This window comes from Rattus norvegicus, chromosome 1, assembly GCF_036323735.1.
Source record: "Rattus norvegicus strain BN/NHsdMcwi chromosome 1, GRCr8, whole genome shotgun sequence".
Taxonomy (NCBI): domain Eukaryota; kingdom Metazoa; phylum Chordata; class Mammalia; order Rodentia; family Muridae; genus Rattus; species Rattus norvegicus.
Window position 1 is genome coordinate 78001103 of NC_086019.1, and position 137608 is coordinate 78138710.

General features: G+C 47.6%; 10 protein-coding genes, 1 long non-coding RNA gene and 1 pseudogene across 29 annotated transcripts; 7 read left to right on the plus strand and 5 right to left on the minus strand.

Annotated features, from left to right (window-relative positions):
- Window positions 1-632: 632 nt before the first annotated feature.
- On the plus strand, window positions 633-21463 carry Isoc2b (isochorismatase domain containing 2b). 8 transcript variants are annotated; one of them, XM_063266267.1, is made up of 7 exons: window positions 641-792; window positions 1508-8986; window positions 13525-13665; window positions 13825-14034; window positions 14238-14308; window positions 14805-14865; window positions 15387-15503. In XM_063266267.1, the coding sequence occupies exons 2-6, from the start codon at window positions 8984-8986 to the stop codon at window positions 14842-14844; spliced, it is 465 nt and encodes a 154-aa protein (XP_063122337.1). In that variant the 5' UTR covers window positions 641-792; window positions 1508-8983; the 3' UTR covers window positions 14845-14865; window positions 15387-15503. The 8 variants fall into 8 exon arrangements, 7 of the variants coding, with proteins under 7 accessions (XP_063122339.1, XP_063122353.1, XP_063122338.1 ...); XR_010054069.1 differs by having other exon boundaries at window positions 642-792; window positions 14149-14308; window positions 15387-15510; XM_063266264.1 differs by lacking the exon at window positions 14805-14865 and adding an exon at window positions 21057-21463 and having other exon boundaries at window positions 644-792; window positions 15387-15504.
- Window positions 21464-21577: 114 nt separating this feature from the next.
- Shisa7 (shisa family member 7) lies at window positions 21578-40646 on the plus strand. Of its 8 annotated transcripts, none has more exons than XM_063274859.1 (6): window positions 21578-21819; window positions 29299-30134; window positions 31731-31864; window positions 34183-34233; window positions 35227-35376; window positions 35841-40646. In XM_063274859.1, exons 2-6 carry the CDS (start codon window positions 29455-29457, stop codon window positions 36479-36481), a joined length of 1656 nt encoding a protein of 551 aa, XP_063130929.1. In that variant the 5' UTR covers window positions 21578-21819; window positions 29299-29454; the 3' UTR covers window positions 36482-40646. The 8 variants fall into 8 exon arrangements, with proteins under 8 accessions (XP_063130929.1, XP_017445242.1, XP_038947493.1 ...); XM_017589753.3 differs by having other exon boundaries at window positions 21582-21819; window positions 29434-30134; window positions 31710-31864; NM_001145175.1 differs by having other exon boundaries at window positions 21729-21819; window positions 31710-31864.
- A 3102-nt stretch (window positions 40647-43748) lies between these two features.
- LOC134482885 (uncharacterized) lies at window positions 43749-56410 on the minus strand. 2 transcript variants are annotated; one of them, XR_010059564.1, is made up of 2 exons: window positions 56122-56259; window positions 43749-44086 (listed from the first exon to the last, which is right to left on the minus strand). It is a non-coding gene; the product is annotated as an uncharacterized LOC134482885 (long non-coding RNA). The 2 variants fall into 2 exon arrangements; XR_010059565.1 differs by lacking the exon at window positions 43749-44086 and adding an exon at window positions 53912-54571 and having other exon boundaries at window positions 56122-56410.
- Window positions 56411-56556: 146 nt separating this feature from the next.
- On the plus strand, window positions 56557-60617 carry Ube2s (ubiquitin-conjugating enzyme E2S). Its single transcript, NM_001106224.2, is given in 4 exon segments — window positions 56557-56691; window positions 57291-57438; window positions 58264-58454; window positions 60144-60617. Coding segments are annotated over 4 exon segments (672 nt in total). The 5' UTR covers window positions 56557-56688; the 3' UTR covers window positions 60474-60617.
- A 19225-nt stretch (window positions 60618-79842) lies between these two features.
- Window positions 79843-82430, minus strand: Rpl28 (ribosomal protein L28). The gene is made up of 5 exons (NM_022697.3): window positions 82395-82430; window positions 81990-82078; window positions 81784-81907; window positions 81248-81366; window positions 79843-81039 (listed from the first exon to the last, which is right to left on the minus strand). The coding sequence occupies exons 2-5, from the start codon at window positions 82068-82070 to the stop codon at window positions 80950-80952; spliced, it is 414 nt and encodes a 137-aa protein (NP_073188.2). The 5' UTR covers window positions 82071-82078; window positions 82395-82430; the 3' UTR covers window positions 79843-80949.
- Window positions 82431-84777: 2347 nt separating this feature from the next.
- Window positions 84778-90170, plus strand: Tmem238 (transmembrane protein 238). The gene is made up of 2 exons (NM_001400949.1): window positions 84778-85800; window positions 90060-90170. The coding sequence occupies exon 1, from the start codon at window positions 85266-85268 to the stop codon at window positions 85791-85793; it is 528 nt and encodes a 175-aa protein (NP_001387878.1). The 5' UTR covers window positions 84778-85265; the 3' UTR covers window positions 85794-85800; window positions 90060-90170.
- A 233-nt stretch (window positions 90171-90403) lies between these two features.
- On the minus strand, window positions 90404-92634 carry Tmem190 (transmembrane protein 190). The gene is made up of 6 exons (XM_039100631.2): window positions 92496-92634; window positions 92343-92378; window positions 91526-91651; window positions 91355-91439; window positions 91038-91270; window positions 90404-90679 (listed from the first exon to the last, which is right to left on the minus strand). Exons 1-5 carry the CDS (start codon window positions 92551-92553, stop codon window positions 91039-91041), a joined length of 537 nt encoding a protein of 178 aa, XP_038956559.1. The 5' UTR covers window positions 92554-92634; the 3' UTR covers window positions 90404-90679; window position 91038.
- Window positions 92635-97519: 4885 nt separating this feature from the next.
- On the plus strand, window positions 97520-103813 carry Il11 (interleukin 11). Of its 3 annotated transcripts, none has more exon segments than NM_133519.5 (5): window positions 97520-97640; window positions 99151-99323; window positions 99432-99518; window positions 99628-99789; window positions 102683-103813. In NM_133519.5, coding segments are annotated over 5 exon segments (600 nt in total). In that variant the 5' UTR covers window positions 97520-97633; the 3' UTR covers window positions 102854-103813.
- A 126-nt stretch (window positions 103814-103939) lies between these two features.
- Window positions 103940-121561, plus strand: Garin5b (golgi associated RAB2 interactor family member 5B). Of its 2 annotated transcripts, NM_001145401.1 has the most exons (12): window positions 104891-105211; window positions 105428-105582; window positions 105664-105928; window positions 115613-115637; window positions 115833-115924; window positions 116268-116377; window positions 116459-116511; window positions 116605-116663; window positions 116904-118293; window positions 118564-118826; window positions 121184-121263; window positions 121351-121561. In NM_001145401.1, exons 1-11 carry the CDS (start codon window positions 105062-105064, stop codon window positions 121205-121207), a joined length of 2586 nt encoding a protein of 861 aa, NP_001138873.1. In that variant the 5' UTR covers window positions 104891-105061; the 3' UTR covers window positions 121208-121263; window positions 121351-121561. The 2 variants fall into 2 exon arrangements, with proteins under 2 accessions (XP_038967001.1, NP_001138873.1); XM_039111073.2 differs by lacking the exons at window positions 118564-118826; window positions 121184-121263; window positions 121351-121561 and having other exon boundaries at window positions 103940-105211; window positions 116904-117057; window positions 118151-118292.
- A 207-nt stretch (window positions 121562-121768) lies between these two features.
- Window positions 121769-122994, plus strand: Cox6b2 (cytochrome c oxidase subunit 6B2). Its single transcript, NM_001039085.1, has 4 exons — window positions 121769-121834; window positions 121938-122063; window positions 122630-122730; window positions 122816-122994. The coding sequence occupies exons 2-4, from the start codon at window positions 121952-121954 to the stop codon at window positions 122867-122869; spliced, it is 267 nt and encodes an 88-aa protein (NP_001034174.1). The 5' UTR covers window positions 121769-121834; window positions 121938-121951; the 3' UTR covers window positions 122870-122994.
- A 4228-nt stretch (window positions 122995-127222) lies between these two features.
- Window positions 127223-134829, minus strand: Kmt5c (lysine methyltransferase 5C). The gene is made up of 10 exons (NM_001107475.1): window positions 134675-134829; window positions 134104-134202; window positions 132908-133117; window positions 132596-132761; window positions 132147-132256; window positions 131742-131905; window positions 131588-131607; window positions 128807-128943; window positions 128502-128686; window positions 127223-128387 (listed from the first exon to the last, which is right to left on the minus strand). The coding sequence occupies exons 3-10, from the start codon at window positions 133015-133017 to the stop codon at window positions 127867-127869; spliced, it is 1413 nt and encodes a 470-aa protein (NP_001100945.1). The 5' UTR covers window positions 133018-133117; window positions 134104-134202; window positions 134675-134829; the 3' UTR covers window positions 127223-127866.
- A 1474-nt stretch (window positions 134830-136303) lies between these two features.
- Window positions 136304-136362, minus strand: LOC120100203 (U6 spliceosomal RNA; annotated as a pseudogene).
- Between the last annotated feature and the right edge of the window lie 1246 nt (window positions 136363-137608).

Below are 137608 nucleotides of genomic sequence, written 5' to 3' on the forward strand. Positions count from 1 at the left end.
CATTTCTAAGCACAGTGCCAGTTTATTGCATAGACCGCCCAAGGAGACAAGTCCTGAACTCCTGGAGAAAGAACTTACTAGCAAGCAGTGGGGCTAAATGTCCTTAGATGTCTTATGAGGCATGTTCTTTCTTTCCTTTGCTTGTTTTATGGGTTTTCGAAACAGGGTTTCTCTATGTAGTCCTGGATGTTCTGGAACTCACGTTGTAGACAAGACTGGTCTTGAACTCAAGAGTTCTGCCTGCCTGAGTGCTGGAACTAAACATCAGCGCCACAATGCCCGGGTGTTGATTTGGTTGACAGGCTCTCACCATGTAGTCCTGGCTCGTCTCGAACTGGAACTACTCGGGCTTCAGCCTTCCTAGAGCTAGGTTTACAAGAAAGCATCACTTCTGCCCTGTCGCCCCGGATCGAGTGGACGACGCCAGGCACCTTTCCCTTGCCAAGGTAGAGCCTCCTGTGATAGTTCTCCACCCTCCCTCCGGGTTAGAAGCTGAGCTCTCAGCCAACGCTCTCCTTTCGTGGATTTCCATTGGTCATATCCTCTGCCTCTCTGCCTTCTCGAGCTTCTACATTCCAATCGAGTTAACAGGGTGGAGTGGGAAAGAATGAGGCGAGCGCCGATTGGGTGGCTCGGCCTTGGAGGGCAGAACAGAGACCCGCGGCTCGGACTACGTGTCCGCAAAGGGCAAAAAGGAGACCCAGTAAAGAGTCCGGAGTCCGTGGGGATCCAGCGGAGAAAGGTCACGGGACTTCTTGAAAAGGGGCCCGGACTCGAACCTGGGACCTTAGAGTAAGTCCCATTCGCTACTTTTGCGTGCTGTTTGCAAACCCACCATCCCGCAGTTCAAACAGGGAAACGGAAGCCCGGCAGGGCGTCCAGGGGTTGGGGTGGCATTCCGGTTGGTCTCAGGATAGACCCAAGGGGACCTCTCTAGATCCAACTTTTGCATCAGCCCGGCGAGTGAACTAACCCTGGAGGGAAAAAAAGGCCCAGAGAGGAAGTGAAACTCACATAGGGTCACACAGCCTGGAATTCCTGGTTCCAGGATTAGGTTCTTGATCCCTGCTTCTCTCGCAATGATTTGCTCCTCTGTATCCCTCTCCCCAAAGCATCCTGAATCCTCTTCCAACTGTGTCTCTAGTCCATCTCGATCAGATCTGGAGAACTGAGCCTGAGTATCATGAATGCCAGGCAAATCAAGTGCCCTCTACCACTCAACTACAGCCCCCCTTTCTGTTTTTAAACATACATGCCACAGGTGGTGTAGAGTACTTCCTTCGCTCTGTGCCTCCTAGAAATGGGTTCCCAAGCTAAGAGTCCAGCCATTGGGATATAAGCCTTAAAAACACGAGGGAGATAGAGAAAGGGGGCCGATTGACATGGCTCAGCGGTCAAGAACTCTTAGTTTCTCTTTCAGAGGACCTGGGTTTGGTACCCAGCACCCAGATGGTGGTTTACAGTCATCTTTAACTCTAATTCCAAGGGGTCTGACTCCCTCTTCCAGCCTCCACAGACACTGCGTGATACGTGTGGCCATGCAGTCTCAGGTCAAACACTCATAAGAGAAGCACAGCCACGGCTGGAGAGATGGCTCAGGGGTTAAGAGTACTGGCTCCTCTTCCAGAAGTCCTGAGTTCAATTCTCCACCACATGGTGGCTCAGGACCATCTGCAATGGGATCTGATTCCCTCTTCTGGCATGTAGACAGAGCCTCATATACGGAAGAGATAAGTAAATCTTTTTTAAAAATAAAGATAAGGGGTTGGGGATTTGGCTCAGTAGTAGAGCACTTGCCTAGCAAGCGCAAGGCCCTGGGTTCGGTCCCCAGCTTCGAAAAAAAGAAAAAAAAATAAACACATTGGTGATCTTTGAAATCAGGAGGGAGATGACTCCCTCACTTGTCTCTGACCTCCACATGTGCACCATGGCATGGATACTAAATACATAAACTAAATAAGTAAAATTTGAAAGAAAAAAATAAGTTTACATTTGCTGTTCAGGGAGTGCTGATGGGTTTTTTTCCAAACCACACTTTCGCTTTCTGTTTTCCTTGCTGCACTTTTCGTCTGTGTTGGAGACCTCCCTTGCGGTTGCTTTTGTCTACAAAGAATCCATAGTGAGAACTTGGCCTGCTGCAGGTTTTGTAATCCCAGCTACTCCCTCCAAAAGCCTCAGCAGGAGAATTGCCAAACTGATTTTCAGGTCCCCTTGGACAGTTTAGCAAGATTCTGTCTCAAAGTAAACAGTGTTGAATCTGATCCCCAGTACTGCATGAATAACTTGTGTGTTTATAAATTCTTGTACTAGGTGTGGGGGCTGGAGGATGAGAAGTTCTAGGTTATCCCAAACCACAGAGTGGAAACTTAAAAAAAAAAAAAAAAGAAAGAAAGAAAAAGGAAGAAATGTATATAATCACCGCTGAGTGACTCCATGCCTATAATCGTAGGACTTAAACAGCTAAGACAGGAGGGTTGACGTGAGTCCCTGGCCAGCCTTGACTCCATGAGAAGCTATCTGCTATACATAAAGGTTGAGAGAGGCTATGGTGCCAGGGGTCATTATGCATTAGTCTCTAGTGTGTAAGGCATCATGGGTCACCAGGTGGCCAGGCCGCAAATGTCGGTAGTCTGTCTACATTTGGGGATGTCCATATTGGGAATGTGTGGCCCTTTCGTCACTAGAGCCCTGTCAAAGAGTCTCGTGATTAATAATAACCTGGTCCCTGTCAGATGAATACTTAGGGACAGATTTCTGGATCAGAGGGTTTGTATGTCTGTCATTTGGAGGATGGTGACCATGCAGTTCAGTGTCTAACACTTGTCAGGCTATGAGACATTCTGAGCCTCCGGTTTGGACCCTCTGGAGCTCCCCGCTGCCTTGGTCTTTGTGATCCTCTGTGTGTCTCTCCAGCTCATCCATCCCTTGAAAATGTCTTTGGTACGTGGGTGTCCCTTGTGCTCAGAACCAAAAGAGAGCCCTGGGAAAGAGAAGGAATCCTCTAGGCACCAGGTAAATTGCTCAATGGGCAAAGTATTTGCCACTCAAGTCTGAGGAGTCAAGTCTGGGTCCTCAGCGCCCACGTAAAGCTAGACACGTACCATGTAACTGTAATCCCAGTGGTCATAGTGGGACATGAGAAGTAGAAATGGGGACTCCAGAGAAGTTTCCTGGCCAGCTAGCTTGGCTTGTAAAGCATCAGAAAACAGGAAACTTTATCTCAGTGTGGAAGGTTACTGCCAACACCTGAGTCCAGGCTCAGATCTCCACATGTGCTTGCATGTATATGCACCCACTCACCCATACACACACCCATACACACACACACACACACACACACACACACACACACACACACACACACACACACACCACCGGGGTCGGGGGAGGAACACAGACACTCACTGGCCCTCCAGGAAATGCAGAGCAGGGGCCTTGAGGTGGGACGTGACTGGGCAGGGCTTGTATCTCAGTTTTCAGATCTGGGAGAAGACACTGGGTCAAAGGGGAGTGGCTGTCAGTTTTGAACCTTATCCCCACAGTCTCTTTTTTGCTAGCTGTTTACTTTATCGCAAAACTTGTATTTCTTCTTCACTGGAAAATCTGTTACACATTATGCAATCTTAAATTTCTTGTTGGTTAGCTTTTTTGAGGCAAGGTCACTATGCAGTCCTGCCCGGCCTCCAACTCTTGGCACACCACCCAGATAAGCCTCCAAAGTGCTGGGATTGTAAGCATACTCACCGTGCCCAACACATTTCTCCTAATTTTAGCGCTAGCTCGGTCGCTTGCTTTCTTTCTTTTGAGACAGTGTTTGTGTAAAAGTATCCCTGGCTGTCCTGGAACTGGCTTTATAGATCAGGCTGGCCTCAAACTCACAGAGATTCTCCTGCCTCTGCCTCCAAATTACTGGGATTAAGGCGTACCAGAACTCCCTGCTTCAGGTTTTTGAAAGAGGGAAGCTGGGTCCAGCACCCGCATGGTGGCTAATAGCTCTCTGTAAATCCAGCTCCAGGTAATTTGACACCCTCTTCTGGCCTCTCTCATCATGGCATTCTTGTGTCTCGAAGACACACATGCAGGTGTAACACCAGTACACATAAAGTAACAAAATAAATCTTAAAAATCAAAATCAGGGGTTGGGGATTTAGCTCAGTGGTAGGGCGCTTGCCTAGCAAGCACAAGGCCCTGGGTTCGGTCCCCACCTCTGAAAAAAAAGAAAAAAAAAATCAAAATCAAAGAATGTGCGGGGTGTGATGGTACACACGGTCGGTGTTTTGGGTTAAGCAGGACCATGAAGAAGGAGGAAATGTGGGATGAATTCAGGCTTCAGCCTCAGGGGGACCAGCCTCTCAAGGACCAAACCCTGAGCCACTTGGCAGAACCTCTTCAATGTTACACAAAGGACACCTTTAGCGAGTCAGTTTCTGCATGCCAAAACCTCTTACTGATCTAGGTACTGTCTGAAGGAACCATTACCTAAACTATTCCCAGCCATAAGAGACTTCCTGGTTTGCCAGGGAGGTCACTGGACTAAGTTGTGCAAAGGCTCTGAGAATCCTTCAGAAGAGTAACCCCTAACTTTCCAGATAACAACCTCTGACTGTTTACAAAAGGCTACTTCAAAGCCCAGGAGCCGTCACCCTGGAAATACAGAGATGCGGTGGCCCTGCTAACACCCACGGCACACCTTTAATCTGAGCACTCTGGGGGGCAGAGGCAGGTGGATCTTTGAGTTTGAGGCCAGACTAGTCTACAGAGGGAGGTCCAGGACCAGCGGCTAAACACAGCAAAGCAAACAAACAACAAAAAATTCTGTCTCAAAAACAAACAAACAAAAAAACAAACAAACAAAAAAACACAACTAGGGCTGGAGACATGGCTCAGTGGTTAAGAACACTGACTGCTCTTCCAGAGGTCCTGAGTCCAATTCCCAGCAACCACATGGTGGCTCATGACCATCTGTAATGGGATCTGATGCCCTCTTCTGGTGTGTCTGAAGACAGTGTACTTACATATAATTAATATAAATAAATGAATGCATACAAAACTAGTTAATCATAATATAACTAGCATCATAGGATGACTGAAGTGTAGCCCTGAGCCTTTCTCAGGATGAGCTTCTAAGCACAAAACCCAGGTTGGCAAGAACAGTTAGTCAGAAGCAGAACTACATAAACTAAAAGTAAAGGTTATTATGTTTAGAGACTTTCCCAGAGCTATGGTCTTCAATGGAGCAGGCCTTTGTTGTGGTTTTGGCTGGTGGGGTTTTCTGTGTGCTGAGTTTCACAGCCTGAATAGTACTTACATCATGGAGTCAGTTGTGCTGAGGTGTGGGGCCCTGTTACATTTCCCACTGGTCTTAGTGAGTGAGTCAAATCATGGACTCAACTTGTTTTAGTTTAAGATGCAAGGCCTCACTGCTGATGCAGTCAGAATGAGAACTAAAGGTCCGGCCTTTAGTTGACAGCAGGGTGGTTAACCAGGGAACCAAGAGAACAGAGACCAACCATGGCCAAAAAAAAAAAAAAAAAAAAAAAAAATTCTTTTAATTACTCCCAATCAATTAGCCTGGAAACAACAGGTTTCTTCTAAAGCCTTATATAGAAGTTTGTTGTTGTTTTATTTTGTGTTTATCATGAGAAGTCTAAGCCTTTCCAATTTTGTTGTACCATTTTTATAAGGGAATTTAACTTGTTTTAATTCAGAAACTGAAACTTTTAATATCTCCAAGTCTTGATCAGCCTATGTACTTAGTTTGAAAAACATTGTAAGGGGTTGGGGATTTAGCTCAGTGGTAGAGCGCTTGCCTAGCAAGCGCATGGTCCTGGGTTCGGTCCCCAGCTCCAAAAAAAAGAAAAGAAAAAAAAAAAAAGAAAAACATTGTAAGAGGCATATTTGGTCAAACCATTAGTACATGCCCACCCAGCAGTCTCAGAGGCCCAGTAATACTGTTGCTATCCATATGAATTAGTCCATAAGGCACAATAGCAGACATCAGATGTGCGTAGGTTAAAGGTTCAGTATATTAGACAAGTTTTAACCTTTATAAGTCCTCTGACATTAATTTAGGCATGCTTAGAAATGTAAACTCTGCATTCCTATCTTAAAAAATAACCCTCCACATCTTTCTCCAGTACAACAAGACATTTAAAGTGGACATCAGTGCACAAAGGCCAAGATGAATACGAGTTGCTGGTCTGTGTTCACATTAGCTAATACTTGCCTATATCTCCCTTTCTTAGTTTCTAGGTCCAGGCCTGAGGACCATAACCCCCATTCATACTAAACACAAGTTTCAGAAGGAGGTAGAGGGAGGGGATGGAAGGAACTAGGGCCCTACAAAACCTTAACCTCAGTCTGGAGACAGTCCATTTAGGGACAGCATCCGCAGCTTCTATGTCTCGACCTGGGTGTGGTGGATCGGTGCCTTAATGCCAGCTACCTTCATTGCCTCCCCATGGAGTGGAGAGATCACCTCCATGATACTTTGCAGGTTCGTTTCAGTGCCCCTTTGGCTATTCACTTGACCCAGATGGTCCATCCACCACTGGACTCCCCAACCCGGGGAAACTGGTGGTGGACAGAGATCAGCTGGGTCTCAGATAGTTCAGTTAACAGCCTGTATGGAGGACATAGTGACTTAAGAAAGCAATGGTTCGAGAGTTCTGCCAACTGCTGGTCTCTGAGCCTGGGAAGCAGTGGGGGAGGTCTTCCAAACATGACGTCTCCCAATATGGGGTACAGTGGGCCCAAAGCAAAGCGAAGCAAAGGAAGGAGATCTGTCCATCCTCCTCTGATCTCTAGTGAGAGTTTTGTTAAGTTTTTATTCTTTTTTTTTCTTATCTGTCATCTGTCCATCCATCCATCCACCTACCTATCTGCCCAGAACTCTGAGGTCTAAATGCACAATGAAGGTTTCAATCTATGTCTAAAGCTTTGGATTTGGTGAGAGATTTGGGCTATGAAACCCAGGTCATTGTCAGACCCTATTGCAAAGGGGAGGCCAAATCTGGAAGGGCATTTTAGCTCCTACTTGAGCAGGTTTCAGTCAGGTGGGGAAGGCTTCTATCTAGGCAGGAAAGATATCCTCCCCCAGCAGGATGGATCTTGGCAAAGTCAGTTCTCCCAGAGTCTGCCAAGGTGTTGGTCTCTCATTTGGACCCCTTCCTTGGTAAGAGCTCTCTGTTTTGGATTCATTTGAGCACAAACCTGGCGTCTGTCTGAGACATCCACCCTAGGCTATCCAGTCTAGTTATATACCCTGGTCTGAGCAGCTCAGAAGTGTTTGTGGATCCCAGGTGAGTAGCCTGGTGAAGATTAGTTCCTAACAGTCCTTCTGGTTGTTTCTGAATGAGCTTTTTCTCTGGTGTCCTCTATCAGCCTGTGGGTTTGAGCTGTCCATTTCTTCTTTACTGTGGAGTATAAGGCAGTACCAGGTCATTGCATCAGAATATCAACAGACCCCATTGGTCTGAGGCCTTTGTCAGACACCCAGGTGAGCAGCCTAGCAGTGGAAGGCAGCAATTTATAGGAGAAGCCAAACAGGCTAGAGGAAGGCCAGGTGTTTTTGTTCTGTTTTTTAGTATCCTCCCCTCCTACCTCCCAGTGGTGAGAAGCCCTCTTGTGCTATTGATCACGCTGTGGCATGCCCAGTATAGTAGAAAAGCACACTAACTGACGATCCACGTATATGGTGGTGGGTTTTTCTTGTTTTCCTATCTGAGAGCCTGGGTTAGTTCAATCAGCTCTGCTCTCTGCCTGGCATGGGCCCACATCACTTCAGTTAAAGTAACTCCTGCAGCTCTCACGAACCTGGTTTTTATCTTTCATCTCCTGATGGTCATGGACGAGCACCTGCATACAGGGTAGCCAAATCGATGACTCTGGGTTCCTCAAACCGGACTTGAGGATGGGCCAGGAGTGGGGCCTGGTACTGGGTCACAGTCATTAGACAACTAGCATTCTGGTGCTCCCAGGAGGAGACCCACAAACTGCCCTGGGTGCTGTGAATATAACATTTTAATCCAGAGTTAACCTGTTTGCTTTCTTTTATTAAGCAAGTAATGGCTGCCACAGCTCTGCTTATTTAAACTTGTATGTCACGGGGCATTTTCATGGCCCCAAAGTTTGAGTTAAAATCGCTTTTGTCTTTTATTTCATCTCAGTCAGGATTAGGGACTTAGTCCCCACCCCTCTGTGTGCTGGTGTATAAAGGGCTTGCTATTTCCACAAACTCTGGTAGCCAGAGTTACCAATACCCAGCTGCATCTAGAAACTCTTGAACCTGTCTCTCAGTCTTTGGAGTTAGGATCCAAAGGATGGTTGCAATCCTACTGTGAGACCAGCTCCTTTTGCCTCCCCTCAGCTGGTAGCCAAGATAAACAACCTCTGAAGTATAAAGTTGGACATTCTGTAGCCCAAGATATGTGACTCTGGTGCAGTCCCTCGGTGGCCCTTTCATATTCTATTTTTCTGGGAAACCCGTGGATGTAGTATCTTTAAGTTCTGGGGCAACCTGGTCCAGGAATATTGCCTGTTGTAACCTCCCACTGGGCCTGTCTATTGGAAAGAAAAATGGGTTGAGTCACCTCTGCCAGTGGGAGACTGAAGAAACACAGGTTTCTGGTCAAAGAGTATACAGCTGTTTCTTTGGAGGAGTCAGACTCAAAGAGAATCAAAGGTCCCAGGTTTCATCACAGGCAGGAGAGAAGTGTGCCAGGGTGACACATCAGAGAGAGGCTGTGACAGGACCCCAGGGTGCGATATGAACTGCACCTTCCCCTTTTGTTTCTAAGGTCATTGGGTATTGTTTTATCATGAAGGACGGAGCTGGACCAGTTGAACAATTAATTATAAGAGCTTGGGGTTGGACCAGTCTTGTCCATACCCCTGGGAGTCTTTGTTGCCAGCCTGAGAGATTTTCCAACTGTACCTTTTGTTTGGAGGCAGAACTTTCAGCAAGGAGCCATCCTTCTGACAGATGGTAAGAACTAAAATTTTGCTGGGTATCTGTAAATGTAATTGTGTCTCATCATCAGAGAAGGTGACAGTGGTGCTCAGTTTATGCAGAAGGTCTCATCCAAATCAGTTCTCTGTTGTTAAACACCTTTGAGGTACCTGCAGAAACTGAGATCTGCAGATATATATTACTTTTATAACCTTTTTTTAGTATCTGAGGCTAACTGGATGACGAAAGAAATTTTTTTAAAGACAGCTGTCTTTAACCTTTCTAAAAAGTACTTAGTGAAAATTGCTTAAAGTCTCCTTGGACCAAAGGGAAAATCTATTCTGTCCCAGCTGTGTTATCCAGCAGCAAGCCCCCAGCCCAGGGCAGTATTTTTATTTTGTTCAGAGAAAGGTGAGTTATACATTGTGAAAAAGAAATTTTCCTTCAGGCTCAGCCCAGGGGAACTTTCCACCTTCCCTGAGGCTGCTTAGAGCAGGCACAGAGTGGAAGGAATGGTAATCTGGGGGAAACTATTTCCCCCTCCCTGCTTAGATGTGGGGAGAGGGGCAGCTGGATGAGAGGCCTGGCCTCTCCCTGACTAAACACAGGGAGGACCTTGACTGTTAGCAGGAGCCAAGCAACAGGTCAGGCAAGCGCTCCTGCTCCTGGAGTGAGACCGGAAGAGGATTTTTTTTTCCTCCTCCTCCTCCTCCTCCTCCTCCTCCTTCCTCTTTTTCCTCCTCCTTCCTCCTTCTTTCTTCTTCCTCCTCCTCTTCCTCCTCCTCCTCCCCCTCCTCCTCCTCTTCCTCCTCTTCCTCCTCCTCCTCCTCCTCCTCCTCCTCCTCCTCCTCCTCCTCCTCCTCTTCTTCTTCTTCTTCTTCTTCTTCTTCTTCTTCTTCTTCTTCTTCTTCTTCTTCTTCTCCTCCTCCTCCTTCTTTTTCTTCCTCTTCCTCCTCCTCCTTCTTCCTCCTCCCTCCTCCTCCTTCCTCTGCCTCTTCCTCCTCCTCCTCCTTCTTTTGGTGGGGAGAGTGTCTCTGGGTGACCTGGCCAAGACAAAAGGATTTTGGTCCCCAAAAGGAAGGAGCACAGGCCTTAAATAGGGTAGAGGGAGGGTCTCATGCCAGAGGAAGCCACAGGTCAATACAGGGAAATAAAACAGATTGAAACACATAGAAAGACACAGAGAGAGAGCGAGACATACAGTAAAAACAACCAGGAGTGGCCACCATACAGTCACACAGCTTGAACAGACGGAGAGATCCATGCTGTCTCACACGGTTCCCAGACACTGGATCAGCAGCTGCATCTGACCTTTCCTGTGTGTCCAAACAGAAGTGTCTTAATCAGATTTACCTCAGGAGGTGACGGAGCAGGAGAATTTCTAATTTGTTTCCTTTTGGGGTGGAGGTATAAGACCCCTCTGAAGTGTTAGGCAGTGATTGATCAGAGTAAGTACTGGGGGCCTGGAACATCTCAGGTTGTGCACCCCCAGGGGCTCCTGACCACCACACTCTTATTTGGCAGTGAGTTTTGGCTACACCACTTTGTGCTCCCGGTGGATCACACATACCCACCCACCCAGGAGCTATCTTTGGATCCGAGAATGAAAGATACATACATGTAAATCATATTATAATATATAATTTCATCATAATTTATATATCATATGTAAAATGTGCATTCTATTATTCATTTATTCATATAATATAATTTATATATTATGTGTTATACATTTTAATATAGATATAAAATACAATATATTATTATGCAATGTGTATTATATATAGTATAATTATAATTTATATAAATTTACCCACTGGGGCTGGGGATTTAGCTCAGTGGTAGAGCACTTGCCTAGCAAGCGCAAGGCCCTGGGTTCGGTCCCCAGCTCCGAAAAAAAGAAAAAAAAGAAAAAAAGAAATTTACCCACTTAGGCTGGAGAAATGTCTCATTTAGTAAAATTCTAAAAATGTAGGTAAGAGGACCTGAGTTCCATGCTCAGTACCTGCATAGAAAGTCAGGGCTGAGTCTGTGACCATGCAACCTTACCACTGGGAAGGAGAAGGCAGGAGGGTCCCTAGGGCTCACTCTCCTGCCAGTCTAGCTGAATGTGGGAAGCCCGTTTTCCAAGGATAGACCCTGTCCCATAATACAGAGACAATGGCTTCTGAGCAATGACAACCATTTTTGACCTCTGTCTTACACACATGTATCAGGAAGCAGGGGGTGGAGAAGGAGATTACCTTTTAAAAAGTTAGTTTTGGAGGACTGATGAGATGGCTCAGTGGTTAAGAGCACTGGTTGCCCCTCGAGAGGACCTGGGTTCAATTTCCAGCACCCACATGGTTGCTTGCAACTGACTGCAACTCCATTTCCAAGGGATTTGATTCCCTTCTTCTGACCTCCATGGGCACACATGTGGACAAAACACACACATATAAAATAATCATAAAAAATGAAATAATGACCAGGCAGTGGTGGCACACACCTTTAATCCCAGCACTCGGGAGGCAGAGGCAGGTGGATCTCTGAGTTTGAGGCCAGCCTGATCTATAGAACAAATTCTAGGACAGCCAGGGCTACACAGAGAAACCCTGTCTCAAAACAACAACAATAACAAAACTTGGTTTCTGCAAGGAGAGTCTCATGTAGCCAAGGCTGGCCTTGAACTCAGCTGTGTTGCAGTAGGTGACCTTGGCACCTCCTGATCTGGGCTGGCTAGAATTCCACATCTGTGCCACCTCGGTGTTTTATGTGGTGCTGAGGCAGGCTCTCTACCAACTGAGCCACATTCCCAGTCCTCAGCTACTTCAGAATAAAGGTGACCTATAGCATGTCAGTGATGTGTGTATCCACCACTGTTAAGCTAGGTCCCAAACATTTTTATTCCCCCAAGTGGAAACCATTAACAGCCATGTAAATTCTCCCTTCTCCATCCCCTGGCCATTTGCATTCCTGGTATTGACTCTTCTGTACATATCTTGTTTTGTTTTATTGGTTTTGTTATTGTCATTATTTCTGGCTCTGTGTGTGTGTGTGTGTGTGTGTGTGTGTGTGTGTGTGTGCATGTGTGTGCGCACACGCGAGCGCTTTTTGTCTGAATGCCTGTGCACCACATGAATGTCTGGTGCCCAAGGAATTCAGAAAGGACATAGGATCCCCTGGAACTAGGGTGACAGACAGTTACAAGTCACCACGTGGGTTCTGAGAATCAAACCCTGGTCCTCTGCAAGAACAGCAAGTGCCCTTAACCGCTGGGCCATCCCACCAGCCCCATGTGTACTTATTTTATAAGTGGGGAGAAGGAGGGAGAGAGATGTGTGTCACATATGGAGGTCAGAGTTCACAACCTGTGGGAGTTGGTTCTCCCCTTTACTGAGTCCAGTCAGCCTCGATTCTTAGGCTTGCTGGCAGGCACTTTTACCCACTGAGACATCTGGCCAGATCTGTTTTAGCTTCTTGAGACTCGGCAGCCCAGGCTGATCTGGAACTCATGTAGCTCACGCCACCCTCGGAATCAGCAATTCTTGTTGTCCTGGGCTCTAGGATGACCGTGCAAGCCACCACACTTGGTGTATTCTGGTTGTCTGATGTGAATAGATCATGCACATGCATTGGTCTCTTTAACTAAATGGAACATTTCGAGGCTTCTACGATGTAGTACCTGTTGGGCTTTTGTTACTTTCTGTATCTAATGAATAGCCATCCTATGGGGACCACCCTTTGTTTTCAAGACCCAGAAAGAAGTTCAGCAACAGTGTTTTATACATGGGTAAGCCCAGGCTAGGGGCAAGTGTTGGCCAAGCTGGGTGTTAAAGGATCTCACCTGGCATGGTGGCACATGCTTGCGACCCCCGAACTCAGGAGGCTGAGGCGAGAAGATTGTAAGTTTCTGTGTAAGCCCAACCTGGGGTACATAGAAAATCCCTGTGGCACTTTTTCTTACAGTTTTTGGTCGTGATCCTAGCCTTTTACTGCTGAGCCATCTCTCCAGCCCCTTCCGTCCAGCCCCACCCCCAACCATGGCATTTTTTTGTCTCAGAGTCCAAGATCTGTGTGTCCCTGAGCAGGTCACCTTAGTGTTTAGACTCAGTTTCCCCAGGGGGCCGAGGCCTGAGTGGGCTCTATTAGGGACAGGTAGAAAGAGGTCACAGATTTACCGCCAGCAGTGTACAGACTTGGGGGAGGACAAAGGGGGAACAGTTTGAGGGGCTGACACGGGGGGAAAAATGGACACGTCAGAGAACGCTTTGGGGGAAAAGTAGCCTCACCTATGTGTGAGCTGTGCAGGAGGGAGGGAGGGGGAAGGAGAGGGAGGGAAGAAAAGAGGAGGAGGAGGGAGACGGAAGGGGACAAAAAGGAAGAGGAGGAGGGGGAGAAGGGGAGAGGAGAAGAAGGAAGGGAAGGAGGGAGGGAGATAGAAGGAGGAATTCCTGGCCAATAACTATGGGTGAAAAGGCCCAGAGGTATGAGAAGGAATACGCACAGGCCACAGAGCCAAGTGCACAGGCCATCGATGAGGGGTACTTTTCCCCCTACCTAACCCCTTCTACTGTCCCTCTGTCCACCCCCAGACAATGGCAGCAGCCAGGGCTAGCCTTGGCCGGATCTTTCCAGAGTCCTCCATCCTGTTCCTATGTGACATGCAGGAGAAACTTCGAGACAGAGTCCTCTACTTCCCTCAGATCGTATCAATGGCCGCTCGGATGCTTAAGGTATGAGACAGCCTTGCCTTCCCGAGCCCAAGGAGTGCAGATTGAAACCTTCCTCCCCTAAACACAGGATTCCAGGCCCATTCTCACCCCTCAGACTCAGGAATCTGGTCATCAGCACTCATCCTTGGGTCCCAGCACAATGCTTTCCCTCCCATACAGGTGGCCCGGATATTAGATGTCCCCGTCTTGCTGACAGAGCATTACCCACAAGGCCTGGGCCCCACAGTTCCTGAGCTGGGCGCTCAGGGCGTGAGAACCATGAGTAAAACGTCCTTCAGCATGGTGCCCCCACTTCAACAGGAACTGGACAAACTGCCCCAGCTGAAGTCTGTGCTACTTTGTGGCATTGAGACCCAAGTTTGCATCTTGGTGAGACTCCTTGTCCTCAGGGATATCTATCTAATCTTCCTGACCTCCCTTCTGGCTTTTCTTTTGTCCTGGGGCCCTAGCCTTGACCTGAGACTTCCTCATCTGCTATTTCAGTCTCCACATCTGGCCTAGGATCCTCACCTCCCCCCACGGGGCCCACAGTTCTGCTCTGAGTCTCACCTTGACCCCTCTCTACGCCTTAGAACACAGCTCTAGACCTCCTGGACCGAGGGCTACAGGTCCATGTAGCAGTGGATGCCTGCTCTTCTCAAAGGTGAGAAGGTCACCTTGTGGTGGGTGTATGTTGGAGACATCTGGGGAAGTGGTCCTGTGTGTCCTATTGTTTTGTTGTATGTCAGATGTTTCCTTAGGAATCCCAACACACAGACACCTACTTACCCTGGAAAGGGAATGGACTACAGACCAAAGTAACCATTGCACCTATGTCGAACTCAGTGAGCCAATGAGTTACTTTTTAATTTTTAAAAAAAAAATGTATTTAATGTACTTTGGTGTGAGGATGTCAGATTCCCCTGGGATCATGAGCTACCATGTAGGTGCTGGGGATTGAACCCTGGTCCTCTGGAAGAGCAACCTGTGCTCTTAACCACACTGGGCCAATGACGTGAGGGATGGACTCTGAAACAACTGCTTCACTGAAGGGCCCAATGGGACTCATGAAAACTGCAGGCCTGGAGTCCTCTGCACAGCTTGCAGACAGCTCGACTGTCTGAGAACCTCTCCTTACAGCTAAGTCTTTCTTTTCCCAGCTGCCCTGCAGCTAATCAGTGTCCTGACTGCTCCAGTTGATGTGCCCTTTTATAAAGCAGGGTAAGAGCCTTTGAGACTTTCCCAGGTTTCTTCTTTCCCGGGCATGAGGCCTTTTAGAATTTCACATTATGTGTATGAAGGTTTTGTTTACATGCATGCTTGCAGAAGTCAAAAGAGAGTCCCAGGGGTTGGGGATTTAGCTCAGTGGTAGAGCGTTTGCCTAGGAAGCACAAGGCCCTGGATTCGGTCCCCAGCTCCGAAAAAAAGAACCAAAAAAAAAAAAAAAAAAAAGAGAGAGTCCCCGATCCACTAGAACTAGAGTTATAGTTCATGGTCATGTTGTTCACTGCCATGTGGGTGCTGGGAATTGAACCCATGTCTTTTGCTAGAGCAACAGTGTTCTTAACCACTAAGCCGTCTCCGTAGCCCTACATGTGGCCTCTTGTTTATCTCCTGAGTCTCGTGAGCCTCTCCCTCTTATCTGGAAGGAAGGTTCCGTTTGGGAGAAAACTGTTCTATACAGCACCGACGTGGCGCAGCGTAGACACTCGCCTCTCTTCCTCCTGCTTTGTCCTCCGCAGTGAGATGAACCGGCTGGTGGCACTGGCCCGAATGCAGCACAGTGGTGTCTTCCTGTCCACTAGCGAAGCGCTGACTCTCCAACTTATAAAGGATGCTGCCCACCCACAGTTCAAGGAGGTAAAGGCCCTCCTCTGTCACCCAGGCAGAGAAGACATATTTCTCTTCCGCTTTCCTTTTTTTTTCTGACTTCGTTTTATTGTATGTTTTCCCTGTGTGTATGTCTGTGCGTCACTTGCGTGCCTGGCACCTGGGTGCCCTCAAAAGACCTGAAGTATTGGATTAGACCGAGGGTATGAGCTGAAGTTAGAGATAGTTGTAAGCCATAATGTGGGAACTGGGAGTCAAATCTGGGTCTTCTGGAAGAACAACCACTACTCTTAACTGCTGAGCAACTTCTCCAGCCCCATTTTGTTTTTTGAGACAAGGCCTCACGTAGCCCAGACTTACCTCAGACTCCTTCTGTATCTAAGGATGACTTTGCATGCTTCCGATCCTCCTACATCTGCCTTCTGTGTGCTGGAATTATAGCTAAATACCACCATGCCATATATATTTGAATCTATTTTTTTAATCTTATGTGTATATGTGTTTTACCTGCATGTATATGTGGGGGCAAAATTCACACAGTTCCTACAGAGGCCAGGAAAGGACATCAGATCTCAATGAAGCTGGAATCACATTCAGTTTTGAGCCACCATGTGCACGCTGGGAATCCAACCCAGGTTCTCTGGAAAATAGGCCAGTGTTCTTAACTGGAAAGCTATCCCCAGCCCCCACATCTTTTTCAAGATCTGTGTTTCTGTTTATGTGTATGCATGTATGTCCAGATATGCACCCCAGAAGACTGCGTCACACCACCTGGAGCTGGGGTTACAGGGGGATGTGAGGCACCTGACTGGTGCTGAGAACCATATCCTGGTCTTCTGTAAGAGCTGCAAGCATTCTTAACAACTGAACCATCTCTCTGGCCCCATTTTTTTTTTAAGATTTATTTCTTTATTTTATGCATGTGTGTAGCTGTCTTCAGACACTGTAGCTGTCTTCAGACATACCAGAAGACGGCATTGGATTCCGAGACAGATGGTTGTGAGCCACCATGTGGTTGCTGGGAATTGAGCTCAGGACCTCTGGAAGAGCAGTCAGAGTTCTTAACAGCGGAGCCATCTCTCCAGCTCTTTTTTTTTTTTTTTTTTTTGGTTCTTTTTTTCGGAGCTGGGGACCGAACCCAGGGCCTTGCGCTTCCTAGGCAAGCGCTCTACCACTGAGCTAAATCCCCAACCCCCTTTTTTTTTTTTAATATAGTGCTGGTGCCAGTCCCCCCGGCTCTATGCCTACTAGAGAAAACCCCTACTGACTTGAACTGTATCTCCAACCCTACTAAAAAAAATACGTGTGAGAGAGAGAAATACGTATGCGCGCATGTGCAAGTGTGAGATCAGAGAACAACTTTTGGGAGTCAGTTCTCTCCTACCTTATGAGCTCTGGGGAATTGAATTCAGGCAGCTGGGCTGGTATCGGAAGTACTTTAACCTGTTGAAGAATTTTGCTGAGCCTCCTCCTCTTCTTCCTCTTCCTCCTCCTCTTCTTTTTTTCTTTCTTTACTACTTTTTTGTTTTATTTTGTTTTGTTCTGGTTTAGTTTGGTTTGGTTGGTTGGTTTTATATTTTGAGACAGGGTCTCTCTATGTAACCCTGGCCATCCTGGAACTTGCTCTGTAGACCAGGCTGGCCTCAAACTCAGAGTACCGGGATTAAAGGCATGTGCCACCACTGCCTGGCTTTTACTAATTTTAACCAGGATCTTGATCTGTACCCTAGACTGACCTGAAACTCCTGATAATCCTCCTGACTTGGCTTTTTTTTCCTTATTTCTCCTTTCTAAGCTTGCTATACTTGTTTGAAATGCTCTTAATGAGACTTAAGCAAAGAACAAAGACTGTGATGGGCTTTCTGAGATTTCCTTTGTCAATGCAATTAGTATGAATCTCTTTACCTTAGCCTCAGGTAGACTCTTCAGACAAAGGCAAAGAAGCCACATTCTTCACCAAACTATCACAAGAACAGTCTTTTGGCCCCATATTAAAATCCTTCCATAGTTCAAATCACCCTTAACAACAAAGTCTTCCATATTCCTACTAGGATGGTCCACTAAGCCCTACCTAATGTTTTAACATTCCACTACTTTCCAAATCCAAAGTCCCAAAATTCATAGTCTTAAAAAAAAAAAAAAAAAAAAAAGGTTGGGGTTGGGGATTTAGCTCAGTGGTAGAGCGCTTGCCTAGCAAGCGCAAGGCCCTGGGTTCGGTCCCCAGCTCCGAAAAAAAAAAAAAAAAAAAAAAAGGTCAGGCCTGTTACAGCAATACCCCACTCCCAGTACCAACTTCTGTCTTAGTTAGGGTTTTGCTTCTGTGAACAGACACCATGACCAAGGCAACTCTTATAAAGAACATTTAATTGGAACTGGTTCAGTACAGTGTCATCAAGGTGGGAGCATGGCAGCATCTAGGCAGGCATGGTGCAGGAGAAGCTGAGAGTTCTACATCTTCATCTGAAGGCTGCTAGCAAAATATTGACTTCCCTGCAGCCAGGATAAGGGTCTTAAGCCCACACCCACAGTGACACACCTACTCCAACAGGGCCACACCTTCTAATAGTGCCAATCCCTGGACTGAGCATATACAAACTATCACAAATATGATCAAAATACATTGTATAAAGTCCTCAATTAATTTTTGTTTTGTTTGTTTTTTGAGACAGGATTTCTCCTTGTAGTCCTGAGTGTCTTGGAATTCACTATGTAGACTATGCAGGTCTCTAGTTCACAGAGATCGACCTGCCTCTGCCTCCTGAGTACTAGGTTTAAAGTGGTGCACCATTACATCTAGCCTTCAAAACAATATTAATCTTTTAAAAATCAAATCCAGCTGGAGAGATGATGGCTCAGTGGTTAAGAGCACTGACTGCTCTTCCAGAGGCCCTGAGTTCAGTTCCCAGCAACCACATGGAGGCTCACAACCATTTGTAATGGGATCCGATGTCCTCTTCTGGTGTGTCTGAACACAGTGACAGTGTACTCATATACATGAAATAAATAAATATTTAAAAAATAAATAAATAAAATAAAAATCAAATCCAAGGTTGCACATGGTGGTTCATGCCTTTAATCCTAGCACTTGGTAGGCAGAGACAGGCAGATCTCTGTGAGTTTGAGATCAGCCTAGTCTACAAAGTGAGTGCCAGGACAGCTAGGGAGTTATACAGATAAACCCTGTCACAAAAAGAAAAAAAAAAAAGCCAATCTGAGAGGTTCGGGGAGATGGCTCAGTTGGTAAAGTGCTTTCTATACCAGCATAAGGATCTGAATATAGATCTCCAGAATCTACATAAATGCTGGGTGTTGGCAGTGAGGAGACAGGAGGATCCCTAGTTCAAGGAGAGACTGCCCTAGGGTTTCATTGCTCTGGAGAGACAACATGACCACAGCAACTCTTACGTAGTGACAACTTTAGAATTTTGGTTTCTTTAAAAACACAGAAATATTACAAAAATGTGTTTTTGTTTTAATCCCAGGTGTGGGAATATGGGGCTGCTTCCGATTGTCCACAGCAGGTGACTATGATTTGCCTCGTGCTCTAGCAGAGGCATGGTTTTGCCAGCTGCAGATAGTTTCTACAATTGGAATTATAGTAACTTTTCAGAGGGTGTATAAATGCGAGGGCCCTGAAAGGTGTGGTCAGGATCATTGTTAGTCATTTAGGGAGGTTGGTTGTAGTTTGTTAGTAGCCACGGGCCAAGAAGAAACAAAGGAAAGAAATTAAATTCAGGGATTTTCCTAATTCCTCTCTCCCCTTTATCCTTGTTTCTCTTCTATCTATTGTTAGAACTTGGAACTGGATATGATAAAGGGTGGGAAAAGAAGAACCCGCAAAGTAGCAAAGACCAGCTACACTCTTATAAAGGAAACCATTTAATTGGAACTGGCTTATAGTTCAGGGTTTTAGTCCATTATTGTCATGGCAGGTAGCATGGCAGCCTGCAAGCAGACATGGTGCTGGAGAGGTAGCTGAGAGTTCTGCATCTTAATCTACAGGCAGCAGCAAGAGACTGTGTTACACAGGGCATAGCTTGAGCATAAGAGACCTCCAAGCCCACCCCAACAGTGACATATTTCTCCCAATAAGGCCACACCCTCTAGTAATGCCACTTCCTGTGGGCCAAGCAAAGACTTGAGTCTGTGCATTGGTCATTCCTGTTTAAACCACCATAAAAACCTTTCTCAAAAAAAAGAAGGTGAGCAGCGACACCTGACTTCATATTCTGAACATTAAAACAAAATAATTCTAATTCTGAGTATTAGGACAGGATGTCTGGAGTTTATTGTCTAGGAGATGGCTGGAGCAAAGGCCAAGACCTGAGGATGAGTTTCCCTTAGTCCAATAATTGTAACTGAGTGTGGCCAATACTGGCAGGTTAGGGAGGAAAGAAGGAGAGAGGAGAGGGAGACTGAGCCATGTCTTTGGAAAGATTTGGGGTTTGACAATAACCCAGCCATTGTCTCTCTCTCACATACACCCGCATCTAAATACCAACATAAACATGTGCACACACATGCACACCCACACCCACTTAAAGATGTACATACATACACTCATATACATCTACATCTACATATGCATATAAACACACACACACACACACACACACACACACACACACACACACACACGGCAGTCTGAAGACAGCTACTGCAGAGAAGTTGTCTAGCTTTGGTGAGGCCCTGGGTTCTATCCCAACCAAATCAACATCAACAAAAAAATAAAGAAAACCCATGTGGGGAAAGTGTTTTCCTCAGCCACAGACTCTGAGGGCACAGGTTAGGAGTCAACTCCCTTTTAGATAAGTCAACATCCATGCTTTGGTGTTTATCTTCTTACCCAGGAAATTCCAGAAGCTACTGGGGCTGCAAGCAAGAGAAAAACCACCTCTTTGTTCCTAAACTTTACTTTAAAATATCTTTAATAAACCTCAACTATGCCTCGTTGAGAAAGAGAACAGGAGCTGGCCACCATCAAATTGGTACCTCAGAATAGTCAAAAATAATTATGTTAGGAGACCTGGAACAGAAAAGAGAAACCAACTCTCACGAATCCATATATCACAAATCCTATAAAGAGTGGTGGGGTTTAACTGGGGAAGAGAAGTAGAGATGCAGGACTTGCATTTTTTTTGGTATAGATTTTTGGAGATAAACTTGGCTGGACTCTTTGATTGCCAGGAATGTAGCTGCTTACTCCTGTTCCAAGAGAGAGTTGTGTAAATTCGTTGAGTTCATGGGCACAGCTTGGTTCTGTGTGTGTGTAAACTGAGAGCTAAAGGAATGGCCCAGGAAAGATGAGATTAGTGAAGAAGGGGGACATGTCGGTAGGCAAGAGAACCCAAAGCAGAGACATCTACTCTTAGTGGTCAAGGCAAGAGCAAACCAAGATGGCGGGGATCAGCTCAACTAGGCAAGAGTGAGGGAGCGGTCACAGGAAAATAGGAAAAAACAAGTGGTTGACTGAAGAAGCCGTGCTGTCAGAATAATAAGGGAGATCAAGATGAAGAGGTGCTCCTCAGATTCTGTATCGTGGAGATAGAACTTTTTCACTTCCTCATCTCCTTTGCCTGCAGATTCAGAAGATCCTCAAGGAGCCAGTCCCAGAAATCGGACTGTTAGGTTTCTTCCAAGGCATGAACAACCCCCTGTTGCCCAACTCCAGGCCCTGACTTGAAGGAAGCACCCACCCTCCTTGTCACCCAGACGTTGATGGATGACTTTTCCTTCATCCCTGGATCCCAAGAGTGGTGCAGTCCTCCAGGAGAACCGCCCCCGTGGGAGAGGAGGCGTGGTTATGTCTTCCGATTGGGCAGCTGGCCCCGGAAATGCAAATGAAACTCCTTGAAGCTGGGTGGGAATTGGTTTAGAGAAAGGTGGAGGTGGGGCTGGGCCCCGGGCCACTTCACGAAGCGGGAAAAGGAGGGGGAACGAATGTCACAACTGGGACCCAGTCTCGAAGAATAAACATTGATGTGACTGAGGACCGAACCATTATTGGGTTTGGGGGGCATCACGGGGGCTACAGGGGTCTGTGGGAGGAAGAAAGTGGGGTCTTCTGCAAGTGGGGTGGGGGAGGCGCCTCTTCCAAGCTCCAAGCCGGCGCGAGACACAGGCGAGGGCTAGCGGCGGCCACATCTGCACTGGGTGCCGGTGCGCATCTGCACAAGAAAGAACTGCCGGCCAGGGTCCCCGCCACGCAGCCTGCCGCCCCCACCCCCATCAGCGCGCGCGCGCCCAGCCCCGCTGGCTGGCAGACACGCGCTCGCGCTGCCTACCCTGGCTGGCCCCCACGCTGCCACCCCCGATTCCCTGAAGGTCCCGCATCCGGAAAGTGAGGTGAGCGCATCCGTACCTGGTGAGGAGGGATAAACTGAGGCACGGGGGAAAAGAGGAATGGGGAGGAATGGACAAGTATGTAAATGGATGGACAGATGGGATGGATAGTTGCTGCTCCGTGGTCCTTACTCGCCCAAGACGCAGAATTCTGCAGCCCCTTGGAGATCAGAGTGTTCAAACTCTACCTACAGACGCCCCTCCGCCTCCACCGCGTCAAACCCTCACCCGAGATTCGCAGACTCCTTCCCCAGCCTTGGGGACCTTTGAAGGCATCCTGTGTCCGCCAGAGATGCAAGGACCAGTCCAACCCCATTGACAATCAAACTCACCCACTGCCGCCGCGGATCCTAGCAGCCCAGCCCCCTCCCAAAAGGCCTGGCACCAGTCACCTAGCCCAGTACACCCTCCCCGGGGACCTAGGAGTCCCAGCCATCCTCCGGAGCCCCTTGGGACACGGGCGTCGGAGCCCCGGCCCCCGCCTTCCGGATCCAGGTGTCCCCTCCGCACACCCAGCCCGAAGCCTGCGTCTCGAGGCCGCGCTCGCGTCGCCATGGCAACGGGAGTCTATTTTGCGCCGGGAACACACAGCTCCCTCCGCAGCGCCCCCCACCCACCCTGCTCAAGAGTGAGGGGCTCAAAGGGCGGGGGACAGTGCAGTGATGAGGATGAGACACTTAGAAGGGACCGAGTTCCTTGGACAAACATGCAGAGATTGAGAGAGCCCCTGACAGAGGAACTGGGTGTGGAAATTACAAGGAGGATACAGATCCAGGCGGGGGAGGTTGGGGATGGAGGGCCCAGAGAGATCGGGACAGAGTCCTAGACAGACGCAGAGATGCAGAGGATCAGACACAGGGACCCGACGGCAGAGCCAGGTTAGAAAGAGAAAAGCCGGCTGGACGTAGGCACGGGTCCTGAGAAGAAGGTGGACAGAGTCTTTAGGCAGGGACCCCTGACAGCCCAGACAAAGTACCGCTGCATGTGATATCCGCTCTACCCCTAGCAAGGATTTGGGGGATCTTTCCCCAGTGCTACCGTAGCCCGGACCCGCTCCTCTCCTCTCCCTTCTTCTACAGGTCCCCAATCTTGCCTGCTTTCCGCATTCCTACCTCAAGTCATCTTTCTAATCCCTGAGACTCCTAGGAACCCCTTCCACATGCTCCTAACCCCTTCCTTGATCTGCGCACCACCACCACCACCTCCGCAGCCGCCCCCTACAGACCCCACTCGGGCCATTTTAGAGGCTCAGGTCCTTTATTGGTTGTGCCCTCCCCATCTCTAGGTCTCACTTCTCTCACTCTCTTTTACTTCCCCTCCTAATCCCAAGGCCTCTGTTTCTCTCTGTGTGTCTCTCTGTGTGTCTCTCTGTCTCTGTCTCTCTCTGTCTGTCTTTGTCTACTTTTCATCACTACCCATCCTTCCGGTACCACCTTCTGTGGGTTTGTATCTCTTTCCTGGCTGATTATCTCTGTCTTCCTGTTTGCGTCTGCATTCCCCTTTTCCTGGATCCTGTTCCTCTGTCCCTTTCTCGCTTCTCCGCTTCTCCGGCACCCTCACCACGCCTCCCCCCACCTGCTGCTGTTCTCTGCAAGGACCCTCCGGAGGCATTCAGATCCACCCAGCCCAGCCCACTTCTGACATCCTAGCCAGCATTCTCCACCCCCAGCTGGCAGGAATGGGATAAGACTTGTTGGGGGCTTCCTTTTCCGAGCCTGGCTCCTTTTCTTTGTAACCACCTTGTGTCACTCAAGTCCTGAACTGGATTTGAGAACCAAGCAAGGTGCAACCAAAGGAAGAACCGGGGTTTTGGGCCTCCTTTCCCACCCACCCGCTCTGGCTGTGGAGGAGGACATTGCCTTGTGAGTGAGAACTAGAGGTCGGGGGCGGTGTAGGGATGGGGCGGAGTAGGGGATGGGGCGGGGATGGGGGCGGGGCAGGAGTTCTCACAAGCCAGTTGCAGATTCTGCGCAGCTGGGCCAGAGTGTGCTTGCACCTATATGGCTGCATGACAGAGCTAGGATGAACGTGGACGCCTGCTGCCCGCCAGCCCAGTGCAGGGAGCTGGTAGAGAGATACAATGTTTCTCGTGTGACTTAACATATAAGCCTTGGACAGTGATGTTTAAAATATGTACAAATGTTTGTATGTTCGTGTAGAGTGATATGTGTATGTGAGCACTCATGCACTCACACACATGCTCTGAAATGTGTATAGGCACATCACAAGGCTGACACTGAGTGTCCTTGCTTTGGGGCTGCAGCTTAGGCGCCCTGTGGTCTGTGGTCTGAGCAGTCTTGTTTGAGAGAAACAGAACGGGTCGCCTTGTCTCCAGTGTCTGCACTGGCTGCTACATCTGCAGATGGTTGTCCTCTGTCAACTCACAGCCTTTGAGCAAGGGAGACAGCTGCCTTCCGCCCCATCAGCACAGATGGCTTCCCACTGTACATGTCAGTACTCAAAGAATGAAGGGATCTATATGGCTATGCCTGCTACCCTCAGAAGAGCTGGCTCTCTAAGTGTCTCACCTCCCTTGTCACAACCTAGCCCAAGTTTGATCACCGTGGAGCATAGGACCCCTTAGAATTTTGTTCTCATCTGAGGGTTGGGCAGATATGAAAATCCACCTCTCGTATTTGCTTCAGCATTTTCCAAGATGTAAACGTTTTCCTGTGCGTTTACATGCATCACACGATGGTTCTGAGTGCCGTGGAGAGGCAGCAACGATGTAGCTCAAATCATTCGCCTCCATGCACATTCTAGTTCTAGTCTAAGCATTGAAAGGCACACAGCAAGACAGTGTGTGTGCATCCTGTGACAAACATACGAGAGCGTCAGAAGAAATGCAGCAGGGCAGGGAACCCCAACGGTCAGGGGCTGCTTTGTGGCTTGTCAAGATTATAGGTGATGAAGGAGGGGGTGGAGGACTGCCAAGCTGAAATCTGCCAAACAAGGCAGCAGCAATTGCCAAGGGAAGGAAAGAAGAGAGTTCTTGGGCATGACCTCAAAAAGGTTCCAAGGGATGGCTCTCAATCTGTGGGTCTCAAGTCTTTTGTGGGTCACCTAAGACAATTGGAAAGCGCAGACATGTTTACAACATTACAGTTAAAAAGCAGGGCTGGAGAGATGGCTCAGAGGTTGAGAGCACTGGCTGCTCTTTCAGAGGTCCTGAGTTTAAATCCTAGCAAACATTTATAATGAGATCTGATGCCTCTTCTGGTCTTTGAACATGCATATATAAATCTTTTTTCTAAAAAAGTGGCAATAGAAATAATTTTACTGTTGGGTGATGGGTCACCACAACATGAGGAACTTTTTTAAGTGTCCCAGCATAAGGAAGGCTGAAAACCACTGGCCTAGAGAAAAAGGAAAGAAAGAGTGGCACTCAACAGCATTCTGGGTAGAGCAAAGATTAGCGTTAGTGAGGCCAAGACATGGTCTGAACAGGGAAGCTGTGATGTCATCTGCCTACTTCTGTTTGCTGGTTTTGTTTTGTTCTGTTTTAAAGACAGGGTCTCTTGTCGTCAGGATTAAGCTTGTGCTTGCTATGTAGCTAAGAATGACTCTAAATGCTCGCCCCTCCTGCCTCTGCCTCCCAAATGCTGGGAGGAGAAGTGGGAGCCACTGAGACTGCCTCCGTTTTAAAAAGACCTGTGGTAAAGCATGGTTGGACTTGGTGGCCCACACCTTTAATCCCAGCACTTAGGAGGCAGAGGCAGGCAGATCTCTATAAGAGACTACAGAATAAGTTCCAGACCAGCCAAGGCTTCAGATAGTGTGACAGTGTCTCAAAAATAAAGTTTGAAAAATTCTGGTAAAACACAGATAAAATTTACACTTAGCCATTTTAGTGTCTGGCATCGTCCCTAGGTTGTGTCATGATATCTATCTAGTTCCAGAACATTCTTTTACTTTAAGAGTGTGTGTGTGTGTGTGTGTGTGTGTGTGTGTGTGTGTGTGTGTGTGTTGATGTGTTGGGTATGTTACTCAGGATGATTGATCAGAGAAAGTGAGATGGGGCAGGATGAATTTAGGCTTCTTAGCTGCCTAAGGTCCTTTTCAAGGACCAAACCCTGAACCATTTTGCAGGGTTTCTTTATTGTTACACAAAGGGCACCTTTAGCAAGTCAGTTTCTGCATGGCAAAACCACTTACTGATCTAGGTACTGTCTGAAGGAACCATTACCTAAGCTATTCCCAGCCATAAGAGACTTCCTGGTTTGCCAGGACTAAGTTATGCAAAGGCTCTGAGAACCCTTCAAAGGAACAACTCTCAGATAACAACCACTGACTATTTACAAAAGGTTACTTCAAAGCCTAAGAGCCATTGCTCCAAGTTAATGCCAGAAACAATGGCTTTGCTAAAATTCTGCTACCTGCATGCGTGCGTGCGTGCGTGCGTGCGTGCATGTGTGTATACATGCCATGGTTCACATACAAAGATGAGAAGACAAGTTTGGGGAATCAGTTTTTCAATATCTACCATCTGGAACCCAGGGAATCCGATAGAGCAAGCACCCTTACCCACTGAGCCATCTTGCCTGCTCTAGTTCTAGAACATTCTCGTCACTCTGAAACAAAGCCCTCTATGTATGAACCCATCACTTCCGTATTCTTCCAGCTACAAGATATTAATAATAAATAGGATTTCTGTCTTCATGGCTCTGATTCCTGCAGGTCTTTCATATAAGTGAGATCATATACTGTGTAGTGTTTATGTCTGGCTTCTTCCTCTTAGAACAATGTCCTTAAGCTTCACCCATGTTGTAGCCTTCATAGTATCAACGTGATTCCTCCTCAAGGCTGAGTCGTAGTTCGATGTGTGGATCACCACATTTGTTGACCTGTTCATCTGTTTACCAAAATCTGAACCATTTTCTGCTTTTAATCAATTATATATAGAGTTACTTTCGTTCATGCATTCTTGTGGTCATATGTATATAGATCTTTGGGAGTAAACACAAAGGAGTGGAATTGCTGGTTCCTATGGTAACAATTAATTTGTATGTGGTTCTGGAGATGAAACCCTCAGCCTCATGCATGCTATGCAAATGCTCTCCCACTGAGCTACATGTCTGGCTCTCTTTGTCAGTCAGTCTTTCTTGCTAAGCTGACTGGGCTGGCTTTGAACTCACTGTATACTTGGCTGGGTCTTGAGCTTGTGATCTTCCTGCCTCAGCATCTCAAGCAGACAAGGGTAACAAACCTATGCTACCGTATCTGATTTTAATTTTTTTGTGCACCATCAAAGTCTCCATGTGAGCCAAGCCCACTTCCAAGGTGTCCTTTAAATACCTGATGTGCAGGCTCCTAGTGAGCAGTGAAATAGCCTAAGCTGGAGTTCTCAGCAGGGGTCTAACCTAGGGCCAAAAGGGAAAGCTGAAGGCTAAGTGTGAATGTACACTCGGGAGGTAGAGACAGAGTTCAGTGCCAGTCTTAGTTACACAGTGAATTTGGTGCCAACATGGGTTCAATGGACTTTATTACAGTAAAGCCAAGCAAAAAGTAAAGAAAGGGGCATAGGAAGAGAGAGGGGGATGGAAGGAAGGGGGAAGGAAAAGACAGACAGAGGAGGGAAGAAAGGAGGAAGGGAGGAAGGGAGGAAGGGAGAGAGAGAGAGAGAGAGAGAGAGAGAGAGAGAGAGAGAGAGAATCCATACACCTGTAACTTGGGAAGCTGAAGCAGGAGATTCAATCACTCATCCATTTGAAACTAACCTGGGTTAAATAGTGAGTTACAGCCCAGTTACAGGATTACAGAATGAGACTCTGTTTTTTTTTTTTTAAAAAAAAAATGTTGAGATTCCATGTTTTAAGAGGTAGAGCCACATCTTGGGGAACCCCAGCATCCAAAAGCTATCTCCCTACTTCAGCTTTCTAGCACTTGGGTTGTCTCTCTCTCTCTCTCTCTCTCTCTCTCTCTCTCTCACACACACACACACACACGCACACACACACACACACACACACACACACACACACACACACACGTGTGCACAGTGGACAGAACAAATTATAAAATCACCTAAAAATATTTACTTGAATACATCCCAACCCCCCTCCCTCCTCCTCTGCTGTGTTAGATCCCTATGACTGTCACTACTCAATGTTTCTCCTCAGCAGTCTGAAACACATGTGACATTTTTGTCTAGCACCTCCGTCCTCTCCCTGGAAGGTCCACCTCAGACCCACAGGAATCTGTGGGTTTATTCAAGGCTGCATTCTTGATGTTCCTGACACCCCAAGGGTTGCTTCCAGAAGGAGTCTTGCCTTACACACTGGGCACAGCCTTTGCACCAAGCCTCTGAACAGCTGTCTCTCTGGGCCTTGTCAAGATGCCCTTTGAGAAGAGGGGGAGCCTCTGAGAGGAAACACCTTGAGTCTGCCTCTGCTTGTAAGACCCGGTTCAGAACGATTTATCCTTTGGGGAAGAGGAGGGTTCCGCTCTCCCGGGTCCCAGCCAGGCTGTCTGTCCACCCCCATATCTTCTCCTGCCCACACTGGCCTGTTCTTGACCTGCCTGGACAGTTGCCATGGAGACAGCTAGAAAGCCTGCCCTTCTGACCCACCTACCCAGTCCCATTTCTCATCTCATCACCCCCACATCAAATATGTTTCTTCCAAAACTGTGAACAGCAGTGACACTTTGTGTGTGTGTGTGTGTGTGTGTGTGTGTGTGTGTGTGTGTGTGTGTGTGTGTACAAGATAGGACACCTTTTGAGAATTGTAAACCAAACAGCTTTAAGCCTGTAGTTCTTAACTATACTGTATCCCCACCATCAAGAGAACTTTCCTGTCTGTTGCTCTCCCGATGTATCTTTGGCTGTCCTGGAATTCATTTATATGCCTCAAGTTGGCCTAAAACTTGAGACAATCCTCCTGCCTCCACCTTCACATGCTAGGATTACAGGCGTGTGTCACGGTGCCTGGCTTGTTGTTTTGTTGTTGCTGCTTCGTTTTGTGTGTGTGTGTGTGTGTGTGTGTGTGTGTGTGTGTGTGTGTGTGTGTTTTAGGCAGTACCGGGAGGCATCTTAGGTTGTCACACACAGGCATCATCTGCATGTCTGTCAGCTGCTCTACAGGTGCATAGGACAAAAATGTTTGATGATTCCCATGTCAGTATCAGTATCCCTGCACCTATGTTGACAGCAGGGCACGACCTTCATGGCTAGCTCTCAACTAATTCATATTCTCTCTCTCTCTCTCTCTCTCTCTCTCTCTCTCTCTCTCTCTCTCTCTCTCTCTCTCTCCCTCTCTCCTCCTCCTTCTCTTCTCTCCCTTCTTCTCCTGCCTCTCCTACTACACCCCACATCTTTCTTCCCTATCCCTCCTTTCTTCCTTCTTCCTCTTCCTCCCTTCCCTCCCTCCTCTTTCCCTCCTTCCTGGGCTCCTCGGGTCTCTGGCTGCGGCTCACCCCCCACACACACATCTTCCTCAATTCCCCTTTCCACCTTCTGCCTTAACACCTTCCTTCTCTGTCAAGTCCTCCCTTCGTAAAAACTTCTGTACGCCCCTCCTCCGTCCCCGCTAATTCTTTCTTTTCTCCTGCTGAGCCCTTCTCTCGTCGCTCCCTTTGCCCTCCCCTCCCACCGCTGCAATTCGGCTCCGGGATCCGCAGCCTGGCGTCCCGGTGTGCACCATGCCGGCCCTGCTGTTGATCGGGACCGTCGCGCTGCTAGCCTCCACCGCGGGCCCGGTGGGGGCGCGCCCATCCAACGACACAAGCGCCGTGGCCCCGGGCCCGCTGCCCGCGCTACTCGCGCACCTGCGGCGCCTGACCGGGGCTCTGGCGGGCGGCGGGAGCGCAGCGGGCGCCAACGCCAACGCCACCAAGACCAGCCCCGCGGGTGGCACGGGTGCAGCGGCACGGGCGCCCCCTCCGGCCGAGCTCTGCCATGGCTACTACGATGTCATGGGCCAGTACGACGCCACCTTCAACTGCAGCACCGGCTCCTACCGCTTCTGCTGTGGCACCTGCCACTACCGTTTCTGCTGCGAGCACCGCCACATGCGCCTGGCGCAGGCCTCCTGCTCCAACTACGACACACCACGCTGGGCCACCACGCCCCCGCCGCTGGCTGGAGGCGCCGGGGGCGCTGGGGGTGCGGGTGGGGGGCCAGGGCCAGGCCAGGCAGGGTGGCTGGAAGGGGGCAGGGCCGGGGGCGCTGGGGGTCGTGGGGGAGAGGGCCCAGGGGGCAGCACAGCCTACGTGGTGTGCGGAGTCATCAGTTTCGCTCTGGCGGTGGGCGTCGGTGCCAAAGTGGCCTTCAGCAAGGCGTCACGTGCGCCCAGGGCGCACCGGGAGATCAACGTGCCCAGGTAAGTGTGCGCTGGGACTGGAGGGACAAGAGGGAGCCTGGAGCTGGGCACTGGGAAACAGACAATCCGAAGGAGGCGGTTCCTTGATGCTGGGAGGTGGAGCAACTGATTAAGGGGCAGGGCTTACGTTGAGAGGTACGACTACTGGCTTTGGGGTGTGTTCTGGGCAATATGAGTGGCTTGGCGGGGGCGGGGCCTGCGCATTGGAACGTGGAGCCTGTTGGTGTGTGGCTACACGGATGGCTGAGGTCCAAGCGAGTGGTGGGAAATAACTGGAGCTCCATGACAGAAGCGGATAAAAGGACCTGGCTGTAGAAAAGAATTGGTATGGAGAGTTCATTCATTCGATCAGTATTTCTTAAGTACTTCTGTGGGCCAGGGGCTAGGGATACAGAATGGAACAAAAGTCCCGCCTTTCTGGATAAGCCTGTTTCCTAAGTCCAAGGATTCTGCCTGTGATCTGTGTGACGCTGAACACCTTTTTTTTTTTTTTTTTTTTTTTTCGGAGCTGGGGACCGAACCCAGGGCCTTGCGCTTGCTAGGCAAGCGCTCTACCACTGAGCCAAGTCCCCAACCCCGCTGGGCACCTTTCTTAACCTCTGTGCCTCTGCTTCCCTGCATAGACAGTAGGGCTAAGAATAGACCTCCGTTTATTTGAACTGTAAAGGAGATTAACTGAGCTGATTCATGTAGAGTCATAGCCGAATAAGTGGTCATTAAATATCTGTGGTAGCTCCAGCAAGCTTATATGTAGCATAACTCTAGATATTGATAAGTGCTGTGAAGAAAACAAACCAATGTAAAAAGTTATGAGAAGGAGTGTTGGTTCAGGGAGGGATTTAGCTGAAAGTTTAGTTGAGGGATTTAGTTGAAGATCAAAGTCTGTCTGAGCATGATCCTGGAGGAAATAAAAGGCAGAGCCATTCAGGTATCTGTCTGAGGGTCGTTCCAGGCACTCCAGGAAGAGGGAAACTGCAACATCAGGGAGACATCCTGTTCTGAGGAGGAGCAGGCAGGGCCTGCATTTTTTTTTTCCTGTGTGTTATGAAGAGCCACTAGAGATAGATATAACCCAGTGAGACGCCTGGGAGGCTGTGTATGAGGGCAGACAAGAGGTAAAGACTACAGCAGCAGACCAGGAGAGAGTGCCCGTGATTTCCAGGTGGGAAACGTGCTGAGCAGTGACCTGATCGGAGATGTATTCAGGAGGTCTGTTGTGAAAGATTGCAAGAAGGAAAAAGTTCAGAAAGGTCTGCCTAAGTGAACAAGTAGGGCATCTTTTAGTGTAACCAGAAAGGCTACCCAAGGAATAATAATGTCTTAGTTCACGGTGGGGCATGGCCACCCAGGCAGCTGTGGAAGGACCACAGGAGGGGTTCCTGAAGGAATTCATCAAGCAAGAAATGTGGCCTAGAAAGGTTGACATTAGAAGGTGCATAGTCAAAAGTGGACCGTGTCTCTACACTGTGGATGCCCTAAAGAAGAGGAGAGGGATAGACAAAGAGTCCTGGATCCTTACCCATCTCCCTCCCATCCCAGTCCTTGACTACCCACCCATCCATCTGCCGTTTTTAGAGCTCTGGTGGATATTCTCAGGCATCAAGCAGGACCTGCAACCCGCCCGGACCGGGCCAGAAGCAGTTCTCTGACCCCAGGGCTGGGAGGCCCAGAGAGCATGGCCCCTAGGACGCCCAAGAACCTTTACAACACCATGAAGCCCTCCAACCTTGGTGAGTGCAAGAGAAAGAGGGAACCTCATCTCTGGTCATGCCCTCATTCCTGTGGCTCTGTCCTACTCATGTGACACTCCCCAACCCTGATGCCTTGGCCCCACTCCAGTCTCCATTCATCAGCTGTGAATGTTTATTCTTTCAACATGCATCCTGCTCATCCTAAGAGAACTTCCCAAGGTCCTAGTAGACAGGAAAAGTTCTGGTCTTATTTGAGCCAGGAAATGGGGGAGTGGTGTGGGGGTGCTTTTCCCAGAGACAGGAGTAGCTTCAGCTGCAGGAACTCTGGATGGCTGAAGAAGAGCTCATGAGGCTCTCAGACCTGAGACCACAGACAGATTGGAGTTCTAAACTTCTTCAGGCTAAACTCAGGTTCTCCGTCCCGAAGTCAATGGGAAATCATTGAGGTGCTTTGAGCAGGGAGCAGACAGACATGAATAGAAGATAGATAGATGTTGACCCACACAGCTATAATCCCAAAATTCTGAATGAAGGCTGAGGTAGGAGGATCAAGAGTTGGAGACCAGCCTGAGTTAAATATCGAGATCCTGTCCCAGAAAACCAGGGATCCTGGGCAGTAGGAGCTCACAAGTTTAATTCCACCAGTCAGGAGGCAGAGGCAGGCAGATCTATGAGTTCAAGACCAGCCTGGTCTATAGAGCTCCAAGACAGCCAGGGCCACACAAAGAAACCCTGTCTCAAAAAAACAGGAGGAGGAGGAGGAGGAAGAGGAAGAGGAGAAAGAAGGAAGGAAGGAAGGAAGGAAGGAAGGAAGGAAGGAAGGAAGGAAGAAAAATCCAAGGGGTAGAGATGCAGTGCAGGGGTAAATTCACCCGTGAGGAGCTGGAGGTGGAGCTCGTGGGTCCACTTGCCTAGAATCCAACAGTAAGGGCCTTGAGGTGCAGTTTAATGTTAGGGTGCTTATCTAACATGCATAGAACCTGTGTTCTATCTCTAGCCTGGCAAAAGATAGGAAGGAAGCCTGGTGGCCTGTGTCCCTAACCCCCAGCACTCGAGTGGCAGAGGAAGGCAGATCTCTGTGAATTCCAGGCCAGCCAGTACACACCGAGGATCCAGAAACAAACAAACAAACAAACAAACAAAAAACACCACCATCAACAACAACAAGAAACAAAACAAAAAGCAAATAAACAAACAAAAATCCCATGTTCTAGAATCTACAAGCTATGTTAAGAAAGAGGTTCCTCCAAAAAAAAAAAAAAAGAAAAGAAAAGAAAGAAAGAAAGAAAGAAAGAAAGAAAGAAAGAAAGAAAGAAAAAAGAAAGAGGTTCCGGAGGCCCATGCAGTAATAGAAAAAGGCCTGAACTGGGTCAGGGGTGGATGGAGGAGCTGATTTTCAATGTCGATAATGAGGGGACATTCAAACTAGGTCTTTGTGAGATTTGGCTTGGTTTTTGGTTTTGTTTTCAGATAAGGTCTCGATAGTCCAAGCTGGCGCTTCAAACAGTGTAGCTGAGCTTGCAGTGCTGAACTCCTTCCTATATCTCTCCAGCACTAGAGATTACAGACATGTGCCACAGTGTCAGGCTTTAGTCTGTCTCTCTCTCTCTCTCTCTTTCTTTCTTTCCTTTCTTTCCAAGACAGAGTTTCTCTGTGTAGCCCTGGCTGTCCTGGAACTCACTTTGTAAACCAGGCTGGCCTGAAACTCAGAGATCCACCTGCCTCAGCCTCCCATGTGCAGGGGTTGCAGGCATGATTCACTGTGTGAAGCCTCAAGCTAGATCCTGAGGGAGATTTCATTCAAATAGGGAAAGGAAGAGATTCAAGGCATTGAGACCAGCATTGCAGAATGTGCAAAGGCCCTGTGGCAAGCCTCAGACACCACCTCCATGTTCCATTTTTTCCTGTACCCATGGAAGGCATCTTCTGAGTGTTGGGGGAGGAGCAACCACTGTGATTGGCTTCTCACCTTAATGTGGATTGGGAAGATAGTTAAAAAAAAAAAAAAAAAAAAAGGCGTATCTGGTGATTCAGAGGGAGGGTGCCAGGCAAGGCAGAGATGTGGGGATGGGCCACCAGGCTTGAATGGCAAAAGGGAAAGAAGTGGTTTGGAGACCATCAGACTTCTGGCTGGGGTATTGGGTGAATGTAGAAGAGGGACATCTCACTCCCCAACCATGATCATGAGCACCCATCCTGTCTTCCCAAAGGGATCAATAGAATAAGTCAATCTGTGGAGTCCTAATGAGGGGGTGGGGGCTGTACTGAACTGAGAACCAGAAATGACACACTTCCGGGCAGGAGTGCCAGCTGGGATGGCGATGACAGTGACGTCACCTCCCTTCTCGGTCCCTCAGATAACCTGCACTACAACGTCAACAGTCCCAAGCACCGCGCCGCCACACTGGGTACGCTGAGGGCCGAGGCGCCCTGGGAGTCGGGGGTCCTCGGGCCCCACTGTGGGCCGCCCCAGCCCGGTGCTGGGTGGAGCCCCAGTCAGACCCCCGTGAGCCGGTGCTCACATGGGGCTGGCCCCACCAAGGCAGCTGCAGTGTCCTCGAAAGGACACCGGAAGTGGTGGATCTCCTTCCTGTCAAGTTTTGGGAAGATGCATCCCCAGCTGAGGCCAGGATTCAGTGGGCGCTGACAAATGCCAGCAGTCCCCAACCTGGAATGGGATTTCATCCTCAACCACAATCCTGTCCATTGTGATGGGAAAGGAGGGGCTCCTAAAGGTTGACGCTTTCACAGGCTAGAACTCCAAATCCTCACCTCCCCAAACCCTAGACCTCTGAAGGAGGAGGGCTGGAGCCTGAAATCTTAGATCCAAGGGAGGATGGTTAGAGCATGGACCCCTGTGGTTGAAAAAGGAGGGCTGGGATTTTCACCCCTGTGGCTGTGGGAGGAGGGCTGGGGTCTGAAATTCTAGGTCTAAGGGAGGGGGGGTGGCATAGACTGGAGTCTGAGGAAAGAGGGCTGGGGCCAAGCTCCTGGGTCTGACAGACAAGGGAAAAGATCAACTGGACCTTGAGTCTCTGGGAGGAGGGGTAACATCTGGATTCCTGTATCTGAGGGAGGGATGGTATCTGGACCTTCCCGCTTGAAAATGAAAGGGTATGGAACCCTGGGTCTGAGGGGGAGGGCTGGGCTCTGGTCCATGGGTCTGAAGGAGGAGGGCTACGGTCTGGACACCTGGGTCTGAGAGAAGGCGGCTCTGGGACTCTGGGTCTGAGGGAGGAGGGCTGGGCTCTGAATCCATGGGTCTGAAGAAAGAGGGGATAGTCTGGACATCTGGGTCTGAGAGAGGAGGGCTGGGTTCTAGATCCTTGGGTCTAAGGGAGAAGGGTTACGGCTGGGTCTGAAGGAGGAGGGCTGCACTGACTGAGTCTTCCCCCTGCCAGACTGGCGTGCTATGCCACCGCCCAGCCCTTCCCTGCACTACTCTACGCTGTCCTGCTCTCGATCCTTCCACAACCTCTCTCATCTTCCCCCATCGTATGAGGCGGCTGTGAAATCAGAATTGAATCGATACTCTTCCCTCAAGAGACTGGGTGAGTAAGCCTGTAGAAGGGAAACAGCCAAGGCCGGGGGGAGGGGGGGTTCCGTTCAGTACCATGGACAGCAGGTGGTGGTGATGGGGAGGTGCAAAAGGTTTCAGTCTTCCTACCAGCTTTTTTCCTACTTGGTTCTGTATTACCAGAGATATTTTGGGTTGGGTAAGGTCTTTTGTTTTTGTTTTATTTGTGTTTAATTTTACTTTTCTGAGACAGAGTCTTGCTTTGTGGTCCACATTGTCCTGGAACTCAGTAGCCCAGACTGACCTCAAACCTATGGTGACCTTCCTGTTTCCGCTTCCCTAGTATTGAGATGGCAGGTGTGAACCACCATGTCCTGCTTAGCTTGGTGACTCTTGTTGATCAAACTTTCAGGTCTCCTGGGTGCTGCTTGGGGTTTGAGTAAGGAGGTTAGAGGAGGAAGGTTCTGGGTTGTCATGGGATCCGTCTTTTGTCCACAGCTGAGAAAGATCTGGATGAAGCCTACCTGAAGCGCAGACATCTAGAGATGCCACGTGGAACACTGCCTTTGCATGCACTCCGGCGGCCAGGCACTGGAGGTGGCTACCGCATGGATGGCTGGGGTGGCCCTGAGGAGCTGGGCCTGGCACCGGCACCCAACCCCCGGCGGGTTATGTCCCAGGAGCACCTGCTGGGTGATGGCGGCCGAGCTTCCCGCTATGAGTTCACATTGCCTCGAGCGCGCCTGGTGTCTCAAGAACACCTGCTGCTATCCTCACCGGAGGCGCTTCGCCAGAGTCGCGAGCACCTGCTGTCACCCCCACGAAGTCCTGCACTGCCCCCAGATCCCACCACCCGGGCCAGCCTGGCTGCCTCACACTCCAACCTGCTGCTGGGGCCTGGGGGCCCCCCCACACCCCTGCATGGGTTGCCTCCATCAGGCCTGCATGCCCACCATCACCATGCCCTTCATGGCTCTCCTCAGCCAGCCTGGATGTCTGATGCGGGCGGGGGTGGGGGCACACTGGCCCGCAGGCCACCCTTTCAGCGCCAGGGAACCCTGGAGCAGCTGCAGTTCATTCCTGGGCACCACTTGCCCCAGCACCTGCGCACTGCCAGCAAGAACGAAGTGACTGTCTGAGGCCGGGTGAAGTGCTGGGGGCTGTGGCTTCCGAGGCCCCCTTCTTCCAGCCCAGATCTCCATCACAGGCTTATCATACACACCAAGGGTCTGAGACCAGATGGGCCCTTGGACCGGAGACCACGCCTCCTTTTGGGATGTTACAGTAGATGAGATCTCTCCTCCTACTTTGTCACTATTTGAACCAAGGCCTCCCTCCCATGATGTCATCCCAGAGGAAGGAGGCCTGTACATGAGGTCATTGCTAGCAAATATGTCTGTGTTTTATGATGTCATTGCAGGGACTAAACCTCCTTCCTATGAGGTCACCACAGAGGAAGAGCCCTGCCTATGAGGTCATCACTAGAGGTTATGTCGATTTTGCATGGCATCACCACAGAGACTCCTTTCCCGTGATGTCACCACAGACAATGCCTTGTCCCATCCTGTCATCCCTAGAAACAAAAATTTCTTCCTGAAGTGTCACTACGGAGATAAGTCTCACACTTCTTGAGACTTGTTGACATCATCCTGACTGAGCGCCGAGGCCTCTTGCAATTATCATCACGGGAAACATGTTTCTCTGCCGTGGAGAAGATGCCGCCGCCTTTCCATGATGCCACCACAACAGACAAAGCCATTTTCCTGGGACACATTGCAGGGTACCATGCCCTGCCAATTTTGTCCTCACTAAAGATTAGGCCTCCTTTCCACAATGCTGTCACGGGATTTTGCCTCCCTCCTGTGATGCCATCACCAGAATAGGTGCCTTGCCCAATGTCGCCATCACAGGGACCGTGCCTCTTCATGTGATGTCATTACCAATAATGACCACCTGTTCCTGGGACCTCTCCAGGGTGAGGCCCTTCTGTGGTGTGGCCACCAGATAACACCCACTTGGAAATGACACCAGGAGACACCTCTATTTCTCTGCCATGTCGTGAGAAAGTTGGGCATGTGTAGCCCAAGACCACCTGGGAAGAGGCCAGAGAAAGTAGTCGGTCCTGAGATATAATATGAAGGGTGTCGGCACTAGGGATGCTAAGACAGAGATCTGTCTGTAGGATGCTGGTGATGATGCCCTCCATTGCGTGGACATCATCATAGAGTGCTTCCATCTCAGAGGTGGTCCCCACTCTAGATGACCAATAGTAGTGATTGCATAATGATTATGTCATCAGAGTCCTTATCTTACTTCCCTATAACTAAGTCCGTGGCTTCTTCCCATGACCCCAGGGACATAGCCAACAGGATGTCTACTAGCCCCTCTAAAGGAACGTTGGGCCTGTGCAGTGAGTCCTTGGGGATGGCACCCATGGATGAGCTTCAGCTCCAAAGCCACTCTGACCCATGAGGCTTCTAAAGTCGTAGGACTCATAGGTGAGCCAAAGGGTGGCATCACTTCTTTCTGCCATATCTAAAGATATCAACTCTGTCAATAGAGGCCCCATCTCTACTGGAGGGGGAGGGTTGGGGTAAATGTGCTGCTGACCTTACCAATGATATTACCATTGACACCCAGTGTCCTCCTTTCATAATGGCATAGCAGTCGGGGTCCAATGTTAACTGTGTCATTTTCCAGGATTCCATAGGACTCACCTCAACTACCATATCATCTCCCAGGCATTATCACCATTAATGGTATCATCATTGTCTCCCAAGATTCCTCCCAACCATGGTGTTATCATCTCCCAGGGTTCAAACAACATGTTGTCATGATGTCCCAGGATCCACAAGCTTGTTCTCATCGCTTCCCAGAATCCTTCACAACATGCTCACCTCATCACCTCCTGGGATCCATCACAGCCTGGGGGGTCTTTATCATCTCCCAGCCATCTCAACCATACAGTCCTCACCATCTCCCAGGATCCATCAGAACCATGCTGTCCTTACCTCTCAGGAGCCAGTACAACCATGGTGTCCTTGTCTCCCAGGCTGTGCAATGGATAATGATGTCCTCATTTTCCAAAAATCCATTATGCCTCTCTACCAGGACTTGTTAGGACTGATGGAGCCAGTGTTTCTCATAATTCCTTATAATTGCAGTGTCACCTCCCAGGATCCACTTTAACCATGTCTTCATGTTTCAGTAGCCACCACAGCTATGATGTCACCACTTCATAAAATCCATTCCAACTGTGGTGTCCTTGTGTTGTTACATCCCAGGATCTATCTGATAATGTCACGAGTATCCTATATTCAATGAGAATCCATGAAAACCATCATTCTGTCACCTCCCTGGACCCATCAATTATGACCTATCATGACTCATTGGGATTAACTGTTACCATGGTGCCATCACCTCCAAGCAGCCATAATAGCCAATGGTGTCTTCATTCCCCAGGACCCACTTTAACCCCAGTGTCTCCATGACTTAGGATTTCTGAAATCCAGTGATATCATCTCTCCAGTCTACCATAACCACAGTTGTCATCACCTTTTGGACCCATGACAGCAAATAATGTCATCTTTTCCCAGAGTACGCTTCAGCCATGGTGCCATCCTCTCCCAGAATCCATGTAAAACTGTGTGTCCTCATCTTCCAGGACCCATGGCAATTGTGTGCCATCTGCCAGGACCCACCATCTTAGGGTCCAAATGCTGTGACAAGCTGTATTTCAATTGTCCTCTGGGGAACCAGCACAACAGGCCATTTCCCATTCCCTCCAATGGACTGGGGTGGAGCCAGCTATCTCCCTCTGATAATGTCACCCTCTACTCTGGCCCTTCTTAATCGTCACTGCCTCATTCCTGATCCAAATAGATATCTGGATCAGCTTCACCTACAGACTTGGCCTTGGCCAGCTTCCTTCCACTCACTGGTGAGTGCATCCAAACTCTTCTTGGATTACCACTGTCCCTTGCCCAGCCATCTGATCGGTGACAGGGTCATCTCTGTGACCTCTCCACAGCAGCAACAGAGAGGGAGCTTCCCAGCCCTTAGATGGCATCACTGCCCTACCCAACTCCATCCCTGGTACTTGGTCCCAACCAGGATCAGAACTTGCTAGCTTGGACCAAGCTCTCTTTAGAGAGGATGTGTGAGGTGCCACAGCTGATAAACCACCTGATGGCCTAGTCCTGGGCTGGGTATATCCGAGAGCAATGGCCCCTGCTACCTTTACCTGAAAAGGCCAAGGGTGCTCCTTCGCCCCTTTCCCTAACATTCCAGGGAGTACCCAGGGGCTTCAAGGAGTCCCTAATACCCAGTGCACAATCTTACCCTGCCACATCCAGTTCTCTGTACATATAGCCATGTTTCAGGGGGGCGGCCATTCCCCACTATTAAAGGGCTACATGCCCCCCTCCCAGCCCCTAAGGCAAGGAGGGGGGCTCTTCTCCCTCCTCTGGGCCGCCCTCTCCCTCTTATGCCTCCCTCCCCCACCAAATATTGGCCTCTGTGGCCATCCCTTCTTGCCCAGAGCCTAGATGGGATAGATGGTGCCAGGCTCTCACCAAGCTGAGGATAGTAGGAGGTTACCACCAATCTTCCTAAACTCCAGCACCAGGTTTTCTGTTTCCCAACTATAGATGCTCTGTGGGCTCCCCATCCATTCTAGGACCTCCCTTTAAGCGTGCTTAACACTCCCACGGAACACACAGCTTTTTTCAGCCCCCAGCATTGGAGGGGTTCAGGAGCTTTCAGCTTTTGTTTGCCCGTTCTCTCCCTCCCTCTTTCCCCCAACCTGAATTCCTTCCTGGGATCTGCCCTTACCCCAGCCTCTGCCCTCCACCTGCCTGACCCTGGAGTCTTGACCTCTTATTTTAATAAAGCCATAGTGGGGAGAGGTCTTGAGGGTGGGCCAGCAGGCCCTGTTCTGCTCATCCCCCACCATCACCACGATGCTTCCAGAGCTCCAGAGCGGGGACTTAGCCTTCTGAGTCTTCCCCTCCCCTTCCCCTCTGCTCCCCAGTAAACACAAACACACATGGACAAGGCATGCGCTGCCCTGAAGGAAAGCCCCCTTCTGGTTGGGGGCTGCAGAGGGGGTGTCAGAGACAAGATCAAAAGTGCCACACCAGAGGTTCCTCCACACCTCTGAACCCCATTCTTACTCCCCTCCTCACTCTTCCTCCCTGTGCTGGACTCACCTTCAACTTCCTGGTGAGGACAGCAAGAGGAGCTGGCACTTGGTTGGGGGTAGAGTGTTGTTTTTTGTTTTGGAATAAACAGCTGTTTTCCTGATCTTCAGTCTCAAGGTTTTCTTCTTGCCTATTCACTGGAAAATTGGGGACCTCCTGTTTCTGTGTAGTGAGGTATAGGTTTGTACAAAGGCATACTAACATTTGTCAGGGAAGGAACTTCTTTTTTTTTTTTTTTTTTTCTTTCTATTTTTCGGAGCTGGGGACCGAACTCAGGGAGGAACTTCTTTTTAAAGAATTATTTATTTTATGTATATGTGTACATTGTAGCTCTCTTCAGACACACCATTGTAGATGGTTGTGAGCCACCATGTGGGTGCTGGGAATTGAACTCAGGACCTCTGGAAGAGCAGTCAGTGCTCTTCACTGCTGAGCCATCTCTCCAGCCCAGCGGGCAGATCTTTTAAAAATGTTTCCTGAGGGTTCAGAGATACCCCTTGTCTTATGATTCATGAAGATGAGGAGTCAGAGAAGGGACATTTTAATGTGATATTTTAATTCTTGGTTTTGCTTTCCTTTTTAAAATTTCTAAATATTATATATTTAGTTAGGGTTTCCATTGCTGCAAAGAGACCATGACCAAGGACAACACACACACACATATAAAGACATAGATATACACATACGTACGTGAGTGTTTTGCCTGCATGGATGTCTTGGTGCCACATGCTTAGTGCGTGAAGAAGGCATCCGATTCCCTAGAACTGGAGTTACAGTTATGTGGGTGCTTAGTATTAAACTTGGTCCTCTACAAGATCAACTAGTGCTCTTAACAACTACTCCAACTGTTGTTTTATAAAACGAAAGAGGAGAGAGAAGGAATATGTTTGGTGGGTGTACAGTCAGGTATGTGGAAAGGGGTGCCTCTGTGGGCCCATGCTGAGGCATCCTTCCCCGTGACGGACCAGACATATGATGGTATAGTATAGAATAGAGTTTATTCAGAGCATGGGGAGGGGAGTTGAAGAAGTAGAGACAGAGAAAGGCAGAGGGAGAGAGTAGAGTACAGGCCAGCCATGAGAATGTGGAGAGAGACGGGGTAGGGGCAAGAGCAAGAAAGCAAGAGAGAGAGGATGGGGTGAGCAGCCCCTTTTGTAGTGAATCAGGCACACCTAACTGTTGCCAGGTAATTGTGGGGCGGAGCCTAGATGAAACGCCAACACCACCTGTCTAACTCCTTTAATTTGTAATATTATATTTATCTACTGTGTGTATGTGTCCCTGTGTGCGCAGTAGTAAAGATTGAATGGAGGGTCTCATGAATGTTAAATAGGTGTTGTACCAGTGAGTTATATTTCCAGCTTTCCCCCACCACCACCACCGCTTTCTTTTAAAAATATTTTTTAGCTGGGCAGTAGTGGCCTGCGCCTTTAATCCCAGCACTCAGGAAGCAGATACTGGCGGATCTCTGTGAGTTCAAGATCAGCCTAGTCTACAAAACAAGTTCCAGGACAACCAAGCCTACACAGAAAACCCTGTCTGGAAAAATCAGAAATAAGTGGATAAATAAATAAAAATATCATATTTTTTATTTTGAGACAAGGTTTGAAGTTGCCCTTCAGCTCAAGCAGACCTTGAACTTTCAATCCATTACGTCATCCTTCTGACTAGCTGTAATGGCAGGCCTATCTATGCCAACAAGCCTGACACCAGCATGTCTTCTGAGGAAAGCTATTCAGAGGGGGAGTAGGAAGGTAGGATGCTTTGAGGTACCTGTTTGAATGATAACTGTGGAGCTCTTGCCCTGCCTTTGCCTTCCTCTCACCCAATGCATCGGATTATGTTCTAGTTGGCTTCTCTTGCTGTGATAAGCACTAACTTGACCAAGCCGGCTCAGTCAACAGGTTCTCCAGGGCGGGAGTGAGGATTGAAAAGAAAAAATGGGGGCTGGAGAGATGGCTCAGTGGTTAAGAGCACTGACTGCTCTTCCAGAGGTCATGAGTTCAAATCCCAGCAACCACATGGTGGCTCACAACCATTTGTAAAGAGATCCGATGCCCTCTTCTGGTGTGTCTGAAGACAGTGACAGTGTATTCGTCATATATAAAATGAATAAATAAAATCTTAAAAAAAAAAAGAAAAGAAAAAATGACAAAAAGACAACATTCAACATGACTCCAACCAGTTCTGAGGCTGAAGCAGATGTTTTCCAGTCTGCTTTTATACCACTTTAATTACATGCAGAATAATAAGATCAGTTCTGGGTCGAGGAACAAGCAAGGTAAACAAAATCTGGTAAACACCTTTCTAGGGGCTGGTCAGGATGACCGGGATAAAAGGACTGCCACACACACTTCAGCTGAGCTTGCTCTGAGCTTTGCATTAACTCAAATGTAACTCATTTCCTGAATCCAGGCCCAAAGCCAGATTCCTGCCCTGAGATTATTTCTTTTGTCTGGTAATGTCAGATTCCCGCCAAGGTGGTAGAAGCAAGTAGCTCCAAAAGGCTCTCTACACTAACTTGAAGAGGAAATGGGTTGTTTCAGTTTATAACTCCCACACCCACCACCGAGGGTGTGGTCACAGCAGGAGCTCAAGGCAGGACACAGGAGGCAGGAACTGAAGAAACAGAGGCCATGGAGGAACACTGCTTACTGGTCTTACTGTCATGCTTAGCATGCTTTTTTTTTTTTTTTTTTTTGGTTCTTTTTTTTCTTTTTTTTTTTCTTTTTTTTTTTTCAGAGCTGGGGACCGAACCCAGGGCCTTGCGCTTCCTAGGCAAGTGCTCTACCACTGAGCTAAATCCCCAACCCCTTAGCATGCTTTTAAAAAAAAAAATTATTTCATGTATTTGAGTGATCTAACTGCATGTACACCTGCATTCCAGAAGAGGGCATCAGATCACATTACAGATGGTTGTGAGCCACCATGTAGTTGTTGGGAATTGAATTTAGAACCTCTGGAAGAGCAGCCAGTGCTCTTAATTGCTGAACCATCTCTCTAGCTCCCTCAGCAAGCTTCCTTATATATCCCAGGCTCACCATGAGTTTGGCTCTCTGACATGGAAACTTAAGGGTTCTTTGGAAAGTCAGTTGTGTTAGATAATATTTTGCTGGGGCAAACATGTGAAGGAGTGTTTTCCTGAAATGGACACAGGCGAAAGGCTAAGGCAGACTCGTGAAGGAACACTATGCTGAAGCAGACACAGGAAAAAAGATGTTTTTTTAAAGCAAGCATGTGAAAGGGTACACGATGAAGGATTCTTTTTTTTTTTTTCTTTTTTTTTTTTCGAAGCTGGGGACCGAACCCAGGGCCTTGCGCTTGCTAGGCAAGCGCTCTACCACTGAGCTAAATCCCCAACCCCACGATGAAGGATTCTTAGCTAATGACTCACACATATCTGTCCACCTTACATTACATAGTTGAGCTCCATTTGTCAGGACTCCGTAGAAATGGACCAAAAAACTTGCCAGCACTTCTGGTGGTGTGCTGTAATTTCTTGCCACTTCTGAGGACTGGGACTGATTGGTAGAGTGACGTCACCTGAAACAGATATACATGCTGAGGCAAGATGTGTGAAGGACACATGATGTTTGGAGAAAGTATAAAAATGTCTGGATGGGCAGTGACAGAGGCTGAGCTAGTCTTGCTTATAGAGCTGGTTGTACAATGCTTGTTGGTCTCCAGTCTTTGCTGGCCTTCTTCACTGAGAGAGGCACAGCTGACAACTTCTGCTGGGGTCCCTCCTGATCCCTCCTGCTGACTTGTGGAGGCTGAAGCCTGGCTGTCCCTGCTAGGTAGTGCGACCACTGCTGATTCATGTTTGCTATCCTGACTCTATAGAACTGGACTGCTGGTCTATTTGTGATGTGTTTGGGAGTGGCTCAAGCTGCAGCTGCTGACCTGTGAACTGAACTGGCAATTTCCAGATATTACAGACAGTAGTTGTTCCAAAGAACCTTTCTAAACAGGTCCACTTCCCTTCACCCCAACCCCCCACCCCCATATCCTTTCTTTTCTACTACCTCTGGTGGATGATGGGCTAAAAAGGAGGTTAAAGCATTTAAGAACCATTATTAAAAATAAGGTTTGAGGGGCTGGAGAGATGGCTCAGCGGTTAAGAGCACCCAACTGCTCTTCCAAAGGTCATGAGTTCAATTCCCAGCAACCACATGGTGGCTCACAACCATCTGTAAAGAGATCTGATGCCCTCTTCTGGTGTATCTGAAGACAGCTACAGTGTACTTAGATATATAATAAATAAATCAAAAAAAAAAATAAGGTTTGAAAAAAATTAAAGTTACAGCCCTCCAATACCAATTAGCAATTATAGATCAGGGGTTCAACAGCAGCCTATGCTGCACGAGACCCCATCTTAATAGAATATAATAGTGGGCTGGGAATATGGTACCATCAGTAAGGCACTCAGGACCCAAGCGTGGAGACCTGAGTTGACTCTCCAACATCTGCACACAGAGCCAGGTGCAGGGAACAGGGGCATGCTGACCAGCTTAACCCCCACACTCCAGTGGACAGTTCCTGAGGGAGGACACCATGGAGGTGAGATCTGACTTCCACACACACACGGGAACACTTACACGCAACCATAAGAATGATCAAAGCCAGCTTGGGCTACATAGTGTACCACCAGTCCTGCTGTGGCTACATAGCAAGTCTCTGTCTTAACTGCCCCCTCAAAGAAAAAAAAAAGCAGAGATAGAAATGAACTGAGACAAAAGAGAGGAAAGGAAGGAGAGGAGGAACATGAGCTCTGGGGGGAAGTAAGAAAGGGTCAGAGATGGTATGAGGGCAGTAACTACCTAGGGACTCTAAGAAGCCGGCTTGGATTCATATTTTTGTTATGCCAACCTGCAGATTTATTCAACAAAATTGTGTGAACAGCACAAATGAGTCCCTGTTCTTGAGGAGTAAATGGCCTTCGGAAGTCCCTGAATTCTCCCACAAGCCTCTCTTGATTGGGCTCCCACTCCTGGCAGCCAAATGCACCCTGACAATGATGGTGATTGTGAGAGGAAGGGATGAGAGGATCCAGAGAAGGGAGGAGAGGGCCAAGTGAACATCAGCCTGTCAAATGCCATTTGCATTTTTATGCTTCCTTCCAGAATTTTCCTCATACAAATACATTTCCCCCCAACAAAGCACTCTTCCTATATATAGGTCGCTCTGTAACCTGCTTTTCCTCATCTAATAATACAAGAGTGTTGTGTCAAACATATATTTAACTCATCATACCCAAGTCTCTGTGCTTGGTACAAGAGTGAAAGAAAAAAAGAACTGAACAGTGGAAGTCATCTGGAGTAAAGTAATGAAGATGGTCTTTTTGTGGCCCACACACGATAGGGAACACCTCAGGATGATGTTGTTAGGTAAGAAGCAGCAGGCAGGCCAGTGAGGCAGCTCCATGTACAGAGGCTCATCCTGCCAAACCTGACGACCTGAGTTTGATCCCTGGAACCTTCATAGTGAAATGAAGAAACTAACAGCCAAAGGTTATAGTCAGACCTCCACACAGGCGGTGGCACACTGCATGTACACATACATCACAGACGCAACACACACACACACACACACACACACACACACACACACATACACACACACACACACACAATTACATTTAGAAAAGAGTTAGGACACTGGCCTGTCAACCTGATATTTGGAAGGTGAATGCCAGAGAATCAGAAGTTCAAGGTCAGTCCCACAAGCCATGGCACACACCTTTAATGCCAGCATTCAGGAGGCAGAGGAAGAGAGGAAGGGGGACTGGGGGACTTCAGGCCAACCTGATCTACACAGTGGTTACAGGCCAGTCAAGACTTTATAACAAAACCCTGTCTCAAAAACAAAATAACAGTGCAAAGAGTTCAAGGTCATTCTTGGCTACACATTCACTTCTAGTGGAAAGAAAATGATGGATAGAGTGGGGTTGGAGGTAAGAGGGATTGTTGCTCTTCACAAGACATCCCACCCTACTCCATCCCCACCTACCCCCCAATCCCTCCCTCATAGCTTGGCTCCAGCAGCTCACGAAATCTGTTCTCCAGGATCTAATACCCTCTTTTGACTTACCAGAGTTCCTGCCCTTGTACACACACAAATAGACACACACACACACACACACACATGCGCGCGCGCACACACACACACACACACACATGCTCATGCATGTTCACACACACGAACAATTCAAAATAAAATAAATCTTTTTTTTCTCTTTTGAGGGGTGGGGTCCGGGAGAAGACAGGGTTTTTCTGTGTAGTCTTGGCTCTCCTGGAACTAACTTTGTAGACCAGGCTGTCTTTGAATTCAACAAAGATCTGCCTGCCTCTGCTGGGCCTAAATGTGATCTTCCTTTTCTTTTTTTTAAAGGTTAGAAGAGGGAGAAAGGGAGAGGGACAAGGGAGAGAGGGAGAGAGGCAGGGAAGAAGGGAGAAGGAGAGGGAGAGGAAGAAGGAGGGGAGGGAGAGGGAGGAGAGAGGTTGCCAGTAAAACCAGAACTCTGGAAACAAGGCACGAGAATGCACACCAGTTCCAGGTCAATCAGGGATACATAGGGCTGGAGAGATGGCTCAGTGGTTAAGAGCACTGACTGCTCTTCCAGAGGACCCAGGTTGAGTTTCCAACACAACATGGTAGCTCATAATCATCTGTGACTCCAGTTCCAGAGGATCCGACATCCTCTTCTAGCCTCTGAGGGTACTACATGTATGTGGTGCATAAGCAGGCAAAACAGTCATACCCATAAAATAAAATTAAGTTTTGGAAGGTAAGGGATGGAGGGACAGAAGGAGAGAAAAAGGAAGAAAAGATGGATCAGATGGTGAAGATGGTGGCCATTGAGTGGGCAGTGGTGGTAAACACCGTTAATACCAGCACTTGGGAGGCCAGCCTGTGCTGGGACAGTGAGTTTCAGGACAACCAGAGCCACATAATAAGACCTTGTCTTGGAAACACACACACACACACACACACACACACACACACACACACACACACACACACGGATGATGATGGCCACCAAGCCTGATGGCCTCCTGAGCTTGACTCTGGACCCACAGAGTGAAGACGATGACCTGCTCCTGAAAGGTGTCCTCTGGCCTCCACATGGATGCTGTGATGTATGAAGTTATATACGTACGTACATGAATATAATGAAAATTATGTAGGAGAAAGAAAAAGAGAAGGCAGTGGAAAGGGAGGAGGGAAAAGAGCCATCTCCTCCTACATCGAACTCTGGAAGGGCAGAAAGAGAAGTCTGCTGCAGGTTTGCGGTTCTGCCTCTGTAACCTAACACCTGTTCTTCCCAGTTCCCAGCTCCACAGTGTCACAAACACAGTCGTTGAGCAGCTATTCTTAACCTGTTGTCTTGTGAACCTCTAAAATCTACACCTTTTTATTTCACCTCTTATTTAGTTATCTATTTACTTACTCACTTACCTACTTACTTACTTACTTACTTACTTACTTACTTACTTACTTACTTACTTGATTTTTTGAGACAGGGTTTCTCTGTATAGCCCAGGCTATCCTGAGACTAGCTAGTTCTGTAGACCAGGCTGGCCTTAAACCCACATAGATTCACAGGCCTCTGCTTCCCAAGTGCTGAGATTAAAGGCACGTGCTGCCTCCACCTGGCTAATTTCATCTCCCTTTAGCTTTACCTTGGCAGAGAACCTCAAACTTGCAGACACTCCAAGAATAAGTCAAAGCTCTCCTGTGTCCATTGGCTGGTTTATGCTCTACCAAGTCCCTTCAGGGACTTTCTTCCCAGGCCAAGATTCCCGTGGAGGCCCACTGAGGTCCTAGGGGATTAGGTGATTGCTTTTGAAAAGCAAGAGAGTTTAACATTACAAAGTCCATGTACAAGAGGCTGGAAAGATAGTTCAGTGGTTAAGAATGTCAGAATAGGGTCCAGAAATGGAGTCATGTGAAGAGACGTCTGAATGCTTGTGAGATCACTCCAAGAAACAAAAGTCTTGTGACTTCAGTTTCTTCAGAACATGGAATTGTGGGCTGGAGAGATGGCTTTTCCAGAGGTCCTGAGTTCAAATCTCAGCAACCACATGGTGGCTCACAGCCATCTGTAATGAGATCTGATGCCTTCTTCTGGTGTGTCTAAGGGCAACAACAGTGTACTCACATAAATAAAATAAATCGGGCTGGGGATTTAGCTCAGTGGTAGAGCACTTGCCTAGCGAGCGCAAGGCCCTGGGTTCAGTCCCCAACTCCGGGAAAAAAAAAAGAAAAGAAAAGAAAAGAAAAAAAACTAAAATAAATCTTAGAAAAAAACCAAAAACAGAATTGTTCTTGGAATGTGTTTTCATGTTCCTCACAGGGGCAGTGGCTAGGAGTAAGTTTGCTTTAGATTGCTTACTGGTATTATCCAATTAATTGTTTAAATTATCCTTTATATTGCCTCTATGGGAAATATGTTTTGCCACGTGTGGCTTGTCCTTGTGACTGCCTACAGCCTGAATTCTTGAGAACTTTACTCAGGTAACCATTCTTAACTCTCAGGATATACATTGTCTGAGGCTCTGAATGAAGTTGGCTACTGCCTGAGGCTTTAGTCGGCCTCATCGATCGGTTCCATTCTCTCAGGTTCCACTGTCTCTAAATCAATGACAAAGAACAATGGCCACTCTTGCAAAAGACCTGGGTTCCAGTCCCAGCAACCATATGACATTTCAAAACTGTCTATAATTCCAGGTGCATAGGATCCAATGCCCTCTTCTGGTCTCCTCCATCATTGTGTGCATATATATATACACATACATACATACATACATACATACATACATACATACATACAGGCAAAATACCCATACGCATGAAATTAAAATGTTAATTTATGTATTATTGCTTTGGTTTTTTTTTTGTTTGTTTGTTTTTTTTTTTTGAGACAGGGTTCCATTGTGCAGCCCTGGCTGTCCTGGAACTTACTCTGTAGACCAGACTGGCCTTGAACTCAAGAGATCCACCTGCATCTGCCTCCCAAGTGCTAGGCATGTGCCACCATGACTGGTTAGGATCTTTATGTTTAATTATTATATGTATGTAATGAGTGTGAGTTGGGCAACACGCATGCAGTGCTTGAGGAGGCCAGAGTAGGGTGGAAGATCCCCTAGAGCTGGTTGTGAGCTGCTCCATGTGGGCGCTGGGGATATAATTTAGGTCCCCTGGAAGAGCAGAATGTGCTCTTAACTGATGAGCTATTTTTAAATAATGCTTTTAAGGAACATTCTTTTTGCCTTACCTTATCATTTGGTGAATTCAACACATAGCTTTGTTTTGGTTTTTGAGACAGAGTCTTTTTCCTTTGAGACTCTTTACACATTTTATGTATGTGAGTGTATTGTCTGCACATACGCCTGCACACCAGAGGACGACTTCGGATCTCATTACAGATGGTTGTGAGCCACCACGTGGCTCCTGGGAATGGAACTCAGGACCTCCAGGAAAGCAGAGCACCCGGTGCTATTACCTACTGAGTCATCTCTCCAGCCCAGAGGTCTTTTTCTTTTAAAGGGATGTGCACGTGTGCACACTCCCTCAGCTCAGAGACTTTTAGCCTGGACAAACGTGTAATCCTAGCACAGTACACATCAGGCAACCAGAGGAGATAGCAGATCCTCAGGGCTGCAGATAGAGGCATTACCTGCTGGGATCTGAACTCGTGATCTCATGGGTCCTCATGATTGCAGAGCAAGTGCTTCTAACATCTCTCCAGCCCCAAGACAGGGTCTTTCTTACAAGTAGTTCAGGGGGGTTGGGGATTTAGCTCAGTGGTAGAGCACTTGCCTAGCAAACGCAAGGCCCTGGGTTTCATCCCCAGCTCCGATAAAAAAAAAAAAAAAGAAAAAGAAAACAAGTAGTTCAGGATGTCCTCCTGCCTAGGTTCTGGACATGCCAACAAGACCAGCATTCAAATCATTCTTTTTTTTTTTTCCTGTTTTCTTTATTAAAAAAAGTTTTATTAACAGGATAGTAATATATACCTTTAATCCCAGCACTCTCAAGTCAGAGGCAGGAGGGATTTCTGTGAGTTCAAGGCGAGCCTAGTCTACAGAGGGAGTTCCAGGACAGCAAGGGCTATACAGAGAAACCCTGTGAGAATAAACAAAGGCCCCCCCCCCAAAAAAAGCTTTATTATCGCTTTTTTCTGAGACAGAAAAATGGGTCTTCTGTAACCCTGGCTAGTCTCAAATTGACCATGTAGCAAAAGATGACCTTGAAGTCTGGATCCACTTGCCTCTACCGCCTGAATGTTTGGGATTACACAAGTGTCACCACAGAAGGGTTTATTTTATTGTTATTTTGTTTTCTTTTGTTTCTTTGAGACAGGATTTTTCTGTGTAACCTTGGCTATCCTGGGCTGTAGACCAGACTGTCCTCAAACTCAGGGACCCACCACTCTCTGCCTCCTTTTTTTTTCTTTTCTTTTTTTTTCTTTTTTTTTTTTTTCCGGAGCTGGGGACTGAACCCAGGGCCTTGAGCTTGCTAGGCAAGCGCTCTACCACTGAGCCAAATCCCCAACCCCTCTCTGCCTCCTGAATGCCTCAATTAAAGGTGAGCACCACCACACACTGCTTTACAACTGTTTTTATGTGGTGCTAAAGATTGAATCTAGGGCTTCGTATATGATTGGCTAACACTCCAGCCACTGAGCTACATCCCCTGCCTGGGTTTTGAAGACCTTTTGCTCTGAGAGAACTCCATGATGGGCTACAAACTGGCAGGTTCAAGTTTTCTGTTATCCAGAACTGGAAAAGTCCAAAACAAGTCAGTTCCAGGAAAAACAGGCAGCCAGTGAGGAAGCTGCCCCAACACATAGCTTGAGCCAAGTATAGTTAATCAGCAAAAGTTCCCAAAATCACCCAGAGCCTTAACCAATCACAAAGTCACCCATACCCCTGGAGAAAGAACTAACTAAGCAAGGGAAAGAAAGGTAAAAGTCACCTACTCCTACTCTAACAACCTTTAAACTGACCTAGCAAAGTCCACGTGTCTTCCATCCTGGGATGCGGTAGACCCCTGCGTGCAGCTTCTCTGCAGAATAAAAGCTCTTTGCCGCTGCACACTATTTGAGTCTGGGCTGTCGTTCCTCTTGAATGACTCACAGACCCTTACAGTTGGACAGCGCCAACTTTAACCCAGAAGGCCTGTGTCAAGTCCATGTGTGAGAATAGACTTGTCCCTATCCTTGGCATTCCATTGTAAATCCTGTGAGTGTGTGCGTGCGTATAACAAACATCCCATGTGTGTGGAGGCCAGCAGGCAATTTTAGATAAATTGCCTCCCCAGTACTGGTATCAAAAATGAGTGCCACCTTTTCTGGCTTTTTACCTGAGTGTTGGGGACTCAAACTCTGGTTCTCATCTTTATCCCTAGTCCCTGTGGTTACTTTGGATTTGCATCAGACACATTGGTTTTACAGCTCTGAAAGAAAGCCTCAATGCTAGGTGTTGGAACTCAACTTTGATCCCAGCAGTTGGAGGCAGAGGTAGGTGGATCTCTCAGTTCAAGGTCAGCCTGGTCTACAGAGTGAGTTCTAGGACAGCTAGGGCTATACAATGAAACCGTCTTGAAAAAAAAAAGAAAGAATGTTACCAAATGCAGACCCTCTGTCTTGTGCTCTGGGCTTGTCACTAGACGGAGCACCTGGCCCACTGACAGACACTGATAAATCACTGGAGCCCCTCCTCCCAAGACGACTAGGGTGCTCTGTCTACTTTGTACCCAGGGGTGCGGTCACAGGTAGAAAGACAAGAAGTGGCTGCTTGGAGAGACTCAGGCTGCTATAGGGCACAGAACTTTCTAGAATCCACATACCACACAAAAGGATGTGCAGCCTCCCCGAGAAGACAGGAAATAGAAAAGAACAGTGTCCAGGATTGCTACAGACTTTGAAGACTAATATCCAGGCCCACTTCCGATACCAACTGTGTCCTCTGCCATCAAAAGCCCGTCTACAGACTCTTACACAGCTTCTCAACTCTCAAATCAAATAGCATCTTCTTGCTGTTGTTGTTGTTGTTGTCTTTTGTTGTGAGACAGCTTTTCTCTGTGTACAGCTGGCTGTCCTGGAACTCACTCTGTAGACCAGGCTGGCCTTGAACTCACAGAGATCCAACTGCCTCTGCCTCCCAAGTGCTGGGATTAAAGGTTTGCACCACCACCACCTGGCAATGTCACCTTCTTTTTTAAAAAAATTTTGTGTGTGTGCCTGCATAAATGTATGTGTATTAAGTGTGTGCTGGTACCTGAGGAGGCCAGAGAGGACACTGGATCCCCTGGACCTGGAGTTACAGGCAGTTGTGGGCAGTCTGATGTGAGTGCTGAGAACTAAACCTGGGGCCTCTGTGAGAGCAGTGTTTTTATTCCCTGGGCTCTCTCTCCAGTTCCAAATGTTACCTAGTCAGTGAGAACTATCCTGTTTAAGACTACTACAGCACCTAGCCAGCATTCCCGAACCTCCAATTTTGACAGCAATTCACAACCTCTGCATGAGTTGCTTTTCTCATTTATGTGACAAAATACCAGATGGAAGCAGGGTCTGTGTGTGTGTGTGTGTGTGTGTGTGTGTGTGATGTATGTTCATATGTGTCCCTATGTTTGAGCACAGGCTTATGTGTGCATATCCTGTAAGTGGGTCAGCCCTCATCTATACCTTGTTTGCAGCAGGGGCTCCTCTTTGGTGCTGTATACACCAGGCCAGCTGACTTCCCAGCTTCTGGGGATCTCCTTTTTTTGCTTGGAGTTATAGATGCATGCAACTATACCTGGCTTTTACATGGATTCTGGGAATTTAAGATCAATTTATTCTTGCAAGGCAAGTACTTTATCCCTCACCTTGTTTGGTTTGGCCTTTTCAGTCTCATGTAGCCCAGGCTGCTGGATTGTAGGCAGGCCATCTACCACTGAGCCACACGTCTAGCCCTTCACTGGCAGAGTCTAGGCAGCTGCTCTACCACTGAGTCATCACTCCAATTCATATCTTTTCACTTTGGTCCTCTGAACACTATTTTTTTTTTTTTTTTTTTTTAGTTTTGATGAAGTCGAATTTATTTCTTTTTCTTTTGCTGTTTTTGGCAGTAGGTGTAAGAAACCATTGCTTAATCCAAAGTCATAAATAGTTACCCCTATGTAATTTTGTTTCGTTTGATTACTAGTAATGATGGAGTCAAAAAGGATTGGTTAGCTCCATCAACTTGAGGCCTGTAGTTCATCTCCATCCCAGGAGAAAACCTTAAGGCAAGAATCTGTAAAATAAGGGGACTGGACTGTGATTACTCTAAAAACAGTGAGACCTGGGAGAATGGAACTAATAAATCAGGCAGACTAAAGTTTCAGGCAATAGCCACCTTTATTCATTGCCTCAGACAATTTATACCAGTGGTTCTCAACCTTCCTAGTGCTGAAACCCTTTAACACAGTTCCTTAGGTTGTGGTGACCTCCAATCACAAAATATTTTCATTGCTACTTCGTACTGTAGTTTTGTTACCGTTATGATATGTCATAATGTAGGTATCTGTGTTTTCCAGTGGTCTTAGGCAGCCCCCGTAAAAGGGTTGTTCAACCCCCGACTCAAAGGAATCAAGACCCACATGTTGAGAAATGGTGATTTATATACTCTGAAGGTTAAGAAAGGTTACAGGAGTAAAGGTTTCATGAGTTCAGGCTGTGTACAATCACAAGAACAAGTCATGCAAAACAAAAACCTGTTTTCCACAGAGCCATATAAAAGACAGTTTAAACCTGTTCTCCATAGAGGCATATAAAAGACAGTTTAAACATTTGAGTAACATCAGCAACCAATAGGGGTAATCTGAAGCAAATTCACTCCAAGCTGCTACATCTGGGAGAAACACAGGACTACAAAAACACATTCCAAAAACAATTCCATGTTTTGATGAAATAGAAGTCACAAGACTCTTATCTTTTCTTGGAGTGTTCTCACAAGCACTCAGAATTCTCCTGGCATGATTCCATTCCTGAACCCTGTTCTGACATAGAACAAATAGGTTGGTGGTTAAGAACATTGTTGCTCTTTTTTTTTTTTTTTTTTTTTGGTTCTTTTTTTTTTTTTTTTCGGAGCTGGGGACCGAACCCAGGGCCTTGCGCTTCCTAGGCAAGCGCTCTACCACTGAGCTAAATCCCCAGCCCCTGAACATTGTTGCTCTTACAGAGGACCTGAGTTCAGTTCCCAATATCCACATGGTGGTTCAAACTATCAGTAACTCCAGTTCCAGAGGATCTGATACTCTCTTCTGAACTCCCTGGGCACCAGGTATGCATACTGTGTACCTACATATATACAGGCAAAACACCGATATGCTCATAATAAATAAAATAAAAAATAGGTGAATGAAAACAGGTTTCCTAAGAATTATGGCCAGATCTTGTCAGGAAAGAGGGTTTTTAGTTTCTTTCTGCTTTCCCTCTAGCAAAGCTACCATTTTACAGAAAATAAGAAACAAGACTCAGGAAACGTACTTCTGCAGATTTAGCTGTGAGATAGGTTGTCAGAACTGAAATCTCTTCCTGGGAGATGAAGTCCTACTGTTCTGAGGTCAAAGCTTCAGTTTGTTCTCTCCCCAGCATGGGATTCCTGGAGATAGTTTAATTCTCTCTAGATCTCTGCCATGCTGTCACAATTGGATTAACACTTCATGGTTATTAAGAGTCACTGGGAGTATATGTAAGGACAGGTCCAGGAGGTTAAGGGTGAGGGAAGAGATGACCTCAATGTGGACAGCACTATCCCATACACTAGGGGACGGATATAAAAGTTATGAGTCAAGGGTGTGGTGGCATATACTTTTAATCTCAGCACTCAGGAAGATGATCTCTGTGAGTTCAGGTCAGCCTGGTCTATAACTCGAGTTTCAGGAAGGACAGTCAGGCCTGCACAGAACAACCCTGTCTTGAAAAGCCCAAACAAAACAAAGCAACCCCACCCACCCCACTCCGCCTCCCTAAAAAAGGACTTCCAGGCCAGTTATGGCTAAATAATGAAATTCTCTCAAAAACGTAACAGAAGTGTATAGGATCTAGATGCCAGTCATAAAAGCCCTCAATAAGAACGTGGGACGTCCCTGGCTTCTTCCTCTGGCATCCCTAAGAATCCCAGAGTTTACTAGCCACTAAAGAAACTTAAGGGTGGCAAAGGTCACAAATCATATGCTAGAGGACCAGGAAGTCCAAGCCCTCAGAGTCATCCAACCTGATTTTCTGAGGGCTGCCTAACACAAAACAGGAGCACAGAACAAAATGGCGCCACATAGACAAATACACACAGACTTCCGCCTTTCCATAGCTTCCAGGCGAGGTCGCCCGCCTCCCAGAATAATATTTGCATACACAAAAGAAATTTAGACATTTCATTGGTCAAGGGTGGAGTCTATCACGCTGAGCTGGCTTCCCATTAGTAGCTCTCCATTTCTACCCGCCCCACGAGTCCAGACGCCCCACTTTATTGGTCAAAGACCCTTCCGTCACTCCTTTAACCCTTCCAGTCCCGCCTTCCCTCGCCCTGCCCCTTCCTCTAGCTAACCGTTAGTTGCGTGCGCGTCTTTCTCCATGCAGGAGCGCGCGCGCACGCCAAGTCGTGGCGGCGTCTCATTCAAACGGTCCAATCAGCGGCCGCGTCGCCTCTGCGGGTTTTTTTTTCCCCCCTTTCTCTCTGCTCGGGGTTTTTAGCCGCTTGGTTTCCTCAGGTCTACTCTTCTGCTGGCGCGAGCCCTCATTGGATAACCCTCTTCACAAACTTGGTTCGAACTTCTGCTCCTATTCTGAGAAGAGCCGGGGGGAGGGGGAGGAAAGCGCATTGACCGCCAAGCAACGTGCGCGTTGACGTAGCAGCCCAGACGTGCCGTGAAGGGCGGGGCCTGCGGGTAGCTATAAAAGTGCGGTGTTGGGCGCGCGGCCGGCTCAGTACGGACGGGCAGACGTAACGTTGCGTGCGTTTTGTAGCGGGCGTCGGAGTTAGTGGGGAGCGGAGCGGGCCCTCGGGGGCCTCGCTAGGGCCACAGCGGCCGGCAGTTGGGCCCCCCGCCCCGGCCGGCGGTCCGAGGAGTGCAGGAAGGGGGCCGGGGGGACCCGCCCCCGGCCTGTTGAAGTCATGGTGAGTGAAGCGGGAGGCCTGAGGGGCGGTTGGGGACTCTGGCAGAAGAGGCGACTGCGGCGTCCCAAGTGTTTTTTGGCCAGCTTCTGAGTGCTTTGGTGGCAGGGCTGGAGGTCCAGAGCCAGGAGTCGGCCCCAGGGCCTTTCTACAGACGATGAAGGAGCCCAGGAGGCCCTCAGAATCTTGGGGAGGGCTTTGGGTGCCTTGCGGCCCGCCCATGGGTGTTTTCAGGATCAAGACATCCCGCCGCCATTTCGCCCAGGCTTTTTCTTTCTTGATTTTTTTGGGGGGATTGGTGGGGGTATTTCAAGGCTAAGTAGGGGAAGGGCTCCGGTTAGGCCTTAGGCCACCTAGAACCAGTGGTGGACCCATGCGCGTCGTAACGAGCGGTTTTGAGAGGTTCGGGCACGATGAGCCACGTAGAAGCCTTTTCTGAAACAACGTCGTGTTTCTTTGGGGGCAACGGCCAGAAGCACCCTAGGTCTACTTGACTGGCAGTGATTGACATCCTCGTACCTATAAAGTATGGATTCTGGTATCCAGCATCCTTAATCCCAGATATTTCGGGCTGCTCACTCTCCTTTTCCTTCCGCGCCTAGAACTCCAATGTAGAGAATCTCCCTCCCCACATCATCCGCCTAGTGTACAAGGAGGTGACAACACTGACAGCAGATCCACCCGATGGCATTAAAGTCTTCCCCAATGAGGAGGATCTCACCGACCTGCAGGTTACAATCGAGGGCCCTGGTGAGTGTGGGCACGGAAGGGAGGGGCCACTTGACTGGATTTCTTCTGTCTTCTGTTGTGTGGCTGTGGAACAAACAGGATTCAACCTCTTGGGTGCTGGTAACAAAGTGTGGACTTTTGCTTAGGCTTGGATTAAAGCTGTCCCAAGTGTGACTTTCTAGAGACCTGCGGATGCATATAAATTAAGCAGAAATAGAAAGTGTACCGATCACCTGTCAAGCGTTAGGGCAAACGAGACTAAATGAAAACGCATTGTGAAGGAAAACAGGTGGTAATAAACTGATTCCATGTATTAAGTAAGCCACTTAGGTTTTTCAGACCTAATTTTTCAACTGAATTTATACAAAGTCAGCTAAAAATCAGTTTCAAAATCAAGTGTCTGGTCTGTTAGTGCTAGGGGTGTGGAAGATGTCTACCTGGTCTGCTGTTAGCTAGTATAGCTACTGCTGGTGGGCAGATCATCTGTGATTACCACTTTTGACCCAAGCAAGTAGGTAAAAGAAAACATACCTCATGAGGTTGTGGAAAAGCTTGGGAAATGGTTAGCCGGAAAAGTTGGTGAGTTGGGTTTCTTTATCCTGTAGAGTGGCAAAACTGATATCCAGGAACTGGATGTATGGACTATAGGATGAGGCATGTGATATAGTCAAGTTATAGCAAGATGTCACTTATAGTACCTAGAAAACTTCTTTGTTGCCCTAAATTTCCCCAGCCTGGTGGAGGGATTGACAGACTATCTGCCTTAGCCAGACCCAAAAAAACTGGTCTTTGCAATGTTGAAGGACGTTAGGATATACTAAAGCAGTCCCTTTGTGTCTTCTCCAGAAGGGACCCCCTATGCTGGAGGTCTGTTCCGTATGAAGCTCCTACTAGGGAAGGACTTCCCTGCCTCCCCACCCAAGGGCTACTTCCTGACTAAAATCTTCCACCCAAATGTGGGCCCCAATGGTGAGATCTGTGTCAACGTGCTCAAGAGGGACTGGACTGCTGAGTTGGGCATACGACATGTGCTGCTGGTGAGTTTCTGCCACAGTACTTTGTCTAGTTTTTAAAAATCAACTGTGGAATAGTAGTGGGCAGAATCAAATAGAAAGGAGCTTACCGGGGTTGGGGATTTAGCTCAGTGGTAGAGCTCTTGCTAGGTCCCAAGCTCCAAAAAAAAAAAGAAAGAAAGGAGCTTACCAGCCTTTCTGGAAAATAGTGGAAGGGTTGGCTTATGGCACTAAGTACTGTTCTGCAGTGTCGAGGCAGAGACCTTGACATTCAACAACTGTGGATTTGTATGATAGGGCGGTTTTGTAGAAGGTAGAGAGCAATGTGTGGTTTAGAGAGACTTATTTACATACCATAACTTTCGATTTAAAAGTGTATTTTAAAAGCCCAAACTGGACATGAACTTAACTCCAGCATGGCTATTACATTTTTGGGGGGGGGGGTCTTTTTTTTTCGGAGCTGGGGACCGAACCCAGGGCCTTGGGCTTCCTAGGTAAGTGCTCTACCACTGAGCTAAATCCCCAGCCGCTACATTTTTTTTTTTTTTTTGACCCAAGCAAGTGGGTTAATGAGAAAACTCCCGAGAGCTGGGTTTATAGGATTGTGCCACCCTACTCAGCTGAGTGTTTACCTGGGGCTGTGCCTGGGACATTTTGTGGGACACTATTCAGCATCTTCTATGTACAGGACTGTACCACCATTCTCCCTACTCAGTTGAAGTGGAGGTAACTGATCTAGGACAGTTCTCCAAGGTCTCTAAAGGCCACTTAAAGTAGTTAGGTCACCTGATACCACCTTTGTACCTCCCATAGGTTTTTTTTTTTTTTAAATTCCTAATGAGCCACTAGGGCTGATGGTTGTGAAGATAGAGGATTGGGGTTTCCTTCAGGGCACTTGGGAAGGATTAAGCTCTAAGGTAAACAACCCCAAAAATCTTTCCTGTTTTGCCTTCTTTCCTGGATGTTGGTTGGGCCTGGTTCTATCCAGAGTACTGGGAATGCTAGATGGCTATTGGCTGTGCTTTGGGGGGGCTGTTAAAAAGAGGGGCCTCTAGTTTGGAGGTACACGTGTAAAAGTTGAGATCCATATTCCTTTTCAGCATTGGTAACATCTGCTGACTTGGCTGCTCTGTATGTGTCAGAAGCTCATAGAAGTGTCTGTTAATCAACTTAGCTCAGGACTTTTTTATTCATGGAGCCTTCTGAACTAACATTAGAATGATATGAATTGGATGGATATATCATTTAAGACCTGTGGTCAGTGGCTCCAAACTTGGCATTCCTGGTAAAGCCAATGATCACTTTTGGGTTTCTGCACCTTGCATAGTAGTATGAAACACATAGGAAAACCAAATATAAATTCTCCAATCCTAAAATGCCCTTGAGTAATTTCCCACCTGATGAGGACCTCTGAACTTATGTTCACCTGTTAGAGACAAGGTCAGAGCCACATTAGCTACAGAAAACTGGCTGGAGCACATAATGAGCTTCCTTAGAGAAGGGCCTCTGGCAATATCAGGCTGCACTGCACTTACGTGGCATCAGTCCCTGAACTGTTTGTAGTAACAGGAAAGCAACCTGAGGGTGATTTAAATGAATAAGGATGCTAGCAGACTAGTCCTGATTATGAAGGAGCTGATTTGGGAGTAAAGAGCCAGTGTGGTGACCATGAAGCTGGACAAGCCTCCCTGACCCTAGACCCTTTCTCCACAGACCATCAAGTGCCTGCTGATCCATCCTAACCCAGAGTCTGCACTCAATGAGGAGGCAGGCCGCCTGCTTTTGGAGAACTACGAGGAGTATGCTGCCCGGGCCCGTCTGCTCACAGAGATCCATGGGGGTGCATGTAGCACCAGCAGTGGGAGGGCTGAGGCTTCCCGGGACCTGGCCAGTGGGGCTTCAGCCTCCTCCACTGACCCTATGACCCCAGGGGTCCTAGGAGGAGCTGAGGGTCCCATGGCCAAGAAACATGCAGGTGAGCGAGATAAGAAGCTGGCAGCCAAGAAAAAGTTGGACAAGAAGCGAGCGCTGAGGCGACTGTAGTGGGGCTCTTCTCTCTCCTTCCCTCTCTTCTATCCCCTCCCACTCTGTCTCTAAGTTATTTAAATTATGGCTGGGGTGGGGGAGGGAGATGGGGGGGCACCAGAACCTGGATTTGGTTTTCTAAATAAAAAGTTGGAAAAGCAATTTCTATGCCTGAAGTGTCTAGGACCTCTGCCTGTATTGTGGCTTAGAGCAGCTGACATTCTGCTGCCCCTAGTCCAACTTGCTCCAATTAGGATTTGAGTCACACCTTTGCCCTGTGGAGTACGGCTTAGAATCTAAGCTGGAGCAGGAACCCACTATCCCCTCTAGACCAGTGATTTTAACTATAATTTTGTTGCAGTGGTATAAATATTTTTGGAGACAAGCTTGTCTAGAAGTCAAAGATCCATAGGTGTGAAAACTACTGCTCTACATAATCTGGTCCTGAATTGGGCAAAGTTACATCTCCTATGTAACATCTCATCCTAACTCTGGCTTTAAATGATTTTTTTTCTTCCGTTGTATTAGTCTGCACCGTGTGGGTTTTTTGTTTTATTTTAAATTGTAAAGGCCAAAACATGCCTTTAAAGACATATTCAAGGTTTGCCTCCTTAGGGTTTTACAGGACAGAATGAAATGTCTGCTGGCCTTAGGAGGTTAGCCCATTACAATATTGGGTGTTTTTGTTTTGGTCTTACTGTGTAGCTATGGCTGGCCTAGAATGAGTATATAGGTCAAGTTGGCATTGATCTAAGAGACCTACCTGGCTCTGTCTCTGGTTGCTGAGACTAAAGGCATGCTCCACTATGCCCATTTAAATGCAATTCGTGTAGCACTAGGGCTCTAGGAGCTACCCTACCACATTAGCCTATCAGGACTGAGTAAGGCTTTTACCTCTTGTTACTTCAAAATTCCAGATGCTGAGGCTGGGGAGATAGCTCAGAAGAGCCATTGTTGTCTCTGGCAAAGGACCTGGGTTTGATTGTCAGCACCCATATAACAGTTTACAACTAACTTCAGTGTCAGGAACTCCAGCCACTTCTGACCTCCCATCAACCCCAGGCACATGCATGGTACACAGGACATACAATCAAGCAAAATGTGAAAATTTAAAAAAAAAAAAATCGGGATTGGGGATTTAGCTCAGTGGTAGAGCGCTTGCCTAGCAAGTGCAAGGCCCTGGGTTCGGTCCTCAGCTCCGAAAAAAAAAGAAAAAAAAAAGGAAAAAAAATCCCTTCAGATACCTAATAATTTGAAACCCAGGGCCATGGTCTTAGGGTTTTACTGCTGTGAACAGACACCACAGCCAAGGCAAGTCTCTTAAATAAAGGACAACATATATTTGGGGATAGCTTACAGATTTAGAGGTTCTGTCCATTATCAAGGTGGGAGCATGGCAGCATCTAGGCAGGCAGAGCTGAGAGTTTTATGTCTTTATCTGAAGGCTGCTAGTGGATGACTGGCTTCCAGACAGCTAAAAAGTAGGATCTTAAAAGCCAATGCCCATAGTGGCACACCTACTCCAACAAGGCCACACCTCCAAATCGTGCCATTCCCTGGGCCAGGCTCATACAAACCATCACAGCCACTAATGGGAGTGATAACCTGTCTCGAGTTCTGTTAATATAAGTGGAAGAGATTCCAGATCTATGCACCAGAGGGCAGTATATGCTTTCTGTTCATGTCCTTATGGTATTTTTGAACCAGTTTTGTCATGGGGAAGGGAGGAATGAAAAGACCGCTCAAGTATATGGGACTCTTTTCAGAGATAGTAGGTTCCTAGCACAACTACATAAAACTCCAGCTCTAGAGGATTTGACACACACAAAGCTTCAAAAAAGGATGGTGAGATGGCTCGTGGATAAAGGCTGTGAAGCCTGAAGACCTGTCTGAACACACATATTGGAAAGACTAACTTCCACAGGCTGGACCAACCACAAGCATGAGATGGTACATGCGATTTAAAATTATTTTAAGGTAAGGGATGTATCAAATAGTGGAGCAAGTAGTAAAACAAAAACAGTTGCTGTGTATGGCAGCCCAAGCCTGTATTCCCAACTCTCAGAGTGTGACACCAGCCTGCGTTTGGAGACCCTGTCTCCAAAAGAATGAAAAAATATGACCCTTGATTAAACAGGAAGCTTGCTCTTGCATCCTACTTCTGTTGTCTGGAGTCTTGTCTGCATCTCATGTAAGAAAAACAACCAAGAGCTTTATGACCCGAGGTTCCTACTGATAATGAACTGGGTTTCCTATCCCAGTAATGACCGTGGGGAGAGGGCCATCAGAACTAAGTCTACAGTTCCTTAACCTACAGAGGTGTGGAGACAGCCAAGCAAATCAAAGGAATGAAGCAGAAATTAATAGTTATGTCAATGTTTTGATAGGGCACATAGGTGAAAGGGTATCTTCAGACAGGTGAAAAAAGTTCTGCTGGAGGAGACACTGGGAATGTTTTCCTGAAGCACACGCAGGTGAAAGGATGTTTTGATATAGCAAACACGTGAAAGGACCCTGTGATGTAATATAAATGACTCCATAGACAGTAGGAGACGAGCACTGAGCCTTGGTTTAGTTTGCCTTGTCTCACTATTCTTCGATAAAGATACGCATATATTGGTTCGCCTTAAATAGCGTTGTTGTGACATCATACAGAAACGGAAGAACTGCATGCAGCTTCTGAGGCCTTGCCTCAGACCATTGGCAAACCTTGTAGTTTCTTCAGGATTGAACCTACAGCTGCTGCTTCATGCCTGGTGTCTACCTACTGAAAGGACTGAACTATAGCTGCTGGTTCATGTGGTAGCTGCCAGCCTAAAGGACTGATCTGCAGCTGCTGAGTAGTAACTGGTGTTTGCTATGCTCGCCCCCAAAGAACCATTGCTGAACAGGTCCACTTCCCCAATATCCTAATAACGTTTCACTTCTACCACTGCTGCCTGGTGGGCTAGAGGAAAGGTTGAACCCTTATTAAAAGTAATCTGCAAAAAAATTATGCCTACAAAGGACCGTAAGAAAATACCTTCAGGGGCTGGAGAGATGGCTCAGCAGTTAAGAGCACTGACTGCTCTTTCAGAAGTCTTGAGTTCAATTCCCAGCAACCACATGGTGGCTTACAACCATCTGTAATGAGATCTGATAATGAGATCTGATGCTCTTTTTTCTGGTGTGTCTGAAGACAGGGACAGTGTACTTACAGTAAAAAAAAAAAAAAAAAAAAAAAAAAAAAAAAAAAAAACTTAAAAAATATTTTCAGGGGGCTGGAGAGATGGCTCAGCGGTTAAGAGCACCCGACTGCTCTTCCAGAGGTCATGAGTTCAATTCCCAGCAACCACATGGTGGCTCACAACCATCTGTAAAGAGATCCGATGCCCTCTTCTGGTGTATCTGAAGACAGCTACAGTGTACTTATATATAATAAATAAATAAATCAAAAAAAAAATATTTTCAGACCAAATTAATAGAACTGATCCAAGAGATCTCAAGTCCAAGTTTAGTGTAAAGTGTCTATAAGAAAAGCAGGCATTCTGAAAGAATACATTCAATTTAATAGAAAAAACTGTTGTTATGATAGATAAAAATACACTTTCTCCAAGTCCCTTGGGATTTCAAGCATCCCATTTTGGGAATATATAGCTCTTTATTAGGATCTCACAATGTGGTCTTGGATGGCCTCCACCTTGGTAAGTCTCCTGTCTTGGCACTGATAGTGGAATTATATGTATGTGCAACCATGTCCTGCTGGCTCTAGGTGGGGCTCTTGGGCAATTGGTTTTTTCAGACAAAGTCTCACTGCAATCCTAACTGGAACTTGCTGTGTAGATGAAGATGGCTTCAAATTCAGAGATCTACTTGCCTTTGCCCACCTGGTTGTGTGTTAGGTCTAAAAAGCCAGTAATAAATTTCTTTACTGAGTTCTATGAGCCAGGACAGCAAATCACTAAACATAAGGATTGTTCTCTGAAGTCAGATGGTCTTGTGGAATTTAGCCCTTGACCTGAGTAAGGCCTGTGCTATTTCTGGGTAGTATTAGAATTAAATTGTAAGATAACCAAGTGGTGATGAAAATCAGAAGGTTAGGTAAGACCCAGGTTCAAATGCCAGCACCCACATGGGAGTTCACAATTATTGAACTATTCCAGTTGCAGGGGATCTGACACCCTCATACATGGAGACATCATCAATGCAAATACAATTTAAAATAAAAAAGAATATAGCACAGTGGTAAAATGCTTAATTAACATGTATAAGGCCGGGTTGGGATTTAGCTCAGTGGTAGAGCGCTTGCCTAGCAAATGCAAGGCCCTGGGTTCGGTCCCCAGCTCCGAAAAAAAAGAAAAACAAAAAACAAAAAACATGTATAAGGCTTTGAGTTCAGTCCTCAGTACTGGAGGGGAGGGGACAGGGGGAATACAACTGCATGTTGCAAAATTATGTCATATATAAGGATGAACTGAAATTGACCTATGAAGCCAGTAGCTCTAAAATGATCAGTAGCTAATTTCTCTTTTAAAGACAAGATTCTTGTAACACATAGTGGGCTTGATCATGCTATGTAGGCAAGGGTGATTTTGAAACTTTTTTTTTTTTTTAGATTTATTTATTTATTATATATAAGTACACTGTAGCTGTCTTCAGATACACCAGAAGAGGGCATTGGAACTCTTTACAGATGGTTGTGAGCCACCATGTGGTTGCTGGGAATTGAACTCATAACCTCTGGAAGAGCAGTCGGGTGCTCTTAACCGCTGAGCCATCTCTCCAGCCCCTGAAACTTTTTTTTTAATAAACTTTTGCAACTTACTTTTTATATACTTTTTTTTTTCTTTTTTCTTTTTTTCAGAGCTGGGGACCAAACCCAGGGCCTTGGGCTCGCTAGGCAAATGCTCTTCCGCTGAGCTAAATCCCCAACCCTGCAACTTACTTTTTAAAAAAAACTTTAATGATTTATTTATTTTATATATGTGAGTACACTGTAGCTGTCTTCAGACACCAGAAGAGGGCATCAGATTCTATTATAGATTCTATATTGTGAGCCACCATGTGCTTGCTAAGAATTGAACTCAGGACCTCTGGAAGAGCAGCCAGTGCTCTTAACCACTGAGCCATCTCTCCAGCCCTGGCTTCAAACTTTTGATAGTGTTCCCTTCCTCCATCTTCTCAGTGCTGGAATGAGAGTCTGAGTGTGCCACTGTGCCCAGTTCATGGTTGTTGGGGAACATGACATACATGCTAGGCAACTGCTCCAACATCTCTAGCCCAAACCTGCTCACCCTAAACTGTCTCTGAATATCAAGGACCAGGCTGGAGTTGGGCCTATGGTAGTAACACAGCCTTGTGCTTCAAGCTACAGGGATAGGCCTAAGAGCTTGGGTTTCTTAATGATGCTCAAGAAAAGAATGAAAAAAAAAAAAAAAGAAAAAAGAAAAGACAGGAGCTGGTACAGTACTCATTAGCACAGCACAGGGAAGCCTGGGTCCAGTCCTTAGCACTTAGAAAACCCTTCTTGGGCTGACAAGGTAATTTAGTGGGTAAAGACAAATTGTTGCCAGACTAGACAACCTTGAGTTTGAACCAGTTCAATCCAAGGACCCTCAAGGTGGAAGGAGAGAATGAACTTCTACAGGCTGTTCTCTGACTTACACATATAAACAGCAAATAAATGTAATTTAAAAGTTAAGTGGGCTGGAGAGATGGCTCAGTGGTTAAGAGCACTGACTGCTCTTCAAAGGTCATGAGTTCAATTCCCAGCAACCACGTGGTGGCTCATGACCATCTGTAATGGAATCTGATGCCCTCTTCTGATGTATCTGAAGACAGCTACAGCATACTTATATAATAAATAAGTAAATCTTTTTTTAAAAAAAAGTTGAGAGCCAGGCATAGTGGCACATAGCTTCAATGCCAGGACTGTGTTGGCAGAGGCAGTTGGGTCTATTTGAGTTCCAAGACAACCAGAGATACATGCTAGAGAGCAGCTCAGAAGAGGCCTCTAAACTCCATAGGCTACATAATTAACAGCCTTCGATTCCCATCTAGTGATGCCACTCTTCTTTTTAATGATTTAGTATTGATCATATATAATTTTATCTAAAAATTAGGAGGCATAGAGGGGGCAGGAATAGTGACACACGCCTTTAATCCCAGCACTTAGAAGGCAGAGGCAGCCAGATCTCTGAGGCCAACCTGGTGTACACTGTGAGTCCCAGGACAGTCAGGGCTACATAGTGAGACACTGTCTCAAAACAATTATTCTTTTAGATTTTACTTTTAGGGTGTGGGTCTGATGCCAGCACAGGGTGTTGGTTGGATCCCCTGGGACTAACAATTGTGAGCTGTCATGTAGGTGACAGAATTTAACCCAGGTTCTCTGGGAACACAGGTGGAACTCTTTAACCACGAAGTCATCTCTACAACCCCAGATTTAATTTTTATTTTATGTATGTGACTATTGTGACTGCATTTATGTTTGTACATTCCAAAACAGGTCAGCAGAGGCTGTCAGATCTCCTACAACTAGAGTTATGGATAGAACACACATGAAATCGTTTTTTAAAAAATGATAAGGCTTGCTGGGCACCGGGACATGCCTTTAATAACAGCACTTGGGCAGAAGAAGGAAGCAGATCTCTGAGTTCGAGGCCACCCTGGTCTACAAAGTGAGTTTTAGGACAGAAAGGGCTACACAAGGAAGCCCTGTCTAGAAAAATGACACAAAAATGGTGTAATAATGAACATTTTTCATCCCAGCATTCAAGAGACAGAGGGAAGCAAGAGAGTCTCTTAGTCTAAGTCCAGCCTCATCTATATATGGAACTTGAGGGCTGCCAGAGCTATAGAGTGAGACCCTGTCTTTAAAACAAACAACTTAAAAAGCCTGGGCCCTAGGGGCTGGAGAGATGGCTCAGTGGTTAAGAGCACTGACTGCTCTTCCAAAAGTCCTGAGTTCAATTCCCAGCAACACATGGTGGCTCACAATCATCTGTAATGGGATTCTATGCTGGGAACCAAACCTCACTGATCCCGGCCCACAGCTCCCTGCTCCCAAACACCATAGGAGAGAGAGCTCATTGCCCAGATAGGTGGGCACTCCTGAGACTGCAGGGCAGGAGAGACTGCCAGAACTGCCTACCCTTGCCCACATCCCTGGCCCAAGAGGAAACTGTATAGGGTCTCCAAGAACAGGAAGATAGGGGCACTCAAGCTGTAGGAACTCTGCGGTCCGGACGGCGCCCGGATCTGAAGGGGCCCAGTCAAACAGCTCCCTGCACCCAAATCCCGTGGGAGGGAGAGCTAGACCTTCATGGGGGCAGACATGCCTGGGAAGCCAGAGGAGACTACTCTCTTCCCACATTTCTTTTTTTTTTCCCCCCGGAGCTGGGGACCGAACCCAGGGCCTTGTGCTTGCTAGGCAAGCGCTCTACCACTGAGCTAAATCCCCAACCCCCCTTCCCACATTTCTGACTCTACAGGAAAACACCTAGCGCCATCTGGGCCCCCTGTGCACAGGGTTCCGAGAGAAGGCGGGGCAGGCCCTTCTGGTTGCTGCCTTCACAGAGAGCTGAAATCCAGCTCCGAGGAGTGACTTCAGGCCCTAGATGAGAGGTAAGACCAACTTTTCTGCTCCAAGTGACCTGCCTGGTGGACTCAGGACACATGCCCACAGGAACAGCTGAAGACCAGTAGACAGGAACAACTACACGCCTGAAAGCAGAACACTCTGTTCCCATAACGGCTGAAAGAAAACAGGAAAATTGGTCTACGGAACTCCTGACACAGAGGCCTATAGGACAGTCTAACAACTGTCAGAAATAGCAGAACAAGGTAACACCAGAGATAATCTGATGGCGAGAGGCAAGCGCAGGAACCCAAGCAACAGAAACCAAGACTACATGGCATCATCGAAGCCCAATTCTCACACTAAAGCAAACACTGAATATCCAAACATACCAGAAAAGCAAGATCTAGATTTAAAATCACATTTGATCATGATGATGGAGGAGTTCAACAAAGACATAAAGAACTCCCTTAGAAAAATGCAGGAAAACACAAATAAATAAGCAGAAGCCTATAGAGAGGAAACACAAAAATCCTTGAAAGAATTCCAGGAAAATACAATCAAACAGGTGAAGGAATTAAAAATGGAAATAGAAGCAATAAAGAAAGCACAAAGGGGGGGCTGGAGAGATGGCTCAGCGGTTAAGAGCACCCCACTGCTCTTTCAGAGGTCATGAGTTCAATTCCCAGCAACCACATGGTGGCTCACAACCACCTGTAAAGAGATCCGATGCCCTCTTCTGGTGTATCTGAAGACAGCTACAATGTACTTATATATAATAAATAAAGAAATCTTTAAAAAAAAAAAAAGAAAGAAAGCACAAAGGGAGACAACCCTGGATATAGAACACCAAAGGAAGAGACAAGGAGCCGTAGATAAAAGCATCACCAACAAAATACAAGAGACAGAAGAGAGAATCTCAGGAGCAGAAGATTCCATAGAAATCATCGACACAACTGTCAAAGATAACGTAAAATTTAAAAACCTACTGGCCAAAAACATACAGGAAGTTCAGGACACAATGAGAAGATCAAACCTAAGGATAATAGGTATAGAAGAGAGTGAAGACTCCCAACTCAAAGGACCATTAAATATCTTCAACAAAATCATAGAAGAAAACTTCCCTAACCTAAAGAAAGAGATGCCCATAAACATACAAGAAGCTTACAGAACTCCAAGTAGATTGGACCAGAAGAGAAACTCGTCCCATCACATAATAGTCAAAACACCAAATGCACAAACAAAGAAAAAAATATTAAAAGCAGTAAGGGGAAAAGGTCAAGTAACATATAAAGGCAGACCTATCAGAATTACACCAGACTTCTCACCAGAGACTATGAAAGCCAGAAGATCCTGGATAGATGTCATACAGACCCTAAGAGAACACAAATGCCAGCCCAGGTTACTGTATCCAGCAAAACTCTCAATTAACATAGATGGAGAAACCAAGATATTCCATGACAAAACCAAATTTACTCAATATCGTTCTACAAATCCAGCCCTACAAAGGATAATAAATGGTAAAGCCCAACACAAGGAGGCAAGCTACACCCTAGAAAAAGCAAGAAACTAATCGTTTTGCAACAAAACAAAGAGAAGACAAGCACACAAACATAATCTCACATCCAAACACAAATATAACAGGAAGCAACAATCACTATTCCTTAATATCTCTCAACATCAATGGACTCAATTCCCCAATAAAAAGACACAGATTAACAAACTGGATATGCAATGAGGACCCAACATTTTGCTGCCTACAGGAAACACACCTGAAAGACAAAAGACAGACACTACTTCAGAGTGAAAGGCTGGAAAACAACTTTCCAAGCAAATGGTCTGAGAAGCAAGCTGGAGTAGCCATTCTAATATCGAATAAAATTGATTTTCAACCAAAAGTCATCAAAAAAGATAAGGAAGGACACTTCATATTCATCAAAGGAAACAATCCACCAAGATAAACTCTCAATCCTAAATATCTATGCACCAAATACAAGGGCAACTACATACATAAAAGAAACCTTACTAAAGCTCAAAATACACATTGCACCTCACACAATAATAGTAGGAGATTTCAGGGGGCTGGAGAGATGGCTCAGTGGTTAAGAGCATTGACTGCTCTTCCAGAGGTCCTGAGTTCAAATCCCAGCAACCACATGGTGGCTCACAACCATCTGTAATAGGATAAGGTGCTGTCTTCTGGTGTGTCTGAAGACAGCTACAATGTACTCATATAAATAAATTAATTTAAAAAATAGGAGATTTCAACACCCCACTCTTATAAATGGACAGATCATGGAAACAGAAATTAAACAGAGACATAGACAGACTAAGAGAAATCATGAACCAAATGAACTTAACAGATATTTATGGAACATTCTATCCTAAAACAAAAGGATATACCTTCTTCTTACCACCTCAAGGTACTTTCTCCAAAATTGACCATATAATCGGTCATATAACAGGCCTCAACAGATAGAGAAAGACAGAAATAATCCCATGTGTCCTATCAGACCACCACATGCTAAAGCTGGTCTCCAATAACAATAAGGGAAGAACGCCCACATATACCTGGAAGTTGAACAATGCTCTACTCAATGATAACCTGGTCAAGGAAGAAATAAAGAAAGACATTAAAGACTTCTTAGAATTTAATGAAAATAAAGGTACAACATACCCAAAATATGGGACACAATGAAAGCTGTGCTAAGAGGAAAGAAAACTCATAGCTCTGAGTACCTGCAGAAAGAAACAGGAGAGAGCATATATCAGAAGCTTGACAGCACACCTAAAAGCTCTAGAACAAAAAGAAGCAAATACACCCAGGAGGAGTAGAAGGCAAGAAATAATCAAACTCAGAGCTGAAATCAACCAAGCAGAAACAAAAAGGACTATACAAAGAATCAACAGAGGGCTGGAGAGATGGCTCAGTGGTTAGGAGCACTGACTGCTCTTCCAGAGGTCCTGAGTTCAAATCCCAGCAACCACATGGTGGCCCACAACCATCTGTAATGAGATCTGATGCCCTCTTCTGATGTGTCTGAAGACAGCTACCTTGTACTCATATACACTAAATAAATAATATTAAAAAAAAAAAAGAATCGTTGGGGATTTGGCTCAGTGGTAGAGCGCTTGCCTAGGAAGCGCAAGGCCCTGGGTTCGGTCCCCAGCTCCGAAAAAAAAAAAAAAAAAAAAAAAAAAAAAGAAAAAGAAAAAAAAAAAAAAAGAATCAACAGAACCAAAAGCTGGCTCTTTCAGAAAATCAACAAGATAAATAAACCCTTAGCCAGACTAACCAGAGGACACAGAGAGTGTGTCCAAATTAACAAAATCAGAAATGAAAAGGGAGACACAACAACAGAATCTGAGGAAATTAAAAAAATCATCAGATCCTACTACAAAAGTCTATGTTCAACAAAACTTGAAAATCTGCAGGAAATGGACAATTTCCTAGACAGATACCAGATACCAAAGTTAAACCATTAAAGTAATCCACTATATAAACAAACTGAATGGTAAAAAACCAAATGATCATTTTATTAGATGCTGAGAAAGCATTTGACAAAATTCAACACCCCTCCATGATAAAAGTCCTGAAAAGAAAAGGAATTCAAGGCCCATACCTAAACATCGTAAAAGCCATATACAACAAACCAGTAGCTAATATTAAACTAAATGGAGAGAAACTTGAAACAGTCCCACTAAAATCAGGGACTAGACAAGGCTGCCCACTCTCTCCCTGCTTATTCAATATAGTTCTTGAAGTTCTAGCCAGAGCACTCAGACAACAAAAGGAGATCAAGGGGATACAGATTGGAAAAGAAGAAGTCAAAATATCACTATTTGCAGATGATATGATTGTATATTTAAGTGATCCCAAAAGTTCCACCAGAGAACTACTAAACCTGATAAACACCTTCAGCAAAGTGGCTGGGTATAAAATTAACTCAAATAAATCAGTAGCCTTCCTCTACACAAAAGAGAAACAAGCTGAGAAAGAAATTACAGAAATGACACCCTTCATAATAGTTCCAAATCATATAAAATACCTCAGTGTGATTTTAACCAAGCAAGTGAAAGATCATATGATAAGAACTTCAAGCCTCGGGCTGGGGGTTTAGCTCAGTGGTAGAGCGCTTACCTAGGAAGCGCAAGGCCCTGGGTTCGGTCCCCAGCTCCGGAAAAAAAAAAAAAGAACCAAAAAAAGAACTTCAAGCCTCTGAAGAAAGAAATTGAAGATCTCAGAAGATGGAAAGATCTCTCATGCTCATGGATTGGCAGGATTAATATAGTAAAAATGGCCATTTTACCAAAAGCAATCTACAGATTCAATGCAATCTCTATCAAAATACCAATCCAATTTTTCATAGAGTTAGACAGAACAATTTGCAAATTCATCTGGAATAACAAAAAACCCAGGAGAGCTAAAACTATCTTCAACAATAAAAGGACTTCTGGGGGAATCACTATCCCTGAACTCAAGCAATATTACAGAGCAATAGTGATAAAAACTGCATGGTATTGGTACAGAGACAGGAAGATAGACCAGTGGAATAGAATTGAAGACCCAGAAATGAACCCACACACCTATGGTCACTTGATATTTGACAAAGGAGCCAAAACCATCCAATGGAAAAAAAGATAGCATTTTCAGCAAATGGTGCTGGTTCAACTGGAGGTCAACATGTAGAAGAATGCAGATCGATCGATCCATGCTTATCACCCTGTACAAAACTTAAGTCCAAGTGGATCAAGGACCTCCACATCAAACCAGATACACTCAAACTAATAGAAGAAAAAGTGGGGAAGAGTCTCAAACACATGGGCACTGATGAAAATTTCCTGAACAAAACACCAATGGCTTATGCTCTAAGATCAAGAATCAACAAATGGAATCTCATAAAACTACAAAGCTTCTGTAAGGCAAAGGACACTGTGGTTAGGACAAAACGACAACCAACAGATTGGGAAAAGATCTTTACCAATCCTACAACAGATAGAGGCCTTATATCCAAAATTACAAAGAACTCATGAAGTTAGACTGCAGGGAGACAAATAACCCTATTAAAAAATGGGGTTCAGAGCTAAACAAAGAATTCACAGCTGAGGAATGCCGAATGGCTGAGAAGCACCTAAAGAAATGTTCAACATCTTTAGTCATAAGGGAAATGCAAATCAAAACAACCCTGAGATTCTATGTCACACCAGTGAGAATGGCTAAGATCAAAAACTCTGGCAACAGCAGATGCTGGCAAGAATGTGGAGAAAAAGGAACACTCCTCCATTGTTGGTGGGATTGCAGACTGGTACAACCATTCTGGAAATCAGTCTGGAGGTTCCTCAGAAAATTGGACATTCAACTACCTGAGGACCCAGCTATACCTTTCTTGGGCATATACCCAAAAGATGCCCCAACATATAACAAAGACACATGCTCCATTATGTTCATAGCAGCCTTATTTATAATAGGCAGAAGCTGGAAAGAACCCAGATGCCCTTCAAGAGAGGAATGGATACAGAAAATGTGGTACATCTACACAATGGAATATTACTCAGCTATCAAAAACAATGACTTTATGAAATTCATAGGCAAATGGAGGGAACTGGAAAATATCAGCCTGAGTGAGGTAACCCAATCACAGAAAAACACACATGGTATGCAGTCATTGATAAGTGGATATTAGCCCAAATGCTTGAATTACCCTAGATGCACAGAACACATGAAACTCAGGAAGGATGACCAAAATGCGAAAGCTTCACTCATTCTTTTTTTTTTTTTTTTTTTTTTTTGGGTTCTTTTTTTTTTTTTTTTCAGAGTTGGGGACCGAACCCAGGGCCTTGCACTTCCTAGGTAAGCGCTCTACCACTGAGCTAAATCCCCAACCCCTCACTCATTCTTTAAAAGGGGAACAAGCATACCTTTGGGAGGGGATAAGGAGGCAAAGTTTAGCACAGAGGCAGAAAGAACACCCATTCAGAGCCTGCCCCACATGTGGCCCATACATATACAGCCACCAAACTAGACAAGATGGATGAAGCAAAGAAGTGCAGGCTGACAGGAACCGGATGTAGATCTCTCCTGAGAGACACAGCCAGAATTCGGCAAATACATAGGTGAATGCCAGCAGCAAACCAGTGAATTGAGAATGGGACTCCCGTTGAAGGAATCAGAGAAAGGACTGGATGAGTTCGAAGGGGCTCGAGACCCCATATGAACAACAATGCCAACCAACCAGAGCTTCCAGGGACTAAGTCACTACCCCAAGACTATATATGGACTGACCCTGGGCTCCAACCTCGTAGGTAGCAATGAATAGCCTAGTAAGAGCACCAGTGGAAGGAGAAGCCCTTGGTCCTGCCAAGACTGAACCCCCAGTGAACGTGATTGTTGGGGGAAGGGTGGTAATGGGGGGAGGATGGGGAGGGGAACACCCAAATAGAAGGGGAGGGAGAGGGGTTAGGGGGATGTTGGCCTGGAAACCAGGAAAGGGAATAACAATTGAAATGCAAATAAGAAATACCCAATTTAATAAAGATGGAGAAAAAAAAAGTAAATGAAGTAAGAGCTAGAGATGCAGCGCTGATAGAGGGCTTGCCTAGTATTGAAAGTCCTAGAAGTTCAGGCCCCAATACTGCGTGAAACCGGGTATGGTACTACACTCCTGTAATACTGGCACTCAGCAGGTAGAGGCGGTAGGGTCAGAAGTTCAGAGACCTAATAAGTAAACAAACCATACATGTGTTGAGCCAGCAAGTTTGTTTAGCTCCTACAGGCACTTGATGCCAAGCCTGACTGTGAGTTGTTTCCATGGGAACTAATATGGTGGAGAAAACAACTTCAGTGATTTGTCCCTTAACCTCTACATATGTATCATGACATGCATACAAACCTTTATACACAAATAAGTGGAGAGGGGTTTTGTTGTTTTGTTTAGGGTTTTTTTTTTTATTTTTAAGATTCACTTATTTATATGAGTACACTGTTACTTTCTTCAGACACATCAGAAGAGGGCATCAGATCCTGTTACAGACGGTTATATACCGTGGGTTGCTGGGAATTGAACTCAGGACCTCTGAAAGAGCAGTCAGTGCTCTTAACCACTGAGCCATCTCTCCAACCCCCCCCCCCCTTTTATTTTTTTGGCTTTTCAAGACAGTTTCTGTGTAGCCCTGGTTGTCCTGGAAATCACTCTGTAGACTAGTCTGGCCTTGAATTTTTTTTTTTTTTTTGGTTCTTTTTTTTGGAGCTGGGGACCGAACCCAGGGCCTTGCGCTTCCTAGGTAAGCGCTCTACCACTGAGCTAAATCCCCAGCCCCTGGCCTTGAATTTAAGAGATCCACCTGCCTCTGACTCCGAAAATTCTGGGACTAAAGGTGTATGCCACAACCACCAAGCATATGCAATAATTTTCTAAGCATATATACTTAAGGCATAAAAGTCCCATCAGGGAACTGGAGAGAGCATTTAAGAGCACTGGTTTTTCTTCCAGAGGATTCAGGTTCAATTCCCAGCACTCAGTGGCAACTAACCATCTCTAGCTCCATTTCTAGGTTATCCAATGTCCTTTCAGCTCTGCAGGTATCAGGTAAGTAAACATTGCACACACACACACACACACACACACACACACACACACACACATACACACACACAGTCTGAATTGTCTTAGACTATGACAGTCATTTTTGCTTTGGCCTCCCAAGTATTGGGATTATATAGGCATGTGCCATTATATGAAACTTGATTGTTCTCTTAAAAGGCATAAATATCACCATAATGGTGCACACACTTATAATCCCAGAATTCATCAGATTGATGACAAGAGGACCTCAAGTTGTAGGCCAGCCCGAATGACAAAGCCACAGATTCTTTCAAAGAGGACGGAAGGGAGGGACAGCAGGAGAAAGAAAAGAGAATATGATACCTGTTATATACTAATAAAAATATCGGGGCTGGGGATTTAGCTCAGTGGTAGAGCGCTTACCTAGGAAGCGCAAGGCCCTGGGTTCGGTCCCCAGCTCCGAAAAAAAGAACCAAAAAAAAAAAAAAAATAAAAAAATATATATATATATATATGTATATATATATGTATATATATATATATATATATATATATATATATATATATATATATCATTGGTATTTTCCCTGCATGTATGTCTGTGTACCTTTTTTTGCCTAATGCCTTCAGGAGGCAGAAGAGCATGTCTGATCCCCTGGGACTGGAATTTGAGGTGGTTATGAGAGGTTGGGGATTTAGCTCAGTGGTAGAGCGCTTGCCTAGCAAGCGCAAGGCCCTGGGTTCGGTCCCCAGCTCTGAAAAAAAGAAAAAAGAAGAAAAAGAAGAAGAAAAAAAATACTAGAGGTGGTTATAAACCCCCATGTGGTTGCTGGGATTTGAACTCAGGACCTCTGGAAGAGCAGTCAGTGCTTTTACCTGCTAAGTCATCTCTCCAGCCCCTCTATAGGCTTCTTATGATGTGCTGCTGTTTCTGCCAGCTTCAGATGCCCCAAAGGAGAGCGGTAAACACTGTATGAATATGACACATTCAAAAATGCAAAAACTACAAGTGGCAAGGTGTTTCAGTAGGTAAAGTGCTTGCTGCCCGGGTCTGAAGAATTGAACTTCTTCCCAAAGCTCACATTAATGTCAGCCCACAGAACTGACTCCATAGGGTTGTCACACATTTGCTGTGCTCACACAACATCTTACACACACACTAAATATTTTTAAGGGTACTTTTAGAAGACAGGTGATATATTTGTTATTGTGTGTATATAGTCAGAGGACAACTTAAGAAAATCAGCTCTCGGGGGCTGGAGAGATGGCTCAGTGGTTAAGAGCAGTGACTGCTCTTCCAGAGGACCTGAGTTCAATTCCCAGCAACCATATGGTGGCTCACAACCACCTGTAATGGGGTCCAATACCTTCTTCTGGTGTGTCTGAAGACAGCTATGGTGTACTCATATACATAAATAAATCTTTTAAAAAAAAGAAAAAAAGAAAATCAGCTCTCTTCTTTAATCATGTGGGCTCCATAGATTGAACTCAGATTGTCACGGAGAGTTAAGAGCACCTAATACCAGATAAGATGAACTATCTTGGGGAGTCATGCCTCACTTTAAGATGGGGTCTCACTATGTAGCCTTGGCTGGAATGGGATGCATTATGTAGATCAAGACCTCCAACTCAGAGATCAATCTACTTCATCTCACATGATTAAATGCACGTCCACAAAATCACATCTCTCACTCTTTATTTATTTATTTTTTCTTTTTTTCGGAGCTGGGGACCGAACCCAGGGCCTTGCGCTTGCTAAGTGCTCTACCACTGAGCTAAATCCCCAACCCCTCACTATTTTTAATGCAAAAATTTGGTAATGGGGAAGGAGGAGCTGAAATGATGGCTTAGTGGTTAAGAGGACTTGGATTCAATTCCCAGTACCCACATGGTAGCTCATAGTATTCTGTTAACTCTGGTTCCAGCAAATATGAACCCTTTGACCTCCACAGGTACCAAGCACATACATGGTACACATACATGTAGGCAAAACACTCATATATGTAAATATAAATCTTTGAAAAAGTTTTAGCCTGGGGAGATAGCTCACAGGAGAGTGTACTTGCCACACAAGGGTGAGGTGAATCCCCACAACCCTTAAAATTCAAATATTCACAGTATTGTTAGGTCTCAGAGACCCAGGACAAATCTCACCTGTGGCTCCCAGCACTTCTCACCCCACCCCTACCCTAAACCTATCTCCCCCAGCTTGTCATCTCTATATATACCTGCCATTTTGGCTACAAGCCTGTTTAGTCTCTTGGTCCACACGGACTCTTGCTCCATGGCTCCTTTCTTGCCAGGCTCTCTCTCCTCTTCCTCTTTCTCTCCACCCTCCTCATGGCAAGGTTCAGTCTGGACTCTTCTTGGTTCCTCTGGCTGTTCTCTCCCTCACATCTGCAATAACATTTCCTCAGCCATACCGTGAACAACCATGTTCTCATTTTTCATTCAACCATACACACATAAAATTCAAAACTTTTACATGTGCTGTTTTGTTAACGTGTGTGAGAATGTGAGACGATGTCCATATGAAGGCTGGAGAATAATCTGCAGAAGTTGTTTCTCTCCTACACATGCTTTCCAGGAATGGAACTCAGGTCCTCAGGCTTGGAGGCAAGCTCCTTACCTCCTAAGCCATCCCCAAATAGTTTGTTTGAAAGATTGCTTTAATGAGTTACAGGTTAGCCAACTACACAGAGAAATCCTATGTCAAAATACAAAATAAACAAACAAAAAATTAATTGCTATAGTCCTGCATTGCAATAGTTCATTCTCATCCTATCTCTTGTGCACCCAGCTCCTTAATCAGAGACTACAAATGTAACCAGGAATCTTGTGTACTTTGGGGGTAAAGTCTGTATGAATGTAAAAAGTTTAAATATGACAGGTTGGTGAGATGGCTCTAGGATAAGGTTACTTGGACTTTTTTTTTTCTTAATCAAAAAGTGATTTCTCAATCTGAGGTGAACATTAATGCATGCATACATACATGTGTGTTTGATAAGGTTCTTTGTGAGGTAGGGTCTCACTATACTGCCTAGGCTGACTTCAAATCATTCTCATCTCAGTCTCCTGAATCCTAAGATTATAGACATGTGCCATCATGCCTTCATGCCTAGCTACTTTATAGGACAGTTTTGGATGCACAGGAAAACTGAAGTTGCTAAGCACACTAGGCTCATACACAATAAGGCCTATGCCTTTAATCCCTGGAGACAGGAGGATCTGAGTTCCAGGCCAGCTTGGTCTGCATACACAGACCTGTCTCATTAAAACAGATAAAAATTAAGCTCAGTAGTGGCAGTATGTCTCTAATCACAGCACTAGGACTAGTTCAGCACAGGCAGAGCTACAGAGAAACCATGCCTCAAAGAAACAAGTGTTTACAAAGCTAGCTACGGGCCAGCAAGATGGCTTAGCAAAAGGAGCTTGCCCTGCAAGCCTGGCAGCCTGAGTTTGATCCCCAGAGTCGACCGAAAAGTATAGGAATAAACCACTAAGTTGTCCTCTGACTTCCCCATGTGCAAGTGGGTTCATGGACAAAGCCAGGGGCAGCCACACAGCTGAACTGTAACCCCAACACCAAGGTGGGCAGCGACAAGTTGGGGGTTGCCGCCTCCCAAGTCTGACTCCAAGATCAATGAGACTCAAGCCTTAAAATAGAGCAGGCCAGGGGCTGGGGATTTAGTTCAGTGGTAGAGCGCTTACCTAGGAAGCGCAAGGCCCAGGGTTCGGTCCCCAGCTCCGAAAAAAAGAACCAAAAAAAAATAGAGCAGGCCACCACCCTCCCCTGACTTCTATGCATGCACCACATGATTTTTAAGGTTCATTTACTGAGTCCTAAATCTGCATATACACCTGTGTGCCAATAGAGGGCATTAGATCCAATTACAAGCAGCTGTGAGCCTCCATGTGGATGCTAAGAAATGAGCTCAGGACCTTTGCAAGAGCAGCCACAGCTTAACTGCTGAGCCTCCTCTCTAGCCCCTACCCATGCTTTTTCAAAGAGGGCGGATTCACCTTGTTCACACCCCAATAAAAATGAGTACAAGTTAGGTTAAAAAGATTACTTCTCCTGTGAATAGGTCACCTGGGTGGGACTGCTGCCAAGGACCCTATGTTCATCAGCAGCTCAAAATATAAGGGATTTAGATTTAAGTGAGCTGAGCCTGGGACGGAGAAGGGTTGCCATGAGTTAAACTTGGGTTGAAAATAGTTCAAGTCGGACTAGAATGAACAACAAATAATCCAGATGAGACACATCAGCAATCTTACCATCCTTCATTTGCACTGGGGAAAACCAGAAGAGGCTGTGTTAAAAGTCAAATGTTCCAGTGAGGGGGCTCAAGCAGTCCCCAAAAGGACTCAGGCAGCTCTTTGGCCTGAGTTGTGTAGCAGAGACAAAGCTCTGGTAAAAATGGTGTACTATTTTGCATTCAAGGCTCACTCACGTTCGTCATGTCAGTGATAGCTAATACTGGCTGGAAGGGGCAAGAAATGGCCCAATACCTCAGTACACCTGTGTACTTGTGTCACCCACTAATCCAGATAGACTTACAATGGCTTATTTTTGAGGCAGGGTCATCTCTATACCCCTGGGTATCCTCAGAGTTGCTATGTAAACCAGGCTGGCCTTAAATATTCACCTGCTTCAGCCTACCAAAATGTTGAGATTACAAAACATTTGGTAAAAACTAGACTTTGTTGACATTTTTCAGGATTAGCAACACACACTAAAACTCTATTGCTGCACTATGAACTCCTAGCTGACACCCCCACCCCACCCCGAATGTGACATTTAGGATTGTCACTGTTTTACACATCAGATGAATAGAACATACTTTCACTAAGGACTTCACTCTGAAACCTTTGTATTAACATTCTCCTCTTATTAGGAGGCATGTCAACTCAAGAGCGGGGCCTATCTGGGTCAGTGGACTGAGACCTGGTAAGACAGCCTCAAGCTCAGGCAGAGGGGCTCAGGGTATCTGACACTATCAGCTGCTAAGAACCCTGTAATCATTTGCCCTCACTCCTGTTTCTACAGGAAATCAACCCTCAGCCCAATCTGATTTCACTCCTGTTGGTGCCTAGATGGCCCTGTGAATGGCTCTTCAGCCTATATCCTTCCAGGCTGGTAACTAACTCTTTAGATACTCACAACATAGGAAGCATTTAGACAGATGCTCTGCACCGAGTGTCTAGCCTTGACAACCCCCACTTCAGATGAACAAGTTCCTAACAAGAGGAGTTTTGATGGCACAACTAAAGACAAACGCAGGGCCACAGCTCAATGAGCCACAGAACAGGAGGCCTAAAGGAGGTGGTCGAACAAATCAGTGGACTCTTTATTGCTTCTGGGGTGTGGGGCTCAGGAGCTCTTGGTGGGGCGGGTCCGTTTCCTCTTCACCACCACAGGCTTCTGGCTTCGAAGGATGGCACTGGCTCTGCGGATGGCCGCCTGAGGACAGGATAAGGAACTTAGCTCACAAACTCAAAAGACACTCCCACTTACTGCTACCTGTTTCCTAGGACTACAGAAAGGCTGTCCTAAGGCTGGGAAGTCAGAAGAATCTCCAGCCTAGCTCCAGCTAGGCAGAGTCAAGAACCCAGGCCTACATCCAGTCCCTCAGCTGTCCCCTTGCCCTAAGGATCCATCCATTACTCACCATACGCAGATCAGGGCGGTACTTGTTTTTTCGGATCATGTGCCTGATGCTGCTGAGGGTAGCCCGAGCATTCTTGTTGATGGTGGTCCTCACGTAGGAAGTGGCAGGTTTTCGCTGACCTGTTAAGGAGAGACTAGGAATCAAGTCCATCTGCATACGCCCTTGATGAAACACAGCCTCACCGAAGAACATGCTCACTCTTACTCGACTGTCTTTCCACCAGCCCATTCACTACACTCCCTAAGTGGTCGCCATAGGTCGATCTCAACCAAGTCCTGTGAAAAACCCATTCCTCTTTAAAACTCCCAGATACAGCAGGAATATAGTAGTACAAGCCTTGAATTCCAGCACTCAGAAAGCAGAGTCAGGTTGATCTGAGTTAGAGATCAGCCTGGTCTACAAGAGTTCCAGGACATTACCGTCGTCTATATAGAGAAACTGTAAGTTTCTCCACTTTTGGACTTTTAACTAGGAAGTCAGAGGAAGGACAGGAGCTCTGGGAAAAAAAGGGAGAGCTACTGTGTGCAAAGGCTCACCGGATCTGCGTTTCATAACCACCACGACCCCTTTGCCATCAGCCGCAGGCTCCACTCCGACCGTCTTGCGGTGAATTAGCCCGTTGTAGCGGAAGGAGTTTCGGGCCTTCAGATTATTGGGCTCCTGGGGAATAAATTTAGAAGACGGTTAAGGCCCGGATATGCCAAAGAGGCAGAGTGCCTTCTCCCACACGGGCCACACTTACCGTGCTGTACGTCTGCTTATTCCTCTTGATCAAGAAACTGGAGCAGTTCCGAACGACCATCCATTGCAGATGCGCGGACATGGCGGCGACTAGGGAGAAACCGGACACACGAAAGATGTCAAATAGAGAAGCATGCCGTGGATAGGCGTCTAGGTAATCGGAAGCACGGTTGGGAGAAAACGAGCAAGAGCTTTGCAAGGCCGGAATGAGTGACCAAAGGAGGTAGGCCGAACTAAGACCGCGGAGGCTGAGAAAGGAGGGGAAGGGACGCTGAGGCCCCACTTCCGGCGAGGAATAAGGACTATGAACGGCCCTTGGGTACGAGGAGAGAAAACACAGGCTGGAAACCCAGGCGGTGGGCGCGAGATGGCGGCCACGCGGGACGGACAGAGGACTCACGCTCACCTCCTCTCCCTGCGGCGGCCGGAGACGGAAAGAAAGACACTAGGGGCGGGGCGACACCTTTAAAATGACAACGCATTTCCGCTTCCTCCGGTGGCGCTCTTGAAATCCGCCACCCAGCTTTCTCCGATCCTTGGGTTCCGCCTCCGAGTCTTTTTGACTCGGGAACCTTCGGAAATCTTCGTCTGTAGATCCCAGCGAGTTCTCGCGGTGGCACGATGCTGCTGGTCGGAAGTTTTCGAACTTCGTCACTGGGTTTTCGTGAAGTTCCAAAAGCAGAGATCTGGAGAACTATTTCTCCGCCGCATCACCCTGGTCTGTTCAATTAGCACTTAGCACTAGATGATGGGCACTAATAAATATTTTGAAAAAAGGGTTTTGCACCCTTGTCTAGTAGATTCCGAACTTATCCTCCCACCTCAGCCTTATGGATGCAAATATTGAGGATTCCAGAACTGTATCATTACGTGGGGCTTAATTGATTTTAAGATTTATTTATTTTTTAAAAAGTATTTATGTTTACTTATTTCTTATTTGCTATTCATTGGTGTTTTGCCTGCATGTATGTCTGTGTGAGGGTGTTGGATACCCTGGAACTAAAGTTACAGCAGTTGTGAACTTCCCGGTGGGTACTGAGAATTGAACCAGCGTTTTCTGGAAGAGCAGCAGCTAGTGCTGTTAATCGCTGAACCATCTTTCCAGTCCCAACTTAATTAATTTTTTGTAATATGTATGAGGGCTTGCTTGCTTGCTTTCTCCTGTCCTTTCTTTTTAAGCCCGGATATATGTATGGATGCTATGTGCTCGCCTGGTGCCTGGATTTAGTTAGACAGTTGTGAGTGCTGGTAATAAAACCTGGGTCCTCTGAACCACTGCGTCTTCTTTGCAACCCCAGATTTATTTACATTTAATTATGATGTATGGGGATGTTGTGTTAACATATGAAATGCAAGTCCAAAAGAAATCATTGATCCCAGGGAACTAGAGTTACAGGCAGTTTGTGAGCTGCCTCACGGGAACTGGTAACCAAACCCAGGCCCTTTGCAAGAATGGATCTTTAACCACTGAGAGCCATCACTCCTGTCCTCAAGACTTGTTCTTTAAATGGATGCATGAACGATTTTAAAGATTTTTCTCTGGCATGGAGTCTTCAGATGGTTCCATTACTCTTCTTGACTGTCCCCCACACAAACACCAGTGCCCAATGGACCATTTTCAGACCTCTCTAAAAATGTACTGCTGTCTAATAACTTGATTCTCTCATGCCTGGTTCTTTCTATGCAGAAACACTCCTTATGTCTGTCCTCAGCGATACCTGGCCAATCCTGGCAGCTTTCTAATTTTATTTGTGAGTACACTGTCACTGTCTTTAGACACACCAGAAGAGGGCATCGATGGTTGTGAGCCACCACATGGTTGCTAGGAATTGAACTCAGGACCTCTGGAAGAACAGTCAGTGCTCTTAACTGCTGAGCCTTCTCTCCAGTCCACCACAATCATTCTTAATATTTTATTAGCATTTAATTATGCATAAAGTGGGTTTATATGGCATTTTCCTATATGTATATAATATATACTCCCTTCTCCCACCACAGCTAATCTGTATGTGTGTGTCCAAGTGAGTTTCCTTTATGTTACTTATAGGCTCATGGATGGGAGTTTGTTTACAGGGGTACCAATGGCTGCACCAGTGTAGAAAATGTCATTTTCTCTTCCATCATCCTGAGTTTTCTCCAACTCTGAAACTACATTAAGTCTTGGGAGAACCTAGACAGAACTGTCTTGAAGTTTCCCACCCCAGGGGAGAATGGACTCACCTAAGTGTAGATGTGTGGAAGATCAGGACTTTCCTGTAACAGCTGTTGGTTCCCCAGAGTTTTCCCCATGGCTTGACCCAACCATTTGCCTGTGCCATGCTGCCTCCCAGCTCCAGAGTGCCCTAATGCCCTAATTGGAATGGACCCATTAAATTCTCCCTCAGTCAAAGCCATATTCAGGGATCAGCTTCCAGAGTAGGACATTTTTTCCTAGAAGCATTTATCAACAACAACAAAAAGGCCACAGTTTTGGGTTGGTTTGACTTGAGACAGGGTTTCTCTGTGTTGCCTTGGCGGTCCTGGATCTCGTTCTATAGACCAACCTGGCCTGAACTCTGAGATCTGCCTCCCAAGCGCTGGGACTAAAGGCATGGGCCACCACTCTCAAGCTAAAGCTACAATTTCCCTGCCACTTCCTTTCTATGACACTTGGACACTTCAGAAACTGGCTGGGAACTCGAGGGCAGGTCGTGTCAGGTTAACATCTGAGCACTAACAGAACCCTGAGCTAAGTATATTGTGTTCACATGCTGTCAGCCAGCACCCGGGAGATGGGTTCATTGTAGATCCACCCTTGGTTCACAAGAGATCTCAAAAGACAAGCAAGGAGACAGCAGCTTCAGGGCTCTGGCTGCTCCAGAGAATGTCTTTTTGTGCTGTGCAGGGCATGCTAGGCAAGCACTCCATCAAGGGAACTACAATCCCAGCGTGTTCGGTTTTTTTGTTTCTGATCCCAATTTTGGTTTACCATGGGCCTAGTGGCCCAGGTGGCCCCCGGGTGGCGGGCACTAAGTAGAAACGCCATCTAGCTAGCTGTATTTTGCCACCCTGAAGTTTGGCCCTAGTCACCTGGCCTGCTTAATGGACAGGGTCGTGCACCACAGATCCTCCCAGACCTCAGTCATATAGAGCATCATCCGGGCCACCAGGTCCAGGCTGTAAGCTCAGGTGACCATGCAGCCACTGGGCACACCTGGCGCCGGGCCCTAACTCCGCCCCGGGCAGCCGCACCCCGGGACGCTGTCGGGGAGCAAGCGGCGGCGGGCCACCGAGGGCCATGGCGGCCGCATCACCGGTGTGCGGCTCGCAGGCGTCCGCAGCCTGCGCTTCAACACCCGCGACCGCACCGGCTCCAGCGGCCGGCCTGGGTCGCTGCCGCATGGCGCTGCTGCTGGCCGTGGCCTTGGACGTGGCGGGTATGGCGGCGCTGCTGACCGGCGTGTTCGCGCAGCTGCAGGTGCGCGGCCGCGACTTCGGGGACCTGCTCATCTACTCCGGGGCGCTGCTGGTTTTCCTGAGCCTGCTGGGCTGGATTCTCTGGTACACCGGCAACATCGAGATCTCGCGCCAGGAGCTGGAGCGCGACTATGGCCTGCGGCCTTCGGCGATTGCCCGCCTAGCGCGCAAGCTGTCCCGCCGCTGGTCGGCGCCCGCCACCGCCAGTCCCCGTACCACAGCCGGTCTCCGCTCAGCGCGCAGAGCGGCCCGCACGCCCCAGCCGTCCGCCTCCGGCTCCCGCCGAGTGCGTCTGCAGCTCGCCACGCTTGAGGCGGGGCCCGGGACGGCGGGCACAGGCAGCGAGTGAGCCACAGGTGAGGACACGTAGAAAGAGTGAGAGATGTGGGGAGACAGACACGTCGCTGAAAGGGGAAACTGGAGGGAAATGAGACGGAGATAGCAGAGACACGGAAGGATGGGTGGGACAAGGTTAAGAGTCACAGCACACCCTCCTTCTTTTGCTCCCACGTGCAACAGGCCTCATGCCATCCTCCCTGTAGTCAGTTCTCTGAGCTCATTACTGTTACTGTACAAGAAGTAGGTGACACTCTTGCCCGGACCACACAAATGTGCAAATGGAAGAGCACCATTAGTCCAGACTAATGTGAAGTCAAAGGTGAAGAACCAGTTGGCGCAGAGAGAGGGAAAGCACCCATGTTCCTTCTGATGTTTGAGACAAGGACTCACTATGTAGCCCTGGCTGTCCTGGAACTTGATTTGTAGACCAGGCTAGCCTTGAACTGATATCAGCTTTTTTTTTTTTTTTTTTTAAGATTTATTTATTTTACTTATACGAGTACACTGTAGCTGTCTTGAGACACACACCAGAAGAAGGCATCGGATCTCATTACAGATGGTTGTGAGCCATCATGTGGTTGCTGGGAATTGAACTCAGGACCTCTGGAAGAGCAGTCAGTGCTAGATCAGCTTTATTTGTGTGTGTGTGTGTGTGTGTGTGTGTGTGTGTGTGTGTGTGTGTGTGTCTGAATGCCCTAAGTGTCAGATGCTGGCAGAGGCCAGAGGAGGGATGGTGTCAGATTCCCTGTAGAGTTATAGGCAGTATTGACCTTCTGATGTAGGTGTTGGGAACTGGACTTGGCCCCTGCTCAAGAGCAGAAAAAGCACTCTTAACCATGCAGCAATCTCTATCCCCCAAATTTTATTTTTTTAAATTACACTTACCATTTGCATGTTATGTGTGCATTTGTAGTACAATGCATTTGTAGCATCTATTCTCTCTTTCCAGCATGTAGGCCCTGGGAATCAAACTCAGGCCATTAAGCTTGGTGACAAGCTTACCCAATGAGCCATCTTTCTTTTTTTTTTTTTTTCTTTTCTTTTCTTTTTTTTTTTTTTTCGGAGCTGGGGACCGAACCCAGGGCCTTGCGCTTGGTAGGCAAGCACTCTACCACTGAGCTAAATCCGCAACCCATGAGCCATCTTTCTTGAAGCCCCTGAATTTCCTTTCTTAAACACTCTTCAGCTTCCCTGCTTCTACTCAAAGACCTGCTATGGCTCTCTCTTGCTGTCGCATTAAACCCAGGCCATTAGTCAATAAGTAAAGCCTCCAATTTTTAAGTTCTGCCTTTTCCCACATTTTATTTGCTTTTAAATCTCTCAGACCACAGATAGACAGATGTCCTTCATAACAAGGAGGGCCATTGCTATCTGCAGTCCAACCAGAAGACTTCCAAAATTTTCTTTAGACCAGCTCATTCCTCTGACCTCCTCTGAGTATTCATATTGTCTGTGCCCGTTCTTATCGTTGTTTGGATAACCGCATGGTATATAACTTCAGTTGGAACTGGTTCTCACATCTGCCAGAGAACCCCATACAGGGAAACCCAGGGTCTTTGGTGTCTTTGTTCCTAACGCCACCCAGCAAAAGTGTGAACTCAGGAAAGGTTAATAATGTGTAGGGTGGGTGAATCCATAAGTAGATGGGTGGGTTGAGGACGGATAAATGTGTTGCATACAGATTGATGGACGAATGGATACATTTCAGTTGCTAGATGGGTGGATGCAGAGCAGACAAGTTGGCTGATGGATGGGGTGGATCGGTAAATGGTTTGTAGAAGAGTGTGTTGATGAATTGGGTGCGTGGGAGCAATAGGATTAATGAATTGATAAATGGCTGGAATGGTTCCATAGAACCAATGGATAGATGAATGAGTGTTTGCTTTGTTTTTGAGACAGTCTTGCTGGTTATGCCCAGGTTCACCTTGAACAGAGTCCTCCTGGTTCATCATGACATGAGTTGTTTAATAGATGTAATGGATGAGTAGGTGGATGAATAAATACATAGGGTTAGGTGAAGAGAAGCATAAACGTGAGTTATAGGATTGTTTGGGCAGGTAGATATGCAAATAAATGGATGGGTTTGGGTTTGGATAGATGGGAATGACTAAATTCATATCCTATGTAGGATATCTGTAAAAGAATTAAACCCTAAAACTGTGGTGTGTGTGTGTGTGTGTGTGTGTGTGTGTGTGTGTACACGTATGTTGTATTTGCATGTTGTGCACACATTTTGAATAGAGGCCAGAGGATTAATTTTTGGTTTATTCCTCAGGAACCAGCAATCTTGGTTTTCGAGACAGGATCTCTCCTTGGCCTGGATCTCTGATTAGGCTAGACTGGCTTGCCAATCAGCCACAGGGGTTTAAGAGTCTCTGCCTCCCCCGCACTGGGCTTACAAGCAACATGGAGTCTGGCACTTTTTATATAGCATGCACTAGTGAATGCACCATGGTGCATCTGGGAGGGTCAGATGACATCTTTCGTGAACAGATTCTCTCCTTCCACCACAGAACTTAGGTTGTCGGGGTTACATGGCAAGTGTGTTTACCCAGTGAGATAGCTCACCAGCCTAAGACATTTTTACTCTTCTTCTGGGCATCCAAAGACATATTAATTCTATTCTGTACTTCATGAAAAGTAAGAATTTGAGTCTCTGTTCTGTGGTTCAAATGAGGAAACAGCTAGGGCTGGGGGTATGGCTCAGTTGTAGAGAGAGCTTACCTAGCATGCATGTATCAAGCCCGCCCTGGGTTCAATTCCCAGCACCACATCACAGAAGACATGGTTGGTCAGCTCTATAATCACAGCACTCAGGCAGATCACAGCAAATTCAAGACCAGCCCAATGTACATAGTATGTTCCAGGCCAGCCAGGACCATGATAGTGAGCCTGTTTCAAAACAGCAAAACAGAGTCTGGAGAGGTGGCTTGGCAGTAAGAGCACTAGCTGCTCTTCAGAGGACCTAAGTTCCATTCCTAGCACCCATTCATAAGTAACTGCAATTCCAGGAGATCTGATGCTCCCTTCTGGCCTCCATAGACACCAGGCACAAAACATTTCTATGCATAAAATAAAACACAAATCTTAAAAAATTACATGCACAAAATATTTAAAGGCTTAATAACCACGTGTCTGTGAAGCATGGACAAATGTTGGATCACAACACTAGATAGATGCCAAAATAGTCATCTGTGGTTAACTTGGCTCCTGAAGATCCTTGACATTTACGCAGAAGTGTACATTTGGGCGAGCCTCAAAGAACTTGAATTTTGACATAAGGGCATGCTCTAGGAATGCCAACCTCCCCTGTGACCAAAATTCACACAAGGGGCAAATCTTTTCCTTCTTCTGCCTTCCTTAACTTAACATGGTCTCGTTATATAACATAGGCTGGCCTGGCACTTCCTATATAGACTAGGCTGGACTTTAATATGTGGTACACTCCTGCCTTTTAAATACCAGGGTTACAGATGTGAGCTACCTCATCTGCCTTGGTTCTTTGTGGTTTGGTTTTCTTTTTTCTTTTTTTTTTTTAAATTTTGTTTTTAAGTACATCTATTTATTTTTAAATATTTTATTTATTTATTCATATATGTGATGAGTACACTGTAGCTGTCTTCAGACACAGCAGAGGGCATCGGATCCCATTACAGATGGTTGTGAGCCACCATGTGGTTGCTGGGATTTGAACTCAGCACCTCTGGAAGAGCAGCCAGTGCTCTTACCCGCTGAGCCATAGTTATTTTTAGTATGTGTGCATCTGTGTGTGCTCTGGAGTGTGTATGTATAGATATCAGAAGGTAACCAGTGGGAGTGGGTTCTTCCCTTCCACCATGAGGGCCCTTTTGGTTTGATTTATTTGAGACAGGAGCTCACACTCTGTAGCCCAGGCTGGCCTCAAACTATGCATCCCAGATTAGCTTTGAAGATCCTCTTTGGGCTAGAGAGATGGCTCAGCTGTTTCTTTGTCTATTTTTTTCCATCTCTGTTTCTCTCTCTAGTCTTTGTGACTCCCTGGGTCTGTCTCTGTGCCTCTGTCTCTTTGCTTTCTCCTGTCATAAACTCCGATCATTGGATTCTGGTGAGTTAGAAGCACATTGGCATACACATCCCCTCAGGGTTCCAGAGCAAGCAGAGGGGAGCGGGATAAGCTTAAGTGCCTATCAGTGAGTAAGGATCTCCCTGGCCTTTCATGGGTTAGAGAACCTCACAATGAAAGGAGAGAAGAGGAGCAAACCTAACTAGCCACTAACCCCACCTTGCCTTCCCACAGATAACCTCATCCTAAGGACCTGACTGAGACATGCAGCTGCCGTGGACATCACTTGGACAGCAGGAAACCCACCTGTCACCTCACTTGGATAAATGTTTCACTTTTGGAGCACTGCTTGCCTGTCTGGTTAAGGGCCTGAACTGGCAAAGGGGAGTGATTTGCCAGGCCAAGACACCTTTGTTCTTGGGGGCCCTGGAGATAGTAGGACCCCAGCTTCTTACTGACTCTTTGATAGGGGCACCTAGGAGGTGAGAAGAAGGATCTTGAGTGCATGCAGACCCAGCCAGCCCAGGCTTCCCTAGGGTAGTTTAGATCTGCCAAGAACAACAGACACAGGGGCACACTGAACTTGCAAGATATTTACTACAGGGTTGGTCCTATATAGAAAATGACATTGATGCAGGATACCTGCAAGACTAGGAGGAGAGAGAGAGAGAGCTAATTGGACAGACTGAAGCTGAGTGCAGACAGCACACTTCCAAGAAAAGGCTTGGCCAGTGGAGACTCTGGGAGCTGAAGTCCTTGCTGGATGATGCCCGTGCACTTCTGTAGCCACTCAGGCACTGTGCTGAGGGGCAAGGGAAGTTTGAGGACTGGAGATTAGTTGCTCATGGTGCTTCCTAAAACAGCATGGTTTAGGACACGTTACCATGGCTGTGTGTATCCCTAATACCCCAAATCCCCCTATTGGAAGCTCACTTCATTGTAACCCCCTACACAAGCACCCACACCTAGAACTTCCATGATTCAGATCCACAGTACTTATTCCCAGAACCCACTCTTAACAGACCCCTCTACACTAAGCTCACAGTCCCTAATCATACCTACTGCCCACATTAAGTCCTTACCCCTTAATCTCCCTCAAAGTACATGTGCACACCGTGCAAGGCACTCGTAAGGCCACCTGCTCCCCCACAGATCTCAAAAAAGACACACATTTATATGCTACATCTGTATTAAGGGGTCCTCCAGGGTTACCCTATTCTTCAGCTCCCTCTGTTTCCTCCCCGGAAACTGTAGCTGCAGCTTCTACTTCAGCGCCTCCTGAGGATTGTGGCACTGAGTACACTTGGGTAGTGGTGGCATCTGGGGTTGGCTTCTTGTTGGCCGTTCGTCGGTCCTTAGACAGTAGGGAGACTGACCCTGCCAGTCTACTACATTTCCCTCGTAGAAAGCGTGGTACATGCAGCATGTCTCGGCGCCTGGCCCACCTGGTGGGGAGAGCATATGTTCAGCTTGAATCACTCACACCTTCTGTGGAGAACCATGCCTGCTGGCCTCCCAGCCACACTCACCAGAAGAGAGAGATACTGGTGATCAGGAAGAGTAGGCTGCCACAGGTCCAGCCCAGTGCCCACATATGCTTCCTCCGCATATTTTCTAGAAAAGGGGAGGAGGAAGGTCCAGGGATCCACCTTCTGCACCCTCACCCTCTGAAACATCCAGTCTTCGGCCAGGTCACTCACCATCTGGCCGTTGATGATAGCATACACCATCCCGGTAGCAGCATCGCAGGCGTAGGCAGAGGTTGGGATTCTCGATTGCTGCCTGACCCCCACAGCTCTCTCGGTCCCACACATCTCCCTCACAACCTAAGGGCCACCACAGTAGGTGCTAAGTAACAGAACTGTCCCTGGAGGCTACAGGCACAAGAGCGCCAAGGCCAGGCTGTGGGGCTGTGGTACTGTGTATTTGGCAGTATTCTTTAGAGGAGCCAAGATTCCAGACCCAGCCCTCCTCCCTCAGACCTAGCTTCCATCCCTCCTCCCTCAATCCTGGACATCCCAACCCCACCCCTCTTCCTTCAGAGAGTCTTCCACAACCCTTCTCCCTCAAACTCAGGAGTCAAGGTTGCAGGCAGCTCTCCAGACCCCAGACCCAGGGTTATAGGCCTCAACAATCATTCAGACCTGAGGCTCAAAGCTCAAGATCTCCTTTTTAATAAAAGTTTCCAAGCTCTTCACCTCCCTCAGACCCAGAGGTTGAGTTCCCTGACCTACTTCAGATCCAGAGGTCAGGCCTTAGTCCCTCTCTTCCATACCCTAGGTAAGTCCCCTGACTTCTTCCTTTAGATCTGAGGAACCAAGGACCAAGATCTGGCTCTCCTCCCTCAGACCGAGTCCAGAGGTTGAGTTCCCAGCCCTCCTTCCTCACACCCAAGGATCTACCCTGCAGCTCTTCTCCTTCAGATCCAGTGGTCAACCCCCAGCCTTTCTCTCACACACCCTACAATCTTAACTTGAGGTCCCTTCCTTGGGCCCCAGAATTTTGGCTCTTGCTTACTCCATGGGTAGAAAAATCCCTGGATTCCATTCGCATCTGTGGGAGAAAAGGAGTGATGTTGGGAGACTGTGTGGCAGCCAACGTGATGACCCTGGCCACAGCCCTCTGATGGCCCTGCCCACAGCCCTCTGATGGCCTCATCAGTACCCTCACCTACTGAGCCCTGCATCAGCAGGAGAAGGCCCAAAGCTGAGATCCCAGACCCCACCATGTTACCTCCCCAGACCCCCTGGGGCCTCTATGGAAAGAAACCTTGAAGGACATCAACCCTAGCAACAGCTGGGCCCCGCCCCAAAAGCTTCAGCCCCAGTATTCTTAGTTCTGTTGCTAGGGAATCCCTTCAGCAAGGGGTTCACAAGGAGGGGTGCCCTGGCCCCATCATTCCTGACTGGGAAGTAGCTCCTTACTTAGGAGAAGAGGTGGGTGGGCACTGGGAGACTTCCGATATAGAGAAAGCCTTCTCAGCAAGAGAAGAGGAAAAGAGAAACAGAACAAAGCAAGGGGCTGGAGATGGCCGTTTTCATCTGGAACCTGACAGGGTAAGGATCTGGGGTTGGTGAAATCTTTGAATTGCAGAATGCAGAATCCATTTCTTTCCTAACCCAATGTCCAAAGAAGCTGCCTCAAGAGACCCAAGTTTGGAAATCCTCATTGCCAGGGTATTTTTCCTTTTAGCAACCAGGAAAAAAAGGACCCTAGGACACTGGGGTCTCACTGAGCCCCATTATTAGAGAAGGTTTCCTCAGCAACCAGATCAGGAGGAGGTAGGGATGGTGGGGGCTGGTGGGTTGGCCCTGGGTTTCTTATCACAGGCTCCATCAGGCCTCTGCTTTGGGGAACACAGACCAGGGGCGGGACTGACTACCTGGCCCTGCTAGGACTGAGGTGTGGTCACTGTTAGAAGCTGTGATGGTGACTCCTGCCAAAAATTTTGGGTCCCCAAAGAGATTTCAGTTTCCTATTTGTTAGTGAGGGAACACAAGCTAGAGCAACTCAGATTGTTTGTGTTTGTTTTAGCCAAGATTGCCCTCCTAGCTTCCAAGAAGTCAGATTAGAGAACATGTTACCATGGTTCCTCACGCACCTGAGCTCACTATCCACTTGGCATAGTGAGAAGGGTTTCTCAGTTCCTGAGGGAGGAATTGGCCCTGGACTCATGGGATGGCTGGGGCATCCTGAAGGTGTTGGATCTGAGGGAAGGAAGGGAGATATTATCCTTGAGTCTGAGGGAGTGAAGATGTCTGGAGAAGGGAATCCTTGAGACTGAGAACTGTGACGCTAGGGGCTAAGGGTGGCAGGTTTTGGGATCCCTGGGTCTGAGCAGGAAGAGCTGGACCCTGGACTTCCTGAGGCTTTTAGGGGAAGAAATTAGATCCAAGACTATGAGGTCTGAAGAAGGAAGGCTCCCTGGGTCTGAGGGAGGAGTGTTGGGGTCTAGAGCCCTGATTCTGAGGAAGCTTGGGGCCCAGATTTCAGATCTGAGGGGAAAAAAGGACCGGGGCCTGGATTGCCCCTTCTGTTTCTCAAGCTTACGAGGGTGACTCTTTCATCCCCGGGTCCTCCAGTAAACATCCTAGAGGGTGCTGAGTGGGCCCTGGGCTGACTCCGTCAGAGATGACACAGGTCCGAGGGGGCTCGGCAGGGGGTCTGGGGGTGGGGGTCAGAGGGGTTACCAGGCTGAGGCCATGCAGCTGCTGACCATTTCCTGTGTCAACACCATCTGGACCCACTTCCCAATTCCCTGGATTCCTCAGGGATCAAGGAGGGGGTGGGGGTGGAGCTGCCTGGCTCTGGACCGCGGATTGGGATTGGGGTGGGGGGGCACCGTCAAGACTCTCACCGCTAATGACAGGTTTAGGCTGCCTCTGTGGCTGACCTGCCTCGTCACCCCCCAGAGGCCAGACAGGACCCCCCAGGGACAGACAGACGGACACACACAGCCTGGGATGTGCTGACATCACACCCAGCCAGCACCAGCTCACCCAGGGGCCAGCACACCATCAAGGAAGGCCCCCCTGGATAGATCCCCACATCCTAGGGACACTTGGTGAAATGCCTCAGAGGTCTTCTCTTTGCCTCTTCTTTGTTTTTTGATTACTCAAGCTGGTGTTCCTAGCACTTTTTTTTTGCTTCTGTCTTCTCATCATTGGGCTATGAAATCCTGTTTGTATTTGTTTATCTTTGCTGTCTTCTGTCATTTTGGGGAATTCCCAAAGTCTCCCACCTCGTCTGTTTTTTTTTCTCATTTCCATAAAACTGGTACCCCAACCCTCACCCAGGGAAGACCCAGGCAGGAGTCCCAAGTCCACTCCAGTCTTTCTGTGGTCACTCTGGGGAAGATGAGTCTTTCCCCACAATCCCCAGGGTGGAAAGTGAAGCAGGACTGAGAACAAGCAAGGAGCCCATGACCCAGACTCACAAACTTCCTCAAACACAAAGTTCCCCCAAATTGTAGGACATCAAATTTTCTTCCAATTATATAAAAAAAACGAGGGTTTAGTACCCTGGGTCTGATGGAGGAGGGCTGGCTGGGGTCTGTTCCCTGGGTCTGAGGGAGGAAGGCTTGGGTCTAGAGCCCTGGGTTTGAAAGAAGTGAGCAAGGGCCTGTACTCTGGGTATGATAGAAGAGGGCTGGGTACCTGAGAGCCTGGATCTGGAGGGCTGGGATCTACAGCCTTGGGTTAGAGGGAGGAGGATTACGGTCTGTACCCTGAGCTTGAGTTTAACCATCTCAGGAGGGTTAAATACCTGAGACCCTGGGCCTGAGGGAAGAGGGCTGAGGTCTGTACCATGGGTTTAAGGAATACGAATATGGGGAGACAGAAAGGTAGGGAGATGGTATGAGTTCTTGAATCTCATTTGGGGGAAAGGGCTGGCATTTGCAGTCCCTGGTATTGGCCAGGTCTGGCTACAAGCCCAGTCCCCTATCCCCTCAGGCCAGGCCATTCTCCAAGCTGGTGGCCTGAGTCACCTTGGCTAGCCCTCATGGTCTGGGGGGGCTACGTCAGCTCTCCCCTCATTGACGCAGCCTTGGGCCCCCCCCCCCCACGCTGACTCAGCCGGAAACAGGCCCCCTGAGAGGCAGAGACCCAGTGGTCAGAAACCTGGGTCCCAGCAGGAGCAGGGGCTGAGGAGGGCCCCTGGGGGGCCCCTAAAAGGGGTGATGTGACAGACTAAGAAAGAGAAGGAGCTGGTACCTGAGGCGATGAGGTCATGTCCCACCATGGGGGGGGGGCTGTGACCTCACCCCCTGGGGGATCTGAGCAGTTCTCCCCACCTAGTGGTGAAAGATGGGGAGGGGAAGCCTCTGGGCTGCCAGTCAGTCCAGAGCCAGCCCTCGCCCTCCTCCCCCATCTCCAACCAATGCAATGGGCCTAAAAGACCAGCATGGGTGGTCTACAAAGAGATTTTTTTTTTTTTTTTTTTTTTTGCAGTTCATGTAATTGTCCTGTGTCCAGAGCTATCCCATTTCCCTCTTGAGGAGGAGGCTTCTGGGATGTATGTGAGTTGATTTTGATGTCCCCATCCCTTAACGGGCTGTGAATTCTGAACCAATGGTATTCATCCATTGAACAGGGTACTGCTGCAGTCCCTGAACAGGTGTGTTTAGCTTTTACCTGCATAGGCTATTATGTGGCTCTAAGTTTCTAGTACCCACCTACTCACTTTTGCCATCTCTCTCCTTGACTACCTGTGCCTCAGTATCCATGAGACCAGAAACAGTTTTCTAGTAGTAGTTTGCACAATACTTCTCACTGTGGCATTTCAGGGTAGGAAGGGAGGTATGTGTGTATGGGAATGTATGCATATGTGGGTGGGTATCTGGACCTACATGCAAGTGTATAAGAGACCGGAAAGGGACACTGAGGGTCTGTCACTCTCAACCTTACGCCCTTGAGGAAGGACCTCTCACTGAATCTGGAGCTAGGCTGGAAGACAAGCTCTAGTAATCCTGCTGTGTCCACCTGTCCACCCACAGCGCTGCAGTTACACATGCTCAGCTTTTTATATAGGCGCTGTGGACTCAACTCAGGTCCTCGTGTTTGTGCAGCACTCCTACCCACTCCTTAGCCACAGAAGATGGTCTTACTTGCCCCATCTACAGAACTGTGGAGTTGGGGGGAAGGGCAGCAATATGGCCAGAGACCTCTGTAGAGAGCCTTTCTCCTTCTTTCTTTTGGTCCTCATCTTATCTCATCTAACCTGTCTCTAAGGTGACCCCATCTTTGGTACATTCTTCTGCAGCCTGCATCTTCTTTCCATGTCGTGCCCCCTTTCTCTTTAAGGGGTCTCTGCTTCTTTTTTTATTTATTTTTATTTATTTATTTTTCTTTTCTTTTTTTTTGGAGCTGGGGACCGAACCCAGGGCCTTGCGCTTGCTAGGCAAACGCTCTACCACTGAGCTAAATCCCCAACCTCTCTGCTTCTTTTTTAAAATAGGGTTTCAAGTACTGTAGGTTAGTTTCAGTCTTACTGTGTAGCTAAGGATGACCTTGAACTTCTGAACCCCCTGCCTTCCTCTCCCCAGTGCTGAGGTGCAGGTGTATACCATCACACTCTGACATTTGAGCCACACCCTCAGCTCCTCAGTTTCCCAGTCTCTCCATCTTAGAGACTAGGTATCTATATATCCTACTGTCCTCATCTCTGTGCATCTTCTGCCATCCTGGTTTTAGAGGCTCCATCCCTGTCCCAGTGTTCTCATCCTTCTCTGTCATTCAGATTCTCCCCCTCACCTCCACCTCCTCAGGTCCTGGACTTGCCTCTCCTCCTGCCTCCCCATCTCTCAGTACTATCCTGGTCCATGCAGACCACCACCCACAGCCAGGCTCCATAGAGCTCTTGAGCCTTGTGTCTGTCCCAGCCCGTGGAGGTGGAGGGAGGGGACGCCAATGACCTCACCGGCCCCTCTCAGACCACCCCCCCTTCACTTTTCAACTTTTCCAACTTTTCCTTCCGTGCCCTCCTCCGAGCAAGGCGGTGTGAGCCCTGCTAGGCAGCCGGCTCGTCTGAATGGAAAAGGCAGGAGGGAGGGTGAGTCAGGATGTGTCAGGCCGCCCTCCCCTGCTGCCTGCCCCCCGCCCGCCCGCCCCGGCCCCCTATATAACCCCCCAGGCGTACACACTCCCTCACTGCCTGGCCTTTGCTGCTCACACTCACAAACCTCCCCTCCCCAGGCCGAGGCCCAGCTGACCCCCTGGGCTCCCCCGGCAGCGGACAGGGAAGGGTTAAAGGCCCCCTCCCCCCGGCTCCCTGCCCCCTGCCCTGGGGAACCCCTGGCCTGTGGGGACATGAACTGTAAGTTGGTTCCAGTTCATGGGGTTGAGGGGACAGGGTTGGGGGGAAGGAAGGAGAAAAGGATTGAGGGGGTGGGGAGGATGGGAAACAGAGTAGGGACAGAGGGCTAGAAGAGAGGAGTCATGGGGAGTCAGACTGAGAAAGAATAGTGAGAAAAGTGGGAGTTTGAGAGAAGAGAAAGAGAGAGAGAGAGAGAGAGAGAGAGAGAGAGAGAGAGAGAGAGAGAGAGAGAGAGCGCGCAAGAGGCAAGAGACAGCCAGACACTGACAGAGGGCTAGGTGTTCGGAGGTGATCCTTAAGGGCCCCGGGTATCCCAGGGAGTCAGTGGGAATCTAGGAACAGAGACGACCACGAACTCCCAACAGCGTGGCTTAGGGAGGGAAACTAAGGCACAGAATCCCAGATGATGACAGCAAGCCCCAGAGGACCGGGACCAGGCAGGCGAGGCAAATGAAAGAGGTGCGGACAGAGAGTTTAAAGAACCAGACAGATGCGCACCGGCTAGGGGACGGGTGCACCGACAGACGGCCGAGGAGGGGCTTGCGAAGAACTAGGCACAGCTAGAGGGGACCAGGGGGCGGGCTGGGGGTGTGATACGTGAGCTTGGCGGCCCGGGGGGCTCTGATTGGCTGGCTGTCCCAGAGGTGGGCGGGGCAGCTGGGGGATGGGCAGCCGGCAAAGGAGCTGTCCTTAGCCCCTGAGCCCCGAACGCTGCCCGCTGGGTCTCCAGCTGCGTGCGTCCCTGAGCGCCTCTCCGACCAGGTGCGCCCAGGTCCTCCCCGACGCAACGGCCCAGCCTTCTGCAGCCACCTTTGTGGGCATATGGGAGTGGGTCCAGGCGCCTTCCTGGAGAGGAATCCGTGTGTTTGGGTGTCAGCTCCAGTCTCTGGCTCCTACTCCTGTTCCCAGGCCGGCTCCGGCTCCCGGGGCAGGGGAGGGGGGCAGGTTCTGGCCTGTGCCTCCCCCCTCATGCCCCGCCCCGGGGCCCAGATTCCGGCGTCCGGGGGCGGACGGGAGACGCCCGGCCCGTCTACCCGCCCCGGGCCGCGTCTGCTCCGACGGGCGGGGCAGCCAGAGCCAGGCAGGGAGAGGGAAGCCCGCCCGGACTCGGGCTTTGCGACCTGCCCTGGGGCGCCCCACCCTGAGACTCAAGACCTCCAGGTCCTCCTCCCTCAGATCCAGGCGTTCAGGCTCCAGCCCTCCTCCCTCAGACCCAGGAGTCCAAACCTCAGCTCTCCTCCCTCAGAACCTGGAGTCCAGACTCTAGCCCTCATTCTTCAGTTCCAGGGTCCCGAGGCCCGGCCTTCCCTCCCTCAGACGCAGAATCCAGGCTTCATCCCTCCTCCTCCAAACCGTAAAGTCCAGACCTCAAGTCCTTCAAAACCAAAATTCTGGACTCTAGCCTACCTCACTCAAGACCCAGGTTCTAGACTTCTTAGAGGCAGAAGAATCTAGACCCCAGCCCTACTACCTCAGACACAGAGTTGGCCTGATTTCTTTCTGTCCACAGGTGTTTGTCACCTGGTCCTGGTGGTGCTGAGCCTCTGGCCAGATAGAGTCGTTGCCCCTGGGCCACCAGCTGGCTCCCCTCGAGTGTCTTCAGACCCTCGTGCAGATCTGGATAGCGCTGTCCTCTTGACCAGGTCCCTCCTGGCAGACACACGGCAACTAGCTGCACAGATGGTAGGAGATTGGAGGGACAGGGTATATTGAATGACAGTCACTTCTCTCTCTTGGGCACCTAACGAGGGGGAGAGCTTGGGGCTCCCCTCACAGCTTCTTTCTCACCAGAGAGACAAATTCCCAGCTGATGGAGACCACAATCTGGACTCCCTACCTACCTTGGCCATGAGCGCTGGGACACTGGGATCTTTGCAGGTGAGAGCTGGCTGATAGGGCGTCTTGAAAGACTGATGACTGAGGGTACTAACTGAGGGTACTAACTGAGTGTGCTAACTGTCCCCTGGTTTCCATTCTTTGTCCCCAGCTTCCTGGAGTGCTGACAAGGCTTCGAGTAGACTTAATGTCCTACTTCCGACATGTACAGTGGTTGCGCCGGGCAGCTGGTCCTTCCCTAAAGACTCTGGAGCCAGAGCTGGGTGCCCTGCAAGCCCGACTGGAACGGCTACTTCGTCGCTTACAGCTCTTGGTATGCTCTGGCTCCAAGACCTTTTACTTCCATTCCGATCCCTTTGACCCTAAGAAACAATAAGACTGAGATTTTTGACTCCTCTGCCCACTCAGACAGGTTTCTCTGAGTAGCCCTGGCTGTCCTGGAACTCCCTCTGTAGACCAGGCTGGCCTTGAACTCAGAGCTCTACCTGCTTCTGCTGAAAGGGGTGCACCACCACCACTCTGCTGAGATTTTGATCCTAACACCTCAGAATCCTGGATGACTTTTGAACTCCAGCCCCCAGTTTGATCCCTGAGAATGAGATATCCAAGATCCTGTAACTGTGAGACCTTGAGGTCCCAAGACCCCAGAATCCCTCAGAGCAGCTCTTAACTGATCCTCAAGGTGACAAGCCACCATAGTTCATTGTCTTGTGTCCCCAAAACCCAGCCCATGATACTATGAAACCCCAATCTTGACCACTTGTCTAAAAGTCTAGACCCTGAATCCCAAGATCCTTAGGCCTAAGACCCCTACCCTGAGTCAACAGGATCTAGATTTTCTCGTGAGAATTAGAGGCCTAGGCCTTAAGACGCCTAAAGCTGTAAACCTCTAATGCCCAAAGTCCTAGATCCCAGCCTCCTGCCAGATCCTCACATCTCAAGCACCCAGTTCCAGTCCCTAAGATTCAAGATCCTGACCAAACCAGTCTTGACACTCTACAATGCCAGACCTCAAGTCTAGACCCTAGCTGAGCACGGTGGCAGTGGCCTGTAAGTCTCAGCATGAAGAGGTACAGGTAGGTGGTTGTCACAAGTTTAAGGCCAGCCTGATCTACTTAGTGATTTCCAGGCTAGCTATGGAAAAACATAGCAGAAACCTGTCTTTAAAAAAAGCAAAGCCAGGTATGGTAGCAACCGGTTGTGCTCCCAACGTTTGGAGGGTGGTACATGAAGAGACGGAGTCCATCTCGGCTGTATAGTGAGATTGAGGCCAATCTGGACGTATAAGATCTCCTTTCAAAATACTCCCCGCCCTGCTCTATGTCTCATTTCCAATATTATGAGGTTCAAAAATATCAAGACCCCAAATTCCAAAACCTCAGACCAGTAGTCTAATAGACTTCAGACTTTGGTCCCTGACTCTAAAGACCCTAGGTCTCAAATTCTTGCTCCTAACTTCAGACCCTGGACTCTAAGCTCTTAAGACACTAATTCTGACTTACTGAGAAGAAATTGGCCAATGTCATTCCCTAGAATTCATTCCCTAGCCTGGTCCTTAGTACAGTAATATCTCTCTCTCTCTCTCTCTCTCTCTCTCTCTCTCTCTCTCTCTCTCTCTCTCTGTCTCTGTCTCTCTCTCTGTCTCTGTCTCTCTCTGTCTCTCTCTGTCTCTCTCTCTCTCTCTCTGTGTGTGTGTGTGTGTGTGTATGTGTGTGTGTGTGTGTTCATTAAGACTATTAAGACTTGAACATAGGGTTGGAGACTTAGCTCAGTGGTAGAGCTCTTGCCTAGCAAACACAAGGCCCTGGGTTTGGTCCCCAGCTCTGAAAAAAAGAAAAAAAAAAAAAAGACTTGAACATACAGAATTGAGAGCCTAGAGTCCAGAGGTCAACATTGGGCATCTTTCTCTATTGATCATGTTCAGCCTTGATTATGTTTGTTGTTGAGGTTTTTCTGTGTTTATTTTTTTTTTTTTGGTTCTTTTTTTTTTTTGGAGCTGGGGACCGAACCCAGGGCCTTGTGCTTCCTAGGTAAGCGCTCTACCACTGAGCTAAATCCCCAGCCCCTTATTTTTTTTTAAACATAGAAATTTTCTTTTTTTTTAACATTTATTTATTTATTATGTATACATCATACAGCTTTCTGCCTGCATGTATTCCTGCAGACCAGAAGAGGGCACCAGATCTGATTATAGATGGTTGTGAGCCACCATGTGGTTGCTGGGAATTGAACTCAGGACCTCTGGAAGAGCAGACAGTGCTCTTAACCACTGAGCCATCTCTCCAGCCCTCTGTGTTTATTTTTATTTTTGAGGGGTTCTCTGTGTAACATTGGCTATCCTGGAACTCATTCTGTAGACCAGGTTGGTCTCAAACTCAGAGGCTCTGCTCTGCTTTTTGAGAAGGGGTTTCTTACTGAACTTGGAGCTCACCAATTGAGCTGGACTGGATGGCCAGCAAATCCCCCAGAATCCTCCTGTCTTACTTACCCAGTACTTAGATTACAAGTACATGCTGGTGTGCCCAGCTTTTTTACATGAGTTCCAGAGATCATGTCCTCTTGATTGTGGGGCAGGTACTTTACTCCTTTATTAATTGTGCATTATCCCAAGCTGCAGGGTTTATTTGTTAAGAATTATTTATTGGGGGCTGGAGAGATGGCTCAGCGGGTAAACGCACTGACTGTTCTTCCAGAGGTTCTGAGTTCAATTCCCAGTAGCACATGGTGGTTCACGACCATCTGTAATGGGCTCCGATGCCATGCCCTCTTCTGGTGTGTCTGAAGACAGCTACAGTGTACTCATAAATAAAATAAATCTTAAAGTTATAAAAAAAGATTTATTTTGTGTATATGAATACACTATAGCTGTCTTCAAACACACCAAAAGAAGTCATCAAATCCCATTACAGATGGTCATAAGCCACCATGTGTTGCTGGGAATTGAACTCAGGACCTCTGGAAGAGCAGTCAGTGCTCTTAACCACTGAGCGATCTCTCCAGTCTTGTTTTTGTTTTTGTCTTTTTGTTTTGAGACAGGGTTTATGTACCCCAAACTGCCTTTCCTATGTAACCTTGAATCCTGGTCCTTCCACCTCTGCTTCTCAAGTGCTGGGATTACAGCTGAGAACCACCACACCCAACACAGCTTCAGTTTTCTAAGCCCCAGGCCCCTTATCTTTTGCTAACCTTCTTTCTCCCTTCAACAGATGTCTCGCCTAGCCTTGCCCCAGGCAGCCCCGGACCAACCTGCGGTCCCTCTGGGCCCTCCTGCCTCGGCCTGGGGAAGCATCCGGGCAGCTCATGCCATCCTAGGAGGGCTGCACCTGACCTTGGACTGGGCCGTGCGGGGCCTGCTGTTGTTAAAGACTCGGCTGTAACTCAGGACTGAAAGCCACCATCGACATCGTCCTTTAAAGCCAGATCTTATTTATTTATTTATTTTGGTACTTGGAGCGGGGGAGCATGATGAACAGGGGCATGCCACACCCCAAACAGCCACACCCAGCTAGATAAAGTCCTTCCAGGAGACCTGGGTGAGGGGGCTCACCTGTGGCTTATTTATACTTATTTATTTAAAGAATTGGGGTGGGTGCATCTGAGACCCTGAGGAGCAGGGAACTGAGATCCTGGGTCCTGGGTCTTTACGAAGTCTATTCACAGTGTCTTCCTCACTTTTTTATTATTTATTAAACAATTACTTTTTATATTAGGAGGATGGAGGGGGGGAAAGGAAGCCTGGGGTTTTTATACCAAAATGTGATTTTTTTTTTGTGACACAGAGAAGTGGGGTATTTAACTATTAATGTGGGGTATATAACTATTTAGAGGTTATTAGCAGGAATATTCCAAAGGGATCTGAGTGTAAACCGGTACCCTAGCACTTCAAAGGTCCTCAACAGATACTTAGCAAACGGACCGAAACACCTCATGTCTAACAGCACCTGCATGGTACAGAGATAGCAAGGTTCAAGGTGTTTCAGCAAGAGTCACGCACCCTGGCAAATGGGAAACAACTTAGGTTTTCGGGGGGGGGGGGGGGCAGGGGACGGATGAATCTAGTTAGGGAAGTTCCAGGCAAAGACTTCTTTAGATGTTGAACGTCCCTGTGCCCCGAGAGCAGCAGAGGATAGAACCTCTCTTTCTATACATGGATATAGATTTTTTTTGTTTTTCAAAATGGAAACACCAAAATGTTGACAACAGCTGCCTCAGGGTTGAAAACAAGAGATGGCACTGTGGGTGACTGTTATTGTTTGTGCTTGCATTTTCCAGAGTTTCCACCATGACTGTATTTTGCATGACACGTTTACAAACAATAATAAACACTATTTTTAGAAGGACAGTGTACCAGTCTCCTGTCTCACCCCACTGTATGTGCTTCACACATTCACAGTAGGACTCAGAAGGGACCAAGAAAAATGGTTATTTGGTCCTGGGCCATACTGAGCCTAGTTTTTGTTGGTTTGTTTTATTTTTATCTTAAGTTGTCCCAGATTCAGAAAAAGTTGCCCTGTTTTACAAAAGAGAGGGAAACTGAGGCTCGAGGGGAGGAATTGCTTTCTTTAGGGTATTTTTATTGTTTTGGAGTGTTACTATGTAGCTCTGTCTGGACTGGACTTCTGCCTGCCTCTGCCTCCTGAGTGCTAGAATTAAACGTGTGTTCCTCCACTGCCGAGCTTTATGGCTATGCTGGTCATAGAGGTTGTTGGCCTTATATCATGGTACTAAATTGAACCCAGGACCTTGTGCCTGCCAGGCAAGCACTTCAGCACTCAACCACATCTCCAAGCCCTTTGCTTTATTCTTTTTATTTATTTATTATTTCAAGACAGGACATTGTTTCATAGCCTTAGCTGGTTCAAACAAGATTTTCCAGCCTCTTATCCCTAGTGCTGGAATAGTGCTGGACAAGTGATTGCCACGCCAGCTATGGTGGCCCTTTCTTTACAGTTCAGTGTTCAGTTGACGTGAGGGTTGTGCGCGCGCGCGCGCGCGCACACACACACACACACACACACACACACACACACACACACACACACACACACACACACAAGAGCTGTTGGGAAATGGAGACTCAGCATGGGGTTGGGTCTTCCTGAGAGTAAGGAGGAGAGTCGCTGGCAGAGCTAGGTCAGTGATTCAAGTCTTTGGGTTAATGATCCCTATAGAGGTTCGAATACAGATCCTTGGGGTCGTGGTGGCGTCTGTGTCCTCACAATTTTGTGTCCAGGAAATGGGGATGTTCCGAGTCACCTATCAAAGCCTTCAAAGGACTCCACACCATATTCTGAAAGGATGAGGCCCCTAGGCAGTTCCCAGGAAGCAGCCCTTTAGTGTCCAGTGAGGTCACAAAGCCCCTCTCAAAGCTTCCACCCACGGCCTAGTGCTGACTACCTCTCTGCAGGACCATGGCCATACCAGAGTCTCTCAGCCCTGGAGACACTCCACTTTCTGTCACTGCTGAGCTCCTGACATCCTTGAAGCCCAAGGGTCCAAAGCTGGTGGGCTGGGGTGGTGGTCAGGGCTCCACTTGTGGCCAGGATCCTTGAATCTATACGACCCCACCCACAGTTCTGGCAGCCATGTTGAGACGGCTGTGGAACTTTATTTTTCCTCCGCCTCCGGAGCCTCCGAAGTGGGTCCCCATTCTTGGAGAGATGCAGAAGACCCTCGAGATGGCCGAGTACCTGCCCCTCCGCCCGCTGCCCATGTTCGAGAGTAACTTTACCCAGGTCCCCAGCTCCCTGTGCCCCGGAAATGGGGGAGGAGGGCTGAGACACAGGAAGAGAGAGGGAACCTCCTGGGCAGAGTGGATTGAACAGGGATTTGGAATTTGAATTCCTGTAGGTAGAAGGTGGGTTTGGAAAGAAAGGAGGCTCTCAGGTGAAGGATTCTGGAGGCATGTTGGAGAAAGATCTGGTCCCAGCCCTGTTCCCTGGCTGCCCCAGGTGAACAACAATGGGACTCCTGCGTTATTGCACAACAAACCCAACAAGCTGACTATGGGTGTCGCAGCATCCTTGCCTGGCCTAGTGCTGCCTGACATTCTGTTGATTGCTCGGCCCCCGGATGGCCAGGAGTGCTCCAGTCTCATCCTAACCAGGTATGTTCCTCAAGCACTATCCTAGCTCACTCCACTCCATCCTGTATTGCACTAGCTGCCCTGTCTTCCCACCTCCCGCAGGATGATCCCATTAGACCTTGCCCGTCTCTATGTCCATGATCTGACCACCTGGCGTCTGAAGCTGCGTCTGAGATCCGGCCGCCACTATTTCCTGGCACTGGATGCCCCTGAACATGAGCTGGCCTTTCTGTTTGACCGCTGGATTCGTCTCATCAACATGCTGCGTGAGCCTAAATTATCCCGGGGACCAAAGAGCGTGGCGGTGGACCCTTCCCACCGAGAAACAGCCCCAGAAGGAACTCCTGCCTCCACATGGCACTTCCAGGTGAGGAGTCGATGAGCTAGGCCTGGAAAACACCATACAAATTCTACAGAGAACAGGAAACCCACAGCCCACTGCCTAGCCACCCCCAACCACTTGGAAAGGAACTGGGACCTAGAAGGCTGGGTTTAAAGGGAGAGTCTGAACTCATGGGACCATGGAAGAAAAGCTGGGGAGAAAGGTGCAGGCTGGGTAGGTGAGACAAAAATCACGAGGTGGAGAAAACAGTTCAGTCGGTAAAGAGATTATTGCCTAGGAACTATGTGAACCTCTATTCAATCCCTCAGAACCCACATAAAAATGCTGAGTGTTGCAGGCAGTGGTGGCACACGCCTTTAATCCCAGCACTTGGGAGGCAGAGGCAGGTAGCTCTCTGAGTTCCAGGCCAGCCTGGTTTTAACCGGGAGTTCAAGGACAGTCAAGGCTACACAGAGAAACCTTGTCTCGAAAAACAAAAACAAAAATCCCCAAACCGAACCGAACAGTTGAGTATACTGGCACATGCTTGTAATCCCAGCACTGGGGAGGAAGAGACAGGTAGATTCTTGGCCTTGCCGAATCTACTTGGTAGATTCCAGCCCAGTGAGGAAACCCTGTCTCAGAAGGGAACAAAAACAAACAAAAAGGCAGACAATTTCTGAGAAATGACACCTGAGGTTGTCCTCTGGTCTCCACATACACAGACTTGCATACACACACAGTCACACATGTGCCAGAAAAAGTTGCCAGGAACCGAGGCACATGGTACAACACCTGGGAAATAAAGACAGGATTCTACTGCCCCAACCTTTGGGATGAACGAGTGAGGTGGGACACAGAGTGTCCTCCAGACAAAGGCCAAAGACTGACCATTCCTGGCCTTGTAACTCTCTCTTACTATTTTGTGCTAATAAGCATTGGTTTCTTACCATTCTATGGCTGAATGCCTCTGGTTTCTGGTAATAAACTCCTGCTGGCAGCAGAAGGGGATTAAGAAGAAAAAAGGGCTCTTTTCTCTCTGGTTCAAGGACCTCTCTATGAAGCTTGGAACTCATAACTCTTCATGAAGCAGCGAGAAAAGAAAGGAAAAGAAAGAAAACCATTTTCACAAACAACACGCACAAGCAAACACACATTCATTCATACATACACCCACACCCTGGTCGGGCCTGACCACCTGGCTCACCAACTCCATGAGTGTTCATGCATACTTACATACATACACATATAACTACACATGTATGTCTGTATGTATATGTGTATAAACAAACAGACATTTACATATATACATTTGGTGGATGTGGCTGAGCCCCAAATGTCACACTTTATTCCTTCTCTCTGGCCTTCTTATACCTTCTTAGATAAAAGTTCTTTGAGAAATTACCTCATAGATAAAATGATACACAAAAGGGAGGATGTCAATAGTAAGTTCAAAGCAGTGTTTCATTCTGTAAGCTCATTATAATTTCAAAGCAACAGTTTCACGTGTCCTTGCTTTATCATAGTGCACACTTGTGGCTTCATCCTTGGACCTGGCCTAGAATGAATGTTTTCCCTTGATCATAAATTGATCGCAAGTCTATTTCTTCTTTTTGTGTAATTGTGAAAGCTGATTGTGTTCCTTATTGTGCAGCCTTTACTTGCTATTCTTTGAGGAGTTCTAGTCTCAATTCTAATCTTATTACGTCTTTCTGGCAAAGCAACTAAAACTATCTCCTAAAGCTCCCTTCTTAAAATTATTGGAACCAGGGGTTGGGGATTTAGCTCAGCGGTGGAGCGCTTGCCTAGCGAGCGCAAGGCCCTGGGTTTGGTCCCCAGCTCCGAAAAAAAGAAAAGAAAAAAAAAAATATTGGAACCAAATCAGGAATTCTATAAAGTCATTAATTCATCTAAACAGCATTAATTCTTGAAAGTTCATCTTTATGTTGATCTGTAGGAAATCTGCCCAATAGTGTGGGCTGATGCCCAGGAATCATTAGGCTATGTAATAGTGGCTGGAAAGGCAGATCAGCAGTGAGAAGCAATCCTGGGATGAAGTCTCTGAGGACCGGCATCTCAGAGCTCACCCATCACAGGCCATGTAAAATGGTGGGCCATCTCCAGAAAATTACTTGTGTGCCTTAGTCTTTCTTTTTTTTTTTTTTCTTAATTAACTTGAGTATTTCTTATTTACATTTCGATTGTTATTCCCTTTCCCGGTTTCCAGGTCAACATCCCCCTAACCCCTCGCCCTCCCCTTCTATATGGTGTTCCCCTCCCCATCCTACCCCCATTACCTCCCTCCCCCCAACAATCACCTTCACTGGGGGTTCAGTCTTGGCAGGACCAAGGGCTTCCCCTTCCACTGGTGCTCTTACTAGGATATTCATTGCTACCTATGAGGTTGGAGCCAAGGGTCATTCCATGTATAGTCTTTGGGTAGTGGCTTAGTCCCTGGAAGCTCTGGTTGGTTGGCATTGTTGTTCATATGGGGTTTCAAGACCTTCCAGACCTTTCTCTGATTCCTTCAACAAGGGTCTCGTTCTCCGTTCAGTGGATTGCTGCTGGCATTTGCCTATGTATTTTCTGTATTCTGGCTGTGTTTCTCAGGAGAGATCTATATCCGGTTCCTGTCGGCCTGCACTTCTTTGCTTCATCCATCTTTATCAGCTGTGAATTCTTTGTTTTGCTCTGAACCCCATTTTTTAAATAGGGTTATTTGTCTCCCTGTGGTCTAACTTCTTGAGTTCTTTGTATATTTTAGATATAAGCCCTCTATCTGTTGTAGGATTGGTAAAGATCTTTTCCCAATCTGTTGGTTGTCGTTTTGTCCTAACCACAGTGTCCTTTGCCTTACAGAAGCTTTGCAGTTTTATGAGATCCCATTTGTCGATTCTTGATCTTAGAGCATAAGCCATTGGTGTTTTGTTCAGGAAATTTTCTCCAGTGCCCATGTGTTCAAGATGCTTCCCCACTTTTCTTCTATTAGTTTGAGTGTATCTGGTTTGATGTGGAGATCCTTGATCCACTTGGACTTAAGCTTTGTACAGGGTGATAAGCATGGATCGATCTGCATTCTTCTACATGTTGACCTCCAGTTGAACCAGCACCATTTGCTGAAAATGCTATCTTTTTTTTGTTCTTTTTTCTTTTTTTCGGAGCTGGGGACCGAACCCAGGGCCTTGTGCTTGCTAGGCAAGCGCTCTACCACTGAGCTAAATCCCCAACGATATCTTTTTTCCATTGGATGGTTTTGGCTCCTTTGTCAAATATCAAGTGACCATAGGTGTGTGGGTTCATTTCTGGGTCTTCAATTCTATGCCACTGGTCTATCTGTCTGTCTCTGTATAAATACCAGGCAGTTTTTATCACTATTGCTCTGTAATACTGCTTGAGCTCAGGGATAGTGATTCCCCCAGAAGTCCTTTTATTGTTGAGGATAGTTTTAGCTATCCTGGGTTTTTTGTTATTTCAGATGAACTTGCAAATTGTTCTGTCTAACTCTTTGAAGAATTGGATTGGTATTTTGATGGGGATTGCATTGTATCTGTAGATCGCTTTTGGTAAAATGGCCATTTTTACTATATTAATCCTGACAATCCATGAGCATGGGAGATCTTTCCATCATCTGAGATCTTCAATTTCTTTCTTCAGAGGCTTGAAGTTCTTTTTTTTTTTTTTTTCCGGAGCTGGGGACTGAACCCAGGGCCTTGCGCTTCCTAGGCAAGCGCTCTACCACTGAGCTAAATCCCCAACCCTGAAGTTCTTATTGTACAGATCTTTTACTTGCTTGGTTAAAGTCACACCGAGGTATTTTATATTATTTGGGACTATTATGAAGGGTGTCGTTTCCCTAATTTCTTTCTCGGCTTGTTTCTCTTTTGTGTAGAGGAAGTCAACTGATTTATTTGAGTTAATTTTATACCCAGCCACTTTGCTGAAGTTGTTTATCAGGTTTAGTAGTTCTCTGGTGAAACTTTTGGGATCATTCAAATATACAATCATATCATCTGCAAATAGTGATATGTTGACTTCTTCTTTTCCAATCTGTATCCCCTTGATCTCCTTTTGTTGTCTGATTGCTCTGGCTAGAACTTCAAGAACTATATTGAAGATGCAGAGAGAGAGAGGGCAGCCTTGTCTAGTCCCTGATTTTAGTGGGATTGCTACAAGTTTCTCTACATTTAGTTTAATATTAGCTACTGGTTTGCTGTATATGGCTTTTACTATGTTTAGGTATGGGCCTTGAATTTCTGTTCTTTCCAGGACTTTTATCATGAAGGGGTGTTGAATTTGGTCAAATGCTTTCTCAGCATCTAATGAAATGATCATGTGGTTTTTACCTTTCAGTTTGTTTATATAGTGGATTACGTTGATGGTTTTCCGTATATTAAACCATCCCTGCATCCCTGGGATGAAGCGTACTTGATCATGGTGGATGATTGTTTTGATGTGATCTTGGATTCAGTTTGCAAGAATTTAATGAGCGTAGATATTCATAAGGGAAATTGTTCTGAAGTTCTCTTTCTTTGTTGGGTCTTTGTGTGGTTTAGGTATAAGAGTAATTCTGGCTTCATAGAAGGAATTCGGTAATGCTCCATCTGTTTCAATTTTGTGGAATAGTTTGGATAGTATTGGTATGAGGTCTTCTATGAAGGTCTGATAGAATTCTGCACTAAACCCGTCTGGACCTGGGCTCTTTTTGGTTGGGAGACCTTTAATGACTGCTTCTATTTCCTTAGGAGTTATGGGGTTGTTTAACTGGTTTATCTGTTCCTGATTTAACTTTGGTACCTGGTATCTGTCTAGGAAATTGTCCATTTCCTGCAGATTTTCAAGTTTTGTTGAATATAGGCTTTTGTAGTAGGATCTGATGATTTTTTGAATTTCCTCTGATTCTGTAGTTATGTCTCCCTTTTCATTTCTGATTTTGTTAATTTGTACACACTCTCTGTGTCCTCTCGTTAGTCTGGCTAAGGGTTTATCTATCTTGTTGATTTTCTCAAAGAACCAATTTTTGTATCTGTTGATTCTTTCTATGGTCCTTCTTGTTTCTACTTGGTTGATTTCAGCTCTGAGTTTGATTATTTCCTGCCTTCTACTCCTCCTGGGTGTATTTGCTTCTTTTTGTTCTAGAGCTTTTAGGTGTGCTGTCAAGCTGCTGATATATGCTCTCTCCTGTTTCTTTCTGCAGGCACTCAGAGCTATGACTTTTCCTCTTAGCACAGCTTTCATTGTGTCCCATAAGTTTGGCTATGTTGTACCTTCATTTTCATTAAATTCTAAGAAGTCTTTAATTTCTTTATTTCTTCCTTTACCAGGTTATCATTGAGTAGAGCATTGTTCAACTTCCAGGTATATGTGGGCGTTCTTCCCTTATTGTTATTGAAGACCAGGTTTAGCCCGTGGTGGTCTGATAGGACGCATGGGATTATTTCTATCTTTCTGTATCTGTTGAGGCCTGTTTTATGACCAATTATATGGTCACTTTTGGAGAAAGTACCATGAGGTGCTGAGAAGAATGTATATCCTTTTGCTTCAGGATAGAATGTTCTATAAATATCTGTTAAGTCCATTTGGTTTATGACTTCTCTTAGTCTGTCTTTGTCTCTGTTTAATTTCTGTTTCAATGACCTGTCCATTGATGAGAGTGGGTTGTTGAAATCTCCTATTATTATTGTGTGAGGTGCAATGTGTGTTTTGAGCTTTAGTAAGGTTTCTTTTACGTATGTAGGTGCCCTTGTATTTGGGGCATAGATATTTAGGATTGAGAGTTCATCTTGGTGGATTTTTCCTTTGATGAATATGAAGTGTCCTTCCTTATCTTTTTTGATGACTTTTAGTTGAAAATTGATTTTATTTGATATTAGAATGGCTACTCCAGCTTGCTTCTTCAGACCATTTGCTTGGAAAGTTGTTTTCCAGCCTTTCACTCTGAGGTAGTGTCTGTCTTTGTCTCTGAGGTGTGTTTCCTGTAGGCAGCAGAATGCAGGGTCCTCACTGCATATCCAGTTTGTTAATCTATGTCTTTTTATTGGGGAGTTGAGACCATTGATATTGAGGTATACTAAGGAATAGTGATTATTGCTTCCTGTTATATTCATATTTGGATGTGAGGTTATGTTTGTGTGCTTTTCTTCTCTTTGTTTTGTTGCCATGATGATTGATTAGTTTCTTGCTTTTTCTAGGGTGTAGCTTGCCTCCTTATGTTGGGCTTTACCATTTATTATCCTTTGTAGCGCTGGATTTGTAGAAAGATATTGTGTAAATTTGGTTTTTTCATGGAATATCTTGGTTTCTCCATCCATGTTAATTGAGAGTTTTGCAGGATACAGTAACCTGGGCTGGCATTTGTTCTCTTAGGGTCTGTATGACATCTGTCCAGGATCTTCTGGCTTTCATAGTCTCTGGCGAGAAGTCTGGTGTGATTCTGATAAGTCTGCCTTTATATGTTACTTGACCTTTTTCCCTTACTGCTTTTAATATTCTTTCTTTATTTTGTGCATTTGGTGTTTTGACTATTATGTGACGGGAGGAGTTTCTTTTCTGGTCCAATCTATTTGGAGTTCTGTAGGCTTCTTGTATGCTTATTGGTATCTCTTTCTTTAGGTTAGGGAAGTTTTCTTCTATGATTTTGTTGAAGATATTTACTGGTCCTTTGAGCTGGGAGTCTTCACTTCTTCTATTCCTATTATCCTTAGGTTTGATCTTCTCATTGAGTCCTGGATTTCCTGTATGTTTTGGACCAGTAGCTTTTTCCTCTTTACATTATCTTTGACAGTTGTGTCGATGATTTCTATGGAATCTTCTGCTCCTGAGATTCTCTCTTCTATCTCTTGTATTCTGTTGGTGATACTAGTATCTACGGCTCCTTGTCTCTTCCTTTGGTTTTCTATATCCAGAGTTGTTTCCCTGTGTTCTTTCTTCATTGCTTCTATTTCCATTTTTAATTCCTTCAACTGTTTGATTGTGTTTTCCTGGAATTCTTTCAGGGATTTTTGTGATTCCTCTCTATAGGCTTCTACTTGTTTATTTGTTTTCCTGCATTTCTCTAAGGGAGTTCTTCATGTCTTTCTTGAAGTCCTCCAGCATCATGATCAAATGTGATTTTAAATCTAGATCTTGCTTTTCTGGTGTGTTTGGATATTCAGTGTTTGCTTTGGTGGGAGAATTGTGCTCCAATGATGCCATGTAGTCTTGGTTTCTGTTGCTTGGGTTCCTGGGCTTGCCTCTGGCCATCAGATTATCTCTTGTGTTACTTTGTTCTGCTATTTCTGACAGTGGCTAGACTGTTCTATATGCCTGTGTGTCAGGAGTGCTGTTTACCTGTTTTCCTGTTTTCTTTCAGCCAGTTATGGGAACAGAGTGTTCTGCTTTCGGGTGTGTAGTTTTTCCTGTCTACTGGTCTTACTTTTCCTGTGGGCCTGTGTCCTGAGTTCACCAGGCAGGTTGCTTGGAGCAGAAAAGTTGGTCTTACATGTGGTCCCAACGCTCAAGTTTGCTTGTGGGGTGTTTCTTTTGAGCTCTCAGTGAGGGCAGCAACCAGGAGGGCCTGTGCCGCTCTTTTCGTGAGCCCCCGTGCACCAGGGTCCCAGATGGCGTTAGGTGTTTTCCTCTGGAGTCAGAAATGTGGGCAGAGTGTAGACTCTTCTGGCTTCCCAGGCGTGTCTGCCTCTCTGAAGGGTTAGCTCTCCCTCCCACCGTATTTGGGTGCAGAGAACTGTTGATCTGGTCCCTTCAGATCCCGGCAGTATCTGGAGCACAGGGGACCTGCAGCTCTAGTGCCTTAGTCTTTCTTAGATGGCTTCTGACAGGCTTGTTACAAATTTGAGGCTAGTCTAGTTTATACCCTTAGTTCACTAGCCTAGTTCCTTTCCTTTGTACATATGTGTCTGATTATGCATGCACACTTTGTACATATGTGTACATATGTGTCCGATTATGCATGCACACTTTGTACATATGTGTCTGATTATGCATGCACACTTGGGTATGGGTTCTCTCCTACCATGTGGATTCTGGGGGTCAAACTTAGGTCAGCGTGGGCCTTTGGGCCCACTTCCCATTCTTGGGATGATTTCTATTTTTTTTTTTTTTTTTTTGTCAGCTTGAGATAGGGCTTCTCTGTGTAGTCGTGGCTGTTCTGGAACTAGATCCATTGCTCCTTGACCAGGCTGCCCTTGAACTCAGAGATCTGCCTGCCTCTGCCTCACTAGTGCTGGGACTAAAGTCATATTTCACCATCACCTGGCAAGTTTCTAATTTTAATAAAGCATAATTTCTAATTCTTAAAAGAAAGAAAGAAAGAGAGAGAGAAAGAAAAGAAAGAAAGAAAAGGTTTGGTGGCTCATGCCTGTAATTCCCAAGACTTAGGAGGTTGAAGCAGGAGAGTTGCAATGAACGTGTAGCCAGCCTGGGCTATAGAGTGAGTTCCCGGCTATTATAGGCTAGAGAGTGAGAACCTGTTTCAAAATGAAAGCAAAAGGAGCTGGAGAGGTGGTTCACTCTGTAAGAGGCTTCCATTGCAAGTTCAAAAATCTGAACTTACACCCCACTCCAGAATTCATGCTGAAATGCTAGATGTGAGGCAGTGAGATGTCTCAGTGAGTGAAGATGCTTGCCTCCAGGCATGACGACCTCAGTTGAATCTCCTAGTTCCACGTGGTCAGAGTAGAGAGCCAGCTCCTAAAAGCTGTCCCCTGACTTCCGAGGATATGGCATGTGTACCTCCCACAAATAAAAAGCAAATGTAATAAAATGTTTGAGGTGCTGAAAAGGTGGTTCAGTGCGTAAGAGCACACACTGCTCTTGTAGAGGAATTATGGGTGCTGAAAACCTACACAGAGTGGCTCCCAACCACATGAACTCCAGCTCCAGGTGATATAATGGCTCTGCCCTCCATTGGCACCCACATTCAGAAACACACGCATACTTTTTAAAAACTTTATTAAGTGCCGGGTGTAGTAGCATACTCTTAATTCCAGGATTAGGGAGACAGAGACAGAAGGATCCATGGGGGCTCACTGGACAGCCAAGACTAGTCTAATTGGTGGGCTTTAGGTCAGTGAAAGATGGTCTCAAAGGAAGCAGACAGCCTTCCTTAGGACAGCATCCAAGGTGATTCTGTGACCACACATGCACACACATGCACCTGTATACACAGATGTATATATGTGCATGCATACAAGTGCACATGCACACAAACATGCATACACATGCATCTGTACACACATACAAACCACACATGTGCATCAGCATAGAAACACAAACATTTAAAAAGAAAGAGGGGTGTGTGAGGGTGGCACGTGCTTTAAATCCCAGCACTCAAGAGGCGGAGGAAAGATGGTCTTTGTGAGTTCAAGGACATCCTGGTTTACATAGCAAGCTCCAGAACATCCAGGACTATAGAGACACTGTCTCAAAAAACAAAAACAAAAAGAAACCAGAAGGTGCTAGAGAGATGGTTCAGTGGTTCAAGAGCATTTGCTGCTCTTGCAGAAGACCTGGATTTGACTCCCAGCACAAACATGGCAGCTTGCAAACATCTGTAACTCCAGTTCCAGAGTATCCAGTGTCCTGTTTGGTCTACACAATCACCAGGCATGGACATGGTATACATTCATGTAGGCACTCATACATGAGCATAAAATAAAAGTGAATAAACAAATCTTAAACCAAAATAGAATGAAAAATAGGAGAGACCTCTGCAAACTGTCCCTCTGTCCACAGACCCAGTCTCAAGGTGAACTTACAGGTGAGCCATCACTGTCGAAAGCTGGGCCATCTTCTTCCGCATGTCAGGTACCCTCCCTCAAAGCATGGGTGGGACTCACACACTTTGGCAGGCTCATCTGCCCTCCCTGGCCGAGCTCACCTTGTCCTCAGAGTCTGCCTGCATGTCAGCACCCCCTGAGGTCCTTGACCTTCCTCTCTTTGCCTCTCCTCCTAGTTGAAGTTGCAGCTCAACCTTTTCCTTGCAAAATATTCTCTTCTCAAAAACCAAAGAAGACCAAGGTGAAGCTGACTAAAGTGAAGCAGCCAGTATGTTTGTGCACGGGCATGTATGCGTGGAGGGGGGAAGAGTGTGTATGTGCAAGTGTGTGTGTGTGTGTGTGTGTGTGTGTGTGGTATGTGTGCACATGCACGTGTGTGTGTGTTCATGTGCATGTGGGTGTGTGTGGGTATGTGGTGTGTGTGTGCACATATGTATGTGTGCGGATGTGGGTGTGTGGTGTGCATGTGTGTGGGTGTGAGGAGGTGGAAGGTTGGAGTGTGTGAAAGTATGTGTGTTCATGTATGTGCATGTGTGAGTGCACGTGTGTCTCTTTGTGTATGTTCCAGGGGCTGCCCAGAGAGTCTGACTGACTATTTTTTCTCTGCCCAGGGACAGCCAGTCAAGCACACATTCAGGTCTCAGGCTGTGGGTGACTCTGTGCCTCTCATCTGGTCACAACTGCAATCTTCTGAGGATCAGATGGAAGTCACAAGGAACAAGTAGGCAACGGGCTCTTTGGCTGGTTGTGTTTAGGACCCTGGATCAGATATCACTAATGTCCCACTGCATTACTTCTGTAGGTCCGATCTAGATGCCTGCTCTGAGAGACCTGAACCTCTAATTGATGTTTCTGGTATGAGCAATACCCACCCTCTGCCACCTATATGAATCTGCTTTTGATTTTGATCCCTTTCCCAGAGAACTCAGACTTCTTTCTGTCCTACAGACAAGACCAGCGTCACCATCCGGACCATCTTCAGCATCGTCTCTAAGACGACAAACCAGGTCCACTCTAGTTCAATAGCTATTCACTAGTGGGCTGGGGTCTAGACTCTAGGGCTCAAGGGAGGAGGGCTGGGGCCTTGAGTCAAGTCCAGTTGAGAGGACTGGGATGTAGACTCCAGGGTTTGAGGGAGGAAGGTTGGGATATGGGCTCCTGGGTCAGAAGAAGAAAGGCTGAAAGACAAGATTCCCAAGTCTTGTGTCTCCCCTGTCCCTGAGCACATCCACCTCACCCATGTACAGGCCCACAAATCTGATTCTGAGGAGGACACAGGCCGGGATCCACGAATGGAGACTCCTACCAAGTGTATCTCTCAGAACAACAGTTGTTTACCTGTCGTGGACTCTGATCACCTGGACACCCTCCTGTGGCCACCAAACATTGACCATCTCATGGGTATTCCATCCAACACAGTGACTTCCTTGAACTCATCTTTCCCTGCTGCCTTCTACATCTTTCCCCCCAGTCCCTCCTTTCTAAAGTCCAAAGACAAGGCCAGGTCCACAATCTCAAAGAAACATGCAAGGCCACTGTCCTCCCACAAAGCTGCATCTGTCCCCATCGAATCAGGGAAAATGCCGTTCATTTTGGACCAGTCTAATAAGGTGCCAGCTAAGCCTGCTCCTGCTCAGATGGCCTCAGCCCTTCCCATTCCATCACCAAAGATCCCAACTTCACAGTGGTCAAGACAGAAGTCTTCAGCCACACCTAGTTGTTTCTATAAGTCTCAGCCTTCTGTTTCTCAGAAGACCCCAACTATCCCTGGACATCCCCAGAAGCCCCAAGTTGTAACTGCCCCAACCCAGAAAACTTTAACACTGAATCAGAAGTTTCTACAAGCACTTGCACATCCCCAGAAAGCCATGCACCTCAAAAAGGACCATCTACTCATAAATACCCGGTCTCAGAAAGATCCAACTGCCCAGTACCAGAAAGCTCTCGACTCACGGGCTAAAGACCTTGTGAATCCTAGCACATTACAGGGAGGAGACATGCTTGAGAGAAAGACTGAAGGGAAACAGGAACCTGTGTTGTTGGTCGGAGAGCAGAACAAAAAGGTGGTAGACATGAGGGCCCAGACCATGTCCGTGAATCTGCCTTTTGCCACTACCAAGAAGCAGTCCAAGGAGATCTTGATTAGCAAAACCCAAGAGGTCACACTGGAGGCCTTGAAGGGCAGGGAGAAGTTAGAGGACAGGGTCCACAAGATGGAGGAGGAGACAACTGTGAACTTGCCTGGTCTAAAGTCCAAGGAGACAGAGATGCAGAAGAAGTGGGTCTTGAACAAGGAGGTAGCTTTTGAGGGCCCCTACACAGAGGACAATAGGCCCTTCTCTGTGGAGGGGCTCGCCCTGGCCAAGATGATGATTATGGCCAACTCCAAACACCAGCACCTGAAGCCAGCTACCATCTCTCTGCCCTCCTCATTCCCTATGACTAACAAGGTGTCTTCCATGTCTGTGTTGGCCAATTTGCCCTATAACACCAGACAGATGACCTTTCCAGAGAGGACACAAGTAGTGATCGTGGAAAAATCAGGGTCCCATACTAAAGTGAACAAGGAGAAAACACAGCACCAGAAGGAAAGGAAGCTACCTGAGGACTTGTTGAGTACTGCCCAGAAACCCATAAGTGAGTTGCCAAAGACTTCCATGTCTGTTTGGTTTTTTTTTTTTTTAGATTTATTCATTTATTATATGTAAGTACACTGTAGCTGTCCTCAGACACACCAGAAGAGGGCATCAGATCCCATTACAGATGGTCGTGAGCCACCATGTGGTTGCTGGGAATTGAACTCAGGACCTCTGGAAGAGCAGTCAGTGCTCTTAACACATTAAGTTATCTCTGCAGCCCTCCATGTCTGTTTTTGATGGCTTAAAGATACCACCATGCTTATCTTAGGTTTGGATGACAAGTCAGAGCCTTTGACATCCTTCACCTCCTCAATATCCCCCACCTCTGAGACAAAGACCTCAGTCAAGGTGCCCCAAAAGCCTGTAGTAAAACACCAAGGACTCAAGGCACAGTCACAGCATCATCCTTCACTGGTGACAAGGTCAACCTCAGAAATTCTCCTTCCTGTGAACTTGCGAACGGAGAATAAGGGGAAAACGGCCACAAAAGCTGAAATGCCAGTGAAAGAATCTGGTGCCCGTCATACTCAGGTATTTGGGAATAGTGGTTGGCATATACTCTAAGGAGGTGGGGGCTGGGGAGTGGGAGCAGTTTCTCAGGATTGCACTTGAGGCATTTTGTACAGACCTTAACACTGAGCCAACCCATGAGACTAGACATGGACTAGATATGAAGTGTTGGCTGTGCGGCACATATTGCCCTAAGCAGTGGGGGTATGACACCCCACAATAAGGCTGGCAGAGCAAGAGTTGCTGCTTGGCCTCAAGTGGCTAGGGATAAGGCATGTTGCTAACCATTTACCATGCAGAGGGTAGACCCCATTACAGCACAGTGGCCTAAGGTGGCCTCAGCCTCAGAGTTGGGGGTCACTTGTATAAAGACATGAAAGAGGGGGCTCAGATGGCCGGGCACTTACCTAGCATGTACAAAGTCCTGGGTTTGAATCATACAAAACTTAAATAACTAGTAGCCACTGGATGTGTATGGTGGGGGCGTGCAGCACAGTCACGCAGAAAACTGCAGACAAGTTTAAGGACTTTGGCTCTGAGCAAGCTGAAGGGTTAGGGCCGTAAGAATAGTTGGAACTGCTTTATGTGGAAAGGGCTCTCTTTGCTGGCGTCCAGAATGTAGGGGGTGGAGGATGATGGCAGAGTATAAGAGTGCCACCCAGGAGATGTTTTGGAGGCCACCCAGGAGACAGTGGTAGCCTGGACAAGAGAGTGTTGAGAAGCTTTGAATTCCTCTGACACTTTGAAGGGCAACAGGATGCCTCATTGATCATGCATGTGATGATTAAAGACTCACCCATTCTCCACACTGTGACAAAGTCCGGGACAGAAAGAGGAAAGGGTTCATTCTGGTGCTCAGTTAGAGGAGACAACCCTTCACGATGGGGGAAACTCCCTGCACTCATTTCTCTGTGTGTCAGGGGTGATGGTATGAGTGTGCGCTGGCCTGTGCATGCACATGTGGAAGACAGAAGTCAATTCCAGGTGTCTTCCTCTGTGACATTCCCCTTTATTCTTTAAAACAGTCTCTCTCTGAATTTAGAGCTTGCTGTTTGGGGCTGGAATGACTGGCCAGTGAGCCCCGGGACATCCACCTGTTTCCAGCCCACTTGTCCTGGGCTTACAGGACTGGGCCAGCATCTAGCTTTTACATGGGTTCTAGGGTCCAAAGTCTCTTCCTGTTTTCATTACAGTCAGTTCACCCACTCAGTCGTCTCCTCAGTCCTGGTTTCTCATTTTCCTCAATCTGGCACCAAGACTGCAGAATAGTGTCCTCCGCATTGAGAGTGGGCCTTCCCACCTCAATTAACACCAGAAGTTTGTCTCCTAGCTGGGATGTTTCCTGGTTCAAAGACCCTCAGAATGCAGAGACCACAGGCAGCAGTGGGGCAAGATAGAGAAAGAAGGGCTTGGGGGGGGTTCTGAGATGACTAGGGAGGGTGTGTGAGCCCACAATTCAGGGGAAGTGATTTGGGGACAGTTACCAGACTATGAAAACTGTGAGACCCGAGGAGGTTTTCAGCAAGAAAAGAAGAGACAAAGGGATTGGGGATATAGCTCACTTGATAAGAGTGCTTGCTTGCTTGCCTAGCAGGATTTGATCCCAGCACCAAATAGAACTGGGTATGGCAGTTCACACCTCTCTGGTCCTAGCACTTGAGAGATCAAGGCGTGAGGATCAGGAGTTCACAGTCACCTTTGGCTATGTATCAATATCGAGGCCAGCCTGGACTATAAAGTGACCCTATCTCAAACTATTAAGAGCCCTTGAGATGGCTCAGTGGATAAAAATGCTTGTCCCCAAGAGTGACAGCCTGAATTTCATCCTTGGGAAAAGAGTGAGCAAGCGGTCACAATTGTCCTCTGATCTCCGCAAGCACCTATGGCATGCTGCCCCTCTCCCCTCTAAAGCTAGCACTTGGGAAGCAGAAACAGGTGGATCTCGAAGTCTGAGACTATTCTGCTCTACAGAACCAGTTCCAAGCCAGCCAATTGCCAGGCCATTGTGAGACCTTGCCTCAAGGGGGAACAAAGTAAAAATAAAGACACTGTCATATACCAAGTGAAAGGAACAGACGCCCCACCCCCACCAAAGCCAGCCAAATAAGATGTGTCTAAGAAAGGTCCATATATCCACGGACACAGATAGTAGATGGGTTTAAAGGAGCCTGGAGATGGAGGAATGGGAAATCACTACTAGTGTGTTGGGGGTGGGGTGAGATCAAAACGTCTTGGAACTAGTAAGGTATGATAAAATACTGGCTGCTTTTTAAGGCCTAAATAAACAGCTGTAGACTATATGTAGTTCTACACTCTTGGGTACCTTTCTCTCTGCCAGTCCCCTAAAACATTCTCTGCCTTTCTCTCCCTGCAGTAAGCAGCGACCCAAGGATTTAAGATAACATAATGCAGGAGACTCGATCTGCCAGCAAATTGTCCAGAAGCCCAATGAGGCTAGGTAACCCCCGAGATCCAGAAGACCTGGACATAGAGGAGTGGGTTTTAGGGGCCAGGAATCATAACCCCTTTTCTCCTTCCCTCACAGGCTAGCAGGGTGCTGCGTACCCCGACTGTAAGGCGCAGAGTGCTGAGAACACCGAGTGTGGTCGCGGAGGGGGAGGGAGATGGGATCCTCCTCCTCCCATAGAGACCAGAGCTAGATATAAATTTATCTTACTGGGGAGGATGGGGCGGGGCTGATGGTCAAGGAGAAGCTCAATTTTGTAGGGATTAAAAGTCCTAGTCCGAGACTCAAAGCCCTGTTTCTGTGCTGGTAAGTGTAAGCGTTCTTGTGCGCGGGTCCCCCCAGGGGACTGCCTACAAGAACTAGGGGGAGGGCCTCCACTGATCCCACCCCCGCATTACAGACGGCTCCTATTGGCTGGAACTCCCTGGGGGCCAGCCAATCAGGCCTGGGGGTCGTATTTTTTTTCTCGTGTGCTCTTGGGACCAGCCCTCATTCTAAAGCTAAAGGCACTGGTGGACTCCGCAACTGTGGTGTTCCAGCTACGTTGGTCCACTTCAGTCTGGTGAGGACGGGGTGGGTGGTGTTTAGAGTGGGTTAGGAGCTGGGGAAGGTGGAAGCACGGGGCGGCCCCTAGTCTCCACGGAGCTCTGCACCCTTTCTTGCAGGAATTTCTACCTGGATGTTGGGTGTTCAAGCCCAGATGCCTGCTCCAGGCCAATGGACAACGCCGCCCTTCGACCCGCGCTTCCCTAACCAAAACCAGACGCGTAACTGCTACCAGAATTTTCTGGGTGAGACCGGTTGGGCCAAATTAGAGGGGAGGCCCCCACCTGGAGGCCGTCGGAGACCGTTGGAATGGGAGGCTGCACCGTGGCCTAGAGGGGTGGGGCCTGCACAAAGCGGATGGGGCTGAACCATGGAGGGACCGACCCTGGAATGGAGGGAGGCAGCTGGTCTGGAGGGAATAAGATTGCCACGTTGGGATTGAGCCAGAAAGGATGGAGCCTTGTCTGTAAAAGACTGAGGGGGCGAGATCAAGAGAAAAGGAGCGGGACTTGAGGTGAAGGGAGGCACCTGATCTGGAGCCAGCTGGAGCTGAGTCCTGGAAGGGAAAGGTGAGGCAGACAACCAGAAGGGATTAGACCTCTCTAGGTGATGGAGCTCAGTCAAGAAGGGAGTTTTGGGGCTGGAATTGAAAAGAGGAACCCGATTGGTTGGAAAGGGTGAGACTGTCTTGGAAGGGCTGGGCATGATAGGGTGGGACCTAGGTCAGAGGGGAGGGATGTGGCCTCTTCTTAACTGGACAGGGCTTGTCTCGCGACCCACGCCCCCACCCTTACCCCGAGGCACTCTGCAGACTACCACCGGTGTGTGAAGACCATGGATCGCCGCGGAAAGAACACACAGGCCTGCGACTACTATTTCCGTGTATTCCATTCACTGTGTCCCGTCAGCTGGGTGAGAGGGCGGAGAGGGGTTGGTGGACAGGGTAGTGGCTTCAGACTCAGGCTGAGCAGCCGCCCGGGTCCCTCTGCCTCTGCAGGTGCAGCGCTGGAATGAGCAGATCAAGCAGGGAACTTTCCCAGGCAAAATCTGACCTTGCACTTGAGCGCTGCTCCTTGGTGGCATCAACCCCCAGTGACCGCTGTCCTTGCCCCAGCCTGGGTTGCCCCCCTCCTCCACTTTGTCCTTATGCCACAAATAAAGCTATGGTGCTGCTAATATTTATTTCTTCTGTTTTATTTCCTGTGTTTGAGATAGGGTATCTCTTGCAAATCCTGGAACTTAACTGATGGAATAGATGGCTGGGGTCCTCCCGTTTCTGACTTCCCAGCACTGGCATTACAGCCAGCCATGGGCCTGCACCGGGCTTTTTGCATGCATGTTGGGGATCTATGCATACACAGTGACTGCTTACTGACTGAGCCCCTGAACACTGCTTCTTTTGATCATGGGGCAAGAAGGATTGCAGCTCTGAGTTAAGGCAGTCATAATTCCCAAGTAGGTATATAGAAACAAGCTGAGAGGCTCTTGTGTTTTGCTTCTGATCATGAAATCAAAATCTCAATATTGAAGGTAGCCCATGTCTTTAGTCCAGCACTCCAAAGGCAGAGGTATGTGAATCTCTGTGAATTTGAAGCTAGCCTGATCTACATAGTTCAAGGCTAACCAAGGCTACATTACACAGTGAAATACTGGCAAAACAAAACCATTCCTAAAAAAAAAACAAAACAAAAAAAAACCCCACTCCTTAAAAACAACATCGGGGGCTGGAGAGATGGCTCAGTAGTGAAGAGCATTGGCTGCTCTTCCAGAGGTCCTGAGTTCAAGTCCGATCAACCACAGGGGCTCACAACCATCTGTAATGGGATCTGATGCCCTCTTCTGGTGTGTCTGAAGACAACTACAGTGTACTTGTATACATTAAATAAATTTAAAAAAAAATCAACAAAACCTTCTCCAGCTACAGGGCTCCACTGGGTCCTGTCTCTGAATTGCTACATCTGTCTGCTACTAGTATTCAAGTGTCCACACATCAGCTTCTTCCCATCCTGTCTGGGCCATCTGGGCTATCACACCCCCACCCATCCAGTCCCTGGTCTTGAGGAATCTTCATCCCATGACCCAATGTTCTATAATTTCATGACTACCCTGCTTTGACACTTTATTGGCTTTTGATCATGCTGTACCTCTACTCCATCCCTCCAAAAACATCCTGCCTCCACAATAAGAGCCCTCTTGTTCCAACAAGGCCACAGAGACTTGCCCATCCTTCAGCAACCCCAAAACCCCGCACATCTGATTTTATTAATTAAAAAATGTATATGAACAAAATACTCATGTACACACACACACACACACACACACACACCTACCTTGAACACCTGGTGCCCATGGAGACCAGAAGGGAGCCGTAGATCTCTTAGAACTTACAGCAGTACATGTTCTTAACCACTGAGCCATCTCTCAAGCATCCTGCTTACTTTGAATTCTAGTGCAGGTCTACCCTGTGCTCATGTGGAACCATCTGTCCTTTTGTCCATACAGGATGTTTCTTCCACTGACCCCTTTAGCACACTCACACTTCTGTCTGAATTCCCATCTTTTCCAATCATTCTGGTTCCAGATGCTTCCAAACATGAGTGGCACCATTTTATGGATGAGTCTATGTAGCCCTTGAGCCAAAGAGATCCACCCACGTCTCCTTACAACTGGAATTAAAAATGTGTACCACCACCACCACCTTGTCCTGATAACTCCCAGACCCCTTTTTAAAAATGTGTGAGTGGGTGGGTGGGCACTGGTGGGGGGTGGCCAGCAGAGGACATCAGATGCCCCCCATAGGCTGGAATTACTGAAAATGGTGAGTAGCCTAATACGGGGTCCTCTGGAAGAACAGTAAACACTCTTAACCCCTGAGCCTTCTCTTCATCCTCAAGACCATTTGTTTATTGTTCTGATATAGTCTCTTGTAGCCATGCTAGCTTCGAACTCTTAATCCTTCTAATTCTATCTTCCAAGTGTTGGGATTAAAGCCACCAAGCCCAGTACTAGTAATCCTAAACAGAGACAGAGGCCTCTAGCTGGTTGTGCTGGCACCTGCTGTTACCCCCAGCTATCAACCCTCCAGCCAGACCTGAAGTAATCCTCAGACTCAGTCTGAGGCCTCAGGTGACTGACTACATTTAACTCTCAGGTTCAAAGATAACTTTGATTATGCAAGTCATTTTCCTAGGTGACCAACCTCAGTTTCTCCAGCTGTATATCATGATGGCTAAGACTCAGGTTGTCAGAAGCAGTATAGGAAGGGTGGCTGAGCTCCTAGGATTGGCTGGCCCCACCCTTGATGACCTGTCTACCACCTGCCCCATGGGCTGCTCATCACCCATCAAGGCACACCCCACATGGCCTGGGATGACTACATCTAGACCTTGGCCTCAGAACTGTCTGACCACAACCTGAGAGGGAGGGGCAGGAAGTACAGGGTAATGATAAGGCTTCAGAAAGATACTGGTCACTCTACACCCCGACAGGTGGTGTTGCAGATAGAACAGCAGTTGACCAGAGGGCACTGTCAGGGAAGAGGTTAAATGCTCCCTAAAGACTTAATAACAGGGTTGGGGATTTAGCTCAGCGGTAGAGCGCTGGCCTAGTGAGCGCAAGGCCCTGGGTTCGGTCCCCAGCCCCGGGGGGGGGGGGGGGGGACTTAATAACATCACCCAGTTAGGTGCCTGGAGCACATGACAATCAGCTAGGGACCCATCTTTTGTCCCACCAAGTCCTGGGTCTAGAGTTATGTATTCTCCCAATGCCCATTCCTTCCTCTATCACTTCTCCTACTCAGGTTCATATTCCCTCTTGTCATTGTCACTTGACTACTTCCTGTGTCTTTACGTTTTAAGGCCAGACTGGCATTAAGCTTTCCAAGTAGAGAATGCTGGCTTCAAACTCACAGAGAGCCACCTAACTCTGCCTACCAAGTGCCGGGATTAAATGTGTGTGCTGCCATTGCCCATCCATTCTTTTTTTTTTTTTTTTTTTTTTTTTTTTTTTGGTTCTTTTTTTCGGAGCTGGGGATCGAACCCAGGGCCTTGCACTTCCTAGGCAAGCGCTCTACCACTGAGCTAAATCCCCAACCCCGCCCATCCATTCTTATAATCTTGGCCAACTTTGCCCATGCTTGACCTACACAAGGAGCCGGGTCACAACTTGCCTGCCAACCCCCACTTGGACTACTTGCTTCCACCACAAATTTTCAAGCTCTCTAGGCCTCCCAGCTAGTGTTTCCCCACCTACATCCACTGGGGTCAATTTTCCATGATCCCAGGGCAATACCCTGTCTCTTAGCAGCCTCCCCTGCTTAGAGGATTTGAGACTGATTGCCCTGCTTTCCTCTTCCCTTGAGCCCTGTAGTTCCTCAGAAATCTATTTCTTTCTGGGACTACTGGCGGGGTTTCATGTGCTTCCTGGGTAGAGAGGCCAGAACATTAAAATAGCTCTGCTGCTTCCGGCTTTGTCCTATAGATCTTCAAGACCCCACTTCATTTCCAGACACTAGTTCTCCTCATAGGATCCTAGGGCTCTGGGAGCCATCAGATCAACCTCCGAGATTCTCTAAGGAGAAACAGGATGGGGAAAGCCCCACTGAGACGGTACCAGTTTCCATGCTGGCTCTTTTCTTTCTTGGTTCTTTTCTGGTATGAAGGATCAAATTTAGGGCTTGGTGCCTGCTTAGTAAGCCCTCTAAAACTGAACTACATCCCCAGCTTGTTTTATTCCTAGTGTACAAGAAGGAAACTTGAGGACAGCTGGGCTACATGAGGTTCCCTCCACCCCTCAGCAGGGCTGAGCTTTTTTTTTTTTTTTTTTTGGGGGGTTCTTTTTTTTTCCGGAGCTGGGGACCGAACCCAGGGCCTTGCGCTTCCTAGACAAGCGCTCTGCCACTGAGCCAAATCCCCAACCCCAGGGCTGAGCTTCTTGGTCCCATTTGTATCATCTCCTCTCAACCTGCTCCTGAGGCCAATGCCCAAGTACAGTTTTTTGTTTGTTTTCGACAGATCCCTGTGTAGATCAGGCTAGCCTTGAACTCACACAGATCTGTCTGCTTTTGCCTCTTTAGTGCTGGGATTAAAGGGGTGCCACCACACCAGGCCCTGCTGAGATCTGGCTGAGAAGAGACAAGCCCCAGTATGGCCTCAGGCAAGAGACTCTGCTTCCCTCCTGGTCATCAGTTATTGGTTATCGTCTCAGTTCCCCACAGCGGAGAATGCATTTGGTCATGTCCTACAAGCATTGCATGTGCGGTTAGAGGCCTTTATCTTATTCCAGCGGTCCCCAGAACCCACTGCCCTCTCCCTTCTTAAGGCATATTGGGGTAGTTGGCAGTCTCCCAGGCATGCCACCTCATGAGCCAAGCTGAGATCTCACCCTCCAACATAAAAAACTCTTAAGGGCTTACAATGTTTTAATAAAAAGTTCAAGTTCTTCCAATCCCCCATCATACCCCATTCTGGTGTGGGGAGGAGAGGGAGCCTCCCCTACACCCCAGTAGCACCAGGGATAGCACCGTGAAAAAGATGAGGTCACACCTGGCCTCCCTGAGACCCATGTTCAGAGCCAAGGTTGTGTCCCTGGGTACAACCCACCCCATCTGACAGCCCGTACCTCCATCAACTGCAGAGCTGAGCGCCAACTTACTCCCCACTCTGGGAGTAGTTTGGGAAGGCAAACCCCCAAGTCAATTCCACCTCCTGAGGCCTGGCCTTCTGGAGAGTTGCCATGGAGTGGCCCCCAACCCCTATGGCTTTGCTCCCTGGGGAGGAAGAGGCTGAGGGGAGGGGAATGACTCCTACAGTCCTGAGGTGGGGGCAGGGACAGGGATGGGGACATCAAATGGCCAGGGCTCCCTGCTGAGTTGGGGCTGGCTCAGGGGTCAGCAACCATAGAGCAACAAGGATCAAACTCTCTAGGGATGTCCCCAACAACACACTCCCAAGATCAGACCTGGGTTAAGGGTCAGTTTCCTCTTTCCCTTCTGGAGGGGTCCAAGACAGAGACTCTACCTTCCATTCAGGGCTCCCTGTAAGCAGCCCATCATGGCTCACCACTATTGATGTCCAGATCAATAGAACCATGGCTGACCACTAGCCGGAGGCGCTTAGGTGGGCAGAAAGGAGCGAAGGCAAGGGCCTGTTTAGGTATGAGGTCAGGGGTGGGGGTGGGACCTAGGTTCCCAGCAGGAGCAGGAGCAGCTGGTAGGGCTGGGGCTAGAGGGGAAAGTTCAACGCGCACCACAGAAGGTAGCCCATAGCGTCGGGCCCAGTACCAGTCCTGTTTTGGGGTCCAGCGAGTCTGGGGGAGCAGGTGTAGGGTCACCATGGCCTCAGCCCGTAGTTGGCAGTGGGGACCACAGCCTCCCCATCGGTGTAGGGATACACAGGCAGTGTGCAGGTCAGGGGACAATGAAGCCTGGGGTATCCTGGGGCGACGGCGGCGGCGACGGCGGCGCTTCCGGGGACGTACTCTGGGCTGGGGCTGAGGCACCCACTGGAGCCAGAGGGGCAAGTAGTCCATGTGGGGACTGACAGGCAGCAGGCATGAGGGCTGGCAGGCAGCTGGGAGGTCAGAGAAGACAGAAAAAGTGAAAGTCAGTCAACAGGACCTGGGCAGTTCTTTCTCTGGACAGATCAGAAAAAGTGACCCAAAGGCTAGAGAACAGGCATGCTCACCACAGAATGGGTCAGGGCGCAGTGGGGACAGGTGGGAGCAGGCCCGCAGGCTCAGCAGGTTCTGCTGGCTGCTGTCCAAACACTGCTGCAGACGCCTCTTTGTCTCTCGGAGCTCATACTTGTCCAGGGGCCGTGGCCTCAGCTCCGGCTCCCTGGGCTGAAGTCTGAAAGCTCCCTCGCCTTTCCTGCAGGAACAGAAAAGGGCAAAGGGAGATGCTGGGCTGGACATATTTTAGGGTGAATCCTAAGGATGCATCCCAGCCCAGCAACCGTTGACACACCCTGCTCACTCAGTCCGTGCCTACCTCTCACAGGTATAGCATTCACAGTGCTCATTCTTCTCACCGAAGAAGCCCTCGCCATAGAAGCAAGTTACTTCATCCCCCGGCTCAATGTCCCGTAGCACCTTCACACAGGCAGTATTTCCATCTGAGGGCACAAACTGAGGCCATGCCCCCTCAGCACCCTAGTCTGGAGTGCAGGGCAGGAGCTCTTCAGCTCCACAACCTGGCCAGGCACCCAGGTCCAAGGGTTCTGTAATGAGTTAGACCACAGCTAAGGAGCCCACTCCTACCCTACCATTTATTGGTAGCTACCCTGGCTTGAGCCTGTTCTCCACAGAGTTCCTTAAGAGACCGCCTTCTGTGTCTACCCCTCCCTGTCAGCCAGTGAGCTAACCTGACCTCCAGGCGGGATGCAGTGCTCTTCCTCTGACTGCTAGCTAAGTACCAGGCTCCACCCCTTAGACTTACCCTATAGGCCCAGCAGAGTCCCTCAGGGGCCACTCCACCTCTGTGGCTACTTCCCACTCTCCTAAGGCTTATGTTCACTCTGCTGCCAGATTCCCATCCTCCAGCCCAGCTCTTAGCACGCATCCTGAGGTTACCCTATAGACTCCACATCTGCATCTACCTCTGCACTCTCTATGTGGGAGGGAACATGGTCACCATCTAGCTATCTAGCCAACCGGCCACTCAAACCTGACATCCAAAGTGAACCAAGATGCTTCCCTGCCTGATGGCCTCCAGGCCAACTGGCCAGTGCCTGAAAGTAGCACCTCATAGATCCCTGTCCTCTCATCCTGCTGCTCTTCCTTGAGTTGGTCCTTCATCACCTCAAGATTCATCACCTGCCGATCTCCTCAAGGCCACCCTCACTCTGTACACTTCTTCCCTTTCCACTGAGCCTGCTACACACTGCTGCCATAGCCATCTGGAAACCAAACCTCCCATCATGCTGCTAGGTTCAGTGGTCAGACTGCCACCATCTTTGGTTATGGGGTGCCTCATTACAGTCTGAGCCACATGGTTTGAAATGTCTTGCCCTCCTGTGCTTCTGATTTTCTTCAACATGTAGGAAAACTCTGCTCCTTCAGAGCCTGCTGCTTCCAGACCACTATACTCAGTAAGCAAGCTGACAACTGTGTGCACGGTGCCCTTTGCTTTCTGTTACACTCAGTGTCTGCATGCAAGGCAGAGGGCCTAGTGCGGGCTGTGTGTCTTTCATCTTAATAGCCTCTGGAATGTGGAACAAGTCTTGGGCTTCTCAGGTGTCCACCACCTGACCCCAACAACAGTCTTAGGGGGCGTCAACAGGAGAAACCTGAGGCCAGGCCATACAGCCATAACTTTCTAGTTCTGAGTCAGGAAACTGAGCTTTGGTTCTTACTCATGCCATGGGTGCTCCCAAAGGGGACCAGAGGTCTGTGTCCTGACAGAACACAAATGGGAGGACTTCCGGGAGACTCCCCTTCCCTTCTTATCATTACTTGGTTACACTTACACACACACACACACACACACACACACACACACTCATTTTATGTTACAGTCATTGGTGTTTTGCCTGCATGTATGTCTGTGTGAGGGTATAAGAAGCTCTTGACTAGGGGCTGGGGATTTAGCTCAGTGGTAGAGCACTTACCTAGGAAGCGCAAGGCCCTGGGTTCAGTCCCCAGCTCCGAAAAAAAGAACCAAAAAAAAAAAAAAAAAAAAAAAAAAAAAGAAGCTCTTGACCTATAACTAGACCTACACACAGGAGTGAATAGCCACATGGGTGCTGGGAATTGAACCCAGGTCCTCTGGAAGAGCAGCCACTGAGTGTTATTAACTGCTGAGCCATCTTTCTAGCCCTTTTTTAGTTTTTTGAATACAGGACCTTGTTACTGTATAGTCTTGGGTGACCCGAAACTCACTATGTAGACCAAGCTGGCCTCCAACTTGTTTGCTTTTTTTTTTTTTTTTCCAGAGCTGGGGACCGAATCTAGGGTCTTGCACATGCTAGGTAAGCGCTCTACCACTGAGCTAAATCCCCAACCCCTGGCCTCCAACTTGTAATCCTCTTGCTTCTGTCTCCAAAACACTGATTTCACAGGTACAAGGCAGGGTGCTCAACTAAAACTTTGCTTTTGTTCGTGTTGGTCCTGTGGGCTGATCTCAGGCCACTCATTTGTGAGGCAAGAGCACTACCACTGAGCTACACCCCTAGCTCTCTCTGTTTTGTTTCTGTGGCACTAACTCAGGGTCTTACACACATGAAGCAAGCACCCTACCCTGAGCTACATCCCTAGCCCTTTTGAAATATAGTTTCACTGAAGTTGCCAAGATTAATCTAGAACTTAGAATTTTTCTGCCTCAGTCTCCTAAGACAGGAGACTACTCCACTCCACTGGACCTCCAAAACCCTTTGCAACAGGTTCAGGCCAGTAACCTCCTCCTCCCTTACTTTGCCCTTCCATCCAGTTTCTAAGCAGAGGTCCTTGGCCTCCTGGAATTTCTTGGCTTCTCCCTGCCTCTGCTTTCAAAGCTGTCTGGTGAGATTAGCTACCTGCTAATCTGTCTCTCCACCACTCCTTTGCCTCCGTTTCAGTCAGTAACCCAGGCTCCGCCAAAACTGATGCCCCTTCTTCCCTGTCTGATGTCCTTGAGGGCACACGTCTTCCCATGCTGCCCACCCTAGGTACTGCTACCAACTACGAGGGACTGAAAGGATAGGAAATTACCTCATCAGGTGAAATAGTCTAAAACCAGCCCTCCCTGCATTTCAATTCCCACATGCCCACCTTTTTCACACTCTGAAGGTCTCACCTTGCAGTTGGGTTTGCAGTCTGTTGCCATTGGGTGGACAAGAGAGAAAAGAGAAAGAGTGAGCAACTGAAGACAGCCCCTCTACCTTGTCTCATGCACTTGCCTGCCTCCCCCTGCCCTTGCCCCAGCATCCTCTCTCTAGCCTTGCCCTCACCATGGTTGATAAAGGCAGCTGGGCCAAGCCACAGCTGGGCACTCCTTTTTCGAGTGGAGTACATGACGCTGAAGTCGTTCTCGCCTGCCCTAAGTAGGTATTCATCCTCTTCCCGCAGCTCTGCAATGCAGCCCACCAGCAGCTCCAGCTTCTCATTCTTCTTCCTGCCAAGAGTCTAGGCTATGGGGCTCTGAGCAATGCCTCCCAATCCTTGCTGGGGATGAGGACCTTTCACACAGAAGCACCCTGGGACCAGGAGCTCTGAGGTGCAGGGCCAGCCACTGCATCCTCCATTCATTCTCTCTCAAATCCACCAGGTCCTCCTGTGTCACTAACCCTACTTCCCCTGGGTCCTACCTCACCCAGAGGGACTGACTGGGTCTCTGCTCCCAGCAGCCCCCTTACCAAGCACGGGTAGACACAATCTTGGCCCCATTGGTCTCCATGGAGTAGCGGGTGCAGGGCAGAATGGTGAAGCCACTCTCAGGCAGGAAGGCGCGGAGGTAGCAAAAAATCTGAGAGAAGAGTGGGGGAGGGCAGGAAGATGAGCAGGGCCAACCACAGGGTCCTCTTTCTCTTGGACCAGGTCTACTTTGTCACTGACTGTGTGGCCTGGGTCCTCTCTGGGTCTAGGTGTCCTCATCTGTCAAAGGAAGAGGAGGGTGGACTCATCTCAGCTCACCCGCCCCCTGCCCCCCAATTCTCTTCTTCTAGGATTCTGAGCCTTCCTTTTAGGCTGTCCCCAGTGGCAAGGCAGTCTTGGACCTGGGGCCTATATTCCTGAGAGCTCTAGAATCTGTCAGCTAAATAGAGAGTGTACAGTGCAGGGCAGGGTCAGGCATAGGCTCCCTCACGTGGTTCTTGAGGGCAGCCTCCTGCCGAGGAGCACGGTTCTGAAAGTAGTGGGCCATCCAGCCTCCCAGTGTCAGGGCCCGGAATGCAGCTTCCAGGTCCCGTTGCCTTAGGAAAGCTTCCAGTGCTGAGCGAAGGTGGTGTTGTCGTCGGAGGGTGGGCACAGGGCTGGGAGAAAGGGTATGCCTGGGTTCCAGGAACTTCCAGGCCCATGGTCCTCACCCAAAACTTCAGGGAGGCCAGGCTGAGAATTATGAAAATACAAGAGAAAGGGTCCAGGACCCAGGACCCATTACCCCCAAATTCCCCCTCACCTGACATTCATCTTATGGGTGCGGAAGCCGAGGTAGGGGTCAAGAACAAGGCTGGTGGCCAGGTCATCATTCTCGCACAGTTCTCGGGCTGTCACTCGGTCAGGCCCCATGGTGCTCTATAAACCATGCTGCTTCTGGCACAGAACAGGGCACATGGATATGCCACTCAGAAGCTACATGGGATGTCTGTGGGCCCCAGAGCCTGCTTATCTGTAGGAGAGTATGGGGCGGGTGTTTCAATATTGACTTTACAGGGCTTTATGCAAGAATAACACCCAACAGGTACTTTTGAGTGAGGAAACCCTGAGAAATACAGTCTCTTGTGCATTAAGTACTTCCCTCCCCTCTTGCAAAACAGATGCATGACCCCAATCACACACACTACCTTCCCAGGACACGTACTCTTTCACGGAAAGTCAGTACACACAAAGACCACCTTGCCAGGTGCACATGTAGGAGACAGGTCCCTGTGTACCCAGGGGGAAGGAAGATTAATTGGCAGTAGGAGACAACTCCAAAGGCTTAAGATTGCAGGAAGGAGTCAGGATAGCTGGGCTCTCATCAAGGGAAAGGGTAGAATGAATTCTATGTTTTGAGCTTCTTGCCTGCCTTTGCTGACCCTTGCTAGGTTGATTCTCTTGTCCTCATCACCTCCCTCCAAGGTCACCCTCCTCTGGGGAGTGGTCAAAAGGCTGTGGGTGGAATCCAGGCAGCCATTAGGGGAAGGATTCAGTACCTAGTTCCCAACGGAGGATTCCAGCAAAGAGGAGGCCCTCAAGAGGACCTAAATGGGAAGAAGGAATAGAGAGAATGGGAGAAGAAACAAGTCAAAACAAAAGGGTAGGAGGCAAAGAAGGGGAAAAAAAGATTCAGAAAACCAAATCAAATAAAACGGAGGGACAGGTTGGTTACCCAGTACCCTCACTATGGTGTGTCTGACAATTCTGCGCTTTGGGAGAGAGCAAGGAGGCAGAGTGTGGCAAACACACTCTGCCATTCTGGGAGAAAGATCTGGAAAAAAAGACAAGTCTGAGTTAAATGAAGAGGATGCTTAGAAAAAAACCTGGAAGCTGGGAAAAGACAAAGCCAGGTATTGGGAATAAGATGGGAAGGGAGAGAAAGGGGAGAGAAAATGGAGGGAAGTCAAGAAGGATTTGCGGGGAGTGCAGGGTGGGGGAAGGAGAGGAATAAGGCACCTGCGGTTGCAAGGGAGGAGACCACGAAATCCAAAGGGTACATACGCCCAGGGTCCAAGGGAAGGGCTTAGCGGTTCCAAGCAGGGTTTGGGGGAACTCCTGGGGGATTTGAAGTGATGGAAACCTGAAAGATCCTAGGGGTTCGAGAAGGGAATTGAGGGAGCTAAGTAGCTAACTAAAGCCTGGGAAGGTTGTACAAGAGAGGTGGGGAGACTCAGAGAGTCATAGGAAGGGCCTCAGAGGCCAGGATAGTGAGACAGGAGTCAGGAAGTGCCCTGAGTGTGACAGGGTAGGTTACGATACAGGAAAAGGTGGAGGGGATGGGTCCTGGTGGGGCAGGGAACGACCCCTAAGGTGCAAGGAAAGACCTGAGAGTAAGAGGAGTCTGTATGGGCTCCAAGGGTGCAGGGAAGGCTACGAGTGAGGAGCGCGTAGATCCGCGGTGCTGGAGACTGGGACAGCAAGGCTCGAGGACGGGCCCGGGGACAGCCGGGTCAGGGGGTGACTGGGAGGCTGGGCGGCGCGGGGGCCAAGAGGGGGCTTAGAAGTCGGGCCCCGCGCCGCCCCTCACCCGCTTCTCCTCCTCCTTCTCCTCCTCCTCCTCCTCCTCCTCCTCCTCCTCCGGCGCCCGCGTTGCAGCCGCCACCTCCACCCACCGCCTCCTCCGGCTCTCGTCAGATACAGCCGCCGCGCCTCCCCTCGGCCGGAAAGACAGACAACTCAACCTTCTATTGGCCCAACCCGCCGTCATTCCTCCGTTGCTATGAAACTCGCGCTGTTCTTATTGGCTAACACTCATTTCTCTCTTGCTCTTTTTTTCCCGCCTCTCCAGGTCCCAGTCGGTGCCCTGACAAAACCCCACCACGCCCACTCTGTCGGTATATCCAGAGAACTACAGCTAATGGCTTGGGTCGCTGTCATTCAGACATTGCCATAGAAATCTATCCCGCCCCTTCATCGGCCCTGCCCCAAATCATTTCTTTCATTGGCTCAAAGAACCATCGCTCCTACGGAAACTCTGTCAGGGTCAGGTTATTCAGGTCCAAGCGAAAAGAGGGCGGACCCTGTCAAATACAAACTTCATATTTTATTGGTTGGCCTTGGGCATGACCACACTTCCAATCGCTAAGGCCTGCGCCCATCACACTAGAGTCCGGAGCTCTATTCTCTTTCTTTCAGCTTAAGGGGGGGCAAAATCTGAGCGAACCAGGAAGGAAAGAGGTGAATGCACACGCGCGCCACTGCTGCCCCCGGCCCCAGGAAACCATTGGTTGCCATGGTAACAAAACTTCGTTGCCAACCCTGCGTAGCAAGAAGATCTTTTCTCTTGCCTAATATTCCTTTATCGTTTGGGAAATTGTACCTACAAGAACTCTGAAGTTTTCTTGTGCTGCCAATGAACAGTTCGGAAAGAGACGCTGCTGAGAAGTTGGGACTTAGGAGACAAGCTCTGACTCATGGGGCGCTCCCATGGGGAAGCCTCTGTAATTAGGATCACCCCCTCTTCAATCCTGCAAATATAATTAGCAGGATATCATAATTATGTCCAAACAAATAAGCTCCATGCTTGGGGCAGGCAGTCTTTGTTTTTGTTTTTCATGAGTTATCTATTTGGTGGGTTAGAACAATGGCTACAGCACAGAATGTTTTGTTAACACAGACTGAAGGAACAGCTGATTGAAGTGACATTGGACATTGAATGGCCTAGAGGGTAAAAGCACCTGCCCACAAGTCTGACAGCCAGGATCCACAGGATGGAAAGAAAGCACCGACTCCTGAAGGTTGTCTTTGACCCCTGCATTCATGCCAAGGCGAGAGGCCCGCGCGCACACACACACACACACACACACACACACACACACACACACACACACTAAATTAATTAAAACACAGCTTGTCTTTTGAGACATGCAGCTTTCTCTGGCTATCCTAGAACTCACCATGTAGACCAGACTGGCCTTGAACTTACAGTGATCCTCCTGTCTCTGCCTCCAGAATGCTGGAATTAAAAATATGTGCCGCTACGCCATGTACAATATTTTGTGGGTTTTGTTGTTGGTGGTTTGGTTTTGGTTTGATTTTTTTGAGTCAGGGTTTCTCTGTATATACCTGGCTATCCTGAAACTCAACTCTGTAGACCAAGCTGGCCTCAAACTCAAGATATCCTGCCTCTGCCTCTGCCTCCAGAATGTTAAGGCATGGGGCCATGCTAATCTTCTCTTTATCGTTCCAATTTTAGTATATGTGCTGCTGAAGCAAGCAATAACATTTTGTTTTTAAGGAGGCTGAGGTTTTGCACTGTTCCGTGATCTTGTGGTTTTACCAACTCATAGCTTCATGGTTCTATGTACAAAGCAAATATGATATACTGGTATATCATATTTCAAGTGTCTGAGGTCCATGCCTCACCACTCTTATCTCTCCTGAATTCTAAGAGATCTCCCTACCCTAAGCATCTCTTCAGATAAAGACGACTATATCTTCCTTGGGTGTCGTCACATTGTATGAGATTTTCAAACAGCTAATAAAAATGTATTTAAGGAAAAAAATCCACTAAATAGCAGAGTGTCTTCCAGATTGTTGAAATAGATTCCAGAATGAGGGTGTAGTCTGTGGGTATACAACATGCACCATGTTTGAGGCTTGTGGTTTGATTTCCATTTTGGAAGAAAAAGAGATGTGCCCAGCAAACAACTGGGTAGAGATATTTAATACAGCAACATGGCTGCTCTGGCTGGAATACACTCATGTCCTTAGCACACATCTTTAATCCCAAACAATGACCATGAAGTTAGTTTGTAGAAAGAAATACCTATGTTTAAAAGGGATGTTAAATGAAAGACAGATGAAGTGATGAATCAGAGAAAGAGTTGATAGAAAGAGTTGAAAAATAGGATTTGCCCAACTCTCTTGAGAACAGAGAGAAAAGAGATCAGGGCAGAGAGAGTGAAGGAGAGGGGGCAGTTTTACCAGGAGAGTTACACACACACACACACACACACACACACACACACAGAGAGAGAGAGAGAGAGAGAGAGAGAGAGAGAGAGAGAGAGAACAAGCTAGTACAGGTGAAGATAGAACCATTCATAGAATAAGAAGGAGCCAGGAGATTAGAAAAGATTGCCAAAGTTAGTATGAGGCCAAGTAGAGCAATTCAGAAGAAGCAGAGAAAAGTCAGGTTGAATCAGTCAGTGGGGACAGGAGTTTTGAGCCAGAATATCTGAGTTGACCAGCTAGCTAGAGTTCAGAAAGAGCTAGAAAGGGTGAGCTTATTCAGCAACAAGTCTCAGAGGCTAAAAACATTCTAAGTCTAGATAAGATTGTGTGGAGGCTAGAAGGCTTCCAGGACTAGGCCTAGATTAGCAGACAGAGGTAGTAAACCTCCAAGTCAGCAATTATATCAGGTGAATAGAAGATACTGCTACACACGACTGAGACCTTGTGCCATAGCCAAGGGAACAGCCTAGCTGTACTCCTTTGAGAAGGTGTTGGGACAGGATCT

What these genes read in the sequence shown, in the direction of transcription:
- Kmt5c (NM_001107475.1), bottom strand. Translation starts at nt 133,017, where the DNA reads ATGGGGCCTGACCGAGTGACAGCCCGAGAACTGTGCGAGAATGATGAC. An exon ending in AGCTGCCTTTATCAACCATG is followed by an intron (nt 131,608 to 131,741) that starts GTGAGGGCAAGG and finishes CAATGGCAACAG; the next exon opens with ACTGCAAACCCAACTGCAAG. An exon ending in ACTGCAAACCCAACTGCAAG is followed by an intron (nt 128,944 to 131,587) that starts GTGAGACCTTCA and finishes GCATGGCCTCAG; the next exon opens with TTTGTGCCCTCAGATGGAAA.
- Garin5b (NM_001145401.1), top strand. Translation starts at nt 105,062, where the DNA reads ATGTTGAGACGGCTGTGGAACTTTATTTTTCCTCCGCCTCCGGAGCCT. An exon ending in GTCTCAAGGTGAACTTACAG is followed by an intron (nt 115,638 to 115,832) that starts GTGAGCCATCAC and finishes CTCTCCTCCTAG; the next exon opens with TTGAAGTTGCAGCTCAACCT. An exon ending in TGACTAAAGTGAAGCAGCCA is followed by an intron (nt 115,925 to 116,267) that starts GTATGTTTGTGC and finishes TTCTCTGCCCAG; the next exon opens with GGACAGCCAGTCAAGCACAC.
- Tmem190 (XM_039100631.2), bottom strand. Translation starts at nt 92,553, where the DNA reads ATGGTGGGGTCTGGGATCTCAGCTTTGGGCCTTCTCCTGCTGATGCAG. An exon ending in GCTGATGCAGGGCTCAGTAG is followed by an intron (nt 92,379 to 92,495) that starts GTGAGGGTACTG and finishes TTTCTCCCACAG; the next exon opens with ATGCGAATGGAATCCAGGGA. An exon ending in GGGATTTTTCTACCCATGGA is followed by an intron (nt 91,652 to 92,342) that starts GTAAGCAAGAGC and finishes GGTGGCCCTTAG; the next exon opens with GTTGTGAGGGAGATGTGTGG.
- Tmem238 (NM_001400949.1), top strand. Translation starts at nt 85,266, where the DNA reads ATGGCGGCCGCATCACCGGTGTGCGGCTCGCAGGCGTCCGCAGCCTGC.
- Isoc2b (XM_063266264.1), top strand. An exon ending in AGACCCAAGTTTGCATCTTG is followed by an intron (nt 14,035 to 14,237) that starts GTGAGACTCCTT and finishes TCTACGCCTTAG; the next exon opens with AACACAGCTCTAGACCTCCT. An exon ending in CCCACCCACAGTTCAAGGAG is followed by an intron (nt 15,505 to 21,056) that starts GTAAAGGCCCTC and finishes CTTTGCCTGCAG; the next exon opens with ATTCAGAAGATCCTCAAGGA.
- Shisa7 (XM_017589753.3), top strand. Translation starts at nt 29,455, where the DNA reads ATGCCGGCCCTGCTGTTGATCGGGACCGTCGCGCTGCTAGCCTCCACC. An exon ending in CATGAAGCCCTCCAACCTTG is followed by an intron (nt 31,865 to 34,182) that starts GTGAGTGCAAGA and finishes TCGGTCCCTCAG; the next exon opens with ATAACCTGCACTACAACGTC. An exon ending in GCACCGCGCCGCCACACTGG is followed by an intron (nt 34,234 to 35,226) that starts GTACGCTGAGGG and finishes TCCCCCTGCCAG; the next exon opens with ACTGGCGTGCTATGCCACCG.
- Il11 (XM_039085515.2), top strand. An exon ending in GGACACTGGGATCTTTGCAG is followed by an intron (nt 99,519 to 99,627) that starts GTGAGAGCTGGC and finishes CTTTGTCCCCAG; the next exon opens with CTTCCTGGAGTGCTGACAAG. An exon ending in TTCGTCGCTTACAGCTCTTG is followed by an intron (nt 99,790 to 102,682) that starts GTATGCTCTGGC and finishes TCCCTTCAACAG; the next exon opens with ATGTCTCGCCTAGCCTTGCC.
- Cox6b2 (NM_001039085.1), top strand. Translation starts at nt 121,952, where the DNA reads ATGTTGGGTGTTCAAGCCCAGATGCCTGCTCCAGGCCAATGGACAACG. An exon ending in CTGCTACCAGAATTTTCTGG is followed by an intron (nt 122,064 to 122,629) that starts GTGAGACCGGTT and finishes GGCACTCTGCAG; the next exon opens with ACTACCACCGGTGTGTGAAG. An exon ending in CACTGTGTCCCGTCAGCTGG is followed by an intron (nt 122,731 to 122,815) that starts GTGAGAGGGCGG and finishes CTGCCTCTGCAG; the next exon opens with GTGCAGCGCTGGAATGAGCA.
- Rpl28 (NM_022697.3), bottom strand. Translation starts at nt 82,070, where the DNA reads ATGTCCGCGCATCTGCAATGGATGGTCGTTCGGAACTGCTCCAGTTTC. An exon ending in ATAAGCAGACGTACAGCACG is followed by an intron (nt 81,908 to 81,989) that starts GTAAGTGTGGCC and finishes TTTATTCCCCAG; the next exon opens with GAGCCCAATAATCTGAAGGC. An exon ending in ACCGCCCTGATCTGCGTATG is followed by an intron (nt 81,040 to 81,247) that starts GTGAGTAATGGA and finishes TCCTGTCCTCAG; the next exon opens with GCGGCCATCCGCAGAGCCAG.